At 36.4% G+C, this 134,812-nt stretch overlaps 23 protein-coding genes, 1 long non-coding RNA gene and 1 other non-coding gene across 37 annotated transcripts in view; 12 read left to right on the plus strand and 13 right to left on the minus strand.

Moving 5' to 3' along the window:
* Positions 1-402: 402 nt before the first annotated feature.
* Positions 403-4,118, minus strand: LOC133672734 (inactive glucose-1-phosphate adenylyltransferase small subunit 2, chloroplastic). Of its 2 annotated transcripts, none has more exons than XM_062093246.1 (9): positions 2,984-4,118; positions 2,518-2,808; positions 2,124-2,393; positions 1,860-2,027; positions 1,608-1,711; positions 1,406-1,517; positions 1,159-1,257; positions 886-1,005; positions 403-687 (listed from the first exon to the last, which is right to left on the minus strand). In XM_062093246.1, exons 1-9 carry the CDS (start codon positions 3,167-3,169, stop codon positions 571-573), a joined length of 1,467 nt encoding a protein of 488 aa, XP_061949230.1. In that variant the 5' UTR covers positions 3,170-4,118; the 3' UTR covers positions 403-570. The 2 variants fall into 2 exon arrangements, with proteins under 2 accessions (XP_061949230.1, XP_061949228.1); XM_062093244.1 differs by having other exon boundaries at positions 1,406-1,520.
* A 110-nt stretch (positions 4,119-4,228) lies between these two features.
* On the minus strand, positions 4,229-7,137 carry LOC133672736 (6,7-dimethyl-8-ribityllumazine synthase, chloroplastic). The gene is made up of 8 exons (XM_062093248.1): positions 6,857-7,137; positions 6,550-6,668; positions 6,356-6,448; positions 6,163-6,258; positions 5,918-5,996; positions 5,299-5,345; positions 5,153-5,212; positions 4,229-4,519 (listed from the first exon to the last, which is right to left on the minus strand). Exons 1-8 carry the CDS (start codon positions 6,981-6,983, stop codon positions 4,481-4,483), a joined length of 660 nt encoding a protein of 219 aa, XP_061949232.1. The 5' UTR covers positions 6,984-7,137; the 3' UTR covers positions 4,229-4,480.
* An 83-nt stretch (positions 7,138-7,220) lies between these two features.
* LOC133672735 (4-hydroxy-tetrahydrodipicolinate reductase 2, chloroplastic) lies at positions 7,221-10,323 on the plus strand. The gene is made up of 10 exons (XM_062093247.1): positions 7,221-7,450; positions 7,638-7,700; positions 7,814-8,051; positions 8,410-8,543; positions 8,642-8,716; positions 8,818-8,913; positions 9,252-9,361; positions 9,463-9,550; positions 9,875-9,962; positions 10,064-10,323. The coding sequence occupies exons 1-9, from the start codon at positions 7,349-7,351 to the stop codon at positions 9,938-9,940; spliced, it is 972 nt and encodes a 323-aa protein (XP_061949231.1). The 5' UTR covers positions 7,221-7,348; the 3' UTR covers positions 9,941-9,962; positions 10,064-10,323.
* A 2,607-nt stretch (positions 10,324-12,930) lies between these two features.
* On the plus strand, positions 12,931-18,914 carry LOC133672876 (poly(ADP-ribose) glycohydrolase 1-like). Of its 2 annotated transcripts, none has more exons than XM_062093431.1 (11): positions 12,931-13,224; positions 13,687-13,872; positions 14,050-14,177; positions 14,819-15,023; positions 15,171-15,275; positions 15,473-15,591; positions 16,526-16,669; positions 17,532-17,670; positions 17,763-17,969; positions 18,281-18,343; positions 18,513-18,914. In XM_062093431.1, the coding sequence occupies exons 1-11, from the start codon at positions 12,973-12,975 to the stop codon at positions 18,660-18,662; spliced, it is 1,698 nt and encodes a 565-aa protein (XP_061949415.1). In that variant the 5' UTR covers positions 12,931-12,972; the 3' UTR covers positions 18,663-18,914. The 2 variants fall into 2 exon arrangements, with proteins under 2 accessions (XP_061949415.1, XP_061949416.1); XM_062093432.1 differs by having other exon boundaries at positions 14,050-14,153.
* A 355-nt stretch (positions 18,915-19,269) lies between these two features.
* LOC133673224 (thioredoxin-like fold domain-containing protein MRL7L, chloroplastic) lies at positions 19,270-27,336 on the plus strand. 8 transcript variants are annotated; one of them, XR_009834964.1, is made up of 9 exons: positions 19,271-19,466; positions 19,733-19,899; positions 20,009-20,574; positions 21,295-21,376; positions 21,470-21,581; positions 21,687-21,802; positions 22,187-22,256; positions 22,822-23,032; positions 26,870-27,336. XR_009834964.1 is itself a non-coding variant. In XM_062093946.1 (8 exons), exons 2-8 carry the CDS (start codon positions 19,735-19,737, stop codon positions 22,723-22,725), a joined length of 1,146 nt encoding a protein of 381 aa, XP_061949930.1. In that variant the 5' UTR covers positions 19,271-19,466; positions 19,733-19,734; the 3' UTR covers positions 22,726-23,270. The 8 variants fall into 8 exon arrangements, 6 of the variants coding, with proteins under 6 accessions (XP_061949927.1, XP_061949930.1, XP_061949928.1 ...); XR_009834965.1 differs by having other exon boundaries at positions 26,947-27,336; XM_062093946.1 differs by lacking the exon at positions 26,870-27,336 and having other exon boundaries at positions 22,691-23,270.
* A 1,786-nt stretch (positions 27,337-29,122) lies between these two features.
* LOC133673242 (uncharacterized) lies at positions 29,123-30,388 on the minus strand. The gene has a single exon (XM_062093979.1). The coding sequence runs from the start codon at positions 30,386-30,388 to the stop codon at positions 29,123-29,125; it is 1,266 nt and encodes a 421-aa protein (XP_061949963.1).
* An 8,093-nt stretch (positions 30,389-38,481) lies between these two features.
* Positions 38,482-40,959, minus strand: LOC133672671 (uncharacterized). The gene has a single exon (XM_062093153.1). The coding sequence runs from the start codon at positions 40,777-40,779 to the stop codon at positions 38,689-38,691; it is 2,091 nt and encodes a 696-aa protein (XP_061949137.1). The 5' UTR covers positions 40,780-40,959; the 3' UTR covers positions 38,482-38,688.
* A 2,566-nt stretch (positions 40,960-43,525) lies between these two features.
* LOC133673578 (polygalacturonase-like) lies at positions 43,526-45,652 on the plus strand. Its single transcript, XM_062094452.1, has 4 exons — positions 43,526-44,065; positions 44,407-44,696; positions 44,819-45,047; positions 45,162-45,652. The coding sequence occupies exons 1-4, from the start codon at positions 43,631-43,633 to the stop codon at positions 45,378-45,380; spliced, it is 1,173 nt and encodes a 390-aa protein (XP_061950436.1). The 5' UTR covers positions 43,526-43,630; the 3' UTR covers positions 45,381-45,652.
* Positions 45,653-49,043: 3,391 nt separating this feature from the next.
* LOC133672467 (ankyrin repeat-containing protein At5g02620-like) lies at positions 49,044-54,901 on the plus strand. The gene is made up of 4 exons (XM_062092893.1): positions 49,044-49,293; positions 49,383-50,516; positions 52,311-52,720; positions 53,579-54,901. The coding sequence occupies exons 2-4, from the start codon at positions 49,793-49,795 to the stop codon at positions 54,434-54,436; spliced, it is 1,992 nt and encodes a 663-aa protein (XP_061948877.1). The 5' UTR covers positions 49,044-49,293; positions 49,383-49,792; the 3' UTR covers positions 54,437-54,901.
* Positions 54,902-55,108: 207 nt separating this feature from the next.
* LOC133672466 (type I inositol polyphosphate 5-phosphatase 13-like) lies at positions 55,109-60,880 on the minus strand. Of its 2 annotated transcripts, XM_062092892.1 has the most exons (11): positions 59,783-60,880; positions 59,192-59,444; positions 58,218-59,031; positions 57,876-58,000; positions 57,622-57,706; positions 57,362-57,521; positions 57,219-57,259; positions 56,866-57,133; positions 56,537-56,660; positions 56,085-56,445; positions 55,109-55,769 (listed from the first exon to the last, which is right to left on the minus strand). In XM_062092892.1, the coding sequence occupies exons 1-11, from the start codon at positions 60,858-60,860 to the stop codon at positions 55,422-55,424; spliced, it is 3,657 nt and encodes a 1,218-aa protein (XP_061948876.1). In that variant the 5' UTR covers positions 60,861-60,880; the 3' UTR covers positions 55,109-55,421. The 2 variants fall into 2 exon arrangements, with proteins under 2 accessions (XP_061948876.1, XP_061948874.1); XM_062092890.1 differs by having other exon boundaries at positions 57,219-57,521.
* A 933-nt stretch (positions 60,881-61,813) lies between these two features.
* LOC133673084 (uncharacterized) lies at positions 61,814-63,594 on the minus strand. Its single transcript, XR_009834950.1, has 3 exons — positions 63,300-63,594; positions 62,734-62,812; positions 61,814-62,030 (listed from the first exon to the last, which is right to left on the minus strand). It is a non-coding gene; the product is annotated as an uncharacterized LOC133673084 (long non-coding RNA).
* LOC133673081 (uncharacterized) lies at positions 62,966-70,692 on the plus strand. Its single transcript, XM_062093709.1, is given in 16 exon segments — positions 62,966-63,344; positions 63,722-63,897; positions 64,011-64,224; positions 64,323-64,391; positions 64,500-64,590; positions 64,795-64,861; positions 65,869-66,056; positions 66,185-66,283; positions 67,093-67,164; positions 68,079-68,217; positions 68,916-68,959; positions 68,961-69,115; positions 69,595-69,707; positions 69,789-69,828; positions 69,991-70,192; positions 70,299-70,692. Coding segments are annotated over 14 exon segments (1,590 nt in total). The 5' UTR covers positions 62,966-63,344; positions 63,722-63,762; the 3' UTR covers positions 70,155-70,192; positions 70,299-70,692.
* Positions 70,693-71,184: 492 nt separating this feature from the next.
* Positions 71,185-74,471, minus strand: LOC133673083 (outer envelope pore protein 37, chloroplastic-like). The gene is made up of 6 exons (XM_062093710.1): positions 73,830-74,471; positions 73,644-73,733; positions 73,231-73,401; positions 72,876-72,970; positions 72,265-72,385; positions 71,185-71,577 (listed from the first exon to the last, which is right to left on the minus strand). The coding sequence occupies exons 1-6, from the start codon at positions 74,451-74,453 to the stop codon at positions 71,446-71,448; spliced, it is 1,233 nt and encodes a 410-aa protein (XP_061949694.1). The 5' UTR covers positions 74,454-74,471; the 3' UTR covers positions 71,185-71,445.
* Positions 74,472-76,583: 2,112 nt separating this feature from the next.
* TRNAI-AAU (transfer RNA isoleucine (anticodon AAU)) lies at positions 76,584-76,657 on the minus strand. Its single transcript has one exon. It is a non-coding gene; the product is annotated as a tRNA-Ile (tRNA).
* A 434-nt stretch (positions 76,658-77,091) lies between these two features.
* On the minus strand, positions 77,092-82,600 carry LOC133673236 (la-related protein 6B). 3 transcript variants are annotated; one of them, XM_062093973.1, is made up of 10 exons: positions 81,866-82,600; positions 81,118-81,199; positions 80,510-80,604; positions 80,325-80,396; positions 80,084-80,163; positions 79,862-79,961; positions 79,300-79,347; positions 79,123-79,191; positions 78,268-78,417; positions 77,092-77,735 (listed from the first exon to the last, which is right to left on the minus strand). In XM_062093973.1, the coding sequence occupies exons 1-10, from the start codon at positions 82,445-82,447 to the stop codon at positions 77,472-77,474; spliced, it is 1,542 nt and encodes a 513-aa protein (XP_061949957.1). In that variant the 5' UTR covers positions 82,448-82,600; the 3' UTR covers positions 77,092-77,471. The 3 variants fall into 3 exon arrangements, with proteins under 3 accessions (XP_061949957.1, XP_061949955.1, XP_061949958.1); XM_062093971.1 differs by having other exon boundaries at positions 77,092-77,738; XM_062093974.1 differs by lacking the exon at positions 80,325-80,396 and having other exon boundaries at positions 77,092-77,738.
* Positions 82,601-84,100: 1,500 nt separating this feature from the next.
* LOC133673238 (inositol 1,3,4-trisphosphate 5/6-kinase 4-like) lies at positions 84,101-87,777 on the minus strand. The gene is made up of 7 exons (XM_062093976.1): positions 87,115-87,777; positions 86,885-86,961; positions 86,672-86,740; positions 85,026-85,088; positions 84,700-84,845; positions 84,449-84,603; positions 84,101-84,277 (listed from the first exon to the last, which is right to left on the minus strand). The coding sequence occupies exons 1-7, from the start codon at positions 87,356-87,358 to the stop codon at positions 84,153-84,155; spliced, it is 879 nt and encodes a 292-aa protein (XP_061949960.1). The 5' UTR covers positions 87,359-87,777; the 3' UTR covers positions 84,101-84,152.
* A 1,602-nt stretch (positions 87,778-89,379) lies between these two features.
* LOC133673237 (probable uridine nucleosidase 2) lies at positions 89,380-92,425 on the minus strand. Its single transcript, XM_062093975.1, has 9 exons — positions 92,258-92,425; positions 91,748-91,863; positions 91,563-91,622; positions 90,986-91,171; positions 90,803-90,907; positions 90,354-90,450; positions 89,989-90,096; positions 89,758-89,893; positions 89,380-89,666 (listed from the first exon to the last, which is right to left on the minus strand). Exons 1-9 carry the CDS (start codon positions 92,304-92,306, stop codon positions 89,558-89,560), a joined length of 966 nt encoding a protein of 321 aa, XP_061949959.1. The 5' UTR covers positions 92,307-92,425; the 3' UTR covers positions 89,380-89,557.
* A 3,941-nt stretch (positions 92,426-96,366) lies between these two features.
* Positions 96,367-98,214, minus strand: LOC133672273 (polygalacturonase-like). Its single transcript, XM_062092647.1, has 4 exons — positions 97,638-98,214; positions 97,255-97,544; positions 96,825-97,053; positions 96,367-96,733 (listed from the first exon to the last, which is right to left on the minus strand). Exons 1-4 carry the CDS (start codon positions 98,076-98,078, stop codon positions 96,509-96,511), a joined length of 1,185 nt encoding a protein of 394 aa, XP_061948631.1. The 5' UTR covers positions 98,079-98,214; the 3' UTR covers positions 96,367-96,508.
* A 4,547-nt stretch (positions 98,215-102,761) lies between these two features.
* On the plus strand, positions 102,762-104,609 carry LOC133672358 (polygalacturonase-like). The gene is made up of 4 exons (XM_062092748.1): positions 102,762-103,286; positions 103,403-103,692; positions 103,825-104,053; positions 104,157-104,609. Exons 1-4 carry the CDS (start codon positions 102,849-102,851, stop codon positions 104,373-104,375), a joined length of 1,176 nt encoding a protein of 391 aa, XP_061948732.1. The 5' UTR covers positions 102,762-102,848; the 3' UTR covers positions 104,376-104,609.
* A 2,057-nt stretch (positions 104,610-106,666) lies between these two features.
* On the plus strand, positions 106,667-107,705 carry LOC133673243 (uncharacterized). The gene is made up of 3 exons (XM_062093981.1): positions 106,667-106,794; positions 107,093-107,361; positions 107,413-107,705. Exons 1-3 carry the CDS (start codon positions 106,667-106,669, stop codon positions 107,703-107,705), a joined length of 690 nt encoding a protein of 229 aa, XP_061949965.1.
* A 1,167-nt stretch (positions 107,706-108,872) lies between these two features.
* Positions 108,873-110,736, minus strand: LOC133673563 (polygalacturonase-like). Its single transcript, XM_062094436.1, has 4 exons — positions 110,198-110,736; positions 109,794-110,083; positions 109,448-109,676; positions 108,873-109,347 (listed from the first exon to the last, which is right to left on the minus strand). The coding sequence occupies exons 1-4, from the start codon at positions 110,651-110,653 to the stop codon at positions 109,129-109,131; spliced, it is 1,194 nt and encodes a 397-aa protein (XP_061950420.1). The 5' UTR covers positions 110,654-110,736; the 3' UTR covers positions 108,873-109,128.
* A 5,938-nt stretch (positions 110,737-116,674) lies between these two features.
* LOC133673454 (polygalacturonase-like) lies at positions 116,675-118,752 on the plus strand. Its single transcript, XM_062094273.1, has 3 exons — positions 116,675-117,224; positions 117,627-117,916; positions 118,099-118,752. The coding sequence occupies exons 1-3, from the start codon at positions 116,784-116,786 to the stop codon at positions 118,544-118,546; spliced, it is 1,179 nt and encodes a 392-aa protein (XP_061950257.1). The 5' UTR covers positions 116,675-116,783; the 3' UTR covers positions 118,547-118,752.
* Positions 118,753-127,990: 9,238 nt separating this feature from the next.
* LOC133673125 (2-alkenal reductase (NADP(+)-dependent)-like) lies at positions 127,991-130,808 on the plus strand. Its single transcript, XM_062093781.1, has 5 exons — positions 127,991-128,405; positions 128,804-128,984; positions 129,233-129,399; positions 129,664-129,746; positions 130,277-130,808. The coding sequence occupies exons 1-5, from the start codon at positions 128,157-128,159 to the stop codon at positions 130,653-130,655; spliced, it is 1,059 nt and encodes a 352-aa protein (XP_061949765.1). The 5' UTR covers positions 127,991-128,156; the 3' UTR covers positions 130,656-130,808.
* A 326-nt stretch (positions 130,809-131,134) lies between these two features.
* On the plus strand, positions 131,135-133,293 carry LOC133673126 (2-alkenal reductase (NADP(+)-dependent)-like). The gene is made up of 5 exons (XM_062093782.1): positions 131,135-131,569; positions 131,699-131,879; positions 131,980-132,146; positions 132,313-132,395; positions 132,541-133,293. Exons 1-5 carry the CDS (start codon positions 131,324-131,326, stop codon positions 132,917-132,919), a joined length of 1,056 nt encoding a protein of 351 aa, XP_061949766.1. The 5' UTR covers positions 131,135-131,323; the 3' UTR covers positions 132,920-133,293.
* A 140-nt stretch (positions 133,294-133,433) lies between these two features.
* LOC133673127 (2-alkenal reductase (NADP(+)-dependent)-like) overlaps positions 133,434-134,812 on the plus strand; it is a 3,629-nt gene continuing 2,250 nt past the window's right edge. Inside the window, exons 1-2 of the mRNA XM_062093783.1 lie at positions 133,434-134,099; positions 134,776-134,812. The exon at positions 134,776-134,812 is cut by the window's right edge and continues 141 nt beyond it. Coding sequence (XP_061949767.1) covers positions 133,860-134,099; positions 134,776-134,812 — 277 coding nt within the window. The 5' untranslated portion in view covers positions 133,434-133,859. The remainder of the gene's footprint in view (positions 134,100-134,775) is intronic.

Raw genomic sequence — 134,812 nt, forward strand, 5'->3', positions numbered from 1 at the left:
TGGTATGCTCAAATACCTAAAGAAAAGAGGCACAAGCTAGATGAGACAAGTGAGAAGTGTATATTTGTTGGCTATAGCTCAATGTCTAAAGGCTAAGTTGTATAACTTGAATACAAACAAAGTGATTGTTAACCAATATGTGATTTTTTATTTTTTATGTTGCTTGAATCCTTTGGTTTTTCAGTTTTTCAGCTTTTAAACTTTTTCTTTCTTGCCCAACATTCTAGAGTTAATTATAAGCTAGTCCCTGTACGTAGTTTATCACAATTAATTAAACAGTCCCTTGACTAACTTTGGGAAGAAATTTGTGCCATTCCTAATTCCTAAAATATGGTCATTAATTTGCACATGTAAGATAGTTTAAGGATGTAAAATGTGTGAAAAGTATCAAAAGTTCATAGCTGTAGAAAATCACTGAAAGAATTAAATTTTATTGTCAATTGCATGTTGAATGACATTCCAAGTGGCATAGAGATCACTCACTCCTCCAAAAAATGTCAGTATACATTTTGTTTTAATCAAATTGAGAAATAAAAGAATGATAATCATGTTGTTCAACGTTCAAACATATCATAAAATGCTGCCATCTGGGATCACTGCACTCTCTAGAACCACCACTATTCCTCCACTGATTATGTAGCCATTGGCCTCCCTGTTGCTTTCTTGCACATTGTCTTTGTTAATAATCTGCATAACATAATTGCATGGATGTTACACCAGTAAGGAATGACAGGAACTCAATACTCAGTCCCACAGAGACAATCCTGTTTTAATAATGCCTTGGACTTGCACCTTGACATTCTGAAATCGATTGTATTTTTGTGTACATGACTAGCTTTGGCATTGGATTTGGTTGCTAATTTGATATGCTTAGATTTTACATACCATTACATTTCTGCCAATCCTTGCATTCTTATCTATAATAGCTTTCTTTATGTGAGTCTCATCACCAATTCCTATCGGAACTGCCATGCCCTCCTTGCTACTCCTTTGGATATAGTCTTTCTGTTGAACAACCACATTTCAGTTGGTCATACATAATTGGAGGAATGTGTGCAAATATGCATAGGTTTTTTACCAGAAAATGTGCTTATATTTCTTTAGCAACAGGAAAAAGTGAAAGGTTATTAAAAAAAAAGAAAAAAGAACCACCCTTACTTGATAGATATCAGAGCCCATGATGACTGAATCTTCAATGATGGCCTTTTCTCCAATGGTTGTCCTCATACCAAGAACTGTTCCTTTTATCTTGCACCTCTACTCTTAATTAAGGCCAAAGGCACATTTTCAGGAAACAAAAGCAAGACAGATTCAGAAACAAGATCAAACACAATCTACGACAGCATATTCCTTACTTTGGGCAGAAGGGAGAAACATGGGAGGGAGATGGAAATGTTATTCTTACATTAAGGATGCAACCATCTCCAACCACACTGTCTGTTATGACAGCATCAATTATAGTAGATGGAGGCAGATAGCGAGGCATGGTGTATAGAGGAGCATCTTTATCGTAGAAGCTGCTAGGAAAGAAATGAAGTTTGTGTGCGTTAGTGAGAGGCCATCATAGGTGTTATACTTTCAGCCTTCCTCGAAGAGAAAACACTGACTTGTATCCCATGTTTAATCCCTTTATGCATTCCATGTTTGCTTGATAAAATGCTGAAATGCTACTCATGTCCTCCCAGTATCCATCAAATGCATAAGCTTGAACCTGCTCCATGCACGTAATCAGCACCTTCTCATGAATCAAAGCTCATAAAAGAAACGGAAACATCATTACATATTTGGAATGAATTTTATTACATAGAAACAAAAGTTAATGTCAAAATTAATGCCTAAATAGCTAAATCTAGTCAGACCTTCATTCCAATCGAAATTGCGCCAGGTATCACTTCAGTTCCGAATTCATTTGCCTGGGGGAAGTATTCATTTAGAAGCTTTGTCATAATATCTCTATTAACAAGATAGATCCCCATGCTTGATAACTTCCTATAAGCATTATCATTGAATGCTTGGGAACTTTGAGCCTGCAGTTTAGCAGAGATTATTTAGAGAACATGATCCCCACTGGGTTTTGCAGTATCATAACTATATAGAGGAGAATATTACTGAAATCAACTTACCGAAGGGACAATCATTGGCTCCCTCTCTGACTTCACGTGGAACTCTGCAACTTCATTTACTGAATTCACTTTTAAGGTGCCAAAACCTGGGTCTTGATCTCTTGTTGAATTCAAAGCTGCAATTGTTATATCAGCCTGGCTTCTTCGATGGACTTCTACTAGTTTCTGGTAGTCCATTCTGTAGAGATGGTGGCCAGGAAGGACAAGAAACTCGGACACTTGGTGCTCTTCCAGTACCCACAAGCACCTTCTTATAGCATCAGCAGTTCCCTGATAAAAAAAAAATAAACAGAAATGATCACATTGGCTTTGTGGATCGTAGTCTGGCCCCTCATGGAATAAAGCTATAAGCATCGAGTACAAATGTGTTATGAAAGTAGACAAGCTAGTAGACCTGAAACCAGCCTTGCTCTTCAAGACTCTGATATGCTGCAATAACTTCAACAAACCCATCTTTTCCAAGGCCTAAGCCAGAATATGCTCTTGAGAGGTGAGAATTGAGATAAGTAGAGTTATATTGTGTTAGAGCATATATCTTGTTTATGTTACTGTTAATACAGTTGCTGATAACTGCATCAACGATTCTGTACTTTGCTCCTAACGGAATGGCTCCTTCTGATCTTCTCTTTGTCAATGGATAGAGTCTTGACTCTGATCCGTCTCCAAATACAATAGCTGCAACACTCTGCCATAGATGAATTCTCAAACGTTATACACACATGCTAAGCATTTCCAAACCTTGGCAAAAACTACATTTACAAACTAAATGGTAGCTTTCATTTTAAAGTTATATATATCGATTGGAAGATCAATAGCAGAAAGTTGAAACTAAGGCAGGCTACAAAAGAAGAAAAATTGACCTGATTTACTGGAGAGAATGAGGATATGGGGTGTTGAGGTTGCTGAGAATTGGATATGAACAAACTTGGCAAAGAGAAAGAAGATAAAGTTGTTAAATGCTTTCGACTACTATGAGCCAATTCAAGGATGGAGAACTTTGCTTGGGGATTTACAGGGGTGGGACCAGAAAGCTGCAATATCACCATGTCAAGAGAGAGCAATAGACCATATGATGTATCAGTGTATGAAGATGAACCCTCAGTCAAAATTATGATCTTTCAATGTATATTGCTTAGCATCTTCTCTCTGCATTGCAGATTTAAAAGAGTCGAATGGAAGAGAATATTTTGATTTCTTCTTCCTGCTGGCTATTGCAAAGAGAAATCTTCCTTGCATGGCTTGTATTTGCAGACTGTGCCAGACATAGTCACAAAAAAAGCTAGCCGTAACTCATACTTACAAACTGTGCCAGCACAATGACAAGCTTTCACGGTTCATGTGGGCAGCTTTGTTTGTGATACTATGTTTAACTTTGATTCTAAGCTTCGTGTCGCCTTTTTTTTCGTTTAATCTTTATTCCTTGGCTCGATTGCGCTTTGTTCACTTTATTTGTTCGTCTTAGCCAAGTTAATGGTACATAACAGCCCTATGACAAGAGCATTAGACCACCCGATAGATTTACCACATTGTCCTTGCAGCCTTCTGAGAATGGCTCTCGGTTCATTTCCCTTGTCCTTTGTTTTGGGACAAAAGAGAAAGGGCAACAAGCAAGATTGATTGGGACAGTTTGGTCATTTTGTCTGAGAAGGAAGCTTGAAGGGCAATAGCTAGTGCCTGGCATTTTGGAATAGAGTGGTTATCAAGGAAGGCATTGTCTCAGGTTCATGGGGTTATGGCCAGCCGTCTCTTTTTCTCTCTTTGTTCTTTTCATTCTTCCATCCCCTCATCTGCACATTTACAATACAGCGTAGCTTCATGGGGAATTCTGTTTTCTGCATTCCTTTTCTTCACATGCAGAAAACAGCTACAAGATGGCCGGAGTGAGAAATATTATGGCTGTTCTGTTCATGAAATATTAAGGCAGTATTCTCCACTGGTGAGGAGACAAGGAGAAATAACGTAAGACAACGAACACAGTTCCTAAAGAACTAACAGAATAATAAATAATCCTTTCGTTCATCTTTCTTTCCAGAAATAGCTTTAAGGCATTTCTTGTCAAACTTAGGTAGTTCTATCTATTCATATTCATTTGACATGTCAAGATATGTGAGCAGTTAACATAGTTCTAATGTCTCTTCCATTGCCTATGCAATTTCATGAATTAAGGAAAATAATTGCAATAGACAAATGGCTGACTATCATCTGAGATGTTGAGGCTGCCCATTTATTGTCTCATCAAATTCTCAAAAAATTCTAGCAGTTTCAAAGAAAATGAAAATACGAGTTCAGTCATTCCCAGGACAAGATGATACTGGGTATAAAGGATTTGATAAACTCTCCTCAAAGCGACAGTACCATTACTTTAGATGGTGCTCAAACAAGGATGCCATCTCAATCTGCAATACAAAACAAATTAAAAAAAAATTAATTAAATTATCCAGTCAAAAGATTCAAAAAGGTAATTTATTTTCTTCTCTTGTTATATCTCAGCCAGGAAGAAGTACAACTAGTGATTCCAAATTTTTAGATAGATCAAGTTGTTATATTACTAGCAAAAGGAAATAACCATGGTGTGATAAGAACAAAATGGGCTTCATTGTATCTTTATGTCTTGGCATCAATGAAACAGTTCTCACATTGACAAGAAGTAGAGGGTACATCAGAAACTAAGTAGAAAAGCTTATTGAACCATTGCATGCATTAAGAATGTAAATTTTGAAGCATGAGCCTAAAGGACAATGGTCTCAGCTGAGCAACTAGGCAACACTTCTTTGCACCACCCACAACACCTCACAAAATTCAGTTCTGCTAATAAAAATGTATTGTTTACTGACAACCATGTAGATGAAGACTCACCCTCCACCTCCTATCCCACTAAGTTTTAATGAAGGAAGAAATATGCTGAAGAAAATTGAGAAAGAAATTAAGAATAAGCATGCTGGCAGAAGACACAGAATTAAATACTAGAACATAATTAATCAGTGCACACGCACTTATCCAAAGCATTTAACAGCATTTAATCAACTTACTGCTGTCAGAGCAGCCTCAGCACCCTTATTCCCTGATTTTCCACCAGCTCGATTTATCGCCTGCAATTATCAAAACAAAAGTTCTCAGATGAAACATTCTTGAAAGAAACCTATGGGTCTTGGTTTTATTTAAATGCTTCTTTCACCTGTTCCATGTCCTCGCATGTCAGAACACCAAATATACATGGAACCCCTGCAAATTCTCAAGAAAAAGCATCATCAGTTTTTCACTGGGAAGTGGGAAGCCTTTCAACAAAAATGGAGAGAGCAGCAGTAAACTGACAGGCAGCAGAAGCAAGATCATTTCCTTAAGGGTTGACAAAGCAAGTATGTGTTACATTAAAGGAGAACGCAATTTCTCAGTTCTCCAAGTGATAGGCAGAAACAGAACATATTTGATGCTAAATGACATCTACAGAATAAAGAGTTGGTAGTGTGTGACGATGCACACTCTGACACACGTGTATGATGTGTGAAGAACATTAGATGAGAGTGTTTCATCAGTTTTGCCAAGTATTACACACACCACAGTAATATTTGATGCAATAATGACAACAACAACCACTCTTCATAGGTGATTGCTAGCATCTTTGAGCCCATGTTGCCTTTCCATATTCACTTTACAATATGATATAATATGTCACAGAAACTTGTACAGAATAAGGTAATTACTACAGTCAAGGACAAACTTTTAAAACCCTGGTCAACAGAGAACAACATCGTTTCAAAACCAAGCAATAAAACCAGCAGAGTGTAACTACCAACCTGACTTTAAACCAGCAGAAAGTACTCCAGATGCTGCTGAATTAGCGACAGCATCATAGTGAGTAGTATCACCTCTTACCTATCTTTAACAACAAGAAAATAATTCACATATCAGGGTCAGCCTGTAAACATGTGCTTCAATGAAAGAAAAATGAGGAGGAAGCCACCCCTCCTAACGCATTTCACTACTAACATTTCATCAAGTAATAACTTCTTTCAAGGTTATGAAGAGAAATCATTCATACCACAGCTCCAATGCACACAACCGCATTATATTTTCCCGACTTGCCTAGCCTTTCTGCAACAATGCCTATTTCAAAACTACCGGGAACCCACACAACCTGAAGAGAAATACATGAAAACAACCCTAATCAAAATTTACAAACAAAAAGAAAGCATATTCGAAAAAAAGCTTCTAAAATAAAACAGTTTGCCTACATCAATGTCTTCTTTGACTGAATATTTCTTGAAAGTTGCAACAGCTCCCTCTAAAAGTGGCCTTGTAATAATCTCATTGAACCGGGCCACGACCTTTGAATGTTGTTTCCAATCATCAATGTCAACAAATTACAACAATCAATTCAAACGAAAACCTAAATAAACTGTGAAAAGAAAAAAGAAGAAAAACTCACCACTGCAAAGCGAAGTCCCTCAGTACTGGTAACTGACCCTTCCAAGTGCCTAACAGCTGCTGTTCCCACCAAGGATGGCCGCCCTTTCCTCTCGAAGGCAATGCTAATCGTCCCAAATCCTGAAAAGTTTTGAAATCAATATCACAAAGAAACGATCTTTCTCAATTACCATCCAAGAAGAGAAAAATACTCAACATTAATTATCATAGATTGCAGTAGAGTTGAATCCCAATGAATTAACATCATAAGAAATCATCTTTCACATTAATTAATACTAGTAATTTGGATTGAAAAAGAAATGGCTCACCAGTAGAAGAGGAAGAGAAGGATAATTGCGTTGGTTTCTGATGGGGAGGCAAAAAGCTCCGATTTTGATGGTGAAAAAGAACTGAATTCGATATTAACGCTTTGGTTGAAGCAGACAGAAAAGCCATTTCCTTTTTCTTTTGATTCTCTTAAGACAAGGAAAGAAAAGATTTTGGTGATTGACAAGAGAAAATGAAAGAACCTATACAAAACCCCACTTAATCTCCCTCAGTCTTAAGCTTAAGACACATGCCATAAATGGGTTGTCAACATTGGATCCGAACCCGGGTTTTGTTTGCTGGTTGCAAACGTGAAGTCCATTTCTTTCTTACAAAACGACCGTTTTCATTTTGAAACGTCTGACATCAATCTAGTGTTTTTACTTTTGGATCAACTCGAGTGGTTTGCTGGCTTTACTTCACTATTCGATTAGTGGGGAACCCCCTAAAACCCTAAACCAAATCACTATCTCCTCCTCCTTGTGAAGCGAAAAATGTGGGTTCAAGGGGCAGAGCTTAAGCAGCCATTAAAACCGCCCTTTCTTTGCAATCCACTTAACTCTAATCGAACTCGTTTCTTCACCAACCATTATCAGGTGATGTCAAAAGCCGCAGCTATCTTTTTACTGCTTTCATTGTTTTTAGAACCAAAGCTTTTCCCTTTTTTGTTTTGCTTTCTGCATAAATCAATATAGACAAAGAGGGCAACGCAAAAAATGTAACATTAACAAGCTTTGCTAACACCCTTTAATACATTAACTTGTTTTTGTTTTGTGACATCAGAAACGGAAACCTTTTGTGGTTGTTATGTCCATGTCAACCAAAAGTACTGCTGTTCCTATCATGGTAAGATGTGCTATTTTTTTTACTCATTAATTGGTAAGCTGATATGAATTGTTTCGTCATTTGTGGGAAAATGATTTTGGATGTTATAAATTTGTATTATTTTGTAATTGGAGGTAAATGGCTGTAATGGCAAAATGGGGAGTTCTGTTATAATGGCAGCGAATTCTGCTGGACTTCAAATTCTTCCAAAATCATTTGGCCCCGAATATGGGGCTGGTAATGCTGTGGAAGTTTGTGGGAATGAGATTAAAATTCATGGTCCTTCTGAAAGAGATAGTGTGCTCGCTTCCCTTTATAATGAGTATCCGAACATGATTGTGGTTGATTACACTCTGCCTACTTTGGTGAATGGTAAGATTCTTGGAGCTTATGACACTTGAAATAGAAGAAATCTTAATTATTTCGCAAAAGGGAATTTACTTGGTAGCTCAACTCTGCAAAATTCATAGGTTTGCTATTTTACTCTGAGTTCAATTGGGAATTGTTTTTTAATTGGCAACCTTTACTACTTGAAAAGAAAATACTTTGGTGCTGCAAAATATGGGATATGGATATTCTAATTAAAGTTTTTTCAATTATTTTAGTTTTCTGTTGCATCTAGGATTTTTTACCTTAGAATTGCATGGAAAATAGCCATGATTTTGTTTACTTCATTTATGGATCCTCTTTTAATCTTTTGACTTCCCTTTTCCTCTTTTGTGATGTGTAGATAATGCAGATCTGTATTGTAAAGTTGGGGTTCCATTTGTTATGGGAACTACTGGCGGAGACAGGGATAGATTATACAAGACTGTGGATGACTCCAAAGTTTATGCAGTAATCTCTCCACAAATGGGGAGACAGGTGATGGGATTCAGTGCCTCTAATGTTATATGAAATGGATTCCAATGCTATTTAGCCTAATATGTTCTCTGTACTAACGGGTTTTTTCTTTTAGATAGGTGGTTGCATTTCTTGCAGCTATGGACATGATGGCTAAGCAATTTCCTGGTGCTTTCTCTGGATACTCCCTTCATGTAATGTCTTTCTGCATTGATTCCTTTTCAGCAAAGAAGTTCTTTTCCTCACTTGAGTTGTTACAGTAGTTCTAATATTTGCTGACCTCTTTGATTCTTAGGTGGAGTCCCATCAAGCAGCAAAGTTGGACACATCTGCAACTGCCAAGGCTGTCATTTCTTGCTTCAAGAAATTGGGGGTGTCTTTTGATGATCAGGTGGCTTTAAAGCTTTTCACATTTCATTACAGCATAACTTATTCTTATATTCACTGGAAAATACTGAAATCCACGCTTCATTTGCTTTGTTCATCATAGTACATGTAAAAGTTGAAATTTGACATGATTACAAAAGAAATTGAAATTTGATCATGAAGTTCAGTCATAATATCCTTAATCCCAGCCTTCATTCGACACCGCTTTTCCGGTTTGAACTTCTTGTCAACCTTGCTGTCTTGTAAGTGTTTGCATAGAGGATTTGGTCGTATGTTGTTATGGCAACTGGTCCCAAAAAATGTGCTGTCTTTTTTATATGATTTTCTGCTGAGTTTGTCCAGATAGAAATGATTCGGGATCCCAAGGAACAAAAAGAGTTGGTGGGAGTTCCAGATGAGTATTTGTCTGGTCATGCATTTCAGTTCTATTATCTGTCATCACCTGGTAAAACGTAAGAACAAACATCCTGATTAGTCATTTTCATTTGGATTCTGTGTTTATTTTTCTCTCTTTGTTGAAAACAAATATATTTTCTGATTTCTTTTCTTGCAGTGTTTCTTTGGAGTTTCAACATAATGTGTGCGGTAGATCGATATATGCTGAGGGCGCCATTGACGCTGTACTTTTCCTTGCTGAGAAGGTAAAATTCTTCACCTGCTTCACACTTAATTTAGCTGTTAGTGCTCCCCATAAAGCCACGTACATATTCATAGTGGCATAAAACCTTGACAGAAAACGGCCCTACTGCCAATTTTTTTCCTGCTCGGACCTTATTCAAAGATTCGAAACTCATTGTTGTAGCACTCGTAACTACTACTACTACCTCATCTACTTTATAGTTCTTCTGTAGTATTTTCTCTATTTGAAGATTAATGTGTACTGGGAATAAATTTGTTATTGAGAAATTTTGCTGTGGTTTCTAAGTTGATTGTCAGTAGAAATTTTAAATGTGATTAAAACGCAGATTCAATCGAAGGCTGACAAGCGGATCTACAATATAATCGATATCTTGCGGGAGGGTAACAAGTGATAAACTGTCATGACAGCAACAAGTTAGTTCACCGTTTTAATTTCATCCATTTGCAATGGCGCTTCCATTGCTACATAGTTTGTGGTTCATTGAGCACTGACAGAGAATTGATTGAATGCTTAGATGGATCCTGCTAAACCTCAATGGGACGGCTGTTATGGCGGGGAGAGAGAGGGAGAGCAGGGTAGCTCTCCCAAGCATGCAAGAAAACTTGAGCAACAAGTGTGAGAAAAATGAGGTGGAGTGGCTTTTTTTTTGCAATGAACCCTCAGGACTATGATTGGGTAGTGCAGGCAATGTTGGATTGATGCTTTTTAGGAAATGTTGTTGCTTTTTGTGTCATCGTTACAAATGACAGATATAGTTGAAATACTTACGCGGAACCTGTTTCGAAGATGACAAATACAGAGCAAGATAGAGTTTTTATCCAAAAAAAAAAAAAATTGCCCTGCAGTGATATTCGGACCCTTAGATAATAAAAGCAAATAGTTACAATAAATGAGAGAATTAGATTTGATTTTAAAAACAAAAGTGTTTGTTCATGTAATAAATGTTATAAAATTATAAAGGTTTTTTTTTTTGTTGAGAATGAAGATTATGATCGATTTACCTGGATAATTCAGACACATTTATAACTCATGAACTTTAAGTAAAGAAGTTGGAGAGTCATTTTATCTTGATAGCATTATTAAAAAATAAATATCTCTTATACAATATTAATGTGATGAAAATATCGTAGTTTCTTGGATACACCTATGGGTATAAAGAGATAAATATCTCTAATATTGATATTTTATGTTAAAAGTCATAAGAATAAGTAAGCAAAATTTTATGACCTATAATGATTTTTAGATTTTTAGCCATTTATAGTCAATGAGTATGGCAACAAGTTAGATTGTTGTCCACTTAAGCTAGGCAACACATTAGACACATGCACAATTGCCTAATTAGGATTGGCATACAACCAAGCCCTAGGTTTATGGGTTGAGAAGGTCGTCAAATCTATGCTCAATTGGGCTTGGCGTACAGCCAAGACTAAGGAGAATGAATTTGACAATCTGTTAGATTCATACTTAAGTAGGCTCAACAAGCAGTCAAATCCAAGAGTGTTGGGCCTAATAGCTTGCTAGACTCACTCAATTTGGACTCGAGTCTGGTAACACGTTAAATCCATGTCCAATTGGGCTGGGCAAGCAACCGAGCCTAAGATCGATGAGTTTATATCCAATTAGGCTTGGCGTGTAACCAATCATCAATGTGCTAAGTCTGATAACTTACAAGACTCATACTCATTTGGGCAAGACATAGTGTCAATGCCCAAAGGCATTGGGTGACAACTTACTAGACTTGTGCCCTGTTGAGCTCAACAAGCAGCCAGGTCTAAAGATATTGAGTTTGGTAGCTCATTAGATTTATGCTTACCTGGACTCAACTTATAGCCATGTTTAAAAATGTTGAGTATGAAAGAGAGCTTAAGCCATGTTATCTTAGCATGATTTTTTATCAAGTTGCTGGGTACGGATGCAAACTCCACCGTCCTATCAAAGAATTAACACTACGTATTTTAACCTTTTAAACATGACTTAGGCTCTAAATTCCTTTTTTATAAAGCCAAAAAAATATTTATCATCAATTTTAAAGTTATTTCTTGGTTTGCCAAACCCTTCTTCAAGAATGGGATTCGATGATATGTGTTTTCTTCGAGCGATGCACCAAACCCTTGCCTGCATTTGGTTTCCTATCATAGTAAAAATTACAAAGCAATGTCCACGCGTGAATATGTATGAATTGCAAACTGGTCTGTGTCCTACGTCTAACCACAGAAGCCTGCCTTCTACTGCAGATGGCAGTAAATAATTTTTGTTTTGTTTCGTAAGATACTAAATAAGTGGGAATCTAAACTTATAATTTTAAATGGTTTTACATTGAATTTAACAATGAAAATTATAGTAATTTTTAAGAACTAATAACAATCAAATTATTTTTTCTAATTTTCTAAAAGTAGATAGAGCTTAGAATTTTATCTAGTTTTAGTCACTAACTAGTTAATTAACCCGCGTTTCATTACAAGTCAGATAATATTTTTGGCAAAAAAAAATATATTCAAGTTTTTCAAACATGTTTGTCTTTTTAAAGATTTTAATTATAAATCAAAAAATCAATATATACATTTAATTAAATATATTAAGAACCTTCTGTGCCAATAAATACAAAAACTAAAGTGGTAACATGTTTATTCAACTCATCTCGCTTAGGGTCGAATAATTTATTTTCTAACATAAAAGAATTAATGTGTAAGTGTTTTTAACGTTTTTTTTTACTTCAAGTAAAAATATAACCGTGAATTGTTAGCTGTTACCCTGTAATTATTAATTACAATTTTGATTGTGCCCGATCCTGTAATTTGTATATGTATAATGTTGAATTGAATTGAATTGAATGGAATTGATCGGGTGAAAATTGGATGGATTGAATTGATCAGGTGAAAATTGAATGGACTGAAAATTGTTGAATTGAATGCCACAGTATATATCTTGACTGAATTAATTGGATTGAATTAATTGGGTGAAAATTAGACTGAAAACTGTTGAATTGAACTAAATTGAATGTCATTTTAGTATTATAGAACTGAATTAATTGGACTAAATTGAATTGAAATAATAGGCTGAAAATTGAAATGAAAAATGTTAAATTGGATTGAATTTAATATCATTTTAGTATTATAGGACTAAATTAATTGAATTGATTTTTTTATTAATGTATTTTAAAATTCCTTATGATTTTACAATTTATTTTTACAATCTAAGTTTATATTGTATTTTTTATATCATGTTAAAATTATGATTTTAACAATCTTGGTTACGGTAGTTAAAATTTATAATTATATCATTTTTAAATATATTTTTTATGTATAATAATAATTCAAGAAAAAAAAATCAACGAAAAAGCAAGACACAAAAATATATATGAACACTCACTCGTGTGCGCCTGTCTCCCTGGAATAACCGCAACAAGAGACAGAGGAAGAGAAAATGGAGAATAGAGAAGATTTGAAGTCGATGCTACCGTTTCTGCCTTTATTACTTCGCTCATCAAATCTGTTTTGGCCATCACAAGTTGTTGAATTACTCAAAACACTCTCCAAAGGACCTTTTTACAGCAAAGTTGACACTGGTGAACTGCTTTTCAATGCTATTTCCAATATCAGAGATTCTCTTGCTCTCCCTTCTCTGCATCGTCTCTCTCCTTTTTCCCATGAAGGTTATGCTCTCTTCTTTGATGAGGTAGTCTCTCAAACTCAACTGGGTTTTCTCTTTTGTTTTCTGGGTTCTCTAATTTTTATTGCATCTTTCAAGCTCGGTGGTTAAAGATGTTCAAACTTTTCTACAAGGAGAGTGATTTGAAAAAGACGCATCATGTCTTTTGCTCCTATATATGATTCATTGATTACAAAGTTCTAAACTTTGTCAGAAAAGTTGTCATATTAGTGAACTATGAAGGAAATGTTGCCAGTTTCAGGCTAGGAGTGTAATTTGAGGAAAACCCATTATTTCTCACTTCTTCTTAGTTGGTCTTATATAACGTGATGTTTTTTTAATAAAGTTTTGAGCTTTCAGTACATGTTTTTAGTATCTTCATATGCACGAACTGATGTCTATTGGATTGTTTTAGCTTGGTTGAGATTATGTTCTAGCAGTAAAGAGGATGTTTTATATATTGTACTGATGAGGAGGAGTTTAACGCAGCTGATTTCACGGGAAGAGGCTGCAAAATGGTTTGCTGACGTTGTCCCAACATTGGCTAAATTGCTCTTGAGATTGCCATCTCTTTTGGAGTCTCACTATCAAAATGCTGATAACTTGCGTAATGGTGTCAAAACTGGTTTTCGCCTGTTGGGTCCACAAGAAGCTGGCGTGGTGTTCCTCGGTCAGGTATCTCCGAGTGTTTAGTTGTTCTTTTCTCAAGTACCATTTTTTTTATTGGATTCGAATTCTGCTTCAAATGCGTCATGGGAGAAGTGAATTACAGTTTAATAATGTACTTAGAAAAGCATTTCTTCAACTTTTAATATTATATACTGATAATGTTACTCAAATGTTACTTTTCAGGAATTGATTGGTTCTCTCCTTGTATGCGCTTTCTTTTGTTTGTTTCCAGTCTCTGATAGAGATGATAAACGTCTTCCAACAATCAATTTTGATCATTTGTTCGAGTATGTGACCTTCAGCTTTCTTTGGTGAAGATCTTGAACTTATGCATATGTAGTAACTACGAGCTGTGGGTATTAGACCTGAAATTTTCACTACCTAGGCTAGCTACTATTCCACTGGTATTTTCATATGGCTCTATCCATCCTTTGTTTTCTCATGGGGACAATATTTTGTTCAAAAGGAAACTAATTCTGACATATAATTACTTCATGCTAGAGGTTTAGGTGTATCTTTGTAGGCTACTGTGTCACATATAAAATGCTTATTTGTTCTGGAACTCGAACCATATTCTATAAGAAAAAAAATTAGTTGAACAGTTCAAAAAGATACAGGAATTATTGTTAACATCTTCTCATGTCTTCTTCTCTATATTTTATAACATCAGAGAGTGTTGAACACAGTTGTTTAGGATCTCCGAAACCCATATTCTTAAGAAAAAGACCTGGCAGCTCACTAACAGTATAGTGTGACATAAAGAGTCTCTGCTGGATATTGTTATGCCACATTTCACTGTTGAGTTAAATGAAAGTTTTAGTGATATATGCTATTTACTAATTTGTTTTGCCTCTTCAATTTGGTTTACCTTGTTTCTGTTTTATTGAACTCCTTTTAAACTGTTTTTCTTGACATGGAAAATAGATCCATCTGACACGTCATCACATCTCAGGGATATATATTCGAGTTACAGTGAAAAGCAGGAGAACAAAATAAAGTGTATTATACATTATTTTGAAAGGATATGTTTATCTATGCCTGAGGGCTCTGTCTCCTTTGAGAGGAAGGTTCTTCCTTTAGAACAACTTCCTTTGTGTGTTTTTTATCCCAAGGCAGATTTTTGGATCAAATCTGTTGTTTCTCTCTGCACTTTAGAGGTAAGGTGATAAATGGATTGGTGCATAGCTAGTGAAAGTTCAAATTTAAATAATGTGTAAAATTATCAACCTAATTCAGTAATTTGTTTAATTTCATTTCTTGAGTTGTAGACAATTACTTCTTAGCTGGTCATTACATCTTGCTAGGTCCATAGTTCAGGCTTCATCGAAGACCAATCCAGTGGAGCTCTTGAAGTTGATTTTTCTAACAAGTATCTTGGAGGTGGTGCTCTTCATAGGGGCTGCGTGCAGGTATAGACTTTTTTATGGACTGTTGATGTCATTGTTTATGGTTCATACTCAAATTAGTCCATTTATTCATTCAACCATTCTTTTCTTTTATTGTTTCTTGCATATTTTTCCTTATTGTCATGTTACAATTGCTGTTATCTTCTTTCAATATTACTTAAATGATACCCTCAACATTGTTGCGTTATTATCTTTTCTAGGAAGAAATCCGGTTCATGATCAATCCTGAATTAATTGCTGGAATGCTTTTCTTACCTTGCATGGAAGACAATGAGGCTATTGAAATTGTTGGTGCCGAAAGATTCTCAAATTACACAGGGTGAGCATAACTTGGTGGGTGAAATCCGAAACTTGATTTTGGATATATCATTAAGCAACATATCTATTTTGTGTTCCTTGAATCACATGAATTTCAATGGTATGCATGTGATAATTGATGAATTAGTTTCTCAGGTTATATGAATTGATGTGTTATAAACTGGTGTCTAGGTATAGTGCACAGATCGGAGTATATACAATTGGAAATTAATCATGCCCTTGATGAGTTTCCAGCTGGTGGGCTAACAGCCTTGTTACTCTCAATGTGTAGATCTATCCAATGTCACTATCATAGACCAAACTGTATGTGTTTCTATGGTGTGCTGTTTTTTATGTGTCTTGGCTTGCACCAAAACACTTTTTTGGAACTGAAATTATATTTTCTAAAATGGACAATCCATTCCATTTCTGATGGTTTTTTAATGAGAAATTAGATAGCAAGCACACAGTTTCTTTACTTTGTGGAAATTCTACATGTTGATGCATGCCATAAACCAGAAATGTGAAGAAATGAAAATGACTTGGTTCCATATGCATTATGACGTCCTTGTGCAATATATCATCTTCTGTAGGTGCCAAAGTCATGCATACTCTCCAAAATGTCAATCTACAGTTTTTGTGACGATGTATTATGAGTATTATTAATGAATTAATGACTTTTGCAGAAGATTTATCTTTCAATCTGTTTTTTCTTCCTGTTGGTTCAAATATAACTACTTTACTTAATTGATAAGACTTCTCATCCATGATTGACTAGTGTACATCTAGCCTGCCTTTGTTTGCTATCCTTCCTTTATTAATGTTGAAATATATAAATTTTTATTATATCTGCTAAATTTAAAATAACAAGCATTCCCATATGAGCGGAATACTGATTTAAGTTAACTAATGTTGCAGTCAATTTCTTCTCATAGTCTGCTCTTACACTGGTGCAGGTATGCCTCTTCATTTCGTTTTTCAGGTGACCATGTGGACGAAAAGGATGTTGATAGTTTCAGGAGACGTAGAACCAGGATTGTTGCCATAGATGCATTGTGCAATGCAGGGATGGAACAATATAAACTTGAATACCTCCTTCGGTATGTGAAATTTGGTTTTCCAGTGCCACACCCTTGCATATGAATTGAAAGGGAGATTTTTCTATGAGAGAATATATAGAAGAGTGTAAAAAGTTTCATTTGTGAGTTACCGATATGAAAAATTGTATTCAAGGAAGAATCACCTCTGTGTAAATAAAGAAAGAGAAATGTCCCCAAAAACAATGCCATGTTGTTTCAAAGATGTGACAAGCGGTCTATGCTCAAGAACAATATGACTTTCTCCATCTTTCTCAAAAGGAACAATCTCCCTTTTAGATTCATCAGCTCCTTTTAGGCTCTTCCATGCAGACCAAAAGGTTGTGCATGTTGAGTGGTCCTTCATGAAAAATTGATGCCATTTTCTTTTGAGGGAAAAAAAAACAGAACTTTCAAGTTAGAACATGCTCTGGCAGTGTTTATTTAATATGACTCTTTTAATTGAGAACCCAGGAAGCTCTAAAATCTGAAGGCTAAGTCTGGTTGGGTCGGAAAATAGTATGTTCTTGTGTCTACTTCCTCCTCCTTCCAATGTAGAGTTTTTGACAATGTTTTGTGAAAACACTTACTAGAGTGGCTTGGTTTGGGATAGATGAGTTTGCCCTTTGTGACAGTGGTTGAAATTCGTTATTCATACTCATAACCAATAATTTAGCATGGCATCTAAATAGCGTTTCAGAGTTTGCTATGTGAAGCTGTTAAATTATGTAGAACAATGAAGAGAACCGCACTATTGGTTTGTCTTTCGACATGGCTTTATTGCCTATATATGTAGCCTGTTAAACTGTTGGTTCACTATCTTGTTAACCAGCGTTGAGGGAAATTTTGTTCATTGCTCTGAATCCTACTTGTTTGGTTTTCACAGGGAGACCAACAAGGCATTCTGTGGCTTCTTGGATCAATCTAAATGTGACCATAAAAGACTGTTTCAAGATGGTGGTTTGAAAGGTTCTCATTGTATTCAAGCTGGTAAAGATGATGATGTTATGGTGAAGGACTTCCCGGTGCGAGCTCTCCCGTGTTTTTCTGGGTGTTTTGCTTTTCATTTCCTTTTTATTTGTTATACTCAGAATGATATGAACCTGCTTTGAAATAGATGGATGAAGCCCCCTCGACTTCTGTTGAAATTGCATTGAATGGAGAAGAATCTGTAAACCAAGTGATCAGATATTCTGACAAGAAGGGTAGTTGGTGTGAAGACCCTGAAGCTAAAATTGGTATTGCTACAGGGAATTGGGGATGCGGAGCTTTTGGTGGAGATCCTGAACTAAAGTCCATAATTCAGTGGCTTGCAGCTTCTCAGGTAATCTTTTGCTGAGCTTGACTTGCAATAGCTATCAAAAGATATGTAGGGGAGTTGAAGTGTTAGAGTTTTTAGTAGCAGCTTTTACATCTTGACCTTCTGTGGGAGGTATTGTTTACCAAACAACTGCAGGATTACCATCACAAACATGTAGAGTACATAATTTATGTATCACATAAACCACTGTGAAATAATTTTTGAAATTGGTAGTAGTGTGGTGCCTCATCTAGTAGTGAAACTTTTATTCAACTAGCTTACCTTTTTTCTGCTTGATACCAACATTTCCTTTAACCAATGTGCATTTCTTTCAGGCATTAAGACCTTCCGTTTTGTACTACACATTTGGCTTAAAATCATTGCAGAATCTGAATCAGGTACTTGTAGTAATCTCGGCACTAGTGAACACTTCTTTATGGAAGTGTGGAAATGATCTACTCCAAGAAATTAATTAAGCTGATCAGAATAAACTACAATCTTTGTCGTTTTCATATTCTATGTTCTAAGCCATGCTAATATATGCTTCATGGCTACATTGTTCTGCAGTTAAGTCGATGGATTCTGTTGCATGGATGGACGGTCGGAGACCTTTGGTATATGTTGGTGGAGTACTCTTCTCAGAGATTCAACAAGGAAACTAACTTGGGATTCTTTGCATGGCTGCTCCCTTCACTATTTGCCCACGAGGCTCCTTAACTTTTTTGTTGTTTATTTATTTTTTTAACTATGTAATTAACTTTGTAGCTTCACTTTTTTAATCTATCGTATTCCAATAGTTCTCTCCATGTAAGAAATGCAACTTTGCTCTAGTTGTTGAGTATCTTAAAATGCTTGCTCGACCTTGTAAATCAAACTAAGACATGGATATTCTTCATAACAAATCCATGATAGGCATTCAAAAATGTTATGATCCGCTCTTTATTATAAAATTAATCATCTTTTTTGTTAGTGGGATTCTTGAAGATTATTATTTGATCAGGATGTATTTTTATTTTTATTTTTCTGTAATGTTGGTGCAAAATTAATGTTATTTAGGCATGGAAGAATCTCGGCAACAAGAATGCAAGTTGCCATTTTCGTTATTGGTGTTTCATTTCCAATAACCAAACTATGGATTAAAGATATGCATGGGAGGGATCTGTGTGTTGTAATTGTGTAGACAGCGACATTATTGACATTGAGAAATTCCTCTGAAGTGGACAATTCATCAATGCAAGAAACCATTCCTTCTTCAATATGCCTTATCTTTTAAGTTTGTTTGAAAAATTAACAAAGTGAAAAGGGCCAGAGGCCCACCTGGCCTGATAATAAATCCTTGACAAGATAAAACAGCAGTTAGGCTTATCCTTCCCTTCTCCGTGAGTCTCTCGCTCTCTCTCCAGTGGAAGTAAGAAAGAGCCTCTGCTGCTCCTGCTCTAACTCTCGAGGTTTTACTTTATCTATAAGAACAAGAAGGAGGAGGATAAAAAGGCACAGCAAGAAGAATAACCAGTGAATAAGGTAAGCACCAACCCGCTACCAAGTTTGGCAAGAAATGACAGTATGCTATGCCTTTTGAGCTTCCATATACATCAATCATAGTGATGCCTTAATCTCAATATTAGTCGATTTTTTTTTCTCTTATGAATTATTTTCTTGATATTCTCAAAACCCATCATATAAAAACATAAAAGCATTTAATTTGTGCAATCATTTGAACTGGATATGGTTCTTTGAACTGGAATTTTAGATTTTCCTTTCTTATTTTTTGTTGAAATAATGTGAAGGAATGGCAGTACAGCTCCACCATTTGCTTTCACCCATTAGAGAATTCAAAGACTTTCCTTCATTTCCTTTTATCACTGCTCATTCCGAATCCAAACCAACCACCTACACTGAGGTTTCTTCCACTTATTCTTGTCTCTCATCCAAGTTTTTAAAGTACCCTTCTCAGGTATGTTGCTTCTTATTTGACAATTTATGCTACTCATGTTCAAAGTTCTCAAATTTTCTTGTCAAAACTTTTGTTTCTTATAGAGATACTGAACACTTTTGTTTAATAGCTACATGGTGGTGGTTTTCAAAGTAGTATTAGTAGAGCTTCCCGAAGAGATGAAAGAGTCTTGTCTGATGATGGGAAGAAAAAACGACGAGAAGAATTTAGTGACAGCGATGATGATGATGATGATTACTCGTCGAGAAAAGGTAAGGTGAATGACCCCTATCTTATGGATGCTGAAGAGAGACGGGAGTGGAGAATGAAAATTAGAGAAGTGATGAAAAAGTATCCTGATGTGGATGAGGATGAGGAGCTTGATTCTGAAGAAAAGAGGATGAGAATGGAAAAGCTTTTGGCTGATTACCCCCTTATTGTGGATGAGGATGATCCTGATTGGCCTGAAGATGCTGATGGGCGGGGCTTCGGTTTGGATCAATTCTTCAACAAGATTACTATCAAGAATAAGAAGAAGGATGATGATGATGAGAATTATGATAGTGATAAAGAGATTGTGTGGCAAGATGATGATTACATCCGTCCAATAAAAGACATTACCACTGCAGGATGGGAGGAGGCTGTATTCAAAGACATTAGTCCTTTGATTGTCTTAGTACATAATCGCTATAAAAGGTTGGCTTTGGTTTTATTCAAGTTGTTTGATGCTTTACTCAAGCTATTTTGCCTTATTCAAGTTGAAATTCTTAGATTGTTTTTCAGTTTTCTATGAAGGTACACCATTTTCATGATTGTTTTGTGCATCATGGCTTCATTTATTAAAAACAAAGGGTTTGTTTTTCATTATTCTATGAAGGTGCACCATTCTCATGATTGGTTTCTGCATCGTGGCTTCATTTATTAAAAAAAAGGTCCCTTTTTATTCACTTATTTCCTTGCCTTGTTTAGGAGTGATGCTTTAGATTTCCCAGTGGTCAGGTAGTGTCATTACAATTAAGTATTGTAGTAGTCATTTACTGCTAGTTCTATCAGTATGACTTCATATATCTCTGGTCTCTTTTGGGAAACACTGAGTTTTTCAGGTGCTTTCTTTGAAATTCCACATGATTTCTTGGCCTATAAAATCCACAAAATGGTATATATCAAAGCGCAGTAAAGTTCCAGGTTTGGGGAATGCCTTAGGGTCAAGATTTTATTGTTGGCTTTGCTGGGAAGGAAATGCTAGAAATGATAATGGCTTGAACTATTTGTATACTATAGATATCTTTTCCTAGTCCTGTGAAATCCTTCATAATACTAGAGTTTGCACTTTCAATCTGCACATTAATGGCTGGATCTATGACACATATAAAATAAAATTGCTGTTAATTTCACCTAAATTTATGGTTTCCCTAGACCAAAGGAAAATGAAAAAATTCGAGATGCACTGGAGAAGGCTGTGCACATCATTTGGAATTGCAGACTACCTTCACCAAGAGTAAGCAGAGCCTTTAATTCTGCACCCTTTACCTTTCCTCCCTCCCTAGAGATCCTTATCTCAAAATTTTAATATTATATTTGCATATGACAGTGTGTTGCGATTGATGCTGTTGTTGAGACTGATTTGGTCTCTGCTCTAAAAGTTTCTGTCTTCCCAGAAATTATTTTTACTAAAGCAGGAAAGATCTTGCACCGTGAGAAAGGTAATTCCTTAATCCCAAGAAATTGTCAGTTCAATTTCTTATCTCATTTTCAATATATGACTTGAGAACTTTAATATTCTTCTTCTTCTTTAATTGGTGGTGCAGCCATTCGAACTGCAGATGAATTTTCAAAAATAATGGCATTCTTCTATTATGGAGCTGGCAAGCCACCTTGTTTGAATGACATTGGAGATAGCCAGGAATTGATCCCATCTGTTCATGTAAGCAGCCAATCATTCTAAAATTGTAGCTGTACTGTAAATATTGTAGAGGTGCAAGTTTTCAATAGTTTGTGATGGGAAGATAGGGTCTCTGAGTTTGCTTTTTCACAAGAACTGTAAGGGATGTGTGTAGGCAGAAGGTGGTAAAACTAGTGCTTTGTTTGTAAGAAAAGTGTAGGTGGGTGGAGTGCAAAGTTAATTAAGCCAACTGAAAAACAGTCCTTAAGCACTACCTCAAAGCTCTTGTCCTTTATTCCACATATGCAAATGAAGGTACATCACGATCAGGAAAGCGAGATAAATTTTAAGTGAGAGATTTAACGCATACATGCACAATACTGCATGTAGTCTAGAAGTGCTATTGTGACTGCTATTAGTCTCCAGGACATCACTCGTTGTGAACACCACAAGAGCAGAAGGCTTTGTGATAGTGGAAGCGAAAGGCAAAGAGCTGGTAAGTATTGGAGCCATCTAACTTGCACTCAGATATACCCACAGTTCTCTTATCTTTCTTCTCTTCAAAAACTGTAAGGCATTTTCCTGTACTACGATTCACCCAAAATCTGAATTCTCGGTGGTTTAGTCTCTTTGGTGGATTGATGGATTTCCAATCAGCCTCTCCTAAGCTTTGCAGTGACTTCAATGAACGAAGGCTCACCTTGCCCTTCTTGTCTACAGTTAGATAGCTTTGTCCACCTGAGCATCTGTCCATGTAGTTTCTAAACCTGTGTTCCATTGTCACATTGAAGAGTCTTGTATTAGGCTATAGGCACAATGTTTTCTAGCAAAAGCTATAGGCCTGGGTAGTTTCCAATCTAGCAAGTTTTTAACATTTTGAGGCAGTAATTGAGCAATGGCTTTGTTTTAAGAAAGTTTGAACATTTACAGTTACCTATGAAAGCCAGAACCTGAACCAGAAGTAGATTCCCAGCCAAAATAAGCGTTGTATTTTGAAGAAGTTCCGCCTTTAATGTCTGGTACTGAGTAAACACCTCTGTCATTTGCATCCACATAATCAGACTGCAAGGCTCCTGCAATAAGGGTGTCATCAAATGCTGTCATATGGGGGTAGGCTTCACTTGCGGGACATTTATTTGTGTCTCTCTTTGAACACTGGCGGCAAAGGTTATCACTCTTCAATCCATCTACACGAGAACGAGTCAAAGCCAGGACGAGCAGGAAGACAGATAAGCAGCATCTATCCATGTATACAATCTTCGCAATTGCCTGGTATTTCCCTCGCTTTAATTTTCCCTAGCTTGTTGGCGATTCCATTTATGAATTACATGGTGACTTATATAATCCCTCAGGTTCTTGGTTTAATCAACTTCCCTCTGTTTTACCATTTGGCTTGTCTATCTTGTGTGGCTGACAACCATAATACATGACGTAATACGTAGTTGGCTTTGTTCCTTGTGAATATTTTATTAATGTGCGCTTAGATGATAACAACATTGAGTTCTGTTAATTTTGGTCTTGTTGGAACGTTTGCTGTTATTCATTTCATTATTGGAGATCCATGATGTTTTGTCTTGAAGGTGAGCCAACCCTTTGGCCAATTGGGATTATTCTAGTATTTTTCTAACAGAGAATTTAGGTTAAAGGTTCAACTAGGTGAATCAACTGCATGTAACCAACAAAGATTTCAGAATTTCAGAGTATTATGAGATTCACGACAGATAAATCCTTTGGGTAGATGAGCTGTTAAGTGGTGTCCTTCGAGAATGGAAAGTATTCAGATAAAGCCTGAAAGTAACCTTTCTGTGTCTTCAACAGATAAATCTGTTGACATAGTTGGGTTACGAGAAGCTAAGTTTAGGCTGGATGTATTGTCTACTAAACTGGGTTTGGGCTTTTGACCTAGGTGAGTTTTGATGGAGATGGGACATAACGTCTTAGCTGATGATGACGTTATTAGGCTTGCAAACTAAACAAAGATTTGGATCTCTAATTCCCCGTCGCCGGACCGACCATACAACAAATCAGACAAACACATGAGAATGAATTAAGTCTGTGCGAAAAGAACTAGAAATTCTTGTTTTTTTATTACCGAAAAAAGAAATAAGAGTCGTCATCTAGTATTTTAGGCATTAGGAACCCTAACTAGTCTCAGAGATAGGGTACGAGAACTAATTGCGTAAAGGGAAGATATTAACACCCATAATACGTCTTATCTAGGGTAAGCTGCATTGTTTAATTATCTAATATAAACTAAGGTATTGTCGTGTATTCTAATTGTTGGTATGTCTAAGGTTTACGAAAAGTCATTTTCAGTAATGAGATCCTTATCTTATCAGGTAAAAAAAACCTAACCGTTCTAATGTTAAAATAAAAAGAACTATATTTTTATTTAATATTGGGAATACATCTTACATATATGTTCGTAATCCTAGATACTAAAAGAAAATAATTTTTTTTGTATTTTTGAAATATGGGTCTAGTTCTCGTAGCTTTAATAAATTAGTTATTAAAGCTCAAAATTCATGCTTTTTTATATATATAATGTTTTTTTGTATGAAAATATGATATGAATTTTTTATATTTTTTTAGAGACTTGACCATATGCATGAAAACAAGATATTTTGTTGTTTTTTTTTTAATTTTTGAAATATTTTAGAGAAAACTTGGTATTTTAATACCGGATTTATATTTTTACAGTGTAAAAAATACAAACCAATATTAAGCAAAAAAAGGTAAGAAAAATTGTGAAAAAAAAATCACAAATTTTTTTGAAAAGATTTTTGAAATTTTTTGGATTTTTTTAATTTAATATATAATAAAATACTATATATTATTATAATTAAATATATTGGGATGGGCCCGACCAAGTTATGTGGGCAGAGCCTGTTCTAGTTGGGCCGAGGTCGGCCTAAAAGAGTTGGGCCAAGATCGACAAAAAAAAGGTTATGCCAATGTCGGCCCAACATATCATTTTCTAAAGAGACTACGTCGAACCTGACCCAACCATTTTGGTCTAGGTGAGTGTTGGTCCGACCCAGAAACAGTGGGCTCTTCATTGTTCACTTGTAGAATAGTAAAGGAGGGAACGAAGAGGAAGAGGAATAAGAGAGGGGGAAGCTGACCTGGCCACGGGGGTAGTGTGGTTGCTGACATTGATGGTTGCACATGGTGGCGTTGTTATGATGACGATGAGGAAAACTGACGGAGAGGAAAGGTGTTGCTGCTAGAGGAGAACTCATGGTTGCTAGGGTCTCTAGTACGATAAAACAGGTGCAGAGAAGAGGGGTCTTCTTTTTGCCTATGTCCTTTACTGTTTTTTCTTGTCTCTCTGTCCTTTTTTCTTTTTCTTTATCTCTTAGTTATTTTCTTTTTTCTGTCCCCTGCACCTTTTGGTGAGAGGGTATTTATAAGGGGAAAGCCTATGCCACCCTACCCATGTCCAGTCACGCCGAAGGGGTAGGGTGGTTGGGCAGCCACTATACAGCCACCCTAGGACCGCTCGCAAGGCTTGTCCCCTTTGCACCTTTCATCATAATAGTAGGTCATAAGAGGGGCGTGGGTTGTGTTGGGTTTTTAGGCACATGGAAGAGAGAGAGAGAGAGAGAGGCGTTGTAAAGGAGGGGAAGAAAACCTTCTTCCCTTGCCTACAACCCACGTCTAGGGAAAGAAGATGGTATACAATATCATCAAAACAATATCGTTTAGTTCTGCCTCTTTTATTTTTAATAACAATAAACAAAAAGATATCGTTTTTCATAAAACGCGCCGTTTCATTTAAATGAAATGACACCTAAGAAGTCTATATTTCTAAATCAGTCCTCAATTTTTTATTTATTCAATCAAGTCTTTAATTGAGATTTTGATTTTAAGAATGAATTCAATTGCATCCCTGCCAAACTCAAATGTCAGCCATAAAGTTGGCCGTCTTTTTTATTTTGATCCTTGATTTTGAATTTGTGCATTTTGCTCCTCAATTGATCAACAAACTTCTAATTTTTTTAATTTTGCCCCTGATTCGATCAATTTTAGCCCCTATATTTATGCGTCTTTTCTAGTTTGGTCATTGGTTTTGGATTTCTTCGATCAAGTTCCTAATTGCCCATCAAACTTCAATATTTATGCAATTAAACCCCTGATTTGACCAAATTAACTCTTACAAATTTTAATTCGACCCCTAAACTTTAATTTCTTTTAATTGAAGCCCAAATTGACTTAAAGAATCAATTTTCTTGCAAATAAACTCTTCATAAATTCAACTAAACTTTCAACAAAATCCGATTATGTCCTTAAACATCCAATTTTGAAATTTTTTTTGTACACAAGGCTTTCACCAGTCGAAAATATGTTGTCAAATTCAATCCTTGTATTTTTTGAAACTCGTTAACCAATCTTTGGGAATTGTTTTGGTGCCCCAGTGTCATCTTCTCACTGATATATATATTTTTTTTTCTTCCGATAATTTTTTTTTCTTTTTTCCTTTTTCTTTTATGCGGGGATCCAAAAAATAGGTAACAACAAAGTCCATGACCCTTTCTTTTATGATCCAAATCTAGCACTTTCATCTGTTTGTTTTTGCGGCGACATCATGTTTTTGAATTTTTTTTTTTCAAATTAATTTTTTTGATGTTTTAAATCGTTTTAATATGCTGATGTAAAAAATAATTTTTTTAAAAAAAAACATTTTACAAGCAAAAAAACTTTTTAAAAAATAATCATTACAACAATATCAAATAATTTCTAAGATTGTGTTGACCGTTTCTTCAATCAGCCTTTCCCTATCTCAAGATCCAACCAACCTTCAATATTCCTACCAACCAGTGAGAGGAGTGAAGAGAAGAGATACCATGAGAGGGTTTATTCCATAAGTATATGCTTCCCAAGGGGAATATGCCCGAGGATATATATATATATATATATATATATATATATATATATATATATATATATATATATATATATATTCTTCATCAGAACTTGGAACCAATAGACATAATTCTGAATAAGTTTATATATATTTTTTTTTTTTTTGTGCCAAGAAAGCTTAGCAATGCCTAAAGGCCACTTCTTTTACTTTATTTTTGCAACCATGAATATATTTGTTGATAGTCATCTAGTGAACATTGAAAGTCATATTAGATGACCATCAACGAAAACATTCATGATATTGCAATATGCATATGCAGTTCTCAGAACTATACTTGGAGGGCCGCTGCAGCTGCAATGGATTCAGTGCTGAAAAACTTTAAAGAAGGAGAGCAAGGTGTCAGCTGTACCCTTTTCTTTAATTTCTAGTTTTAGATTCCTTTTGTTTTCTGTGTAATTTTCCAAGCCTTGATGCGTGGATCATTGTCACATCACACCCAATCAAAGGAGATGAGCTTAAACATCACCATAACAAAGGTTTTTTATCTAGATTTTTTTGTTTTTCATTAGTTGGGATAACATTGTACTGGCATTTGAGCTGTGTTGCAAAGGCGTACGCTTCCTTTCGTACCCTGATGGGACCCTGTCTCGGGATTTTGTTTCTCAAGTAATAAGATTTGAAGAAGGATACATTGTTTCATGCAAGAAAATTTGGCTAACTTCTTGGGTCACCCGTGGAAGAAGAGTTCTGCTTCTGCAAGGTGTGGTGCAAAAAATCGTTGACTCGTGTAGTTTTGAGAATCTGAGCAGCTTCGGGGTGAATGCGACCGGCATATATCACAAGGCCCTCCCACACCCCCTCACGCCCGCCCTTGCGCTCCCCCCCCCCCCCCCCCCCAGTTTTGAGAATCTGAGCAGCTTCGGGGTGAATGCGACCGGCATATATCACAAGGCCCTCCCACACCCCCTCACGCCCGCCCTTGCGCTCCCCCCCCCCCCCCCCCCGCCGATCTTACAGTGCAAAATAAATCGTTCTTCAGGATAGGAAAGATAGATTTGGAGGCTGGAAGAGTTATTTAACGATTGAGATGGCAGAATTATGACTATCAAATAGCATAACAGAAGTTAATTAAGTGACTCAGGAATTACTCTATTCGCGTTTGATTATTGTCTTGGACATAGAAAATCTGTTTTAAAAAGATTAAAAAAAAATAAAAAATCATTCTATAACTTTCTCAAGGCCATGTCTTTATTCCTTCACTTCAATAAGTTCAATAAGTATATTTTTGTTCTGAAACACTAGCGCCAGGGACGGAGCCAGGGGGTGGCAAGCAGGGGCCCGGGCCCCTGCAAAATATTTTAAAATTTTCTATTATTTAATATTTTTAATTTAAATAAATAAGCTTTTTAATAATATATATTATTATATTAATTTTGGCCTCCCCTGTAAATTTCATCTAGTTCCGCCCCTGACTAGCGCAACACAACCCTGGCTAAAGAATGCTCAAGAGATGCCGCCATTAAGGTACTGTTGCATATTTGGAAACTAACGTGTATGCATGTTGTTACCAAGATAGATGATCAGTTCCTTTCTCAGATTAATCGAACTTACAGACCTATGATCAGGTATTAAGAAAGTAAATTAACCATTGATGGGCAACAGAAATCAAAATCCAGTAGTAAGTAATGTTTCTAGCAGCTAGCTTATACTTACAGTGCAGGACATACATACTTGTTAGGATTAGCATTGAGTATGTATGGATCTTCTGTTTACAATGTTTCCGAGAATATTAGAATTTGCTACAATTCCTTTGGCTAATCCAGTACGTTTCGTAGTAGTAGTAGTAGTAGTAGTAGTAATTAATTTTATGTTGCTTGAGGTTTTAAGAATGAAGAATGAGCTTGTAAAATTCTATTTGAAAGGGTATCAAGTTATAATTGCTAAGTAAATTAATTGTCCCTTCTTTTTGTTCATTTTCTTTCTTGGCTTCTAAGCAACGTGGGAAAGAAAGAAATCTCCTGTAATCTCGTCTCGACCCAACCAGTTTCATACAACATGTTTAAACATCTTGGTCATGGTTTGATCATGACTTGAACCTAAGACTAACTTAAGATTGTATGTATATAGTCGGTCAATGGTGGAGCTAGAATTTTTTTAATGAAGGGGCAAATTATTAACAAATACTATATTATATAGATATGCATTAGAAATCAATTCAAAGTATATATACTAATTCATATCAAGTAAAATTAATTTTAAAATACTTTTAAAATAAAAAAACTTACATTATAATTGTTCTCTTCGAGTTTTCATATTTTGAAACCGCTTCATAATAGCTTCATTATCAATCTTATCAAAGATATCTTTCTCAATGTATACAACCAAACTATCATTCATCCACTTATCTCCCATCTTATTCCGCAATCTACTCTTGACAATATGCATAGTAGAAAAAATCTCTCCACTGTAGCAGTTGCAACTGGTAGAAGTAATGATCATTTGATAAGCATATATACTAATGGAAAAATCAAATTCTTCTTTGTTTTTACCATTTTCTCTGCAAGACTAGCAATACTTTCAATACCAGAGAACTCATCATCACCACATAGATCAATAATATACGTATCAAGTTGGTCACCAAGTACTATAAGGTCCACTATAGAGAATTCATTGGGATAAAAAAGAGCAAGGCAAAGAAGCTTTTCTTTGTTGAAAGCAAAGAAAGAGTCATTTGAGTTTAAACATGCCACACAAAGAAGTAACTCTGTACTCGTCTCAGTAAAACAATCATCTAACTCAGTAAGTTGCATGTCAATGATATTGTTAAACAATTCATAACGGAAATGGTATAGGTTTGTAATCCCTTGAGATTTTTGCCTTGAACGCCCACGAAGCTTGTACTCATCATCCATGTTTAGAATATCAATATCATGTTTGATGCAAAAAGATGACACTTCTTCCAGTAAAGATTCCCAATCATTCTTTCTCATCATTTTGAATCGTTCCTTTGATGTTTTCAATAAACTCATAACATTTTCTATGTCTTGATCTTTTCTTTGTAATGCTTGTGAGAACTCATTAGTAACTGCTAGTATCCTTCTTAAACAATGAAGCATGAATATAAAATTAAATGATTCCATAATACCTGTTAAAACGACTGCTTCTGTTCTCTGTTCTGAGTTCATCCCATCCTCCCTTATAATCTCAAGCACATCAAGAACTGATGAAAACATTACAAGTAGACAAATAATTGTAACATAGTGGGAGCCCCAACGGGTGTCACCATACCTTCTAAGAGAAGTTTCGTGATTCAAGCCTCGTCCATTAGAAATTTCTCCATTTTCAAGTCCTTCAATAATTCTAGCATATTGTTTTTCTTTAATCACCTCCATCCTTTTACATGATGCTCTAACTATGTTTATAATGCTAGAAATAAAATTAAGGACATCTCCAACTTCATTATGCTTCTTTGTAACAGCCACAAGAGTTAATTGAAGTCTGTGAGGAAAACAATGTACATAATATGCACTTGGATTGCTATTTAGAATAAGTGTTTTCATGCCATTGAATTCACCTCGCATGTTACTAGCTCCATCATATCCCTGACCACGCAATTTTGATATGCTTAGCCCATGTTTAGAAAACAAAGCTTCAATAGCTACCTTGAGTGAACTAGCAGTTGTATCTCGCACATGTTGAATGCCAAGAAAACCTTCAATTATATATTCATTGTTGTATACATATCGTAGAATAATAGCCATTTGTTCCTTGATTGATATGTCACGTGACTCATCAATTAAAATTAAAAATAATGAGTCACATAGATCTTTGATAATCACATTTGTAATCTCATTTGCAGCAGCTTGAGTAATGTATTTTTGAATATCTGGAGAAGTCAATTTGTTATGTTTGGGAGCTTCACTGAAAGTAACTCTTTTAATAGCTTCATTATTTCTGGAAAGAAAATGCAAGAGCTCTAGATAATTTCCTTGGTTGCTTGAACATTCAAATTCATCATGGCCACGAAATGGAAGTCCTTAGTGCAACAAAAAACAAGCACACTCTATTGAAGCATTCAATCGAGTTTGATAATCACTTTGACTCTTTATTGTCTGCTCAGATAATAAAGTCATGATACTTTGTTTTTCATTCATCAAATTCTCACATTTTATCCGAGCTGTATTGTAACTACTATTAGACTTTCCAATATGAAGATCAAATCTTTTTTTTTTCATTTTGAAAACCCATCACCCATAAACGAATCAACACCCTCTTTTGACTTGAAGAGATAACAATACAAGCAAAAGACAACATCTTTGGCTATGTTGTACTCTAACCATGTTGGGTATGCACCAAACCAAGCCAGATTAAAGCGTCGTAGTGTTGATATATTCTCAAATTGTTTTTAAGGAAAATCACAGTGTGAAGGTTGACAAGGACCTTTTTATAGATAAACTCTTCGGATTGCACCCCTATCATTTAGTATTCATAAATTGGTCTTCTTAAGCCAGGGTCAGCAAGGAGAGTGTCGGGGTTGATTTCAATATGACTTTTCTTTGAACCTGATTGAGTTACATGACTTGAAGTTTTGATTGACTCTTCATCCTCAAGGGATTTACGCTTGAAATACTTGTCTAGTGACATGTTAATTTAATATGAACCTGCTGGATTTTTTTTATTATCATTAGTGTCTACATAATAATTAACATAACTATATAATAATTCACTGTTAAATAAAAATCAGTTGAGTTACACAATAATTCTAAATCTTCCATATGAAATTCATAGCAAAATACACATCAATTCATCAAAATCAAAATATATTTCAATTCATATCTATATACATATAATAAGTATGTTGATTAAATTATACTTAATTATTTCTAGATATTTAATTGAGGTGCAATGCCTAGTGTATGTGTAAGAGAAACAATTCTTGAAAAACATGTTTTCTACTTGATATTTTACTTACAAACAAGTCATATGAAAATATTAAATTTAAAAAAACTATTCTGCCAATGCAAGAGATGTCAATAATAGTGGTTTTGCATGAATATTAATTTATTCCTTTATGATAAGAAAAGAAACATTTAATTGATTAAATTAGTAGATTTAAACATTTATTTTGAACATATTTATATCAAAACCCATAAATTATCATAAACCCTAATATTTTTAATAACTAATTATAAAAGAATAAAATTAAAATTAAACAATAAAATAAATAGAAAAAATAAAGAAAATTTACCTAAAATATAAAGCAAAAGTCAAAAAAGATTAATTGCTTACCTATACTTGATGAGAAATTTGCATACAAGAGAGACAGAGAACAACAGCTCATGAAAAGAACAAAGTGGCACAACAACTGGTGAAAAAAACAACGTGGCAAAGGCAAGGAACAAAAAATATTAGAATTGTTACTGCAAGGAAGGATTCCATATTTAAAAGCCGCTACCATCAATTTAATATAGAAACAAAAGAGAAAAAAGAAAAAAGTTGTGGAATGAGCTGTGTTGTGTATATATATTATATTATATTATAACTCAACAATTATAAACAATGACAGCTTTCCTTTTTCCTTCCCTGCAGTAACAATTCCCTAAACTAATATATTAATATTTAAAAAAAAAAAGAAGTTAAGGGGGCAATTGCATTCTTTTGTCCCTACGTGGCTCCACCACTGTAGTTGGTCTGTTCTCATTCAAATCAAAACGCCAAAGACTTGAGCCTTCTAAACTTAACTGGAATCTTAGGGATAGATGTTTGCTTAGCTAGGTTAATTTGGAGTTGGAGCTTCAAAAGTTTGGACAAGTAGAAAACTCAACCACCATTGCCCAAATATGTACTCCTCCATGATAATAGACACTTTAGCCTTTTATTATATATAAAATATTAATAAAAAAAAAAAATTTGTTGGCACATTCTAAGGATACACCAACAAGTGGACAAGGCTTGTGCCCTTTAAGTGATGTATACAACGTCATCTAGCAGTGAAAAGTCGATTGCAAAGATAGTGTTGTGGTAAGTGTGTGTGGTGGAGCTATGGTTAGGTTCCAGTGGATTTTTTCTTCTCTCTCTTCTCCTTACTAAAGTATGAAGTGTCCTGTCATTTATTTTGTATATCAAATTCAATCCTCATTATTTTTATTTCTATATTTTTTTTGTCCTATTTTGATTTTTTTTCTTCAATTTTGTCCCTATCATTTAGCTTAATTTTATTTTGATATCCAATTCAATTCTCATTCTTTTAATCTTTTAACCCTTTTTTACTAATTATTTTTTTTTCAATTTCATTCATAAGCATTTGATTTTAATTTATTGTTATGTTGAATTTGGCCCCTCCATCTTTTTATTGTTGTTTGTTTTGTTTTGAATATTTTTTTATATTTTTTCAAATTTAAGCCCTTAACATTTGTTTAGTTGATAATTTTTCTTTGTTGTTTTTTCCTTACTATAAGGTTAGTTTTGTCCTCGTAATCAAGGTTACGGGGTTTTCATAAGTTAACTTTGTTTTTTTAAGTCCTTTTATAAAATTAATTTATTTTTAATTTCATCATTTAAAATTTGATTTCTTTTCATAGGTCTTCGTGTTTTTTTTTTCACTTTCCTTTATGTTGAGTTGTTTTGATTCCATGTTGACTTGGGTTTTTTTCATTGTTTTTTTTATAATATTTTTTTTTGTTTCATAGCTAAACTTTTTTTATTGAGAATTTTTCTTTGTTGAATTTTGGGTTTGCCTTCTATGCAATTGGTCCCGGTCTCATGACAACATTCACAAGTTTCGAAGGTTAACATGGTTTGACTTTGGTTTTTTTTAAAAAAATAATATATATATTTTTTAATTTCATCATTCAATATAGTTTTTTTTTAATTGATTTTCATGCTTTTTTTTTCACTTTTCTCTTTATGGGTCTATTTTAATCACGTACTCATGATCACGAGGTTAATATGTTAACTCATATCTTTTTTTTCATAGTTTTTATTCAATTTTGTTTTGATGATGAATTTTTTTTTAACCTTTTATTGGTCCAAATAATTATTTAATTAATAAAAAAAATTATCTTAAAAAACAAAGTTATTAGACACAACTAAATGCATGGCCCGTGTTACAAGCTCAAATATCTTAATTTTAATTATCTCTTGATCAAATATCAATTTATTTAATTAAATATATTTATAATTATTTTGATTTGTGATTTATAATTTTTTATAAACATGTAAGGAAATATTGTATGTTAATTTGTTTTAAAAAAAATAATCTAACCCGAAACAAAACACAAGTTACATGGCTAGTCATCACCTATATATATATATAGTTGAGTTAAGGTGAATAGCCAGTTACCGCGGACTTGACCTAGATTTTTTACATGTTTAAAACAAAACTCGTTAAAATTTTTATAACAACTTATGAAATCACATCCTAATAAATTAGTAAAAAAAAGTCTTATATATTTAATAATCTCATATATATATATATATATATATATATATATATATATATATATCACATTTAAGATATTTATACTATACAAGATTTAAGAATATGAAATTATGTAATAAATTATTAGTAATTAATATGGTTTATATATAAAAATCATTCATCATTGATATTTAATTTTCCATACATTATATATTTTTAAAAAATAAAAAACCGACGAAATTACAAGATAGAAAGAGAGTCATGCAAGTTTCTCTGTTTTTTCCTCACCATAAACAGTACTATAAATGAAGTAGATAAGGTTGCCTAACTTGACTTTTTAATCGCAGGCATCCAAAAATCTGTGTGCTATACACTTTGTAATTTGCAATGCTATATATATATATATATATATATATATGTTGTCCACAGTCCCCAACTAAAGCAAATGATCCTCACAACTCATCGTTCACCCCCAAGAATTTTACTCAATGCTTGCTTTCATATGTGCTGATACGTGCTCTCTCTCTATCTCTATCTCTCTCTCCTTCTAACATAATTTGTGCCAAAGCAACTAGTTAGGGTTGGCAGCATGAAATTAACAAAAATCTATTCTTAAAAAGGATAATTGCCTTAAAAACCGCAACGAAAATTGAAGAGAGGAAACGGGAAATATATTGTTTTAGTAGTGAGATGTATATTTATAACCACCTTCTTTCCGATGGAAGAAAGACCAAATCCTTACCAGCAAGCATGCAGCATGCGCTCAAGAACCTTTACAAATCATTGAGCTCGTGCACAACCTTATTTTTATACAGTTGACCTCATCAAATTTGGACGAGAAACATCACAAGAAAAAAAAAATGAAGGGGAGCAATTTTTAGACAACAGGAATTGAGCAAGACAACATCAAAGATTAATTATACGGGGAAAAAAAGGGGGGGATCAAGATCTTGTGACATTTGATACCAGAAGAAGTTTCATTTCTAGGAACCTGTTATATATCCAATAAGGCTACACTCTTTGGCTCCTGAACCTCACAAGTCTCTTTGTTTGAGGAGAAGCAGCAGCTGTTGAGCGATCTGCCAGCGACGAAAATCCACCTGAGAAATCTCCATGTACAGAAAAATATCCCTGATGACCTTTTTTCTGATAAGTTTTCTTCTCCATGGATGGTTCCAAATGCAGCTCACTTTTAGGTGCTTCATGAACGTAGAAATCCGAAATGTTGTAACCTCGTGCAGCACCGGATGAAAGGCACTCATATTGGCTGCGAGTTTTTTTCTTCATGAAAGCTTTGTAAACCAGAGGAATTAGGCCCTCCATCAAACCACACCTTGAACTTCCTGTTCCGTGTTTGGTTCTTCCCTTTCCCTATGAATGCAACTACAAATCAATTGTTTGAATAAGGCTTGGAGTTATAGACTTTAGACCTTGGTGGGTTTAGAGGTGGCCCTGGTGGGGGTGTGAGAGTGATATACCAATGTCCACAAAACTGTTCTCTGATGTGGGGATTAAAAGTCCAACACGTCTAATTGTATCTCAAGACTTTCACAAAGAAACTAAACAAAACTTCCCGTATTCTATAATCTTTCCATGAGATCATCATTATCATTACAACAAAATAGAGCCAAATCATGTATAGAGACTGAATTATATCATATTATAAAAAATAAAAAAAAAATCCAACTTCAAATCAAACAATGGTGATATGGCATGGCATTGAACAAGCAAAATGAAGAAATCTGTCTATTAGAATGCATCAACTATAGATATCCCTTCTACAACTTTTTCTCATTTCTTTATAGTGAGCAAAAGATTAAAGAATCATATCTTCCTTTTGCTGACTTGGTCATGTTGAGTGAGTCCACGCATAAACCATCCAGTGAGGTTTGAATTGGCAAACTCATCTCCCATGACAAAATACAAGTTAAAAACAAACACTCAGGCACAAGAAAGCAGGGGCATTTTACTGTAATAAAGAATTTGACCACATACTTCTATTAAACCTGTAAAGGCCTTTTACAACCACCCAACCAGTAAAAATATCCCACCACTTCATATCTGGCCGCTAAGGCTATGTTTCGTCTGTCACTTCTAGTTATTACAATAATGATTAGTTATTGTGCTATGATAATCCAAGTTGATTTGGTTGATGTCGCATCAAAAAGCTGTCATCTATTGACCATAGGCGGCACAAATGAAGCTTTACTGTCCATTGATTCTGTTAAGCAGAGTGGCCTTAGGTCCTTAATGCATAAATTTCTTCACCACAATCCGTAGATGATCATAGCCGGCATTGATGGGTGGAATAATTAAACAAAATGTTTTATTTGCCTTAGTTCTTGTTTACCTAATCATCATAGGAGATGTGGTGATGGTGACTTAGAATAATAGAAGCATATATAAGAGTACTCTGGGTTTTTCTTTTTCTTTTTCCTTTTTTATCTCCTTAATGCATAAATTTCTTCACCACAATCCGTAGATGATCATAGCCGGCATTGATGGGTGGAATAATTAAACAAAATGTTTTATTTGCCTTAGTTCTTGTTTACCAAATCATCATAGGAGATGTGGTGATGGTGACTTAGAATAATAGAAGCATATATAAGAGTACTCTGGGTTTTTCTTTTTCTTTTTCCTTTTTTATCTTAAAACAACATAAATGATTACTAAATACTCCGTTTGGATTTTGTCAAATTAAGAGGCAAGTATGACCTGCACAAGAGTAATATCTAGAAACCAAATCAGGGACTGTTTCTTGGAAGATTTAACCTGTGATGTCTACCTGACATGGCAACTAACTCTGGATAAGTTTAATCAGATTACTTGCGTTGACAAGCAATGCATATGCACACTTGTATGCATATCTATATGATCTTTCTTGTAGGATCAACGTCTTGAATCTTAGATCAAGATGCGATCTGATTATCCCAGGGGCAAAATAAAAGGGTAGCAATGATAAAGAGCCTCCAAGAGATCATTTTCAGTTTACTCGGATTCAGTCTACTAGAATGTCATAGTCCATGTTCTTTATTTAGTTCAAGAACCAAAATTTAGGTGCTCTTTATACATTATCAAGGGTTACTTCAGGAACAAATTTCCACAGATATCCTTGTTCATAGAAGTGATAAATAATTGGTTGTAAGATGCTTACTTCAAGTATTATTGAAACAAATCCCAGATGCATCGTGACATTGTCATTAACTCAATAAGCCTACCCTGCCTATGACATCTCCAGCAATTTGACTAAACAAAGCTGATTGCAAAGGATAACATTCAGGTTGTCATCTCCTTGTGAAGCCGAAAATCCTTTCCCCCCCCTAATTGTCATGACCCTTTCTTGTCCATACTGTCCCTCTACTTCAGCAAGTCATACTCCTAAACCTGCAAGATTATTTCCGCTACAATACCCATAGATGAATAAATTCCCGCAATCCATGAGATATAACTCTAGAATGTAACACGTCACGAGATATTTTCTTTGCTGAGTCACTTTCTTGTTTTGGAACTAGCTTGTTCAATCAGGCAATGAAATTTCTAGTTAAAAGCTTGCTTCTACTTGTATCCACACTTTGAAATTTAATATGAGAGCCGTGAAATGGTTACCTCAAATACAAGACTGCCAGAGAGGGTTAATCCAATATTAGCAAATACGCATCTGGTATCAACTTTATCGTGGAGTTGTGACTTCGTACCAGGACCACAGCCCGGCAAATCAATGTACTCAGTCACTGCAAGATAAAGCTTATCATTGCCAATCTATTTGTACAAGTGGCCAAGAAAAAAAAAAAAGATGAGAGATGACAATAAAGGGTTATTAATCTCAGACCTGCTCAAATGACAATGGCTTGCAGAAAAAGCTCCTCTATTTGCTATTCCTTGAAAATGCCACCACATGCTCTTTTCTTCTAATACAATTGCTCATATTTACTATCGCACCATTACTCCAAAGCACATCCAGAGATCATAAATTGGTTGTGTTTTAAACATCATTGTCATACACCTTCTAACAATTACTCTTCTTCTTTGATTAGCATCGACCTCCAGGCCCAGGCAACTTGCTCTGTAATTTGAACTTTACTAATAATTTTCTGTCCAATTGCTATATTTAGTAATAGCTATATCCAGCATATGTAAGATTCGTTTTTATAGACCTTTTGCCTATTTTGAGATGGCACATCCTGGTATTTTCAAACTGAAAGGGCTGGGCATCATGGACCGTTCATTCATCTTTCTGGCCAGCCAGTAACACTGCACAATCATCGTCAGTTAAAACAGATCTCTCAACCTATGTTTACCACCCTTTTTTTTTTCCTTTGCTATGCTGCTATGTCCCCTAACACCTTCTTTTACCCGTCTTTTAAACTCAGTACGAAAATAAAAGCTATGAACAAGCAGAAAAACATATATTTCAGTGGTCCCCAAGACATCAAATGAGATGTAAACAATTTAGCAATGGAATAAAGAGTGTTAATGGATTTCATATAACAATGAATATCAATATTTAAACTAAGTAAAATCAAGAGAAATACAACTGAAATACAAATTGTGTAACTAGTACAATCTCGATCCTTAAGAACCACGTTTGAGCTAAAGCTTGCCAGAGTTTATCTGATTGAATTAAAAAACAAAGGAGAGGAATTATACTTGAAACAAATGGTTCTTGTAGCATAGGGTCCAATCTGAATCATCTGAACAAACAAGACCACCACCATCGGTGCTTATGGACTCTGCACATGAACATGGTGGCTGAGAAGGGAGGCTATCCTTGGTTTTGTCACCTGTTCCCTGTTCCTTCATTACATATTCAGTAGATCCAAAACAGTTAATTGAAATGCGATCAGTTGCTGCATCAACATTGAGCTCAGGACTCTTATGAGATTTTGAGCAATCAATTTTGCAGGCACTGCCATCATGCTCTTCATCAGACAAGTATCTACAACAATCAAATTCATCCATCTCAAAAATACGACTTACCAATCCTTCCCTCCAAGATATTCTCATCTGAGATTGTGATACATTCTCGATTGTAGAATTAGAAAACCAAGAAGCCCGATCGTCCAAAATTTTGTGAAACTTAGAAAGATCGACTGAATTGGAAGGCATGGTCAGAGAATCAAATCGAAAACTTGAATTGTTTGGATCCCATATTGATGCATGGCTCTTGGGAGATAAACTAGTCATCTGAAGATGCTCAGCCACTGAATTGAGTTCAGAATGAAAGCTACATTTCTTTCTATTACCATCTACTTGTAACCAAGACGCGCCAACTCGTCTATCTGAGCTAGAATCAGATTGGGGAGTCTGGATTACATTCCCACTACCCAACGAGCCTATGGAGAATGGAGAGTTCTCTCCATCTAGGCCACGGCGATTATTCGTCTCTTCCTCTAAAGGTGAAACAGCAAAGTCGTCACATAAAGGAGTTCCCAGAAATCCTTGAAACTCGGGAAGAGGGAGCTCACTGGGAGAAAGCAAAGAAGCACTCCTCCTACTCCCGGCACTAACAGTAGAGATACTTCTGTTAGCACTTGTATTGCACAAATTCGGTGAAAAGCCACCATAGCCAGATGAAATTGAAGCAGGAGAATTGTGCATGGCACGCACCTCCAATCTCTGAAAACCGCATAACTTGTTTCGAGAATTCTCCTTCTGGTCCTCATCCTCATCGCAGGGCGATAAAAGCCAATGCATTGAAGCTTCAATAGGCAAAGGCAACACAGAAAGAGCAGAATTCTCAACAAGCGCTATATCATTCTCTTGTTCAATATCCTCATCACTATCAAAACTACCAAGTGCTTTAGCTTCTCCACAAGCGAGTATCCCTCTAGGCCTACACTTCCTCTTGTCAGTGACCCCAGACACAACATGACCAGCACCATAACACGTAGCAGGAGTAATAGGTTTCCCTGTCATTAGCTTCATAGATGATCCACATTGTATCTCTGGTGATACTGAGGGCTGAACTGGAGGTGTCTTGGTATTGCTACTTGTTGATTTTGAGTCAGTATTACAATTTGATGATTTCTCATAAAAATCATCATTCATAACCTTACCATCAGCTCCAAGATTCAAACCAGACCCACTGGCCACTTTACACAAAGGAGTAAAATTTGCTTCACTACCCTCATATACTCCATCAATTATCACCTTTTTCAACTCTCCAGACCCAGATTTCAGCTTATTATTTACAAGACTGCCACTTGATTCCGAAAAGGACGAAACTTTAGGATTAGCAATTTCATTTCTAGAACAAGTGCGTTTCTTACCAGATTGCCATTGGTACAGACATGGAGGATGGTTTCTCTTCACCTTCTCCACCTTTTTTGAAATGGGTCTCTCAAAAAGGTTCTGCCTTGATGAGTTCTCCTTTGGGGGTCTCATCATATCAGGAGCTGACGTGGGGGTTTTTGAGGAGAAGGGCTTTACTTTTATCAGTCTCTGATTATTACTGCTATTATTGAAAGGAGTTTTTGCAGTCCTGGAAGAAGAAGACTGAGAGAGGAAGAACCTGAGACAGCCCTTAGGAGCTTCAATGGAGGATAAAGAAGAAGCATTGCTGGTGCTATCAATGCTGGTGCTATCAATGCCACCATTATTGAGATCTTGAAGTGGGTTTCTTCTAAAGCTTGGCTGATGCTGAGGCTGTTTCTTTCTCCTATGGGTCTTGGTGGGTTGTTCTGGTAATCCAGTTTGGCGTTTTTGCTTGTGGGTTTTTGATGATTGGTTCATTTGGCGAGAGAATTGAACAGAGAGAGTTACAGTTTGAGATCTAACCCTACAAAGGGAGTGAATGGATGAGTTTTCTTTTGGCAGGGAGTTGACTGATTTGATTTGAATTTGAGAGGTGGGGGGGAGTTTTGCCTTTTTCTTAGTTTAGCCCCTTCTTTTGTTGTTTTCCACTGAAATACCGTTGGATTAATGGCAGCAGGTTAATTGGACCCTGCTTTGTTTAATTTTTTAATTACAATTAAATAGGCTTAATCTCAGGTCAAGGGGCCGTTTGTTTTGCCCGATAAATTATTTGACTTCGCTGGCTAAGGTTCCGTTTGATTATGTGGTACAGTTTATATTTTGTTATGATCATAAATTTAAAGATTTAATACTCAACTGGAGTTTCCAGCACCAACAGCATGATAAAAACAGGAGATGATAGCATAGCCATAGGTCCTGGCTCTAAGAATTTGTGGATCCATGGCATTGCTTGCGGCCCTGGACATGCATGAATTGGGTGGGTCCGTTCTCACGTCACGACTTCTTAATTTCTCCTACTAGTTTCTTGTAATTAAACACAGTTAATTAAAAATGATCAAAACATAATTATTGCTAAACAAAATGCTTGTTTCTTGATCTGTTGCAGCATCGGTAAAAGGTGTTGTTTTGAAGATGGGGTTGGGGAAGAATGAAGGGGCAGACATTGTTTTCAAAATGCAATATTATGATGAAATGAGCCTTTGATCCTATCATGCACCATCATCGATCACACCCACTGCCCCAGATTGACATAAGTTATTTGTGGCTCAATTCAATACGGGTAAGGGAGTCAGATTGGAATGAAGGCATAAGTTGACATATTACCATAGATCAGCTGCAGCAACAAAGGATTAGTCATTCCGAGAGAGGTAATGAAGTAGAAGAAGAAGAGAAGAGTCGGCTGGGTTTGTCAGGCCGTGTAGATTTGTCTTCAAGGGCTCATTCAAGCATTATTTATTTTCAGCCTGTCTCTATTAACTGGCTTCGGCCCAAGTTCTTGAAGGGGAAGGGCTATTTTGGTTATCAGCCCACAAAATTTAAGAATTTTCAAAATTGTATTTTCTTCTCTGTTCATTTTTAAACCAACGTCCTCCATGTAATTTCAAAGTAGCAAGTATGTTCAATATCTTATAACACGTATTTTCTTCCCTAAAACAGTCAAGCCTGCACATTGCACAACTCGTCGATCGCCGCTATGCATGTCGTGATTTCTGAATTAAATGTTACAACTGTGAATCGCAGCATGTAAATACTATATTATGCTTTTTAAGAGGGGCCGGGGAATAGCTTGCATCAATCCTGAATCTAGTCGATGCATGTCGTGCTCGAACTGTTTCGTGCACATGGTTGAGTGAAAGGGTTGCTTTTCGTGGTCAATAAGTAAATGCCATCAAATCATTGTCAATAGGTCTTGAGTCAATGGACTCTACTGATATATATACATACACTTAATTGTATTTCAAGGCTTTTAATTATTTTAATTATTTGGCACGTCCGTACGTACAAGAGCTAGCTAGCATCATGGATGCCGGGTGCGTGCTTACCACACCCCCTACCATCTTATCTCTCGATCTATAAACCTCCAACTTGGTCCGCACAGAATTAACGCTGGACATCATTAAGCTACGCGAAGCCTTGCTTAAGCAACTCCCATATTAATTATATTGTTAATTACTCAACTATAACTACTATCCTTTCCTTTCAACTACCTTCATCGACGTTCTCCAATATTAAAAAATAAAAACCTCATGATGTGCGGCACGGCTGTACGCCTCTAATTTAAAAATATTGTTATCATATTAATTAATGACCATGCTTTAGTTAGTTGATTACTAAAACAATAAGGAAGAAAAGACACATATTTATCTGCCCGATTCTAAGCAATTGGGTCCTCGAACAAGAAAAAATCAACCGCCCCCCGGCCCCATCTAGTGGATATTGGTGTTATCTAATTAAGCCTTAAATATTCAAGATTCTTTTCCTTTAAAACCACACACGCACACGTATTAATTAATTAGTAGTGGAAAAGAGAGAGAGTACTCGTCAAGAAAAACCAAAAACAAATCCCATCAAAAGGAAGGAAGAGAATAGGAGTAGTACTGGTCCAAAGTTGAAATTAAGCAAATGATGATCGATCGAGGCCTTAATTCCCTCCTCTTTTAGATTGATGATTGGTAGCTATGTAGGATATTGAGCTTCAAGATCGGCAACATTCACGGCAGCAGGTACGGACTCCCTCCGGGTTAGTTTCCTCCACTCCACGCATCACGTAGAAAAAGAGACGGCGGCTATTCCCGTACGACTCTTACACGCAATGCAACATTATTAACTTATTAAATGTCTCGTCATCTCCTGCCACCACCGTATTTACCAATCTTGGATCAGAACTTGGAGAGGAAGAACACATATCTACGCTAATATTAACCAAGCATGACCGCTCATGCCACAACTAGTTGCCTGTAGAACATTATAATTTACAGTGTGCGCTCAACAACTTATCACATGGGCAATGTTCATGCTTCTTCCCAAAGTGAAGAGTCGTCAAAACTTGTGCATGTGCCCGTACATATCATCACTAGAAGTACATCTGGGGACGTGCGTCTAATGAAAGTAATTAACGTTCATGACAATATCTTTAATTAATCTTAATTGTTTGATCAAGAGCTAGCTAGCGGATGTAAAACAACCTCAAACACCTCCCTAGCTATAAATATGTGATCTACCTGCCATTTTGTGTATCAACCAACAGGACTGCCTAGCTAGATCATAATTATTTCTCCCCTTGAATATTCTTAATTATAGCGCGCAATACAGCAGAAATCCCTTCGTGATGGCCAAGTTTGTTGTTTCTTTTGTAGTACTCTCCTTCTTCTACTCCTTTCAACTGTCAAACGCAGCTTCTACAACCCATAATGTGATCAAGTTTGGAGCAAAACCAGATGGCAAGACTGACGCAACCCAACCCTTTCTTAAGGCATGGTCAGCTGCATGCAGATCCGCTACTCCGTCCACAATTTATGTGCCTAAAGGAAGGTACTTGCTAAAGGCAATAGTGTTTAGGGGTCCGTGCAAGAATAAAATTACGGTTCTGATAGGTGGAACCCTTGTAGCTCCTACAGATTATCGTGCCCTAGGCAACTCAGGGTACTGGATTTTGTTCATCAAGATTAATCGAGTGTCTGTCTTTGGTGGCACCCTTGATGCTAAAGGTGCTGGCTTCTGGGCTTGCAGGAAATCTCGACAGAATTGTCCTGTTGGAGCTAGGGTAAGTAAATCTACAATACAATACTATCTATATACATATCCTTCAATTAATGTACGTAGCAATTCAACAAGTTGCAATATTAATCATATTTGCAAATGCTGGCGAGTCATGATCAATTAATTATTTAAAGTTGATCTGATCCACATGGCCAACACTGTGCTTTCATGTGACCAGTCCACCCTTAATATTACGGCCCTTCATCCATCAATTTTTTCCTGTCTTTCAGCTTAACAAACCTTAACTAAATCAACTATATGCATAAACATTTTTGTCAAAAAAAAAATCCCATAATTCATGAGTGGTTTATCTCTTAGCATCAATTTACTCTCTTTGCAATGCAGTCGATAACATTCAACTGGGCAAATGACATCCTGATTAGCGGCTTGACGTCTATCAACAGTCAATCGACTCACCTTGTTATCAACAGTTGCAAGAAAGTTGTGGTCCGAAATGTAAGGACAATTGCACCAGACCAAAGCCCCAACACCGATGGCATTCACGTGCAAGCATCGACCGGAGTTTCAATCACTGGCAGCACACTTCAGACGGGAGATGACTGCATATCAATTGGTCCAGGCACTAGGAACATGCTGATGAACGGCATTAAGTGTGGCCCTGGACATGGTATCAGGTAAATATATATTAACCTCCATCGATCATCATGGATTAATTGTAGTTTAATTAATTGCAAGGAGTAGTCCTAGTACGTAAGTAACTGAAGTGGTTCTGATTGATTTGTTGTACCTCTTACAGCATTGGAAGTCTAGGCAAGGAATTCAACGAAGATGGAGTGGAAAATATAATGGTAACAAATTCAGTCTTCAGTGGCTCAGACAATGGTGTAAGGATAAAATCATGGGCCAGACCCAGCAATGGGTTTGTGAGGAAGGTTGTCTATAAAAACCTGATTATGAAGAATGTTCAGAACCCAATTATCATCGACCAAAATTATTGCCCTGACAACAAAGGTTGTCCTCGTCAGGTAATTAGTTGCTGCAACATTTTGAATAAGCTAATTGTTATCTGATCTTTAGTAAAACCATGCACGATCGATGAGATCTAATTATTACCGTGTTCTATGTATAATCTGTAATAGACTTCTGGGGTGAAGATTAGTCAGGTGATATACAAAAACATACAAGGAACATCAGCAACAGCAGAGGCAGTAACATTTGACTGCAGCCCTAGTAATCCATGCAGAGGAATCAGATTACAAGACATAAGACTTACTTACAAGAATAAAGCAGCAACATCATCATGCAAGAACGTAGGTGGAACAAGCGCTGGAGTGCTTATGCCTGAGAGTTGTGTATAACAATTAATAATCAGAATATATAATTAAGACTGATGATCAGTCGGTCCGTATATACTCAATAAAGCTGATTGTTTCATTTTTAGAAGAAAAAAAAGTAATTAATAAATTAATGGGTGAAACACACCATGTCGAAGCGGCTATTAAAGCTAACATGATTGAGTGTGGCAGTGAATCCCACTGATACAAATATTGTTCTTCAATTATTACGTTAAAGAGCTTAATTTGTATTAAAATACTATTGCACATAATGTGATCTCCTGTTATATCATTTAGTGTCTGTTTGGTATTTTGATATAATACATATTTTATATGAAAATATATTAAAATAATTTATTTTTTTTATTTTTAATATTAAAACATAAAAAACCATTAAAGAAATTAACATCCAAACACATACAGTTCTAAATACATACAAAAACAAAACAATGCTTAATTATAAATGTTATTTTGATTTCTTAAAAAGGAGAATTTAAATTAAAAAACGTCTCGTATTCTTATTAATTAAACTATAAAGATATTTTTAGATTAGTTTATATATTGTTTTTGTTTTTTTAAATCATCTTAAAAAAGCAAACCTAAGCCACCTCGCTCCTTAGGGTTCTAACTCCAATTAATGCATGTATGGTAATCAAGTAGGAGCTTTTCGTGAATGAGGTCACCATATATGTATTCTGTAAAATTAATTTGGAGTGACGTCATCAGGCAAATTAGATAGTCTTGGTCAAATGGGAAGTTCTTTCCCTATCCCCTCCAAGTTAGGCAGCAGAGATCGGGGCGGGGGCGGGGGCCGGCCGATAGAAGATTCCTTGGACCATCTTAATTTCTCTTCTAGAAACAGATAGATTTATGACCAGACTGAAAACGAAAAAAAAGAAAAGAAAAGCAGTCAATGGATTTTGATGTTTCTCTTCCATAATTAATTAGTTGTTTAATTGACAAAGCATGCATATATATATATATATATATATATATATATATATATATATATATATATATATATGGCCATGCAAGGGAGACCGTCGACGGCTACAATTAATCTATATTAATTTATCTCCGAGAGAATACTAGCTTGCTTTCTAGCTGCTGACAATTTCTTGGTCAGACCTTGAATATCTTTGTGATTAATTTGCTCTCAGGACTCCCTTTGATCAAGTTAGTTAGTTGTGGTAAGGCAGTACGTATATATAGATGTGTATATATACTATCCAACAATGGATTATATATGTACGTATGTACGTACGTGGTATTAATATTAATTCCTCCTTAATTAATAATTGATCAAGTATTTAACAGGAGTACGTACTAGAGAACAGCAGCAAAGATCAAAGATCCGAAGGCGATATTAATTGGAATACATTAATATTTGAGAGCTGGTACTTCTGTGCATCTTGTATGTATGTATGTATATATTGTCTGTATATAGCTAGCTAACAGTTGAGATTAATTTCAGAGGCGACATTAATTACGGACTTTAAGCTGTACGGCTTACGTACCCATCGGTCAAATTTAGACCGATGGGTTCATTTTCGAAGAGATTAAGATATATATGCTCTATAACTAAATCCTAATATATATATTAATGAATTGCATATCATACTATATATATATACTTAATTAAATTAGAGGTCACTATCTTATAATTTTTACCAAACAAACATGTATCTAAATTCAACTAAGCATAACTAACTATATTTTTTAAAATCATGTTGAAGCAATTATCACACTATTTAATTCTAAATTCATGCTAAATAAAAGATTAAATCATAAAGTTTTTAATTTGATGTGCCGTATCCAATTTAATAATAATATTAAATAATTCTTAAAAAAAAAGATTTTGATACGACGTGCAGCGCTGCAAATAAATGTAAACTATTTCTTGGAAAAAAAATCAAAGGAAAGGGAAAGAATGGAAGGATGAGAAATGGGTGTTTGTGCTATAAACTAGTTTTCTGTAAACTGTGTTCACGCGTGATATTCCATCTTTCTTTTCTTTTTTTTGACGAGGTCAATAAATAAAGAAACAAGATAAGATCAGCCGATCGTCCGATCTCTCTATAAATAACAGGAGCCAAATCGGCCGGTGAAGGGCCTAGATCGGGCCACCAACGCACAGAAGAATCACGCGTTGTTTTCTAGTCAACACTAGAGTGGCTTGTGGGTGCCGCCCACCCCGCCATTCACAAGTTCTACAAAGCAACTGTTTTTGTATGTTTATGGTGTTGAAAATATGGGCGGTCTAATAATTGCTTGGATGCCCGCCCCTCTTATTTTGGTTCTACACGCCACAAATATTTAACGGTCATGAAAATCTTTTAGAAATATTTCAGGGATCTTCATGAATTAAAAATAATTTTTAAAAAATTAACTCTGACGGTTGACTAAAAAATATTTCATATTGAATAATTTTTTTATAAAATATTTTACAATAAAAAATATTTTTCAAAAAATAAATATAAAAATATTTATCTATAAAATATCTTACCCAAAATGCAAATGGGATGAGTACTTCTTGCTAACATGCTCTTCATACACTCTGGAGATTTAGAGTGTGTTTGACAGTGCGATAGCAGTTGCTTTTCAAATAGCTTTTCGTGCTGAAATACATGCTAATAATATTTTTTTATTTTTTAAAAATTATTTTTAATATCAACACATCAAAACGATTCAAAAAATACAAACCGCACTCAATTTTAGTAAAAAAAAAATTCAAAATTTAACAAAATACAGGTTGAAACGCACAGCCAAATACTCTCTTACTGGATTGATGCAGAGAGCCATAGAATTGCTTTCCCTTCCAAAGGTGGTAAAAAAATGGATCTCAATTTTATTTTATTTTAAACCGTGAGGGTAAATATCACCAAACTATTAAGTTTATAGATGAAAGATGGTATTCCTTATACAATGTTCTTACACCAAATAAATAAATAATTTAAAAGATTTTTAAAAAAAAGTTAATTAGAAGTGGATAGGTACTTAAACTAGTCCTATTATTGATTTAATTTAAGTTTAGATCATCAAGTGCCTATGACTAGGAGAATCTTAGACCTCAAATTGTAACTTTATTTAAAATTGTAAAAATATTACATATCATCTCAAATAATATATCTATATGGTCTTTAATTAATGATATCTTGTAAAAATGATTAAGTGTCTTCGGTATTATTCGATATTATGGGTATAAAATAATTTTTAAAAATAATTTTTATTTAAAAATATATTAAAATAATTTTTTTTTGATTTTTTGATTTTTAAAATTTGCATATTAAAACTATAAAAAACACTAAAAAAATATCAATTTAATGTATTTTTAAAACACATTTAAACCCATATAAAAACACAATACCAATTGGAAATTAATGTAATATTTAGCATTGTGGTAATAATTATTTTTTAAAATATTTTTAAATTAGAAATACATTAAAATAATTTTTTAATTTTTTAAAATTTATTTTTAATATCAACATATTAAAATAATTTAAAAATATAATTAAACTATTAAAAACAAATACAATCTCATCCTCCAATAAAATAAAATTTTAAAAAAAATTAATTGATTTCAAGTTGAGAACAAGAAAAAGACAGCTGGGGCTGTTTTTTTCTTTGTATTGAATACAGTTTGAGCTTTGAGGCTTTCTTTCATTATCGTAAGTATATAAAGCAACTACTAGTAAATCAATTAAAAGTCAAAAAGATTCCATTTTTCAGCAGTTCATTTAAAATAAAAGCATCCTTGGAGAGAGAACATGAAAAAAGCAGCTGGTTGCTGATGATATTTTGTCCCTTCCAGCTTCTAGTTGTCAAAACAAGTTAGATTTTGTCGAGCTTCTTTGAAATCACTTGCTGGGGTTTTGATATTTCATATTGTGGTGGAAGTTGAAAGTTTCAGTTTTTGGGATTTCATTTCTCACGTCAGGTATTGAATTTTCACTTTCTGGGTTCTCTGTATTTGATTGATTGATTATCATCTTGACAGGTAAGAAAGAAAGTGTTGAAAATGTACAGTGGATGGATGCTGTTCAGTTTGGCTTATCAAAGTTCGAGACTTTATCACCCCCAAGAAGTTGGTGACCGTTTCTTGTAAGTTTGGGAACTGGGTTTTCAAGTATATACAGTAACTGTTATTATTCTCAAGGGTAAGATCAGACTGAGATTGTGTGAAATTCATGCTTGACCGTGGTGAAATGGAATTGAGTTCTTGGCTTTAGAATCATAGAATCGAGATTTAGAGTATGCTAAAGGAAGTGTCTTTTATTTGAGACTTGCTTATTACTGGGGATTTTTGTGCATGACCATTTTGAAAGGAAAGTAATTTCTGGGTTTCAAAATTAAAGAATCAAGGTTTCAGTTAGAAGCAAGGGATTAAAAATTTTGAGATTGATTGATAAGTCTGCGAGATACCGTGTGTGATCACCATGAAGAAACAAAGCAGCTTCAATGGAAGAATTATGGAAAGGCAGCGGAGTTTCAGCGGAATAACTGACAAAAAGAAAGTGTTTGAAAAGCAAGTGAGCTTTCACGGAATACCAGATAAACAGAAAGTGATGGAAAAACACCCCAGTTTTCTAGGTGTAGCAGAAAATGGGTCAGCTTCTCATAGAGTGATGGAAAAACTCCCCAGTTTTCAAGGTGTAGCAGAAAATGGGTCAGCTTCTCATAGAGTGATGGAAAAACTCCCCAGTTTTCAAGGTGTAGCAGAAAATGGGTCAGCTTCTCATAGAGTGATTGAAAAACACCCCAGTTTTCGTGGAGTGGAGAAGGGTTTTCGTGGATTTCTGGATAAACAGAAGAGTTTTCGTGTAGTGATGGAGAGACAACTTAGTTTTATTGGTGGTGGTGAGAGGAAAAAGACTAAAGATTCACCTGGAAAGCGAGGTGACTCACAGATTCATTTGGCAGCACGTACTGGGAATTTGAGTAGAGTGAGAGAGATCCTTCAGAATTCTGATGGCATTGATTTGAAGGTTCTGTTGGCAATGCAGAATCATGAAGGAGAAACTCCTCTTTATGCAGCTGCAGAGAATGGGCATGCTGAGGTTGTTGCTGAAATGCTCGAATCCATGGACCTGGAGACTGCATCTATTGCAGCTAGGAATGGGTATGATCCATTCCATGTGGCTGCAAAGCAGGGTCATCTTGGTAAGAAATCATTCTGATTTTGCACTTTGTAACTTTTGTTCTCCATTAACATCTTGATGGTATGTTTTTTAATAACAGTTGTTAAGTCACTTGAACTGACGAAACGGCTCCATTCTTTCCATGTATCATTTTTCCTATGATTTAATCTCATTCCTTGCATGCTATCAAATACTTTCATGTATTGACAAGAGAAAAAGTCCTCAATCAAGTATTATGCAAATCATGTCCAGAAGATACTAGAATCCCCCAATTTCATGAGATATGTCAAGTGTTTTTCATATGACCTACATGGATTTTGGTCAAGGGGTGTTTGAGAGTATAGTAGCACAGTTGCTTTTCAAATTGCTTCTCACTCATAAATACATCAAAATAATTTAAAAGTTTTTTTTTGACATCGGCACATTAAAACGATTGGAAAACATAAAAATTTAAGAAAAAAATTGAATTTTAGCCAACCTCCATTTGGGCCACAATCCCAAATGGGGGAGTGTCATAGGGTTAATTTCTCATTGAAACTTTCCAGCTCCTATGCGGCAGCCCAGCCCTCTACAAGACTCAACCTTTCCTCTTTCGATCCACTCATATTTGTCTAGCAACTACATGTTTCCCCTCTCCTCAAGGTTTCCCCATACTCTCTCCTGTTATGAGACAAGCAGAACACATAAATAGAAAGGATGAAATGTATACAAAGCACACAAATTATTACAGGAAACAATTACAACCTTTATTAATCTCAACAAAAGGGAAATACACAAATCTGTATGTGCGCGATGCTCAGAACTTGCATGCTATACACCCAAGTTAGCATCCCTTACACAACCTATTTATAGACAAGCATATGAAATGTTACAAAGTATACTATTATCTCTACATTCTACATTTTAGGAAGTAGTTGCCCCCCCCCCCCTCTCTTCATGAATTTAGGGGGTGGTTTTGACCTCTTGATACCATGATCTTAGTGTCTTGAGAAACAATCCCAACCATGTTTCCATGTTCAGCAGTCATGCCCCCATGATCTGGACACCCATTTCCCCCATTAAGCCATGATCATAACAATCCACTATACTGCTGCGTAACTGTCATTCCATGCTGTCAAATCTGCTGTGTTTGCTGCCTGCCTTGGACTGCCCATCGTCCAAGTCCAAGTCCAAACTCGCATCAGCCCACTGCTCGCATAGGCCACTGCTGCTGAATTTGACAGTCTCATGAACTGCCACTGTCCACAATGTCTTTTTAGCAATGTTCTGTCAGCGTTTCATGTTGTATTTTGACTCCATTACAAACTAGCCTGTTTGAGATTCAAAGCATTGGGTATGGATGCTCGAACCTGATAATGCATGAATTTCCAGAGTTTGGAGTGACGGGCATGAAATTAGAACTCAATGTAGTTCAAGCCTTCTCATCTCTAGTATTTTTTTTAGTCTCTGAATTCATCTACCTGTGTGCATGTATTTCTCTTGCTCTTTCTGCCTAGGAATCTTTCTAGCATTGTTTCTTTTCCATCAGAAACTTAACTTGAGCATTAGGGTCAAACTCATTGGGGACAGTAACATGAATCCTTTTCCTCCGTGCTGCAGATCTCAGCCGATTTATTTTTTGTATGATGTTGCTAGAGTTTTGCATTGACTATGAACCTACTGCATACCTTTTTTTATCTGATATTGAGACTAGAGGCTCTGTTGAGGTGTAAAACAAGACAAACAATTTTTTTGTAGTGGCTATCTGCAATGCAAGATAAAATGTTCTGCTTAAAAAAATTTTGGTTGTCACTTCTAATTTTCTTAAACTTTGCAGATGTCTTGAGGAAGCTTTTGGGTGTGTTCCCCAACTTGGCCATGACAACTGATTCATCATGTACAACTGCTCTACACACTGCTGCAACTCAAGGGCACATTGATGTGGTCAATCTTCTTTTAGAAACAGATGCAAATCTTGTTAAGATTGCACGGAATAATGGTAAGACTGTCCTCCATTCAGCTGCAAGGATGGGGCACTTGGAAGTTGTGAGGTCCCTCCTAATCAAGGATTCAAGCACTGGTTTTAGGACTGATAAAAAAGGACAAACTGCATTGCACATGGCTGTGAAAGGGCAAAATGAGGAAATTGTGCTGGAATTGCTAAAACCTGACCCCTCTGTTATGCATGTGGAAGACAATAAGGGAAACACAGCATTGCATGTTGCAATAAAGAAAGGGCGTGCTCAGGTACTTTCTCATTTTTCTTTATCTCTCACCCTTTCTTATTGAGTTAGTTACATGTCTCAGAGACTACAGCGATGCAGGATGTGTTCCTTGATGAAGTCTGTTTCATCATAAGCATCCTGTAGTGAGACATATATTGTTGATGCATGAACTCTGGTGATCACTACAACTTAGGGTCTCTATAGATAACATAAAAACTTTAGGTAGATTTGTTATGATTATGGCTCTAGTCGCACAGTAACTGTTGACCATCATATCCTTGATAAGGTTTATCCTCTCACTTTCTGTTAAATCCAAACAACTTTCAGAAACGATGAAATGCATTATATGTGACTTTTATTTTTTTATGTTCAACACTCCATTTCTCAAACAGTGTTGGAAATGATTTGCATAAATGATGACAAAAATTGATCGTTTGGCAATATGTTATGGAGTTGGCCATTAATTGCATTTTCTGTTTTTGAAATATGGATTTTCAATGAAAACCTCAGGTATTTATTGTATAATACACAGAATGGATTTTAAGGAGAAACCTTGTAATATCTTATATCCCTGTCGAAAGAAGTGATTTCTTCTGCTTGAGACATTTTGGAAAGTTGACTGATTGAGGAATGAAAACAATGTCAAAGGAGACTCTTACTGTAAATAACTTCAACAGATAATTGTGGTGGGGAGTATCTTGGGGCTATGATTTGACAAAAATTAAACTATTTATAATGGCATTATTGGATCTTGTGTTGTAACCAGATAACATCATGTTTTCTTCACTTGCCTCTGAGTTCTTGTTTTTTCTTTTTCATCTATTCAAAAGAATTTATATTTGTTTGGCAACATTCATTGAGATTCATCATTTAATTGCAGAACGTACGTTGTCTGTTATCAGTCGAGGGTGTTAACATCAATGCTATTAACAAAGCTGGAGAGACCCCACTAGACATTGCAGAAAAACTTGGGGTTCAAGACCTTGTATACATGTTGAAGGAAGCAGGGGCTAACAATTCCAAAGACTGTGGAAAGCCCCCTAGTTCAGCAAAGCAACTAAAGCAGACTGTCAGTGCCATAAAACATGATGTCCAGTCCCAGCTCCAACAGACCCGTCAAACTGGCTTCAAGGTGCAGAAAATTGCCAAGAAGCTGAAGAAGCTACACATTAGTGGCCTCAACAATGCTATAAATAATGCAACTATTGTTGCGGTTCTCATTGCTACAGTTGCTTTTGCAGCCATTTTCACTGTGCCTGGCCAGTATGTTGAGAAGAAAACTGATGGGGCAGCAATTGGGCAAGCCCATGTAGCAAAAAATCCTGCTTTCTTAGTCTTCATCATATTTGACAGCCTGGCATTATTCATCTCTCTGGCTGTCGTTGTAGTCCAAACGTCTGTTGTTGTGATTGAACAAAAGGGAAAGAAGCAGCTTGTGTTTATTATTAACAAACTCATGTGGCTCGCTTGCCTCTTCATTTCAGCGGCCTTTATTTCTCTTACTTATGTGGTGGTGGGTAAGAAATTCAGGTGGCTTGCTATCTATGCAACAGTCCTTGGTGGCATAATCATGCTCGCTACAATTGGCTCCATGTGCTATTTTGTCATTTTACATAGGATGGAGGAGTCAACTTTAAGGAATATAAGGAGAGAAAGTCGGTCCCGTTCTTATTCTATGTCTGCGGCATCAGATCAAGAGATTTTGAACAGTGAATGTAAGAGGATGTATGCACTCTAAAGACATTAGAATATGGAGAGCTGAAACCAGGACTCTATGACTATTATCTCACTCTATATATGAAATTGCTACGCTCACTCTCTGGTGGTTATAGAATTTGATGTCAGAAGTGGAGCTAAGGTGTTGATTTACTAAATAATGCTTTGAGATGAACATGACACTCAGCAATCGAGAGGAAGCCACTCATCTTCTCATTCTGGCTGTACATGGACCTCTGAGAAAGCTTCCTCAACACGATTTTGGTTTCCTTGTGCAGGTTTCTTTGTGGTTTCCTATTGGATGAGCTCAGATCTGGTGTGAATCTGAGTTTGATGGTTTCTTACAGATTCGATTGAAGCTCAAAGCAGGTATGAAGATGCCAATGACTGATGCTGTACAAGGGTCTGCTTGAATTTTATGCGTAGTATGTAGAAAATGTAGTAATAACAGGATCCATCTAATTAATGGAGAAAAGCTTTACATCCCTGTTTTGATTGTATTCAGTTTAGATGGAAAATTTCTCTTGCGTAAATTTAGTCTACCAAGTAAACTGAAAAGGTTCGACAATGGAAGGATTTACAAACTCCAGCTATTAAATGCTAGAGCATTCATGCTCATTTAGCTCCTAGCTCTTAATCTGCTGCGACAGGTGAAAACAGAACTCCAAATAGTTCCAAGCTTACAAAACGGGCATTTGGAAAATTGCAACATTGTTACTGCAATCTTCAGAAAAACTAATATAGTACAATATGCTTTGATTTGATTACAGTGCTCGACTTTTGTCTTTTCTAGGAAAAGAATGAGATAAAGAATTCTCACCAGAGATCAACATATGCAAGCCATCATAAACAAAAGGAACCTGTTCTCAACATGATGAAATGGAAACCATTTCCAAGAGTATATACATCGAAGACTTAATGACTTGGTATTGGATCAAGCAACCTCAATGCTGCTTCCAGGTGATGTCAACAAGTCCTGCCCGTTTCTATAAGACCTCACTATAGTTTCAAAAGTTTCGGAAATCATCAACCATATCAGAGGAACCACTTAGTTGCCTAAGGTCAGACCGGTGAACTGAGCCTCTTTTTCCTTTCCAAGAATTGTTTGATTTAGAGTCGATGCGCACTGTCTTGGCTGAGTAGCAGTGTCGAACAACGATTTGGTGACTTTGTGTCTCCGTTCTATTACTGCCTTGGATATTCACAGACAATGTAGCTTCCTTGTCTCGTGTGTCGTCGGACCACCAGTTTTGTGGGATTCCATCAACTAACTCTTCTAAGGAACGGAAATCTTCATGATGTACTGCGACCTCCACGAAGTGGTCTTGTTTAATTATGCCTGCTGCTGGTGTTACCTATATCCAGACACAGGAAAGAAGCTACTTCAGAATGAAACGAAAAGTTTCATTTGAATCAGATATGGAAAGAGTGGTTGAAAACAAAAGGTATATAGGCTGAAGAGGGGAATAAAAGATTCAGATAGTATGAAGGTAAACTCTTCAAGATTAATAGTTACAGAAGATCATTCTGGATGAAATGTCCTTGTTACGTTGCCAGCCAACTTGCTGGCCGTGCATGGACTGATACTGCAGTGTGGCTTGGGTTCAGGGCATTTAATTTTACAATCTGATTCTATAAACTTGTATCAAGTTTAAAAAATAGTAAATTACCTCGAGCCATCTTGGAAAGCCTAACAAACCCCGTGAATGATAAGTGTTTTCCTCTCTGTCGTCGCTGACAGTGCACACACCTTCGCAGGTAATTCTGAATATGGCTTTTTCCTCAACATCCTTGTTGGTGATTCGAAAGACGACTGTGTCCTGGCTTTGAAGGCAGATGTTGTTGGTGCTTATAGCAGTTTCTGGCACATGAGCTAATTGTTCGAGGATAGACCTTACTTTCTCATTAGACCTGATCACTTCTCCAAATTCTTGTCTCCTCACTGATCTATCAACATGGGCAACTTGAACATGGAACTTGCAGCGGACAGGTTTGTGATCACTCTCTATGACATCCATGCAAGCTTCATACCTTTTGAACATGAAAATCAAATATCAGAGCTATTCAGAATTGCTTGTAAGGGGGAAGGGAAGCATCAAAATTATCCTACTGTGAAACCTACTGTATAATTGATGAGACTACAGGGCAGTCTAAACTGCAATAAGACACTGGAGCTGATCGATTGTCACGGTATATTATCCTGTCACACCAAGCTGGAATGCGTTTTTTCTCCCCGGAATCGTATCCTGTGGATAATACACATGGTAAAAATTCTACGTTGAATGATATATCAGAATATTTTGCTTAATAAAAAGGAATAAGAATTCAGAGGCAAACTCAATCAAGGTAATCTGTTTAAGATTTTCAAACAAGCTTAAGCTCATTTCCAGTACTGTGAACCGTCTTAACTAAAGGGATGCCAAAACTTCTACCATTTCTGCGAAATTTTACCTGCTAAACCTGGTTGGTGTCTTGCAAACTTATAAGTAGGAGGGAATGCAATGACTGCCTCACGCATTCCTTGAAAAACTTTCCCTGCCTGCATCTCTGCTCTGAGCTGATCCTTTTCTCTAAGCCAATCAAAGCTTCTTTGTGAAACAAAGTCTCTTGCTTCATCATATGATATACCAAAAAGCCGATAATTAAAATCACCAAGAAACACCACCATATCTGCTTCAGCTAAATCAAGCCTGGATTCTTCATGGGTTGTACTTGCAGCCTGTGAAGCCCCAATACCTTGTAACTCATAGGTCATGCCCAATAAAGATTATCCTAGAAACTATAAAAGGGTCATTAGAACGTACATGAGTACCCTTAACCGTGTGACTGGCAGTTGAGACACCAGCTGCAATAGATAGGACCAGTGGGAAGCCAGAAACATAAAGCATCCAAAATAAAAATGTGGAGAAGGCAAGAACGCAACACAAAAACAGGAATCGCACCATACCAGCTGCCGTAACATTTGATGACCGACCAAAGGCCATGTTTCGAAAAATATGATCAAAATCAGCATTGCGCCGATTGACTGCTTCCAAATGTGCAGCCAAGTGACAGTTAACAAAGCACATTATCCTGTCAAGAACTCTAATTCTCAAACCTACACCTCCCTGCAAGGACAGATTAGTCAGCAATGCCAAAAAAATGGCGCACAGCAAATGAAATGGTTTTATATTGGCGATAAAGCACTGTGAAGATAGAAATACGGACCTTATTACCAATTGCACGTCCAAAGCCACATGGAACTGCTGCAGCATCAACATCACCAACATGTTTTCTGAGATTCTTTCTTACCCTAATTGAGAACTCAAAATATCAGATGTAATAAACTATAAAAGTGATGATCCTTAGGGCACGAAGACAGGATTAAGATGATACTTCAAAGGAAGGAAATACTAACTGGGAGCTTTCTCGTGAAAATAACAGGTTAAATATGAAACACACATTAAAGTTCAATTTCTTACCAAAGAGATATGAGCAAGCCTGCAAGCTGCCTGGAACCCATACGTTCAAAAGTCTTTCCTTCATCTAAGGCTTTTCCTATATTGTCCAGCCACCAGTGCCCAATGGCACTCCCTTCAAGTCCTACCTAAAAACAAGCAGCAAACAAAATAATGTGCAGAACAACATAGAAAAAATCCAGAGTGTTGATTTTTCTAAACTCTAGGATGTTTATCTGGAATCAATATTTGTGATTAAACAACTAAGAATTCACTCAAGCATCTCTCTCTCTCTCTCTGCGTGTATTCATTGTACACTATCTTTTCATGATCCATTCCAATGAAAGTAAACCAACTTGATCTTACAGTTTCTTTTGCTGCAGACATGGCAAGAAAACCCGCACCCATCTCTACTTCTTGTAACCCAACAACAATAATGCCGACGTCTGATGCAGCAGAACCTAACCATGCTTTAAGGGCGTGCTGGGATGCTCTTCCTTGACCGACATTCCATGTACCAACTAAAATTCTGAAACTGTTCCGTCTTGTATACTCTAGTTCTCTCGATGCCACTTCTGATCGTATTATGCTGTCAATAGGTCCTGGGGATGCAATACTCCATCCACGTATGCCACCATGATTTGCCAGGCTAAAAACATATCCATTTCCGACAGCCATTTTTAGCACAGGATTACTGTGAGCAACCCATGCAGAAATCATTTTCCCCTCCAGGTCCAATACTTGGATCATACCGCTCACATAGCCAACATATACCAGTGTTCCGAAAGTGCAAAAACATTGAACAGCAGAAGAATGATGACTGAATTCTTGTAAACGATTTCCATTCCCATCCCACTGCACAAGAAGGCCATCGGAACATCCAGTCCAGATCATTCCATCAATAGTCAGCACTAGTGCTTCTGTTCTCTTGGTATCGTCTACAAATGCTCCTGCTCCCCTGGTTGCAACTCGGCGAACAGCGTCTGCTGCTCCCATTATAGCATTACGTGAACGTTGCAGAAAGCCCCCGGATTTCTCCTTTTTTGATTGGTGTACAAATTTTACCTTCATCTCATCTTCTACTGGCTGATCTTGCTGTTGCACTGACGGCAGTTCAGCTCGATTCTCAATTTGGCCCTCGGTATTGAATACCTTCACGAGCTCCTTTGTACGAGCATCCCTGCAGAAATGTAATGCTTATAAAGCTTCACGAGTAAAATTTAAGAAACTTGTGGCCGAGGCATAGCCTAATGGCATCCTCAATCCCCCAAAACTGAACATTTATCGAAAAATTTTAAAGAACGCATGACATTCTAGGAAGTTCAGAGAGAAAACAATACCAAATAGAGAAGGAAAGAGGTTGAGCACACCAAATTTTAGCTCTAACATTGTCAGCTAACAAGCACTTTACATCTGAAGAAGATATGCTACAGGCACCATTTATAGTGACTTGGCTCCTGAGGTCAATGCAAGCCCTCTCCACCAATAAAGCAGCCATGTGCTTTTCCTCTGATGAAAGAGAGAGAGATTTCTCAATGACATCCCATTGCCAAATCCTAATAATACCATTCTCAGAACCTGACCACAGATCACCTACATGTATCAAAGCACAACAAATTTGAAGTTAGAGCCATGAAAAGCAAAAACATGCCAAATTTATCAAAGGTTTTGGCAAGTATAACAGATAAGAAATTAGTACCAAGAGATGGTAAGTACTCAACAACAACATTAATTGACGACAGTGATTAATCAAAGATCATGAAATGATATTAATTGACAATAACTCATGTCTTTCCCTAGAATTTTTGAATCATATTTCAGATGCCATGTCTTAGCCCTACATAACCCCCAAGAACATAATTTAATATTAGACTGACATCTAATTACCATTTTCCAAAAGCAATATAATAAAATGAAGAAAGCTGGCTTACCATAAGAACTCATAACTATAGAAAGAACAGGACCCTTATGAGCCTGCCATGATAATCCTTCCTTAAAATGAGAATTAGCATCGTCCAAATGTTGATCCATTTTCCAAGATCTAATCTTCCCATCTTTATGCCCACTCCAAACCAATCTATTAGCACTGTCAGCCATTAAACACAATGTCGGAGAGGTATTCGCCGACTCATAAAATGGTGCAGCATCTTCATCACCTCGTCTCACTCTCCCACCTAAACCCCTACCAGCCTCGTATGCATTCTCAAAACTCCAAAACCTTACCCCACACTCCTGACCAGCCCATAACTGTGTGTCGGTACAAGCAATGTTTCTCAAAAACTTCCCCACTTGAGTTTCTCTTAAAGGATGTGGCCTAAGTTCTAGACAAGGTGGGCGTCCACCGTGCATGGCTGAACGTGCTGGATACTTAAAGATTCCGGTCCCACTTCCATTTCCAATGAACTCAGGCAACGGTTGGAATTGCTTGAGTTGATCATCGTCAGCACCAACAAAGAAATCTTCACCGCTGGCACCGCGAGAACGAGTGGTGTTAGAAGGAGAAGAGGAATGAAGGAAGAATTCATCGTCTGAGGAAGAGACGTCAAAGAAACTTTCAGAAACCACAGGCATAGGGATGTCATCAAGGCTGTGTTTTCTACCTTTGTCGTGTCTTTTAGCAGTAGGTCCTGAAGAGGTGGCACGGAGCTGCTGGCTATAAGAATGGATATTTCGCGGGGGTGGAGGGACAGGAGATAGGCCTTGTAAAGCTTCTTTATCTTCATCTTCAAAAATGTCATTGTTTCTATCATGATCCATTGATGACCATGAAGATGGTGGTGTACATATGTATATATATATTGATGAGATCAGATATAAGTAAATATTCAAAAGAAAAGTTGGAAATGTTGAAAGGAGGAGGAGGAGGAGGAGGAGAAGAAGAAGAAGAAGAAGAAGAATGAGTCTAAAGGAAAGGATCCGAAGGAGAAGGAAAGAGGAGAGCACGTTGGGGTGTTGTTCAAGAGGAAGAGGCAGATAGACAGAAAATAGAGAGAGCGAAGAGTTAGGCATATTATGCTGATCCGCGAAAGGACAGGAATGCTGGCATTGCTTTCCAGGGCCTCTTTCAGATAGATGATTAGATGTGAAATTAAATTAAGGTTGTTTAATTATTTGTTTATTTCTTACACTGACTTATCCTCTCTCCCAACTTGGTCATGATAATGATCGCACAGGAGGGTGTGATTAAAAAACAAATTATAAAATTAGCATTACATTACATTACATCACATCAAAATATTTGTTTTGCAGGTCAGCACTAGAGAATTTGGAAGATGGTAATGAATTTTATGGCATGGCATTTGCATTAACAAGGAGCAAAACCATTAGCCATTGGGGATGATAAGGATGTAGAATTTGTTCTATCAACAAGAGCATCATATATTTTAAGCTAGATAATTCTTTTGGAACCAAAATGAGCATAACCAGGATAATCCATATCCTATCCAACGATGTGAGAACCCTTAGGATTTCCCAATTTATTCTCAAGAACAGGTGATTGTGACATTTAGTGTGTATTTGGCGATTGTGACATTTAGTGTGTATTTGGCATTGAGATGGCCTGTATGATTGAAACTATGTTTTATCTCAATCACATTTTTTAAAATATTTGGTTAATTAACATATTGTATGGATCATATTAAAGATTCTCTTGAAATCTTGGTTTAAAAAAACTAAAATTTATAGTTTTTCTTAAATTTGTTTTCTCAAGTCACAACTGTAAAAGCTACTGGGTAGAGAATTTGAAGGACATAATCGTGGTAGTCATGCTAAATTTATTTATCTCATCTCCTAGTTATGATTTACTATATCGTTGGGATAGGACAGAAGAGGTAGAGATTGTTATCATTAATAAATGAACTGTAACAGGACAATCATTCACACATAAATACATTCCCAGAGGGTAGGTGGTTTGAACTTGATTAGTTGATACTAATGGGATTGAAGTTGTAAAAGTAACGAGCTGTCAGAGAGAACGTGCATGTTGCATCGAAAGTATTATAACATCTTAACAATTGTTTTTATAAAAAAGGTTCCATGGGAAATTTACAATGGTTGGAGTGGCTCTTATATAGCAAAGAGATTAATTATATTGATCTTCAAAGTCTCCTATGGAGGAAATGACAATCATCATTAGGATTGGGTTGCAGACCTCTTCCATCTTCCAAACTTTTCTCTTCCCTGCAGCAATGCTCAAGGAAAACATCATTTCTTAAGCATCCTCTACTAATCATCAGTGTAATCTAAATTCATTTCAAGAAAAAATAACAAATAATCTTATGCGCTAGAGGGAAAAAAAACATCATATGCCATGTCCAAATATATAAATCAGAACTACTAACAAAAAATCCCTCTTGCAAATGGAATGAACGTGCACAGTGCACTCCTTTCTATGTCATTGTAACAAGAATCAGGTGGAGTGGGAGTGGTTAAATTTTCAATATGCTTTTGGGTCATTAAACATAATAGATTTACTTTTATTGGTAAAAAGAACTTCGAAATTAATGTAGCGTGCTGGAAGTAGTCTGACCCTATACTCTCAGATTGGCCCAACCCTATCTTGCATACCCATAATCAAGAAGTGACTCTCACCAAAACTCCTAAATATATAATTTTGATAAAAACAATAGGTAGCTCACAACAAGGCATGGTAAAAAAAGGTGAGGGCTACACCAGGTGGTGGTTGCTCTACTGGACTGAATCCAGACCCTTCACAAATGATGTGGAAAATGAATGGCAATGGAGAAATCATGGACAACTTTAACATTCAATCAATTTACAATACAGTATTTTGTGAATTAAGCGGTATTCCATGAAAACCATGACTGTTTTTGCAAGCTGGAAATCGTGAATTAGTTTTATCTAGAAAATGTTGTTGATGTACCTTCCAAGCTCCAATTGCAAGTTCATTATCAACAATGGTTGCAGCCTTGAAGCCCATGGGATGCAACACCTCTTCAGAACTGGGAAAAAAAGGGTGATAAACTCACTCTTAGTAAGAATAGAATAAACTGACAAACTAGAATTTATTGGTTATGGTATTAAGATTAGAAAACAGAGGAAAAAAACTGAAGGTAGAGAAGTGCACAGAGACTGATACGTTATAAGGAGGTCCACCAACATGATCACTGAGTAGATTTCAATAGAACTATCAGCCCCTAGTTATAAAAGAAAGATAGAGGATCACAATAATTTGAACCTAAATCCCATGGTGTCAATCCCTACTCCCAACAATTCTCCAACCACCTAAATTACATCATTTACTAACAATATGACGTCTCTATAACCATGATGTACCTTGGACTCAAAAAGCTTCAGTTTCTAGGCTTTTCCTGCAAATTTCCTTACCCCAATTGGGGAGAGCAGACGAAGCGTGTCTTTCGTAATGGAAAGAAAGAGACCTTTTAGTTGAAATAAGGTGATTCTCTATAAGAAAAGAAAGAAAGTTACCGGAAGAGTCAGTGGTTGAGAATTGCTGCTTTTGATGAGCCTCAGGTTTGAATTTAACACTGTGCCCTCTTTCTCCTTTTCACTTGGATCCTTTCCTTCTCCTCTCTTCTTGTCCATCCTCAGGTTTGTGGCACCAATCCACAAATTTCTATATGGAACAGCTGCTCTCGTGGTTGATGATGATGCCACTGAGAGAGAGACCCAAGGAAGGAGGAGAGGAGTAGTAATAGAACGTTGTAGTAAAGAAAATGTAAAAGCTAGACTTATGTTAGGCCTTTCGGCTTTCAACAGAAGACCATAAATTAGGCTCCTTTTTGCATAAAGCCCATAACTTTATATTTGTTTGCTCTTTCTTTCGGGGCTTGAGAGAAAAACTACATTACCATTTTCTTTTTTCCTTTGTTCCTTTTATTTTTCTGAAGAGGAGCTGCAGCAAAGAGCAAGAGCGACAAGAAGAATAAGAATGGGAGAGATAAAAGAAGGGAAAGTGAGTGGATTGATACCAAGGAATGAGGGTTTTGCAGTTCATTATCCAGGTTATCCTTCTTCAACATCTCGAGCTATCCAAACTCTTGGGGGAACTGAATCAATTCTCAAGGTACTTAAACAAACAAGCTCCAAGTCCCAATGGCAACCCTTTATTTTTCAGCTTTTCTTATGTGTTATTAGTGATTAATTTTAGTAGTTAATTTTTTGAATTTGGCATATTAGGCTTGTAGTTCACAATCTAATACATTGGAACTGTATTTTCGCCCTGAGGATCCATACTCACATCCTGTGTCAGGAGAGCTTCGTTCTTGTCACAGTATGTTATTGAAAATTACTAAAAAGAAGAAGTCAAGTCCCATTAATGATGCAAAGCAAGAAACAGATGAGTTTCATGCTGATATTGTTGCTAGAATACCAGAGGCATATTACTTTGAGGGTTAGTATGGAACTGTCTTCTTTTATGTTTTTTTATTGAATAAGGGATAAAGATTGATTCTTGCTTTGGGGTTCTTTCTCTTTTGAAATTTTTTGTAGGAATGGCAGATTACCAGCATGTTGTTCCAGTTCATGCTGATGTTGGCAGGAAGAGAAAGAAGAATTGTAGTGAGATGAAGGAACCATATTTTCAAAGTTTTTTGTATAGTGTTTACATTTGTATATAAAACCGGGAATTTTTTTTTGTTTTGGTAAACTGTTTGTTTGATTTTGTAGAAAAACCTGGTCTAATGGATTTGGGTCCGGATGATGTGATGATGCTACCGCCTCCACTTTTTTCACTCAAAGACGTGCCAGAAAATATTGTGTAAGAAGTTCTGTTTCTGAATGCTTTTGCCCATGTTGTTTATATGATGTTCTGACTTTTTAATCAAATTTTTAATGGAGGGCTTTGATTACGGTGCCAAGAAGGAGGAACTACAAATGCTGTTGGAGGGGATTGATAAGTGTTTCTTTTGGAATCTAGATTGCCAAATAATTTTAGGATTGATTTTAGTTTTCATGTCGTCAGGTTAAGACCACCATCAACATCAAGTTCAAGAAAGAAACAAGATGAACTTCCAGAAACTCATCCCAAGGTATTGAATAAAAATGAATTGGTTTTTCTAGTCATCACTGAACTAAGGTGAGATGTTAATGTGGTTTCATGGCATGTACAGAGATTACAAGATTAGCTTGTATACTCAATTTGTGAGTTAGATCTCATTACATTTACTCTTTGTCAGATCTTACTCACAAAGCATTATGCTAAACTTAACCATTTTCTTACTTTCCATTGTGCAGATGACCTTTGTGTTAGAGAATAATATAAATCATATTCTAGGACCTCACCTAAGAGCTTAAGCTTTTGGGTTGAGATGGTTCTTTGACATGGTATCAGAGCCTTGATGACCAAGTGGTCTCGAGTTCGAATCTCACCATCCCCATTTATTTGATAAAAATTAAGCACAAAGGTAATGTGGGCCTATGCAAGTTTCAAGCCCAAAGGGCTTTCACTTGAGGGGGTGTGTTAGAGAATAATCTAAATCAATAAATCATATCCTAGGACCTCACCTAAGAGCTTAAGCTTTTGGGTTGAGATGGTTCTTTGACACTTTGAGCCAGCGCTTGGTATTGATTTTAAGGATGTTGAAGATATCCTGATGTTACATGGCTTTCATTTCATGAGTAATTATGTTTTCATGTCCTTCTTGTCTACAATGATACTTATATTAGAACATTGTTTAGTATCCATGGCCTTTCCATTGCTTATGAATGTCAAGAGAATAGATGATGTTTTGATGGGGTTAACCACCCTTCTAACGATCTAAGGGGTGGTTTCTAAAATGTTTTGGATTGGATTTATTTCTTTAAATTGTGGTAGGGGAGCTCTTTATGTTTAAGAAGTGTTTCTTGTGTTCAGACCACATGTAGTGCATTTCTATTGTGTAGACCTCTTGATGAGTGCTCGTTTCTATTTGTTGAGTTATTGATTATACCCATCAGGCATCAGCAGTAACTACAAAGCATTACAATGAAACCTAGCAATGAACTCTAAAAAAATTCAAGTTATATCCTACAAAGTCTTGTTTGTTTTACTTGGCAGCCCTTAGCTTTCATACAGATTCCTAAGGAAATAAATTGGAAGGAATTCATAACAGAAGGCACACCAATGTGGGAGTGGCAGATGGTTGTATCTAAGCTGTTTGAGGTGCGGCCTATATGGCCCAAATATTCACTGATTGAACGCTTGCTTGATAAGAATCTTAAATTTACCTACCAGACACTTAAAAGGTATTCTACCTCTTATTCTGATAATTCTTTGTTGGGTTGCTCGGGGTTGCTTCATTTGAATATTTTCTGGCAAGTAGACAGGTTTGATTTCATGTGAGTAATCACCTTTCATTGGTTTAAACTGGCAGGCTTCTGCTCACAGTCGGGTACTACTTTTCAGGTGGACCATTTTAGAAGTTCTGGATCAGAAAGGGATATGATCCTCACAAAGATCCCGATTCTCGCAAGTGAGAGATCTTACCTCAACATTCTTTTTGGGTCTTTTCTTGGCTCAGATCCTAATGTTCTTTCTTTTAGTTGCTTTTAAGGAACTGGTCAGTTAGTTTCTCTTGCATGTGAATGGAAGAAGTCTCCATGCTCCTATTAGGCATTAGAAAGGGCGGTTCATTGAGAATCTCGTGTCTTTTGGTTTAGAGATTATGAAAGATGTCTGCCTCCTCAGGATGTGCCATGAATCATGATTAATCATCCCCACAAAGGAACTGCTTGTTCTGTTCTTTTTCATCACCTGAAACAAACTAAACAAGCTTGTTTCCAACATTATAGCAGAGGAAAGATGTACCTTTCTCCAGGAAAACAGTAATTTGGGAAGCACATGATGTTTGTGGGCAATTTTTGTGTGGATATTACTGGTCCAGGTTCAGACTTTTGGGTGTCCATTTACTAGATTTATAGATCAGGTTTACAGCCTTTGGCATTTTATGTCACTTTCCCTTTCCTTCCATGTTTATTGTTGATGGCTTGCAGTTGGTTTTAAATGTGTGGTTAATCCTTTTTCTTTTGGAAGAATCTTAAGTATTCTACTGTCATGTCAGAGAAATTTCTCTTCTACGAGAATGAGAACTCATTATAGTGAGTCGCTCGGAAGAGAACTAAATTTGAAATTCAGTTGCTCTTATGTTCTAGTTTATTTTAACTTGTTGCATGAGTTTCCATATCAGTATGCTTTCTATGCAGTGCTTTTGAAGTGTTTATCTGGATTGGAGAACCACGAAATCTGTGTTTGACATATGCTCATCTATGGTATTTTCTTTAGCAAATATCAAAGCATTGGTTTTCGAGTACCACCTGGATTAAAAAGTTACTGTGATGCTAACACTGCCAAAGGGTAAGTATTGTTTCACACGTTTACCTTGTATCATAGCCATGCTGAAATTTGGAATAGTTTAATCTATCCCAACTGGAATCATCAAAATTGAAAGGGAAGTCTGTGGCAGTATTTGAAGATAGCTCAAACAATTCAGCTTAATGTAGTGCAATAGTTTGTTGCACCGTTAAACAAGGGACTGGTCTGAGCATGCCAGGGCCAAAATAGTTGTATAAGCAGGGCAGTGGCAGCACCATTTCAGGTGTGCAATTACCTGGCAGACTGAAGCTTCTGATACATTCACAGTGCATCCACTAGCATGTCATTGCATCATTTAGTTCCTGGCCTACCTCAAATCTTTTGATCCCAAAGCTTAATGCCCATTTGGGTGTCTTGTTGTCATTGATGGTATCACAGGGCCCTATAACTTATAGACCAGCTCCTTGGATGCACACCTATGCTGAGCTGTCTACTGGTGTCATACAGACCCTAGGTTCGCTTTTGTAGTTACTTAGAGTCATGAACTAATTTCCCCCTAAGTTATTGAGGCAATGTTTTTACTGCCAGGACCATGGCATTGAGGATGATGGATGATACCACACCTCTTCCTAGAGAATATTATAAGCTTGTGCAAAAGAGTTCTATTGACATCAAATCATTGTCAACAACTAGGCCAACCTCATTCCTATACCAAGGTCTTTGGATTGGCAATGATAGATGCTGCTACTTGAAGCTTATGATATGCCAATTGACATGGTCTCTTTATTGTCCTGTTACCTTTCTAGATCTCTCCACGTGATTTCTGTATGTAACTACATGTTTGAGAAATGATATGCACCGTCCACAAGGGGCTCATATCTCCACGCCAAGACTATTTACTTTTTCCATGCCAAAGCTCATCCACATACTGATTGTGCGTCTTTGTGACTTTGCAGCTTGAAGCATAGATGGGAGGATTTATGCAAATTTCGATTTTTTCCTTACAGAAACCAATATTCTTTCCAGGTGTATGAACTTGATGATGATTACATTCAACAAGAGATACAAAAGCCTTCGAAGCAGACAAGTTGCATTGTGAGTTTTTCATGTTGAGCTGTGCTGATATTGATATTATATGTGTTTGCATGTGTGCTTATTTGAGCTTTGAGCATGATAATACAGCAGAACATATTGCACATATATGCATGGTGCTGCATCAAATATCAAAATACACTGCATGTTTCAGTGTTATTCTCTTCCATGTCTAATACAAATCACATAGTAAATTCATCACATTGTACTTGCCAAGATTTGTTATCATAGTGTCCATCTCAATTCTGAACACTGTACCTAAGTTTGTGGCCTTTTACTCTATTTGATCAGGTTGTTAAACCATTAAATAAACAACATGAGCTACCACATAAAGAAATAGAGCTTTTTACGGTATATTTACTTTTACATCTTTGATGGAAAGCGTGCTGGTAGTCTGCCATTCCTATACAAAAATCCAAAAGAAATAGCAAATCCTTACAAAGAATCAAATTTCATTCCTCCACTTGGTTCAATTGATCAATCTGTAATGATTGACCATTCATGATGATTTGCTTACATCTGCATGTCTTGGGATGAGGGTAGTTGGTTATAAATTCATGACTTGTTAACAGGTCATGACAGGGATAAAATTTATCGTATGGAGGCAACTTATATACTTTCATGTTTTTATCTAAACTGTTTCTGTAGTTTAATGTTTATTCGTGTTTAAATATCAAGGATTAATGTAATTTAGTTGGCAGTATGAAACAGGATGGTTATCACCGCATGTGCATTATAGTTTAAGACTGTGTAAAGGTGAGGTTCCTATCACTATACCCAGAAACTGGTGCAGAAAAATTTCTCAAAGCTGCTTCTGAGAAATTTATGAAGTCAAAGAGATCATGCATTTACAAAGATGCACCAAAACCTGTTCAGGAGGAGCATCAGCAAACTAATGAAGGTTTAAATTAACTCCTGCGCTTGTTGTTTGTCCAATTTCGCTTTAAATAGTAATATTCATCTTTTATGAAGTTTATCTATTTCGATTTGTTGTGCCATCCTACACTTTTTGAACTAGTCTCATGAGTACGAATCTGTAAGAATTTCAAACCATCATGACCAAAAGTGATTTGAGATTTTATATTTATCAAACATATATATAAACAATGGTTTTTCTAGCATGCAATAATTCTCTTTGCTTATTCTTCCTTTCCTCATATTTATTCACTTTTTCTTTTTCTTTCCTTTCATTATTTTGCGCCCTACTCTGAACTCTGGCTGAGCTATCAGTGAAGGTTGTTTTTTGAATGATGCTATAGTTGCAAACTTGCAATACTTGGCATTAGAGTACTGTAGGAATGTGTGTTTGGCTGTTAAATTCTTTCCTGCTTGGTTCTCAATTCTTTTTAGATCATGAAACCTTTAAAAACAATGATGCAGAGGCTGTAGACAATGAAGCTAGTGAAAATCAAGTTGATGTTGATGATGTTGAGGCGGACGAACTCGAATCTGATGATGGTGAAGAGGAATTGGATACATATGGAATGGATTTGGTAATCAAATGTCTGCTTTACACATTTTATGCGCAGTTTCCTTTGATAAAGCATTTTGAAGTTTTTTCTTTTTGTTTGTAGGCTGGTGAGGCTGGCAATATTTCGTTGAATTTTTATTCCTGTATCCCTTTATCATTCCCATCCTTTGTTATGTTTTAAATGTGCACAGAAGAAAAAATAAATTTGCAGTAAGTATCTCTCCATAGCAATGTTTTTTTTTATTGAAACCTGCCCATATATTGTTGCTGCTTTGTGTGTCCTATATATACACACCTGCATCTAGATATGGAGAACACCTCGACAAGCTATTTGCAACAACTCTTAAATAGTTTCCCATCGATGGACGCCAGTGTTGACAAAAAGCAAGATGGTGAAAGCAGTGATGGGGAATATCAGATATACGAGCAGGATAATGATGAAAATGATCTTGATAACGACGACGACTGACTGACCTAATCCACAAAGCTCTGTGTATATATGTAGAGGTCTGCTTCCTTCCATTTACTTTTCTTTTTCTCATGCTGTGTTATTTTTGTTTTACTGCTTTCTCTGAGCATTTGCATATTAAAACCAAGTTGTTAACTTTGGCAGTAATCTTGCTTCAAGAGAGGCTTGACCATGTTAGTCTTCTGAAGCCAAACAGTTCTTGTATTGCAGCTCTGTTATGCAAAGCCTTGAATTGAAGTGGTCGTGACCTACTGAAACTCACCTGTAACTATACTACATCTGGATCTTATGAGAAACAATAGTTAAGTTGCTCACCTACAAACGGCAATTTCTTCTGTATTTGTAAGTTGGCATCAAATTTTTATAGTTCATTGATCCAATTATTGGTCATAGAAAACTTAAATGGAGTTGAAAAGTTGTCTCAAGGATTTGAATTTCTAATGTAAGAGGACATCTTTCATGTCGAAAATTCTAGACAATTGACATTTGCTCACTTGGTATATATGAATCTAGGATGACAGCAGTGGAGAATTTTGCATTTTCACTTATTTTCAGGTGATAAATAATTCCATAACCACGGTACCTGCACCACATTTGAGGGGCTTGGCTGTGGTTGTGGTCAGGGTTTACTTTCAAGTTGCAAACTTTCTAAATTGTAAATTTCGAGCAGTTAGCGTTCAGGTCTGCTAACCAGTTGGATGCTCCCAATTCAGATCCAAAGACACGAGGATCTGTTCAATTGAAATGCTTTCAGTAACACATTCTACGCTCGGATCAATTTGAGACAAAATTGATCAACTCAACTTTGGCCTGTTCACGTCTAGACAAATCAAGTTAATTAGCTTCGGCTGTTTAAATGGAGACCAATTGGAACAGTCGCAACGAGAGTAGCTTGTCTCCACAAGAACCTTCTCTTCTGCACTAGCAATTTTCCTGCCATTTATAGCCGGTTTGATTTAGCAGCAACTACCATAGATCATTTTATTTTTATTCAACAATTTGTTAGATCTACTAAAATTTGGCAAAGGGATGATCGAATAACAGACTTTCCTGCATTATAATAATGCCAACTTCAACAACATGCCATGGGAAAAATCTCAGCAGGAGCTTCCTTTCACTAGATATCCACTTTAAGCTCCCACACTCAGATAAGAGAGATTTCTTGCAAGGAGAAACTATTAACCAACTGGCGTTCTTATGTAGCAATATCACAGATGGGCAAGACCCAAAACTACTCAAGTGGAACCCGCATTTAACAGAAACAAGGGAGTCCCATCAACAGACCGTACTGTTATATGTCCCATCTCTTTTTAACACGGAACATTAGTGCTGAAGTTTTGATGTCATCTTGTGGCACTTGCAGCATAAATTGGACCTTCATCTTCATCGGGGCGGTCTTTGCATTGCCACCTTCATCTCCAACCTACAGCATTGAGATTGTGCATTACAAGGTCATATATTAACGCCTCTTGAATTCCGTTACCAAATAAGAAACGTGACTACTTTACATATACTAAGTTGCGAAAAGGGTTATGATCCTCAGTTATTGAATTTCTATTTCCTTCTTCCAAGTATCATGGCATCCTAATTCCTAAAAAGTTACTGACTTTTGAGATGCAATCTTACCATACTTGGCAATGCGACGGTAACATATTATGCTGGTTGTTCATATTCATACTTCAATGTAATTAGTCTTTTTTGGGTGCTAAAGAGCCAAAACTATATACATTAGAAAAATGGACTAAATCTGTAGATCATAAAGGCAAAACTTCAAAAATGCCATGTCAAAACATTAAAGGCACTACCCTCTCTGCTTTAGCACGTACAACAAGGAGTGGTTATGTAACTACAAATCTTTATAACATAGGGGGAAAATGACAAAATGGTTTTATCACTAATCAGAACAAGCTTGCAATGAGTTTAAATTATCATTAAGAGATGGAAGACCCATCAACAGTGACTCTGTCACTGTACGAGTGCAAAAATTGTGACACTTGCCCAATAGGTTGAGATATAATTACAATTGAAGACAAATAATGATGACACCCATCATTAAATTTCATCATTTGAAAAGCAACGGTTGAAAATCTTAATAAATAGGAATACTTACCCAAAGCGATGCCCAGCCAAGACGCACCTCTGAATCATAACCAGCTTTTAACTTGAAATCCTTCCCATAGGTGTGCTTGTACACAGTACTCCAGTTGTTAGTATCAAAATTGTACCAGTAGCTGCATCACACATTAATACATAACAACCCACTTAAGAATCTACATTAACATAGATGAATGTCCAAATAAAATGATAATATTAAAATCTGATAAGCTTGCACCCTCTCTTCAATTCCCTGAAAAACAGTCAATCGAGCTACATTGCAAGTCTGCGGATTGGGATAAGTTACTAGGGTGTGTTCTCCCCTTCTCCACTAACTGGAAAGACAGACATTTATCCCTCTTAAAAACAAGAAACTATTGAGGATGACTACGGTCATGCATTCATTTATAGGAGCGATACAAATCTTGGACATGCATCATCCAAGTTAACACATTTGTCAAAAGGACATATATGGATACAAATTGATAATTCTAATTTCCATTCCCAGCCATACCTAAGAAATCAAAAGTACACATCACGAGACATGAAACAAGGACTTCAGTGTATGGAGAGAGAAAGAGAGGATACTCCTCCCCTGGATTTGGATAAAGTGTATAGAGATTGTACCTCAACTTATTCGAAGGAGTGAACCGACGCTTGAATGCAAATGATAAAGCATTCGAAGGCAGTGAAATGCTAGGGATAATGGAAAGCGCCTCATCCTGCAATGAATTCAAAACTCTTCAGCATATCCCATATAAAGGCACTATAAAGACACCGAAACACCACATAAAGCATGTAATCAATCCAGAAAGAGCCATGAGACCACCTGGGCAAAAATTACTCATTTGCATAATCCAAAATCCATTCAAAAATTATATTCATTGTACAAGTATAGATATCAGGGACCAGTACGAGAGGATGCCCGGGCAATTAATCGGACAACACATGCAAAAATGATCTTAGTGAAATATAGCCTTACCTTGTAGCAGTATTTCAGTTTCAAATCTTCATCACTAAATTGAGCAGTGCAGAGGCCATTCATTAACTGACTTTTGACAACACCACTAACTGACAATGTTCTCCTTAGTTCCTCCTCTTCTTTCTCCTCCAATGAAACTTCACCAAGCGGGAATTTTAGGGTTGCCCTCGGCTGCAACAACAGGAAGACCATATATGTGAACAAAAGGAGGGGAAAAAGTACAAAAAGAGACCATCTTTTATTTTCTCCTCCAACCCCAATCAATATCCCAAAGCCACAAGCCAAAATTCCCCAGTGAGTCGCCAGAAAACAAGTAAGAACAAATTTTTGAATCCCCTAAAAGTTCCCAACTTTGAAAATGTTACACTGTTTAACAATAACATGAATGAAAAATGGTGGAGCTTAGTACTTACCACTCCAACAGTTGGAACAGGAGATGAAATTTCAAGTGCATAACCAGGATCACCCAAGTCAGCAACCATAGCCACCTCTCCTTGCTGTGCCTACAAACAACAACAACCCATGTCAAAAATAAAAAATAAAAATTAAAAGAAAGGAATCACCATGGAAGAAACAAAGTTGAAGTGAAAAAATTGGACCTTGACATCATGGGCAGCCTTAAAATGCAAATTAGGACCAAGATCAAAAGAGCCCTTAACAAGGGCATTATGTTCTTCAAGGTCATAATGAATGGAGAGTAGTTTGGAAGTGAAAGCAAACTGGGGTTGAGAGAGTTCACCCTTGTTGTTGTTTTGAAAAGAAAGTTTGAACTTGGCAAAGCTATCAAGGAGCTTACAGGAAACTTTGTGGAAGAACAAAGACGTGTCACTGTCAAACTCGGAGGTCACTCTAAGTTTTGGTCTTTTTGAGAGTAAACAAGTTTTACATGATCGTGGAGGAGGAGGTGGAGGTGGAGGTGGGTCTGTATGTGGGATCGGTGGGACCATGTGATTAGGGCTTGGTGGAAGAGGAGGGGGAGGAGAAGATTCAGCCATTGTGGTGGTGGTGGTTAGGATGATTGATATTCGATTCTCTCCCACTTTTTTTTTTAGAGAGAGAGAACAGGAAATCCCTGTGGGAATTTTTGGATTTTTAAGGCGGAAATTTAGATGGGGGAGCTTGTGGATTTTGATTTGATTTTGGGAGATCAATAAAAAATTGAAATTTTCTTTGTATGAACTTAGTTGATCTCCATGATTAAGTAATGTTGTGCTCTGCTTCATATAGTTTAAATCTTTTCCATAACATTGGATTGTTTAAAAGATTCTAATATGCAATCTTTAGTTATTAGATAAGTTAACAATACTTAATATAATATTTAGTTACATAAAGGATATGTTCTTTGCAAAAATAAAATTGAAAATAATTTTTTTTTTAATCGCAATCCTTACCACTAAATATATTTTTATTATTTATATTATTTATATTGAGATAAAATAATTAATTCATAAAAAAATTGATTATATCAAATTCATGAGGCAATAAATATTTTAGTTTATTATGGATAAGGACACTATTGCTAACATAATAATCTTTATGTTTTATTAGAAATTAAAATTAAAATTGAATTATCTACCTGTATAAAATGAAATATCATTCTTTTTTTAAGCAAATTTAAGACGGAATATACAAGCAACTAGATTGGTGACCTACATAAAGAAGTAGGCTAGACTAAAAAAAAATTTCAACGTGAAATAAAATATTTAGGCGACTATAATATTTTTAAAAAAGTAAAAAAAATTTAAAAGAAAGATTATTAATTTTATTGGATTCAATAACATTGATTAAATTTATGATATGATAAAAATAGATAATAACAACAATAAATAAATTTTAAAAAAATAGTTTAGGTCAAGGTCAACATGTTAAATTCATAATCTAACTGAAATTGAGATAACATTATAGAATGATAAAATTATAAAAAATTAATTGTAAAAAAATTTGAAAAAAAACATAAATCAGTCCGGTCTAATTTTTCAAACTTGTGATTTGGGTTTTAAGACCGAAATCATCCCATTGAAGGTAAACTTGAAAAAAACTATGAAGTCAAATTCCATAACAAAATTCCAATTTATAAAATGTTGAGAGATGAAATTGAAAAAGAAAGTTCCAATAAAAAAAAAATTAAAAACTAAAATAATAAGAATTAAAAGAATAAGAATTAAATCTAACATAAATTAAAATGAAATAAAATATTAAGAAATGCAATTGAAAAGATAATTCAATGAAGAAAATGATATAAAATTTAAGGGGTGAAATTGGAAAGATAACTCAATTAAAAGAATGATTAAAAAAATAACAATCAAAAGAATAAGACTAAATTTAAAAGGGAAAAGAAAATCAGAGGATGATTAAAACAAATTGAAAGAGAATTTTATTTTTATGAATTATTTAAAATAAAATAAATAATAATAAAAAGAATAAAGACCGAAATTAAAAGAAAAATAAATCGAAAGTTTGCTTTGAAAATATGCAAGGAGGGCATCAAAAATCGAGGAAGAGGGGAAAAAATTAAGGAAAAAAAATGTTTATCGACGCAAAACCCAATATCTTTTAGCTGTATGTGCCGCCTAAGAATGTAGACAACATCGTGAGGATTAAAAAGTCATTGTGAAAGCTAATATTTGATCATTGGATGATGTTATATACACCATCTGAAAAGCACAAACGTTTCTGCGTGCGTCATGGTCTACATATACAACCCACTTCTTAACATTAAATAATATTTTATTTATGCTAAGAAAACTAAATTACTCATAATTAGACATAGAAATAACATAAAAACCAAAAGAAAAAAAGATATAGAATAATAATAATAAAAAAACTAATCGTAGTTAAAGACAATTGGAAGTCAAAGGCATGTGATCATTTTATTATACTTTTAAAATGAAAGTCGAAATATAATGTCTGCCAGTGCATTATTATTAATATTATTATTGCTTCAAAGGGTATATTAATCATTTTATTATATATAAATTAACAAAAAAAACCACTATACCCCATTGCGATTGCCAATTGTATATTTTTTGATGGGGACAAAATCATAAATTTATTTATTAATTAAATCCACAGTATCAATAAATCCAGAGCTATAATAAATTTGCCACAGTGAAAATCACCACCCCTCTTACTTTCTTTTAATTGATTAATGTTATGAGTCCTTAAACAATGGTGTTGGAAAAATGAAAAAACGTAAGAGCCGAAGTAGAAGATTTCTGAAACTATAAGGGATAAAAATAAAATGTAGTTTATCTGAAAATATACAATTGGCCCATGCAGGTTTATCCCTTATAGGAAAAACTACATTTTAACCCTTGTCAAAATATACGAAAACATGGGATAAAACTACTGATTGGCCCATGCAGGTTTCGAACCTGCGACCTTCGCGTTATTAGCACGACGCTCTAACCAACTGAGCTAATAGGCCGTTACAACACGTTTCGGTGACAAAATGTATTCTATTATAAAACCAAATTCTGCAAGCATTCCGAGCTTATTCCCTTCTTTCGTGCTTTTTCATGAAGCAAATGCAATGGTCATTTTGTTGGGTGTTCATGAAAAAGTGGGTATTCTTGCCGACTTCAACCACCGTGTTCTGCTCTCCATCAGATTCCTGCAATCACGCACGTTATAGCTTTGGATTTTCGAAGCTTACCCTTGACATGCTTTAGTTTTGGTTTCGGAGTTCGGTTCTGACAGCCTTTCCCGTCTCCTCCTTCGCAAGGAAAACGGTAGGGTAAAATACTGCCCCACTAATAAGCCTCCTCCAGGCTAGCTCGTGCAAAACACAGTTCAGTTCCTGGTTCCAATAATTTGCCTAGAATCATAGAAAAGAGATGGAAGGAAGAGGGAGAACAGGTATTGATAGCACAATTTTGTTTGATATTTCGAGTTTCGCATTTATCTATAAGAATTAGTTACTCCCCCCAACAAGGGTTTTGTTCCTTTTCACTTCGACATCATGCAAAGCTAAAACTTGACGAAAGGCAAAAAGAAAAAAGAAAAACTGTTTTTAGAGCATCCATGCCCATATGCAAGATACCAACATGAAAGAAATACCAGACCCTTGTAGCAAAATTAACCCTTGATCCTGAACAAGCTACTACTACAGATGGACAAGCCTTCCTAAAACCCCTGCCATCTACACCATATATAGAAGACCACTCACTTCCCCCCACCCCCAACATAAACTTACAAGCACATCTATTAGAACCAAAACTGAACTCTGTAGAAATACCAAGTCATGCGATATTAACAGCAGCCGGCTTCCCTCGACCCATTGCAAATCCTCTAGTGCCATCTGGCATCCGTGGCCCTGGAGGTTGCTTGGCCATTGCTGGATGCTCACCAATAACCGCATTATTTGAAGGGGAAGTTCCCAGATGATTTCCACGGTTATTGTGATGGCTGTTATGATGGTATTGACCTCGCCCACGTCCCTTGCCCCTCCCCCGGTTACGCCCTTTTCTCTGCGCACCTTCCTTGTCATTGGCATGATCCTCTCCCTGCTAAAGTACAAGGATGTCAGTTCACCAAGTGCTGAAAATGTCATTTTGTGTGACAATAAAATGAGGATGCTTTCAAAGACTTGAAAATGAAAGCAAATGTTTTTCATGTATTTTTTCGTCAGCAGAAAAATTACAAAATCTAGGATGCTGGCAGTTCTGTTGGATAATGCATGTATCATCATAACATAAACATTCCTTTGTTATCCCGAAGACTGGTAGCTTTTTCCTCTCAAATCAGCCTTCTCCCCTCTTTTTGACCTCATGGGATGACACGAGAAAAACCAATTCAACCCCCCTAATTCTTTTCCTAATCATAAATTTTATTGCCACTATTAATCAAGCTTCCTACTCTATTTGGTATATATAGTGAAACAGAAAGCAAAATCAAACAAGTCCAGATTCTAATTGTCCAGTAACACAAAGCCTATACCATGTCAGTCCCAACTGGCCAAGCAAAATGATATTTCTGTAGAAAATGATTTTCAAAATCATGCATGTTCACATTCAATGGAATTTTGCTAACACTCACAGAATGCTCATGTGAATGGGCATCATTCTGCTGGGACAGATCTTCTGTCTCTTTGTCATTCGGCATTTGCTCAGTTGCAGAAATCTCATCTTCCTCTGAATGCCCTTGACCATCATGCCCCTTCTTGCCTCGTGCCTGAGTGGATTTTGACTAATGATGGAAGAAACAAGCACAAATCAAGGGACTAAGCGAACTCCAAAAACATAATTAAAAACTTGCAAATCATTAACTGAAATTGGCAGAACTTTATCGTCGCATCCAAAAGTGCACATCATGACTCATGAAACCATGTCATCCTACAGTGGGTAGGCATTGGTTGACAGGGCTGGAGGAAAAAAGAGTGAATTTAAAACCTTTACCACACCGGATATTTGAACTGCCAATACCATTAAATGGAGACTCAAGGGTTTTAACACCCACCAAGGTTGCGTACAGAGTATTACATATATGACACCCATTCCTATTTTCACCGCACTCTTTTAGAATACTTAGCTATTCCAGTAATTATTCTCCCACTCTCAATCTATCTAATATGAATCATAAACCTTTCATCATACTTTCATTGACTTTAATGGTTCAGAACCAAATTTGAATAGGTTATTTCATCAACTTTAATGTTTTGGAACCAAATTTGCATAGGTTAGAATTCACAAGCATGCAATACTCCATTTAAGAACTATTTTATTAGCACTTGCTTCCTAACTGATTTAGTATTATCATATACGAAGATTTATCAAATCAAGGTGAGATGAAACTTATAAGTTGGTATCTCTAGCATTATTCTTTAGAAATACAGAGCAGGAAGAAAAAAAGACATGAAAGGAAGAAAGATGAAGACAATGTTTTCGTATATACCCCACGCTTGAGCATTAACCGAACCCTAAGACCACTCCTCCAGTTTCCCTCATCGTTTAGCTCAGCAACCTACATAATAGCATGTGCACTTGATTAGTGTGCACTTGATTAGTGCAGTGAGAAATTGATGTTGGGAAAGCACACCTAAGCAAATCATGAAAAAAACAAACTACTTACTGCTTTCTCAGCAATCTCAATGGTCTCATATTCCACAAATGCATGCAACTGCAAACGATACAAGGAGTTTAAATTTTATGATTTTCATGTTTAGATGACAAAAATAATCAAGAAAAGGTTAAAAGAACCAGCTATCTGTTAAAAATAATTGATGAATGGAAAACAAAAAACGAAAGCATTAACAGTTAGAGCAAAGCATATGCATCTTCCTTTGGCAGGTAGGCCATACAGTAATACATCTCTTGAGAAAACTACAAACTTAAAGGTTAATTCTTAATAGTTATACTAACCATAACCTTGTGCTGGCAACAACTGATAAGCGAACATGTAAGACCAGATACCAGGTGGCTATTCCTCTAGGTCTTTTTTTTTCTAAGTTATTTTAATAGCTTTTATTTATAATGTTTTGAAATCATGTTACATTCCGCATCTTTTTTTTAATGTAAATCTTTTTCTAACCTTTTCTGTTTATCTCACCAAGAGACAGAAACGCATGATGATGTTGATAAGGATTACAGATATGCAAAACATAACTGATGCCTAGGCATGCATGCATATGTACCTTGTTACTGAAATGCATCCCATCAGCTTTTGCAGATCTAGATGCTGAAGAAGCACCACCACCAGAAGTTTGAGGTGGACAGGTACGAATTGTCTTCACACTGAAAAAGGAAAGGTTAACAGTATGAAATGTCTAATATTAATATATTATATCTGGCATGATTTAAGTAAAAGGCTAAACCACCCAATTAAATATCATTATGAACAGAAATGATCTCGGCACCTCCCAACAGCAGAAAATATCTTCATGAGGTTTTGGTGGCAATGATCCTCAGGTAAATTTTCAGCAACAACTATACGAGACTAGAGATCAAGGAAAATGTTAGAAACAAAACCACAACTTTTCTCTCTCTAAACTATGAATAAAGAACAAAATACAAACTTTCATGCATTCAGCCAAAGACAAAAGGAATTGCCAACAATGATGCCACCTAACAAAAGATAGTGGGTAAAAGAAAACACACTTGCAACTCCTCAACATCTGAATCAGTTAGGGGATGCTGGCGCCTTACTTTCTTTCCATCGTCACTAACTACCTGGAGGATGTACTTACAGCGAGGTCAACAAAAACAACTGGAAGAAGTTGTGCCAACAAATAGGATTAAGGATGATGAAAGCAATCACGATAATTGTCTATGAAAGAGCTTACAAGCTTTGTTGAGTTCCGCAGAATGTTAGCAAGCTGAGAATTACTGTTTATGGCAGCTTTAACCTTCTTAAAGGAAGCAACAACAGATATTGGCACTGTATTAAAGCAAACAAGGACTTAAAATGGATATGAGATAATTGATATAACAACAATTCAGACAAAAATTCTGAAATAACAGTTGGGTAAACAATGTAGCTACTAATAGTATAAGACTCTTGCTTAATTTTATGTTTTTAAGAGTTACTTAGGAAAAAAGAGGGAAAAAACTACTTCTTGGGAGATGCATGGACAAACTGCATCGATACAATTCACAAAGAACTTCAACAAAACCACAATTTCATTATTTCTTGATTCTAACTTCAATAAATAGCTACATTTACAACTTATCATAGCTGGTTATCAAAGGGTTGTTTATCCAATTGTCATCATAGCTACATTTCCAAAAACAAGTCGTACTCTCCAAATCATTATAAAGAGATCAAAATAAAAAGAAAGTAGTACTAGGCACAACTTTAAAAAATAATTGAGTGAGAAGTCGATAATGATAACATTGCACTGAAACCATACCATATAGAAGCACTAAACAACATAAGTTAAAAAAACCTTACCATATCCTTCAGGATCTTTGGTAATAAACCTCATAAGATGATCAGTAGTGGCCAGGTTCAAATCACTGAAATAGTACTCCACCTGCAAATAGTTATGAGTGAATGCCAAACCAAAAAGAAAGACAGTTATTTACAGTACTCAACATGAAACCATAGGTTTCTTAAATCATGTTTCTAACACTTCAATTCATCCTATTGCCCACTACCTCTCTCATTATTCCTTCCTAGTACTACAATTTACCCCATGTATCTATTAGTGAATATCAAACAAACCCAATTCATCAACAATCTAACTAGATTATTTGGCAGCACTTAGTGTGTGTTTGGTAATGTGGGTCAGGTGCTTTTGCAAGAATGTATCAATCTGATGCTTTTTTGGGTGCTTTTCGCATATCAAAACCATCCAAAAGCATCCATTTTGAAGCTTTTACAACCCAAATGAACCTCGAAAAACACCATCAAAAGCAGCCCAAATGCAATACCGAATAGAGCTTTACTCCAGTACATTGTAAACTAGGTTCGTGATGATTTTGTTTTTCATGTTCACAATAAGCACAATATTCAAGACTTCTACCATATCCAGTAGCATTGTAATTACATCTTAAGTCCCCATTATTTGCAAAAATCAATAAGAATAACTTGAAATTTCTTTTCATATAATCTAAGCTCAACTTAATTAAATCAGTGAACTTAAGTACTAACCCTAAATTTGAAGAAAGAAAAACAAATTGGACAACTTGAAAACTACCTGATTTAAGAGCTTATTCATAGCTTCATCACTTTTACTGTCACTCTTTGAGGCATGATCAGAAGAAGCAGCTGCATCCTTATTCCCAATAACCTCGACCTCTTCGTCAGAGTGCTGCTGCACCTTTTTAGAATTATGCTGTTGATGATGCTGGTTATGATTCCGAACAGGAACATACTGTTGGTGCTGATTATGATGCTGCTGGTGGTTGTGAAGGTGGTTATGGCTGTTGTGATGGTGGTTATGGTGGTGGTGGTGGTTTTGGACGGGGATGACGTGAGGCAAATGTACAGGGCTATGAATCGGAACATGAAACGGGGAAGGTGGTGGATACATATGCATCATAGCGGCGGGAGGAGGCGGAGGAGGAGGGATCACGGTCATTCGAGGTGGAGGTTGAGGTTGAGGCTGAGATTGGGGGCGCGTGGGGACAAAGGCTGGAGCTTGCGCGTTGAGTTTACTGAAGGACACGTTACGAGAAAGCGAAGGACCAGAAGAAGAAGAGGATTGATCTAGGGATTCAGGTACAGATTCTACTATCGCTACCACTTCTTCTTCTTCTTCTTGATTTTGTTGTGCCATTTCTATTTGATTTAGGGTTTTTTTTCAATTTTTTATTTTAGGGATTGGATGGATCTAGTGCTTTTAATTTTAATTTTTTCGGGGAGGTGGGGCCCTGGGGAAGGGGGAGGGGGGCGGAGGAGGTAGCACCGGGAAGGGAAGACAATGGAGAGGTTTTCTCGGCTTCATTGCTTCATCTCCTTCCCTTTTTATACAGCCCGCTCACTCCCTTTTTATGCCGAAACTTTACTTTAGTCCCTATATTATTATATTATTTAATTTAATCCTTAAATCTATTTTATTATTATTCTTATCTATTTTGACGAAAATGTAATATACATTGGACAATGTCATCCCGTTATCCTTCCAGTGTTAATAGTAATAAAAACATTCTCAAGCTGTCTAGATTAAGTTTAGGGTAAAATTGATAAAATCAATAGGCTCAGGACTTAAATGACAATAAAATAATACATTAAGGATTAAATTTTTGAGGTTTTCCTATAAAATATCCATCAAATGTGGACCCTATTTATGTTATTTATTTTTTCTTTCCTATTATTTTTTATTTTATTTGTTAATATTTTCAAGTTATTTAAATTGTATTTATTGAAATACATTTTAAAAATATATTTATTTTTAAAAAATATTAAATTAATATATTTTAGTATTTTTCAGTTATTTTAATGTCTTGATTTTAAAAACAAATAAAGATATAAAATAAATTTTCAAATAAAAAATGCTTTAAAAAAATAATATACAGCACAACATTAAACACGTAATTAGTCATAGTAATACAAGAAATAAACCCATTTTAAATCGTCTTTGCTCTCACGTTAATTAATCTATTCTTAAGCCAAAAAATGTGGGAATCAAACACTTATCCCCTGAGTCAAGCCAAGGTTGCTCCATGTCGATTTCTTCGTTTTTGTGGAGAGGATGGTGAAGTGGCCATTGTCCTTTTGTTTTCATCTTGTGTGGGAAGGTCCCTAAAATGGATTAAGGGCGGGTGTCTGAACTTTGTATTTAGCCTGATCTTTATAAAACGATAATCATGACCATGATCATCATTATTCCTTTCTTGATAATGATAAATAGTGGCGGGCTGGTCCATCCATGTCTTGTGGGGTCTATGCATGCGTGGTAGGGATGGCTGTCAGGGTTCTTAACTTGAGTACTGCCCGATTTTAAAAAGCCAGTGAGCAAGACGACTTTACATGGCTTTAAATGTTTTTCTCCATCAACTACATGTTCATTAGCTCTGCCGGTTTAATTTCCAGTTATTCTCTTGGTATATGATCTTATTCGGCTAAAGAAAAGACCACAGCTCAGCTTCCAGCACACGAGCATGGCTTTCTATTTCCTCTACTTTGACTCGAACTTCTGTCTATATAGCATGCCAAATGGCCAGTACAGCAATATCATCGTGTACTTCCTTGAGCGATGGGGGTAATTCACATCCACAGTCACATGGTCACCAGTGCCTTCCTGAATCTGAATTCTTTTCAGCCCCAGCAAAATAGGCAATGGCAAGAGATGAGAGGATGTAGATTTGCATGCACGTTCAGAAATATACTAAACTTGACTCAGCTACAAAGATGATGGAGCAGTTGAAGTTGCTGCTAAATTACCCGGATGCATCTACAAGTTATATATCGCACTGAAAGGGTCGGGGTCGCGGTCTGTAATAGATTGATTGTAACTTATATTCCAGAATGCAGTTGGCTTCTCATGATGCAGCCCGGAAAAAGATGTAACCGAAGAGAATAGACTCGAGAGACCAAACAACAGGAATATCAAGAACAAGGACACCTAGCAAAATTGGATCCAGTAGGAATGGTGGATGCCAATCTACTACAAGAACAGAGAAGCATTTCTCAGTGATACTTTCTCATTAAGCATCTCCGGTTTCTACCATGAGAAACCACTCATCAAATAAACAAGATAGATCATCAAAAGATTAATCAGGCCTTTGACCGGTAAAAGATGGAGACTGCAAAAGATATGTAGACAAGAAAACATTACTTGCAACTGCATCGAAGCCAAAGATGGTAAGATCAAGTTTTCTTGCAAGCCAATTCACAGCATCAGTGACCAGCTCAAGATCAAAAGAATGAATATTGGTCTTGAAGGAATCTGCATCTATATAGTGCTCAGTACTGATGGGTAGAGATTTTAAGCTGCAGAGGTTAAGCGCAACATTATCAAAATTGAAAAACATATGACATTATCATAATGCAAGTAAGCAGAAAGCAAATAAAGAAACCAACTGCTACCTGTCAAAGAGTAAAGGTCCGAGTTCATTTCTTTCAGATGATTTGGTCAAGACATTAACATTTGGTATAGATTTTTTTACCGCATAGAAAAGTCGCTCACCCAAGACATAAATCTTGAATATATTAGATGAATGGTCCACGTACTCCTGCAATGCCAAAAAAAAAAAAAAACTGTTCACAATCAGGAATACAAACACTAATCATTGTTCAGCTGTTTCCAGTTTAGCATACACAATCAGTGAACGTTCATTGATTCATATATCTGTAGTGCCAGAATACAAGACCAAAAAATCAAACCAAACTTGGCACAGTACTTTTGTGCTCACCTGAACAATTGCTGGAAGAGGAAAATTTAAATCTTTAAAATCTTCAACTCTAAAGATGATTGCCTGTAACGAGAGAATCATCTTTTTTTAAGAATTGCACTAAAAATCACTATAGTCCCCTAGTAAAGAACCACAAACAACGTCCAAAATGTCAGAAATGTAATAATGTGCCCAAGTAAACCCGAATGATGGAGCTCGGTCAGTTCCAAATCTCGGACTGATCAGTAACCTAGGATGCTTATCCAGACAGCTGGTGCAGACCTCGATACTTGCTCTATATTCAAAATTGATAGCAGCTCTAAGCATCTAACTTTACAATGATGAACAAATCTTACCTGATAGGTATAGTACCTAAAATTGGAGAAAATACATGTAAAGTTGAGATATAATAATTAAGGAGCTAGCTTAGCGACCACAGAAACAGCCAAGTTTACATAGTCCCTGTTGCATTAAAGAGATGAAATCCTGATTAACATTTTAGATCATATGCAATCAATTAAATTCTTACCATACTGTAAGCATCAGCTACTCCACAGGAAACTTAAGGTTTCAGTATACTCGGAAGAGATAGTTTAGCTTCAAACTGCCTTTGTGCCAAATCAGGGTCGTTAAAACCATTTATCTACATATTTAAACTCTGGCTGTAACTAAATTTGAGGATAAAACAGTGAAATGTTCAAGAGAATATGCGTGAATGATGTCTTAATGTGCATCATGAAAATGGGTTCCAACATGAAAAACACCCAAGCAACATATGCTTAAACAACAAACAACACCAAAAATCATCTTATTAATTTTGCAGTGACAAGAAAGCTACTCATTTCAGGTTGTGTCCAATAATTCGTGTTTCAGTTTACTATTTAAAATAAATACCATTCTGATCAAAAGACCATTAGGAAATGGGGTCCTCTTACTGCCTGGTGACCTTTGTTGAGATCATCCAGCCCAAGAAGAATTTTTTGGACTTTTAGCCGATCCAATACAGGATTTATTTTATCGAGTGGATCAATTGTAAAGCTTTCAGAATGATGTTCCATATATCTGTAGAAGAAACGGATCCAAATATATTTTGCAACATGTTGATTTATCCTCACCATAACACTGTATAAACAAGAATTTGAAACTATCTTTGCAATTCCTGCATGCCTGGAGAGAAAGTAATTCTGTTTGTGGATTCTGAAGAATCGCTCAAGTCAACTGAGATAACCAGTTGAGTTGTAATTGAGATGGTAGGGGGAGCTCAAATGTGAGGGGTAGAAACATCAAACCATTTGGAGTAGGGTTCATGGGGAATGCACCCCTCTGCAACAAGGACAAAGACTAAGCTTGCAATTATAGACATATGTCGCAACTCCAATTTATACATGGGTAAAGATAGAGACATGCCACATGGAGTATGTACAATAAACAAGACAACCTAACAATTTCCCTGAATTTTTAAAACAAAATCAACGAAGAGCTAAGTCAGATTGAAATCTAGATCTAGAAAATAGAATGAATCAATTCTCAATAGCAATTCAGGAGTTTAATCAGGATACCGCAGCTTCACATTGAATTCTTTGCGTATCTGGAAAACATCTGTGATCCAAGACGCAAGTCTTTCTCTAATATCAGTAATACTTCCAATTTCTCTGTTAAGAGCTCACCTTGGAAAAAACTTCTTCACGAGAAGGCTTCATGATATAACCAACAGTCACAGCTTTGTCGCCAATTGCCTGATTGCAATTTGCAGAAAAGTTAGAGAACATTATAATAAAGAAATAAAATTGTCATTGTAAATAATTGTAGAAATGGATTTGCTACTTGAATAAAAATCATTCATTTCATACTAACCTTTTTCTATTTAAGCCACAGATTACCAAAGGCAACTCTTCCAGTTTACTGATACAAACCACACCTGAATTCTCACATGCACCAGCACCAGCACCTTCAACATCTAAAAGAAAGGAGAAAAAGAACAAGAACCCAGCTTCAAAAAATTAAACTTGAAACCTTAAAGACAAGATACAAAACAGAATCCACAGACATCAGCTACTAAACCAAAGTCAGCAATACCTAGAAATAACAAAACGGTACCAACAAAACTCACCAAAAACAACAATGATCCAACCCAAATTGCCTAATTGACCAATAGCATCCTTCTTGCTGTTAGAAACAAGATACAAAATTTCCCCTCCAATGTCACCCCAAGAGAGTGTAATCTCATTAACACTGTCACTAGATGATTCATCATTCAAGGGAAAACAATCAGAGGAGTATTGCATTGCCATTTTTTTCAAGTACTCCCACCAATAGCAAAAAGCAGATAAGAAATAGTTCTTTGAAACAACCATCTCATCGAAAACAAACTAGAAATATAAAAGGATCACCGGGGAAACCTTATTGTTAGGGAGATAAAGGTGAGTGAGAGATTCCAATGTGGAGGTTGGAATGGCGGAGCTTGCGGAGAAGAGAGTGAGCTGGAGGGTGGAAAGAGGTGGTCGCATGATCTTGAATTAGAAGTGACTCATGGATTATCACTCCTTTCAACAATGAACCCATTTTGGGTTTTCTTTGTCACTCTCCAGGTGAGTGAGTGAAGAAATGTAAAGAGAAAAGGAAGGTAAAGGAAAGAATAAGTGATGCTCTGTTTTAGTAGTAGAGAAGAGCAGAGCAAGAGATGCCTTGAAAAGGAAGGGTCTTTTGCATTGAAGTGCGTGCATATATATAAGATTTTTGATTTAGAGTTCAGAGATGGACTGGATATAACCAGAGAATATTATTCTTGTCTAGTTCAGTCTTTCATGAATATAGCATATTATGCGTTCACATACACAAATAAATAAGTTTAACTGATAAGTTCACTTATTAAATTCACATATTTCTATGTCAGGGTTCAAAAATGATTAAAAATTTGTTTATGGGTAAGAGATGCCTTGAAAAGGGAGGGTTTTTTGTATTGAAGTGCATGCGTATAAAAGGTTTTTGATTCAGAGTTTAGAGACCGTTATGGTTCCCAATGGACTGGATATCACTAGAGAGGACAAGACATTCACTTAAACAAATATTGTCCTGTCCAGTTCAGTCTCTCATGAGTCTAGCGCACCATGCGCTCACACACACAAGTAAATGAGTTCAACTAATGAGTTTACCTATTAGATCCACATGTCTCTTGGCTAATTGAGCTTCAAAATCCAAGTCGGGGTTCAAAAATTGTTAAAAATTTGTTCATGAGATACATAGCTTTGTGCAGGTTTTTGATTCAGAGTTTGGAGGCCGTTATGGTCCCCAATGAACTAGATATCACTAGAGAGGACAAGACATTCACTTAAGCAAATATTGTCCTGTCCAGTTCAGTCTCTCATGAGTCTAGCGCACCATGCACTCACACACACAAGTAAATGAGTTCAATTGATGGGTTCACCTATTAGATCCACACGTCTCCTAGCTAGTTGAGCTTCAAAATCCAAGTCAGGGTTCAAAAATTGTTAAAAATTTGTTCATGAGATACACAGCCTTGTGCCCCCCCATGTGAGATACACACAATTTTTGAACCTCGACTTGGAGACGTGTGGATCTAATAGGTGAACCCATCAGTTAAACTCATTTACTTGTGTGTGTGAGCGCATGGTGTGCTATACTCATGAAGACTGAACTAGACAGGACAATATTTGCTTAAGTGAATGTCTTGTCCTCTGGTGATATCCAGTCTATTTGGGACCGTAACGGCCTCTGAACTCTGAATCAAAAACCTTATATATACGCACGCACTTCAATGCAAAAGACCCTCCCTTTTTAAAGCATCTCTTACTCTGCTCTTCTCTGCTACTAAAGCATAGCATCACTTATTCTTTCCTTTACCTTCCTTTTCTCTTTACATTTCTTCACTCACTCACTTGGAGAGTGACAAAGAAAACCCAAAATGAGTCTAGCGCACCATGCGCTCACACACACAAGTAAATGAGTTCAACTAATGGGTTCACCTATTAGATCCACACGTCTCCTGGCTAGTTGAGCTTCAAAATCCAAGTCGGGGTTCAAAAATTGTTAAAAATTTATTCATGAGATACACAGCTTTGTGCAGGTTTTTGATTCAGAGTTTAAAGGCCGTTACGGTTCCTAATGGATTGGATATCACTAAAGAGGACAAGACATTCACTTAAGCAAATATTGTCCTGTCCAGTTCAGTTTCTCATGAGTCTAACGCACCATGCGCTCACACACACAAGTAAATGAGTTCAACTGATAGGTTCACCTATTAGATCCACATGTCTCCTGGCTAGTTGAGCTTCAAAATCCAAGTCGGGGTTCAAAAATTGTTAAAAATTTGTTCATGAGATCCCCCCCCCCCGGTACTTAAATTGGAATCAATAACTGAGTACAAAATGATACAGTGATGACAACTACAACAGCAATAAACCATTAGTTTAGCTCGTTGCCGTGACTCCAAATGTTATTTTAAAATTTTGGAATTTGAAGAACCACACAATCACATAATCAATATATGTCCACATGATAGCTTCCTTAATCATCAGACCTCTTGCCAGCAAAGTTTATGATTCCATAAGCCTTTCCATCAACAACTTGACAACAGTGGGAGCATCAACCGTCACGGCCACCTTAACTGTGGGTTTATCAGTCCATTCAGTCACTTCTCCAAACCTGGTTTATGGTAAGAAAAAGAAAACAAGAATCATTAGAAAGGCATTTAGTTTGACGAAGTTAATGATTTCAAGTATTCATGCAGTCTTACCTTTTCTGTTTGTCATATAATAATGTTAGTCCCCTTGTGATGCCAGTTGTCTGGACTCTAACAGCACCTTCTGTGTAAGTTAGAAGTGAAGGATTCACGGCTGCAAGGAGTGCTGTTGGATCATGAAGATACACTCCTACATCAATAACAGAACTAAGGATTAGTATTTTTGAGGATTCCAATTCCACTTAATCACTGGATATATCAATGAAGGCATTTTAGTAAACAAACCTCTCATGCTGTATGCTTCTTGATGATAAGAGAAGTACACCTCTAAAATTTTGCACAGGTACTGAGCAAATTTTCCATTTGACTGTATCAATTTGTCTCGCTCAGCATCTGCAAATAAAACAGGGAACAAAATCAATGAAACTAGAAATCATCAATGAGGGTGTTTTTAAAGGACACAAATTGAGTCCCACTGGCAGAGAATTGTGTAAAAGAAACCATTGCCTCTTGCATAACAAGTAACACAAATAAACGTGTTTAAGAAATGGTATTAGTGTTTTTAGTGTCTTGATCGCCAAGATTATTTATGCATAAAAAAGAAAAAAAGAATATCAGCTAAGGTAACACAATAATTGCCGAAGTAACACCTGTGAGAACAACTTGATGGGTAACATTTATCCCCACAGCCAAAATATCTGCTCCACAGGTGAAAACAATATCAGCAGCATCAGGATCGCCAAATATCTGGTCATCCAGTCAGGAGTAAGAAAGTTAGATAAAGAGATGGGGGAGTGGGGGAGCAGACTAGGATATGTGCACACAAAATCATTAGTAGGAGTGATACAGCTAACCGACAAACTATGCTTCCAAACTTTCTAATGACACTCTCTCAAGTCTCAGACCAAGACGTAAGGATCTTTCTAGAAAAGAGCAGATGAAATGTAAGTTCACTACAGATAACAAATCCCATAAAGAAAATTAAAATAAAAGAAGAAACAGCAAAGCTCAGATGTGCATATGGCCACTAAAACAGCAATATCTAGAAAGCAAAGACCACTGCAACAGCGGATTGACTGCATGGATTTGTGCAACTCACATTTGCCTCAGCTGCTGGATTTACATTCCCGTTTACTGAAAATGCTCCACCAAGAAGAACAATCTGCCCGATATTTTTGCAAAACTCAGGATCTAATTCAATAGCCTGCACAATATAGATGATCTGTTAGGTAATATACTAAATGAAATCTGCTAAAAAAATCCAAAGGACCAAGAATCTGACCAGAGCAATATTTGTAAGTGGACCCAATGCCACCACAGTGACTTTTCCAGGGTGAAGTTTTGCTTGCTCAACCAGAAAAGCAGCTGCTGACTGTTCGACTGGCTTTCCTTTAGGTGGGTCAAAATTCTGGTTGCCAAGTCCATCAGCACCATGGACAAAATCTGCAATGCGAAGTTTTGTACCTTTCTTTACAGGAAACAGAGACGCAATGAATAAAAAGAATTCTCGAAACTCAGCCACATATCAGTATGCATCTTGACATCCTCATTTGATCAGAGAAAATTGTGATATTGTGCGTGAAATTCAGAGTTAAAACCCAAAGAGCAGAAGTTGAAAATAAATAGTAAAAGACTTGTCACAATATCAGAAAACTAGCGGCTCCATGAGTAGACACTAAATCCATTAACACAAGGTTGTCCTTAGAAAACAACAACCATAAAGAGTCAAACCACACTTCTTTCCTCACCAAAGCAGACACAATGCTTATATGAAACTAACACAAGATAAGGATTAAAAAATTCTGAAAGGAAGCTAATATTGCACATAATCTATTCAACAATGAAGAATGAGTACATACAGTTATTGTGACATGAGATCCCTCGGCAACTGGAATATCAGTCCTCCCTGCAACCTCCAACTAATCCACAAACAGCACACAGAGAAATACTATAATTTGCAAATGGCTCAATATCATTTATATCATAAACCTTGGAAGTTCAAATCAGTTAATCAAATTTCAAATCTAGAAAGAGAAAGAATTACCAAATGCAAGGCATTCCTGGTGGCTAAAGTGGTATAAACATTCCCATATATAGTAGTAAGCCCAATCACCTCAACTTCAGGTGATCTCAAAGCAAGAAAGATTGCCATGGCGTCATCTGCATCGCATCAAAAGTTCAAATCTTTACAATAAGAAGACAAATTTGAGCCAGAAAAAATTGAAACAACAATTCTTTTTTAGCAAAAGATACAAACTTTCTCAAATCCCGGATCATGAAAAAGTCTAAAGATTCAGAATTTCAATTGATCCACTTTCTCAACAACCAAAAACATAACCCCACAGCAACAAAAAGAGAGACTGATATAAAAAAAACGTGTAATTAAACTTGATAATTTAACTCATTACTGGTGTCTAAACTCAAGGGAAATCCATCAATATTTAAAGGTCTAGATGTTAAGAAATTAAACAATAAAAACAAAAAGATTTGAGAATTAGAGGAGTCAAAAAGAAAGAAGGAAAGAAAGAAAGGGATACATATAATAATTACATACCAATGCCAGGGTCAGTGTCTATGATGATCTTCTTTGGTTCTGCTGCCATGGAGGTACCAGGTACAGGTGAGGTGAGCACTCCGATGATTTACTTGACTTGTTGAGAGGATTTTCACAGTGGCAGCTCAATTCCTTTTCCTTTTCTTTTTTATGCTTCGAAGGTAGTTTTTGGTATTTTCATCTCCAATATTAAAATAATATATTTTTTATATTAATACATTAAAATAATTTAAAAATATAAAAAAATTTAATTTTTCTTAAAAACACCACGACATGGCTATGCAAGCAAAAATGATAAAAGCATAATAATGAAACCGACCCAGGCAGAAGGAGAAGTTTTCAATTAATCCCACAACGAAAGGCCTTTCCTCAATTGTATCATTAAAATGCAAAGAAATCTCAATCAAACCCTTTTGTCTTTCTCGTAAATGCCCATTAATGGAGGTTGAAGGAATTTTGTCAAGCAAGGCCTCTAATTGCATTCACGAGCTGTGAGCAGGATTAGCAATTAGGATTGATCTATACATGCCATACATATATCCCCACTACATGCTTTGAATTTATTGGTTAATGTAAATGAATCTAAAGAAAATAAATTATCATTCTGTTCACAAACAAATGAATATCTATTGTAATATGTAGCTTTATGTCTTCCAATTTGAGTCCCTTGTATGGACTAATTGAGCTGCAAACAAAATTCATTGCTATTTGTATGGCTGACGTTCCCTTTATGTTCTTTTATGTCACTCCTCTAGTACTAATCTTTACTCCTTATCTCAGCTTCACACAATCTCTGGTACTAGGGCAGTGGTTTTGATCATAGATTATAGGTTTATACAGTGTATTTCATGATAATATTTTGACAAACAACGTTTCTAGCTGATGATTCAAGATTTTATCACTCAATTTTTGTATGTTTTTTTCAAAAACACAAGATCAAGAAAAACACTCCAATATAACTTTCCTGAACTCGTAAATGTGTTGAGCTAGCACGTAGTAGCCCTAGGTACACCTCATCATAAACGCAGTTGGGCATAGTAGTGCGTCAGGCCCATGCACATCTTGGGCCTAGCTAGTGCCTGCCAAGCCCTGGCACAACCTAGGTCTGGCACCTACTAGGCCCAAAAACTTGGCATGACGTGCTGTCAGGTCAACGAGATGGGTCTAGCGCACATTTCCCAAGAGTATCGAGCCTAAAAACTTTTGTCATCCCACCCTGAGCATTGTTAGATTCGTTACACCTATGGATTCAAACATGATACCTGGATCTAATGCCATTAATTCCATAAATTTTTTACATAAATCATAGTGGAGTTATTTCTAAACAAATATGCTTAATTAAATGAGTTTACATTCTACCAATACCATTAGGTGTATTAAAATCTCTCATAGTCTACCATGTCTTCATCTCTTAGCTGGATAAAATGAATGAAATATAGCTTACAATATATAATTAATGTACCACAAAGGTGAAATTACACTCCATCCTCTTCTCTCCATAAAAGGACAAGACTCGTTAACTATAAATATACCATGAATCCTTTAAAATAAAAGTTCATAATTTTTATTATTTACTGCATACATATTTTTAGAGTATCTTTCTCTATAATATTATTGTACTTTATCTCATTAAGAAGATGCTTACTTAAATATCTAAGGGTTCTCACATCAATCAGAGGAGGCCTTTTGCAGGTATTAACCACAAGTTATCTTGGCCTATCAAACACCAAGTACAAGCTATCAACCACAATGACAATTTACCCTTTTTTCCTTTCCTATAAAAAATAAAAAATAAATAATAATAACAAGAAGACTGATGATTTGACAAAAGCTGACTGAGAAAGATTTTCAAAGGTGGAGAAGAATCAAGTTGAAATTTTAAACAAATTTTGGAGCATAATTATACCCCATTGTATCCAAGACCAGAGAAAGAATACAAATTTAAGGTTAAATTAAATAATTTTTGGATGGATCTGCATAAAAATCAAGTCTATAAACATAATTTGATTTTCAATAAGCCAATTTGATTTAATCATGGACCAAACTAAAGTTTAATTATGTTGAAGAATTAATTTGGGTCCAATTAAAAGATTTAATTAGATGTAAGGACTTGATTATGCTTTTAATGAGTCAAATTAAATTTATTAGGGATTTAATCGGTAAACAATTAAGTTTGGGGGCCCAATTTGGGCTTAATTGAGAAGATTGAAATTTTAGAGAATCAAACTTAAATTTTACAAAGTCAATTGGTTCAAATAAGGGGTAAAATAACAAAAAAATCAAACTTTTAGGGTCGATTAGGGGCTAAATTAAAAAAATTCACAGCTAAGAATCTTTTTGAAAAATGTGCAGTTAGATTATATCTTATTTGAAGGTTTAGAACTCCACAATGAGCTCTTTAAAGATGCCAACTTGATCATCATGAACTACCAAGAAAGAAGATGAATAGAGGCTAAACAACACGTCACTTAGGTTAAACCTTAGAAATTAAGGTTTTTAATTTGGGATTTGGCAAAGTTTCAACTTAGTCCATGTTATTTCAATTGTGGTATATGCACCCTTAATTGACATTTTTTTTTCATACCATTTTACCTTTGTTAAACTCAATTATCAGCCCCTATGTTGGATGCTTTTTTCATTTTGGTTTTTGGTTCTAAATTTATGCATTTTAACCCTTAATTGACCAACAAACTTTTAATTTTTTCAATTTAACCCCTGATTTGGTAAATTTCAGCTCCTATATTCATGCATCTTTTCAAGTTTGATCTTTACTTTTGAATTTCTTCAATCAAGTCCTTAATTCCCAATCAAACTTTAATATTTATGCAATTAAACCCTTGATTTCACCAAATTAACTCTTAAGAATTGCAATTTGATCCCCAAACTTTAATTTCTTCTAATTAAAACCTAAATTGACTTTAAAAATTAATTTCTCATGCAATTAAGTCCTCAATAAATTCAAATAGACCTTAAAAAATTCTAATTAAGTCTTCAAGCATCCAATTTTAAATTTTTCTTCTCACATTAAATTTTCCTTGCTAATAGTCTTTTTCAATAAAAAATACACTGTTAAATTTTTTAATATTATATATTTGATCTTTCATAATCAGTCTTTGATAATTTTTTAGACATTATGGTATGCTCTTCTCACTAATATATATATTTTTTATTTTTTTCCGATACTTCTTTTATTTTTTTGTATTTTTTCTTTTCCTTTTTTTTTTGTATTTATATACAACCCCCACAAAAAAAGTTTCTTAAAGGTTTGTTGTAAAGAAATGTTTAGCCTATTTCTTTGTTTCTTTCTCTCTTTATATAACCATTTTCTTATTGGCTAGAATCGATCTTGCCGTCTGGCTTAGCTCCACCAGGGGTGGAGCAAGAGAAAAACATTAGGGAGGGCCAAATTATAAATTGGAGGGCCAAGAAAAAATTTCATTACTTTTATTACATATTTATAAGGGAGGCGGCCCCCCCCCGCCCAGGCTCAAAGCCTTAGACTATTATTATAGACCACATTTTGATGCTTGAGAGGATGCTGCAAAGAAGAGGAAAAGAAGACAACACACACACACACACACACACACACACACACACACACACTAGTATTATCTTCACCATCCTCATTCCTCACTGTGTTTTCGAGAACGGATGGAATTGGATACTTGAGATTACATGATCAACACTACATATTTATAGCCATATATGGTCTTGGACGAGCTAGCATACAAATTAAATATTGTTTTAGTGCAAAACAAGTCAATATTGTTTCTTTAACTTGAAAGGCATCAATTCTTCTTTTTAATTTATATATGGAATGTCACAAACAAACCCTTAAGAAATTTGATGCAATATAGCTAGACATCCATGGCAAGTAAAAATTTACATCTTAAACAAAAAAAAAAATCAATGGTTGCTTTCATGCAGTGTCATATCTTATCAATGAATCACATTTGATCAATTGTTAATGTATTGTAAGAGAAGAAATTAATAAAAATTAGAAATATATTTGATCAAAAAAATTTAAATAAAACATAAAATAAATTTGTTTTTCAAATAATTTTAAAAAGAATTTCTGTGTTTTAAAATATAAAGTACAAAAAAACATATATTCATTATCTTCATCTTTTTTATTTCAAAATAGTAATAGAATGATTCCTTATTTTCTCATTTGTATACATTACAATGTCATCAACTATAACCAATAAAAGATTCCATATTTAATTTCTTCTAATTATAACAAATTTTGTACTACAAACAACTTTGAGGCTGGACTGAAGTACGGCCAGAAGCAGTTCCATCAACATTTCTACACGATGCATAAGCTAGTCGATTTCTATAAGTGAGTTTTACATCTTCCAAGCGAATCCCAGTGCATGGATGCTTCCTGCTACAATCAAATTTCACAGCAACTTGCGTTGCCGATGTTCCATGGATGTCCTTGTACGTCACATTGCTAATTTTAATGCCAGAAGCCTGCAGTTCTTCCAAATGATCAAAACTCACGTATTCATTCATTGAGGATTTGTAAATTAAGAGGGATATATTTAGGATTAGTATTACGTACCTGACCAGGGCAGTCTTTATTGTCAGGGCAGTAATTCTGATCGATGACAATTGGGTTTTGGACATTGGTCATCACAACATGTTGGAAAAGAATGTCCTTGGCAAAACCATTACTAGGTCTCCCCCAAGACTTTATCCTTAAACCATTTTGGCTGTCTGTTAGTGTAACGTTTTTAACCGTCACATTTTGCACACCAGGCTCTTCAAGATCCTTGCCTAGACTCCCAATGCTGCACTTTATCACAAAAATCCCTACTTTATTCACTTCAAACAACATAATCAAGCATAGTATTCAAAGAAACGAGTTACACGCCAATGAGTTTGTAGCTCAACAGACGTTAGTGTCCCTCTTTTCTCGTTCTTAGATTACATTTTGTTAGTGTATCGACAGGTATAAACAAGGATATAACATTTTTGAGAGGTTTTATTACCTTATTCCATGTCCAGGTCCACACACAACATTTTCAATCCGTAAATCAGTTGTACCGGCACCGATTGATACACAATCATCACCTGTTTTTATTTTTGTGTTCAATATAGTGACACCATCTGATAATTGCACATGAATACCGTCTGTGTTTGGGCTTCTGTAAGAGGCAGAAATTCTAAGTCCTTGCATTCTTACTTTTTGGCAGCCATTGATGACTATATGAAACATCTGACTGTTCAGGGATGTCAATCCCATTATCACTATATTTTTCGATTTGGTAAATCCAAGTGACTACAAAATACACAAAAAAGTCCAATTATTTTCTTCTTTATACTATACTTTAGGCTAAATTTAGGAAAATATTTTGGTGATTATTGAACATACCGTAGCTCCAGTGGGACAATTCTTGCTACTATTCTTACAAGTCCACAAGCCAATGCCTCGACCATCAAGAATCCCTCCAAAAATCGAAACCCCATTAACATTTTCAAAGAAAATCCATTGTTCACCAAGGATACGATAATCAGATGGAGCAACAAGTGTGCCATCGATGCGTATCGAAGTAGCATTATTCTTGCAAGGGCCACGAAAAGCTACTTTGGGGAGCAAGAATTTACTTGGTGGCACATATATGGTGGTAGGTTTTGTAGAGCGGCATGCTTGTTCCCATGTAGCAAGAAACGCCTTACTTGAGTCCGTTCTTCCATCAGGTTTGGCTCCATAATCCAACACGTTGTGTTTTCCTCCACTTGCTGTTAAAGAAGCTGATGAGGTAAGGAAAAAAAACGCAATTGCAAGAACAAAATAACTTGTAGAACTGTTCATTTCTTTGGTATAACAGCTTGTGGTGAAAAAGACAGATCAATAGAAAAAGATAACTGGAGAGTTGAAGGAGAGGGAGGAGGTGGGGTTCGAAGGAATTAGATTTAGAGATATTTATTTATAGAAGTTCTTGGAATTGGATTTTGAATGAATCAAAAGCAAGAGCTGCATGCACCAAACGTTAAGGTTAAGGGGAGATATTTATGCTTTTTGACAACTTTCATTACCAGATTGCCCTTGCTTAAAACTTGGATGGCTTCCATATTTATCATCTGCTTTTTCCATGTGATTAGTCATTAAGCAGAGTTAGAAAAAAATCAGGGGAGAAAGGCGTTTTTTTTTATAACTAAAGTATTGCATTAAAACGCCAAAAGATGGCGGGAAGGACAAGATACAAATTAATCTGCATAACACTCAAGTTTAGCAGATTTAACAAACGAAATTTGCTAAACTTGAGAAAGGTGTATTGGTAATTAACTTTTAGAAGCTTGAGAAAGCATAAAGGAGCATGCAGGTGCACGGTTTTCTTTGAAATGAAGAATTAATTAATTATTAAGATGGTCAGTTGATAAATTCAGCTTGAGAAGGGAAGGACTTTACTGTCAACGTGACACGGCAGCGCCGAGTCGCAAACCCTTTCTTGTTTTATGCCCCTTTTCTAGGCAAAATCAGTGTTTTTATACATTCTATATAATCATAATGCTTAACAGAGGAATTATCATGATAATCTACTTCAAGTATACTTCCTTGCTTCCATAATTTATGCCCAGAAGAGAGTCCTATCAAGACAACAGGACCACATTCGAGTCCGCCCTTAAAGTCTTCCTCATCAAATTAGTTAGTTTTTGTTGGGATTGATTGATCAAATAAATCTCAATTCTGAATACTATTTCTCATGCTAGAGATCCTGCTGTTCATGCCAAAATCAAGTGCATGCCGCCATAAGGAACTTGAATATTTTTAGGAGCACTGCGCATGCTGAGATGGCCATGGAGTTCTACATCAACAGTACCCTGTCCGTTTGTTTCTCTCTAATTTACTCTAATCTTTTCCTCTTCTAGCTACTTTATATATATATATGGTTAGCTGGAAAGTTATTTTTTTGGGGCCATTACCATGCTCAATGGAAAGCTTTTCTAATTTTAGAGAAGTAGGGTTCTCTTGTTTGCCAATCTAGCTCCTCGATTTTTCTCTACCAATATATATATATATATCCTAACCACTCACCATTTAGTTTTAAAGTTTCACATCGTCTAGATATAGAAGATGAAAGTTCCTGGGTGGAGTCAGGTGCTATACTTGTTGAAGTTTATTATAGAATTGCTGAAAAGAGTAGGATTTAATTTTATGATTACTCAGCAGGATTTTGTTTTAGGGTTTGCGGATAACAGGATAAAGTAACTTGCTGGGGGAAAAATGGTTTGCCTGTCGACATGAACATCATTTGAATCCAAAACTATTGGCCAGAAGATCTCCATTAGCATCAACAAGGACTGCAATATTAGCAGAGAAAAGATAGCATCGATCGACAGTGGCAAGGATGGTAGAAGGAATAGGTTGAAGAATATAGTTAAAGTTAAAGTTCGAGTCAGTCTTTATTTTTCAAGAATTTCAATAAAGTCCTTAATTAAACTTTTCTGTATATTCAATTTAGTCCTTAATTGTTTTAGCATTATATGTAATAATCCATTATTTTTTTAATGAAAAATTTATATAAAAAAATCACAAGCCAGGCCCGTAACAAATAAAAGCGAAGAAAAAGACCAAAACATCTTAGATAATTGTCCGAAAAAACCAAAACAAGCTAATAAGAACCCAAGCCCAATAAAAAAGCCCAATTAAATCAAAACAGGTCTCGTTAATTTTAAGCCTGATAGCCGGTTCAGTTTTAATGCTCACTTCTATATATTGCATCCATAATCTAATCATGGTCAAGAGATGGTGAGAAAATTGTGAAAGGCGATTGGGATAGCTTAATAATTAAGGATTTTTATAAAAAAATTCTTAAGGTTTGGATGTTCGGTGTGGTTTGAGTTTTCCAAACTGCTTGTTTATGGTGTCTGCGCCTCCACGATCTCTGATCATGCATATCTATCACTAGCCTTATGTTGCCTTCCTGTGGGAGACGGAACTGAACAAGCCTGCGTGTACTAGCCTTATCTCTCAAAGTTTTGGGACCATAAGTCAAGTAAAGACTCTGTGTACTTTGATTTCTCATGATCAACTGTCAATGCATATAGTAATCCTAGACAGTACAAGAAGAAAACGTACCCATGTGAAAAACTATGACCTAGGTTGGCCCCTCTCCATTAATTAAAGGAAAGTTACTTGTCACTATAAGTTGTTTGAAATCACGTCAATTGAATGTTCATTGATCTGCGCATGCCCAAGTTAATCAGCTATGTATTCTCTTTTGATCAGACCTAAGTTTTGCCATCTTCTTCGATTAATATATTGATTTTAATGGAAATGAATAGGGGCCAATAGTATCCAGAACCAAAGTGTTAGTCTTGATGTATAGTAGGTCTATGGCACATGGATTACCCTACATTCAGCTAGCATAAGATCAATTTCAAGATGAAGTTCTGCCAGTCAATGCCAACGAATCACTTTTGTGTTTTAATTCTTTCATCATAACAGTGTTACTTTTTAAATTGATGCATCTGATAAGATGCCAAAAGAGTACATCGTTATGTATATGAGGAGGGTCAAGGAGCTAGCAAGATAAGCTAGCTAGCCTAGATCGATGCCAAACTAACTAAATATATTTAGATAACTAAGTTTCGTGGCTTATCTGCTGGTCCAAAAAGAAGTTATTGCGTTTTATGACAGACACACGCACACACACCCGCGAATTAATGGGGTTGGATGCTTGAATTTTGGATGAGCTCTTAATTAGCTAGCTAAATAATGTCAAGAACATCACATGCTTCCTCTGGCAAAGATTGCTTGAAACAAGGAATCCCTAAAAGAAGACAATTGCAATTAAGCTATAGCTTTCATTCACGCACGAAACATTGCTATACACATGATGCGTTCGTGTTGAAGAAATGGGCTCAAGACATGTTAAGTCTTGGTCCTCAGACACATCACAAGGCCATTCCTTGTCTGTCTAATAGTCAAGCTCAGCCAGGAAATTTGGTATTTGAACACCACATGATCACATATACATGTGAGAATAACAACATTAACTAATCAAAAGTTGAAAAATATTATCCGAGGATCTGTTAATTTGTTGAGAAGTGAAGGATTGAGGAACTCTACTTGTTATTAAATATATAATTATTAGTCCATTCAGATCGATCGTAGAACACTGAGCGATCCCCACCTTCACATGTGATTGGATACAGTACTTGAAATTAGTTCTACATGATGTCATTTGCTAGTCACGATGGGATTTAGATAGACAAATTAAAAGGGGCGGGGGGCTTGAAATCCCTGGTAATGGGGATCTTTGCGGCTGTCTGCTGCAGCTTGTGATTTGATCATTTCACATGGCTTACTCTTAATTATTTGAAATTAGGTCCCAACAATCTTGCCAGAAACTCATGGAAATTGCCATGAAGCAATCAAACCCTTGGAGTGCTCAAACATTTGGATTGGGTGAGGGAGAAATGGTTAGTGACCTGAAAGCCATATCGTCAACTGTCTTGTTCGTTATTTTATTTTTAATTCCTTCCAACTTCCAAACAATATATATAGGCTTACCATAAATTTATTTTTATATTTTTATTTTTCTAACTAAATACATTTTTATTCTTAATGTCTTGTTTTTTCCCTCCCTATTATAGAGAATAGTAATCAAATGCTAACTAAAAGGTAAGATATTAATTTATAGGCTCTCATACAAGTAGATAAATTAGTCAAAAACTTGGCGTGATTAATGTTGGAAATAAAAATTGTAGAGTTGAATTGTATGGGCGGGCAGTTTTCAGAAGAAAGTCCAATAAAAAACAGGTGAAGTGACAAGAAAACAAGAATTACGTGCGACAACATTATTTATGGCCAAATAGTCAATAAAATAAAATAAAATACGCAAATTGAAGGAAGACACCATGATTTAAGGCAGTAAGAACTTAAAGGAAGGCAGCCGATTTTATCTCCGTGATCTTTGCTCCACTTGTCACGTTCAACTCTGCCTTCAATACATATAATATATAACGTATCTGTGTGATTATATTAGTGGTAATTAATTACATAATTGAGACCACTAATTGCTGATGCTAATTTAATTTGAAATATATAAACCATTTACCCATACGTACACAAGGGTACTTACTGGTTTAATAACTCGCAATATCGAGGCTATACCTTTAATTCCATTTATAATTGGTTTGGGAAAATATATAATTAAAGCATATATTATGGAAATATTAAAAGGGTACGTAGCTAGCTAGCTAGCTATAGGATTAAAGTGTGAAGAGACTTGGAGTTTGTGGACGTTGAAGCAAAGAGACATATCCTTTAACTGTATATATATATATATATATATATATATATATATATATATATATATATATATACACACACACAAAGCGGCGATAAAGGGTAATTTGGTGAAGAAACACACAAGTATGGAGGCCGGAATTCTTCTAAAAATACGGCGTTGATTGTTTGTAATCTATGAATATTCAATCTCCAAATTCTTCCTATAAATACCACCTCCACCTGCTTCAATGTCCCATCACTCTCCAAGCAAAATTAACTCCCTTTCCTTCCACTACTGATCACTTGCATTAATTGTTATCAGTCAAAAAAGAAAAAAAGAAAAGTATGGCAGTCCTTCCACTTCTTATTGCTCTTCTCTCCATCATTTTCTTTGCCGCCTCACCTATAGCCAAAGCAGCACAATACAGTGTGCTAAGTTACGGAGCCATGCCTGACGGAAAAACTGACTCAACCAAGGCCTTTGCGGCTGCTTGGTCACAAGCATGCGCCTCCACACAGCCAGCCACTATCTCTGTTCCTAAAGGGAGTTTCGCTTTAGGTCAAGTGAGGTTTCAGGGTCCTTGCAAGAATAATGCTATCTTGGTACGTATAGATGGTACCCTAGTCGCTCCATCAGACTATGGGGTCCTTGGTAGGGCTCAAAATTGGCTAATCTTTGAGCATGTTAATGGGGTTACTATATCCGGAGGGACTCTTGATGGACAAGGAGCAGGACTGTGGTCATGCAAGAATTCCGGCAAGGATTGCCCCAGCGGCGCCACGGTATGCTAGTCATATGCATGACATAATGAAATATCTTACAGTTTTGGCCTGTAGACGAAAATCACGCCATCTATTTTCAATTTCTTAATTTTCTTGTTAATCTATTTATGGTGCAGTCACTTGAATTCTCCAATTCAAACAACATCGCAATTACCGGATTGGCATCATTGAATAGCCAAATGTTCCACATTGTCATCAATGCCTGCCAAGACGTCAAAGTGCAAGGAGTGAGAGTCTCTGCTGCCGGAGATAGCCCTAACACCGATGGAATTCACGTGCAATCATCGACCGGAGTCACCATCTTGAATTCTAGGATTGGAACTGGTGACGATTGTGTATCAATTGGCCCTGGTACCTCTAATCTTTGGATTGAAAATGTGGCATGTGGACCTGGCCATGGAATCAGGTAATGAAGAAAATAATAGTGAAATGATAATCAACTACACAATAATATCAATTATCATGTGCACCTAATTATATTTAATACGTTGCTAATTATGGGAACTGAAAGATAATAATGTGTACATGACTGATGTAGCATTGGAAGTTTGGGCAAGGATTCTCAAGAGGCTGGTGTGCAAAACGTAACAGTGAAGACCACTACATTCACAGGCACAGAAAATGGAGTGAGAATTAAGACATGGGGAAGGCCTAGCAGTGGTTTCGCCAGAAATATTCTTTTCCAACATGCAGTCATGACTAATGTCCAAAATCCCATAGTAATCGACCAGAACTATTGCCCCGGCGAGAAGGGCTGCCCAGGCCAGGTACGTTAAATTTACCGTCTATACTATTTTTTATTAGATTCTGATCAATGGTAACACATAAAATACACTAAAATCTTTCTCCATTTTCTTGTACATTAAACAGGTTTCCGGTGTGAAAATTAGTGATGTGACCTACCAAGATATCCATGGATCATCAGCAACAGAACTTGCGGTGAAATTTGATTGTAGCAAAACAAATCCATGCTCGGGGATCAAATTAGAAGATGTAAAACTCACTTACAACAATCAACCAGCAGAAGCGTCATGTAGCAATGCTGGGGGAGTTGCTTCAGGCGTGGTTCAGCCTACTAGCTGTTTATAAGAGCCTGAAGATGGCTAGTTTACTAAGCATGCAATGAAGAAGAAATAGTACGTACTACCATACACACATATATAAGAGAAAAAAAAAAAAATTGTCATGAGCGAATTATAGCTCATTGAGTCAAAGTTCATTGCTTGAGCCCGAGGCACATTTCTGCCCGACCTTTGCAATTATAGTTATAGTTGATGTAAGAATTATATTCTCTACTTAATAAACTTCGATTTCTTTTTTAAAGCTTGACTCAGAATTATGCTGTTGGTTGAGAAGTATGATAGTGGTGCTGTGTTTGTTGCTAAACCATAGCTTAATTCCCTAAATAAATTATCATAAAATATACAAATATTTATTTACTTTCTATCATTCACTGTTTCGAACTTTCTGACGACGATTAATTCTTAATTTAAGTGAACAAGGCAAGTCTCTTCTGCACTAGCATCTACGTCTATAGCTATAATAAGTTTTTCTGCTAGAGACAAGGGTTGCCTCGTTCTCGTTACAATTTAAGCAGAAAACTTCCTTCCATATTGACAGGAAGTGATCGACCATCATCTCAAGCTAAATGTTATGAAACACTTGTACTTCTGCAGTAACAATGGCACACTTCATCTCACATTCAAAATTGTTGAAAAAATTGAAGTAAAAGATGGTTGGAGACTTCTTGAAAGGGGTAGCTATTTTTTCAATAAAAACAGAGAACCCACCCTATCCACTGCAAGAAGTTAGCCTATCATTTAAAAAAGACTGATTCGAAAGACAAGGTCCAATGAAGTTGCCCTGATAATAGATTGTTTTGCAATGCAAAAAACCTTACCCATGCATGGAAGTGGTCCTTGAGCCCCACATCTGTTTCTAGACAAAAGAGAGATATCCTTGAAATTCATTCCAAAATTATCTTAGAGATAAATTTATTTTATATTTTTATTTTTGACCTTCCAACTAAATATATTTATGTCATTTCTATATTTGTCTCTTCTGTAACCAAATGCAATCTGTGAGTCTATTATCATTAGAATTTCAACATTCAACTCCAATATATTCAAAGATGAAACCATCAATTTTGTTGCTGAAATCCCAGATGGAGTCCGGAGAAAGAATAATATTTTATCATGCTGCCCTTCAATTTAAGTATGAAATTCCATATTGCAGAGGGAACTACCTTCAAATGAAATTAAAAACTAAGCAATTTCTGTCACTATCTGTTATAATAGTAGAGTAACACACCAGTGCTAACAGTGGCATGTGGCAGAAATCATTTTAAATACAAAATGCGATATCTGAAACAAGATGAACATGGAAAGACAAAGGATTGAACCTCTTTAAATTTAGTCAGAGAGTAACAAACACCAAACACAGCTATTGTAACCACGTACTGAGATTTGTTAATGTATCATGAAGACTTGTTAATGTTTGTCCTGTTTTCATTGGGTCTCTGCTATTCAATCTCAACAGATTTGCCTTTTGAACTAGCTGGGGAAACTTCATGCTGCATCTCTAAATCATTAATCTAGCCACATCTCTCCCTTATTGCTTTTTGTGTTTTTGTACCCTTGAAGTATTGTTGGTCTTCGATCTGGAATGGTATCATCACAGTTGCTTGCAACTTTTAGCAACTAAGATATGTCAGCATTAAATCCTTGCCCAATCAAGATTTGTCGATGGCGTCTTAAAAATTATATCTACTCAGAAAATGACTAATCCTTGGAGAGTTTTTTAATCAAGATTTAAGCAATAAATATCACTCTCAGTCGAACTATACTTGCACTAAATATACACAGCAAGAGAGCCAGCACTGTAGGTGTTAGAAATATTTGAAACAGAGAAAAGTAAAAATGGAAGCACGGTGAAGATATATTATTTTTTTAATAGGTTAATTCAAGAGAATTAAAAGATAAATATATTTTTAATAGTTATATGAATATATCTAGGAGACACATAGAAGAATTCCAAAAAATATTTTGAATGAAAACTTCAAAATTAATTTCAACAGTATGAACTCCTACGTTAAAAGTCCATTCTTGGAGAGTTCGTAGCTAGCTAGCGCCGCTCTTAGATAAGCATAGTTGAAAAGAAATCCAAGAGAAAGATCTTCTGCAAAATCTATCATGCCTTGGTTTTCTAAGGAGCATGCGGAGGAGCGAAAGAGGGAGAACTAGAATAAGAGAAAGCATAGGTCGTTGTGTGTTAGTAGTTCGGGATACAGCTCATCTCTTAGAAGGAAGAAGAGGAAGCAGGAGAAGAGGGAAAGTCATAGGAGCTATAGCTCGTCCTCTGATGAGTCTTCAGACTCGGGAATGGAATCTGATTCTAATGACAAGAGCAGAAGGAGGAGGTTTAGGAAGAATAGCTTGTCCTCTAATGAGTCACACTCTAGTTCGGAATCTGATTATGATTACAGGGGCAGCAAGAGGAGACTTAAGAAGTGAGTGTCTTCAGACTCGGGATCGGAATCTGATTCTGATGACAAGAGCAGAAGGAGGAGGTTTAGGAAGAATAGCTTGTCCTTTAATGAGTCTTCTGATTCAGACTCGAGTTCGGAATCTGATTATGATTACAAGGGAAGCAGGAGGCGACTTAGGAAGTATAGCTCGTCTCGTCTCGGAATCTGAATCTGATTCTAATGACAAGAGAAGCAGGAGGAGGCTTAGGAAGAACAGCTCATCATCTGACAAGTCTTCTGATTAAGACTCTACTTTCGCTGATTCTGATTACAAGAGCAGGAGGAGGAGACATAGGAAGTATATCTTGTCCTCTGACAAGTCTTCTGATTCAGACTCAAGTTCGGAATATGATTCTGAAGACAAGAGAAGCAGGAGTAGGCTTAGGAAGTATAGCTCGTCCTTTGACGAGTCTTCGGACAAGGGGTCTGAATCTGATTCTAATGACAAGAGCAGCTGGGGGAGGCTCAGGAAGAACAGCTCATCCTCCGACAAGTGTTCTGATTCAGCCTCTAGTTCCGAATCTGATTCTGATGACAAGAGAAGCAGGAGTAGACTTAGGAAGTATAGCTCGTCCTCTGATCATGAGTCTTCAGACTAAGGATTGGAATCTGATTCTGATGACAAGAGCAGTAGGAGGAGGCGTAGGATGTATAGCTCGTTCTCTGACGAGTCTTCTGATTCAGACTCGGGTTCTGAATCTGATTCTGATGAAAAGATATGCAGTTTGTCCTCTGATGAGTCTTCTAATTCAGACTCAGGTCCAGAATCGGATTCTGATGACAAGAGCAACAGGAGGAGGAGCAAAAGGTATAGCTCGTCCTCTGACGTCTATTCTGATTTAGACTCAGATCAGAAATTTATCCTGTTGACAAGAGCAGAAGGAGGAAGATGAGGCATAGCACGAGGAGATGATGTGAGGCAATCAAAGAACCTAAAACAAAATGGTGTTTCATTTTTTTTTGATAACTAGTGAAATGCATTAAAACGCCAAAAGCTGGCGGGAAGGAGGAGTTACAAATCTGCAAAAACACACAGATTTAGCAAAAGAACCAAACGAAGAAGAAGAGGCCAAAAAAAAACCACAAGAACAGAGCAACAGCCCTAGTATGCAGCTTTGCCTCCACACAAAACAATGGAGGTCTTTAGACCAAGCACCTGCTATAACCAGCCATCACCTCTTTAGAATGCAAAACAATCAAAACCTGACAAAAAACAAACCATCTTCACCAAGAGCCGCAAACAGAACTTTTTGTTTTTTCGTGTTTTGAACAGATGTATAATGAATATGAAATATGGAAATAGTATTTTTTCTGCAAAAAATGTACCGTGAAAACAAGAACAGAAAGTTTTCTAATCTTGAAAAGAACAAAAAATTTAATCATGCACACAGCTGAGAGAGAGGGACAGAGATAGTATCTCCACAGAAAGAAAACTGCATGATTTGATGGTCTTGTGTTCTCTTGTACTTCCTCCTTACCATCAGCAAAATCATTTCTGATATCTTGATTTTCTTATTCCTCTTCCCCGAGTATGTCCAGGGTAGGGTACAAAGTAGGATGTAAAAAACAACCACAGCTGAAGCTGCACACACGACATAACCAAACACAAAACTAATTTTGATTGAATAATCAAACTTCCTTCGATGATCACTTGAACATCTATACAAAGGCTTTCCACTTATTCTTTTGTTATTTGCAAAGCTGTCTTCTGAAACAATGGCACTTACAAAGCTTGGCACTGGTCCTGATAATAGATTGTTAGCTACATTAAAGGTCTTGATACGATCGATCGATCGAGCTGGGAACTTTGTGGTGAGATATGACCTATTAGCTTGTTGTGGTCCAGTTTTAGATCATTTAGATAATAACAATCAGCAATACTTGCTGGGATTTCACCAAAGAAGTTGTTGAACGATCGTTGAAATCTATTAAACTGTGATAGAGACCCTTATAATTACTTAAGCGCTGCGTGGGACTTCAACAACAATACATAAGGTTTCATCTGTAGATTTATGGGAATCGAATGTTGGCATCTTGATGGGAACAGAATAAATGAGAGATATGAAACAATACTATTTTAAAGGAAAAAGGAATTGAAATCTCATACAGCATTTTTAAGGGTCATTTGTACACAACAAATCTCATTTGTTTTGCAATGATCGGGCAGAAATGTGCCACAGACTCAAGAAATAAACTCACTGAAAGAGCTATTTCACTCATTGCATTCTTTTTTTATTTTTATAGCTATATATAGTATATGGTAATAAATAAATCTTTTTCTGAGTTTGATCAACCATTCCCTCTTTAATTAGGCTCTCATAGACAGCTAGTGGGCTGAACAAGGCCTGAAGCAACTCCACCAGCATTGCTGCATGAAGCTTCAGCTTGCTGATTCTTGTATGTGAGCTTTACATCTTCCAATTTGATACCCGCGCATGGATATTTTTTGCTACAATCAAATTTCACTGCAATCTCCGTAGCCGATGATCCATGGATGTCTTGGTAGGTCACATCACTAATTTTCACACCGGAAAACTGTTTAATGTACAAGAAAATGGAGAAAGATTTTAGTGTATTTTACGTGTTACCATTCAAAATCTAATGAAAACTAGTATAGATGGTAAATTTAACGTACCTGGCCTGGGCAATTCTCCTCGCCGGGGCAGTAGTTCTGGTCGATTACAATGGGATTTTGGACATTAGTCATGACTGCATGTTGAAAAAGAATATTTCTAGCAAAACCAGTGCTGGGCCTTCCCCATGTCTTAATTCTCACCCCATTTTCGGTACCAGTAAATGTAGTGGTTTTGACTGTTACGTTTTGCACACCAGCCTCTTGAGAGTCCTTGCCCAAACTTCCAATGCTACATCAACAATGTAGGCGTTATTTTAATTCCCTTGATGAGCAACACAATGAATATTAGGAGCACATGATATAAATGCATGATTGATTATCATTAGACTACAATTTCCTTGACTACCTGATTCCATGGCCAGGTCCACATGCCACATTTTCAATCCAAAGATTAGAGGTACCAGGGCCAATTGATACACAATCGTCACCAGTTCCAATCCTAGAATTCAAGATGGTGACTCCGGTCGATGATTGAACGTGAATTCCATCTGTGTTAGGGCTATCTCCGGCAGCAGAGACTCTCACTCCTTGCACTTTGACGTTTTGGCAGGCATTGATGACAATGTGGAACATTTGGCTATTCAATGATGCCAATCCGGTAATTGCAATGTTGTTTGAATTGGTGAATTCAAGTGACTGCACCATAAATAGATTAACAAGAAAATTAAGAAATTGAAAATAGATGGCGTGATTTTCGTCTACAGACCAAAACTGTAAGATATTTCATTATGTCATGCATGTTTAGCATACCGTCGCGCCGCTGGGGCAATCCTTGCCGGAATTCTTGCATGACCACAGTCCTGCCCCTTGTCCATCAAGAGTCCCTCCGGATATAGTAACCCCATTAACATGCTCAAAGATTAGCCAATTTTTAGTCCTACCAAGGACCCCATAGTCTGATGGAGCGACTAGGGTACCATCTATACGTACCAAGATAGCATTATTCTTGCAAGGACCCTGAAACCTCACTTGACCTAAAGCGAAACTCCCTTTAGGAACAGAGATAGTGGCTGGCTGTGTGGAGGCGCATGCCTGTGACCAAGCAGCCGCAAAGGCCTTGGTTGAGTCAGTTTTTCCATCAGGGTTGGCCCCATAACTTAGCACACTGTATTGTACTGCTGCCTTCGCTAAAGGTGAGAAGGCAAAGGAAATGGAGAGAAGGGTGATAAGAAAAGGGTAATTCACTGGTAGTGGAAGGACTGCCATAGCTTGCTCGTTTTGGTTTTGATATATGAATCGATGTAAGTGATCAGTGGTTGAAAGGGAGAGAAAGAGAGACTTTGTTGTGCTTGGAGAGTGATGGGATATTGTCGATGCAGTCAGAAGTGGTATTTATAGGAAAGTTGCCAATGGAATATGGAATTTTTTGGGTATTTGAAATAAATATTAGGCGAAATTCATACGCAAAATTTATGAAATGGAAAAGTATAACCGCTGTATCCTTTCAGCATTAATTAAGGATTTAATTACTGCTAATTAACTGTGGCTAATGTTGTAATATATAATTAAATAATTTTTAATTTCAAAATTTTAATCTAATGATCACCATCTATTAGCTATTTATACCAAATATTGGATCTGTGATGTAATTAGATAAAAAAGATTGAAATAACATTACCACATCATGAATTAATTTCTCTAATACTTGTAAAGATTACTGTTTTGGTTTGAGTGTCACATGAATTATACCTATTTTTTTTCTTATATATATATATATATGAGTGGCTTAACTCAAAATTAACTATGAAACAATAATATTAATTGATTTTTAGTTTATTACAATTGTATAATTAAGAAAATAATGGGAGAATATATCAGAATTCTCCATATAATATATATTCCTTGATTGTCATGTTAAAAAGTCATTTATCCAGAACCAACATGCATATGAAAGGATGGAGAGAAGGACAATTGCATGGGATATGGTTGGCTTGAGATGACAAATTCCTAAATAAGGTAGGTTTTCTTATTAAATATATTATCCATAATATCAATAAATGTTAAGCAATATCTATTCGATCACACGACACAATGCACCGCCGCCTTGCCTACCACCTTACCGCCTCTTTTTTCCCGCTGTATTGTTACTTCCATGTCTCTCTTTGCTTCCACCACAAGCTCAAAGCCTTGAAATCCTACTCTCTCTCTCTCTCTCTCTCTCTCTCTCTCTCTCTCTCTAGTTGACTAGCTACGTACATGGAGTGTACCTCCTCCTTTTGGTACACATAATTAAAACAAGATATCAGGCATGGTTATATATTAGAATAGTTTTTGGGTTTCCTCCTGTACAAGGGTGGTTTGTTGAGTGAATTCCAAAATAATTTTATTTATTTTTTACATAAAATAATATTGTTTTAAATTATTTTCTTTAAATCATTAAATTAATAATTAGATCTTGAATCAAGTTAATTGAATTTAACCAAATTAACCTTCAAAACAATCTTAAATGAAACTCTAATTAAAATAGGTTCTGAGTCAGCAAAATATCTTTCAACTTGTGGGCTCGAAAGAAGATTAATAACTATATGATATCGGAATTATATGGTAAGTAGTTCTTGTTTTCTTTCAGTTTTTGTGGTTTTGATTGGACACTGTTCTAATTAAACCTGCCTAAGCATACAAATTAAGCAACTGTATACTGTAATTCTGCGGGTTGAAGGTTGGAACCAATCGATAGCAATTAATTAAAGTATGTGTGGCCTTCACTAGCCATTTTTGCATGTTTCTTTCCAAAAGTCTGGTTGCTTTAATAGCTTTCATGAGTTTAATTGTGCCAAGATTTTGAGGACATGTACCAGCTTAATCAAATCACAGGCACCAAGCTCCACCTCATATATACCAGAGAGGAAATGGGGCGAAAAGATATGCTATCAATTTAAAAAGTAGGAAATGTTAATTACTCTGTCTTTCATATTATCTTTTTAAATGATATGCTAAAATAAATTAAATGATGTCAATGAAGGATCATGATGAAATCAAAATCATACTTTTGCTTGCTATCAATTTACTCGAAGGGATTACTGGGAAGACCAATAAGAATTAATTAGTTTCTCATTGTTCATGTAATGTAGTCTGCGTTTCATCTCAATTACAGATTTAAAAATATTTGATTAATTAATACATCCTATAATTTTGTATGAATCCCATGTGATTCTTCTTAAACTTGCTTTTTTTTTTCAAAAACTATGTTCATACCAGCTACATATATAGATTTGAATTCCAATTCACAAGTTAAATCCCATGTGGAGAAGGGAATTGATTATTCCCCCGATTGACCTTGAGTTGTCAGAATTTACTGTCTATTATATAACAAGTACGGTACCTTAATTCTATCATCTCTCGGGATCTTGGATTGTTAAAATAATCAACAGGCCTTTACTACCATTATTGTAATTCATCTCAATGATTGCTCGAAACGCTATATATGGAGATCGATATTGAGATCTTGAGTGCAGAAGGGATAATAATATTTTTCAACTTTTGAACAGTACAGGTTGTAGGGCTCACATGTATTGTTCAAAAACCAAAATTCCTGGCTGAGCTTGATCGACAGACAACGAGGAATGGGCTTTTGGTGTGTTTGAAAACCAAAACTTGTATGTCTTCTATAGCTTCGTTGCAACTGCCTTGTTTCAGGCAAATAATATTGTTTCTAGAGCGAGGTAGCATGTGATGTGTTTGACCATCACTTTCATACACGTAGTAATTTGAGGTTAATATGCACATGCATGGCATCCCAAATTCAACATCTAACTCCATCCACATGCATGGTATTTATTCTAGTCTATATAATAATAATAATAATAATACCATAAATATACAGTTAACAACCACAACAAGACACGTTAACTTCTCACTTAAATCGTAGATTAAGCCACAAAACTGACATAAATATACATCTAGCTAGTTAATTGGGCAATCTAGCTAGCTAGCTAGCTACCTAGCTCGATCCCATGATCATTTCATCCTTTAATTATGTACTGGTTAATTATTGGCCTTCATGAGCCCTACACCTCCCTCCTCGTATATAAACAGACTCTTCTGCTAGATAGCTGCTATGAAATAAATTAAATTAAAAAGTAAAATCAGTTTGCAAGTGCAATATTGATGAGATTAAAAAAGAAATAATTGAAGAGAACATTCAGGAATCATATTTTACGATTCCTTTTTTCTTGTAAGCGTGTTTAGTAATGGGGTGGATGGTGTTTTTTAAACTGTTTCGTCATTAATCACCACAGATAAAGTCATAATTCCATATATAGCAGATGGCTCCAAACTCCCAAGGTTGGTTGTTGATCAAATAAATTGCTCATGTTGTTCATGAATAAATGCATATATAGCTCATATATACGCACATTTGTGTGTATAAAAGATTATAGGCACATGCATGAGTATGATTTTCAACGAGACAGTTGAAGAAGAAAGGCCCATGCATGTGGTAAACTTGAGAAATAACTATACAAGTCAAGTAGTGCCCTCTCCATGCTCAGATAAAAGGAATAAAAGCCTTAGCGTTCAATTTCTTTGGCTTAACCCATAAGTTACAGTCTCTTTATTTTGGTACATAATCTCAGCCTGAACTTGGACCTATACATATAGAATTGTCATCATATGCGCTCTACGGAAACCATACTGCTGTGGGGTACTATATGTATGCTTGACCTTATGATTTATAATAATATATAATATATTGATCGTGAAATTGCAAGACAAACACGAACAAATAAAATATGCATGGAATTTCAGGATCAGGAGAGAAGAAAGTTGAATTTGGAGCAGAATATCATGTGCCTAACAGTTAATATAAGCCAACATCATGTGATAAGTTAGTTTGATACTCCAAAAGCACAAGCTGCCTAAAACAAGGAATCCCATAAACAAGGGAGTTGCATTTACGCACGACCACATAAATGTGTATCTTTTCTGTTTTCATCCCCCAAGAAACATCCAATTGCAACTTGTGTGTTTGTGTTAGAGATTTTTTTTTTTACATGGACTTGCTTATTATCGATCTGATCTCATGGACATTAATTGATAAAGGGCACCTTTTTTTTTTTTTTTTAAGTTCATCTTAATTAGGTAAAGCTAGCTATAGGTCAATGGCGGTTAAATTAAGGAATCCACATCTTGGATAAACTCATTAATAATTATAAGTTAATTTGTCCAAGATTATATATATATATATATATCCTAAAATTAAGAAGGTCCACAACTTGTGGGGGACATGTTGGGTGGCATGGCAATCATTCTTCTAAATTAGAATTATCGAGAAATGATGTGGATAAAAAGGATAAGGATTCTTGTTTTTTATTAGTAAAAGAAGAGTAATGAGAGTTACCATCTAATATTTTGGTCATTATGAATCCTAACTAGTTTTAGAGTTTGGGTAAGGGGACAGATTGTATAAAGAGAATGTATTAACACTTCTAGTATGCCTTACTTGAGATAAGCTGTATTATTTATTTATTTGATGTAAATTAAGGTAATATTATTTTCTAATCGTTGGCTTATCTAATGTTTAAGAAAAGTTTTTCTCGATAAGAAGATTCTTATCGCATCAAGTTAAAACCTATTTATTCTAATGTCAACATAAAAATAAAATAAATTATTTTTTTATTTAATATCAAGAATATATTTTAATTACATATAAGTTTATAATCTCGGATATTAAAAAAACAGAATAATTTTTTTTTGCTTTCACAATTCACTGTTTTAGAGTTTGAGTAGAATTAATTTAGTTAGGTTTGGAACGTACATACATGAATGTAATGTGTGGGACTGTTGATGAGATTTGAAAGATCCCAAGACGAAACAAAGGCAAGTAGTTAAAGAAAGATGTGTGGAAGAATGAATTGCCTAACAATATCTGCGCGCAGCTGTCTGTCTGTCATCACATTCTATTCGATGCCGTTTTCGTGGATACTGCACTTGCACATAAATATATAGCCCTTGTTCCAAGGCACGTAATAATACCTGCATGCTAGCTATATATATTTCAAGTAAATTCCAAAAAACCTTTTCTTCTTCTTTTTTATTGAAGATAAAGGTTACTAATTAATTTCCTGAATAAATTCTAACTTTACACCCATTATCATCATATATATATATATATATGGGATCGAAGAGACATAAATCTAAAAGGAATAATAATATTAAGAAAAAGAAAAACATAGAAAAAAACAAAAAGCAGCCTTAGCTTGTTCATGTGCCTAAAGCAAAGAGGCTGCCGTGACCTCGCACAAGAAAAGATGAGGGAAGGGATGATGCATATGTTGGCCTTAGCTAGCTAGTCTCTATTTTGTTTCTCACGTTTACGGTGAACCCATTTTTTATTTATTTATTTATTTTTATTATAATTTCTTTGCTTTATGTTATATTTAAAACTAATTAATTAAAACTCCCATTTCAAGCAACCTTTTGTACGTACATTAATCCTTCCTAAAGAAACATATATTATAACTTTCTTTTTATTATTATTATATAAAAGGGGTTAGAATTAAAGAAAAAGGAAACACTAATTAATGTCGACTTATTAGCACACATATTATTGTAATTATTTTTCATGCCCGTAATTTGTATACAGTGAATGTACATTCAAACGTAATTTAGAGTCTTGTAGATTAGCTTTGGACACACTAAGTAACGACCTTTTCCTTCATTCTGACGTTTTTTTTTTTTTAAAAAAAAAAATTATACTGAGTACAGACTTTGTCAATTCTTAGAGTCTCATACAACGATTTAAGCTTCCCAATTCTTTGTCATCTCACAAGAAGAAATAATTACTGCTAAGGTCCCCATGATTCAACAGCAAGACTTGCATATATATATGCTTTCACCATTTATTTGTTGAAGACAACAAGAATAACATTCATGTGTATACTTAAGGAATTAACATGGGATCATGGCCTGAATTTAATGTCTATTGATCTATATATATGCATGAAATCATTATCCATCCTCACATGGACGAAGTTTCTGCTAGCTTGTACGCAGTAGATGAATCGCATATATAGTGTAAATGCAAGCCATCTACCTAATTGCTGTAGGTGCGTACGTAAAGGAATTTCAGTAAAGAAAAATTAAAATTAATTAAAACTGAAGAATCCATTAATATAAAGCTTACCTCCCTTCTCTTGAATTACGGCGCAGCTTTATTTTGCTTTTAATTATTTCTGCAATTAAAACTCCATTAATTAATTCCTCTCTTGACCCTATAAATACCTCCTTAAACGTTAAGCCTCTCACCTTCACCCCTCACAACTCTTCAACTTTCTCTCTATTTCCTCTGATCTCTCAACTTGAACAGGGACTCCTTTAGTATCCTTCAAGCGAAAAAATGGCAAACGCAATAAGAAATTGTTTCCTCCTTGCATCGCTAGTCATTGTCTTTACCCCATGTTTAGCAGGTGCAGCACAATACAATGTCCTAAATTATGGGGCAAAACCAGATGGGAGAACTGACTCAACCAAAGCCTTTCTTGCTGCTTGGACACAAGCTTGTGGCTCTATTAGCCGTTCTACCATCTATGTCCCACCAGGCAGGTACTTTCTACGAAACGTACAATTCAGTGGTCCTTGCAAGAATAATGCAATCGTCGTAAGAATAGATGGCTCACTTCTGGCTCCCACCGATTATCGGGTTATCGGTGATGCTGCAAACTGGATTTCCTTTCAGCATGTTGATGGAGTTACAGTTTCTGGTGGGATACTTGATGGACATGGTTCTGGTTTGTGGGATTGCAAGCAATCTGGCAAGAATTGCCCAAGTGGTGCCACGGTACGTACGTTCAATATTTTGTGACCACCATTTTTTTCTTCCCCTTCTTTTCTATTCTCTATAAGATGCAAAGAGTAATCAAGACTCGAACCTTGAAATGCAATCATCTCCTGCCTATCCTCAACAAAAGCATAGTTGATGGAGTCTAAGAGTACTTAATGTCATCAGTCATAAACATTACCATTCAACTTATTGCCTTCTTGGCACTAGTATGGTCCCTGTTCACTTAAGCCCTAATTATTGCATGAATTAATAAAGAATATCAAAGGTCTACAACTAATTAAGTCCTAATTATAGCTTTTCGTTTAGGTGGTCCAGCTAAAGCCTCAATTACGTTTCGAGTACAATATTTAAATGCGTTAATCAATGATCATTTTAATTGTAGTTTGTGTGCATGTGCAGACACTAAGCGTTTCCAATTCACAAAACATAGTGATCAGTGGACTGCATTCACTGAATAGCCAAATGTTCCACATCGTTGTCAATGGCTGCCACAATGTGAGAATTCAAGGGGTTAAGATCACAGCACCCGGGAACAGTCCAAACACGGATGGCATTCATGTACAGCTATCGAGCGGCGTCACAATCTTGAACTCGAAGATCGGAACCGGTGATGATTGTGTCTCGGTCGGTGCTGGAACCACTAACTTGTGGATCGAAAATGTTGTATGTGGCCCTGGCCATGGAATCAGGTACCACTGAATTAATCAAATAATTAAGCACACCTCCATATATATATATATATATATAATACATGATTTTAAGTAAATTATCTTCGCATAAGATAAGATGATGATGCTATATACTATATCTATACATGCGGCTATAAATACGGGACTCAAACGTGGGTTTGTTTGTGTGCGGTTTCTTGCAGCATTGGTAGTCTGGGGAAGGACCTTAAAGAGCCAGGGGTGCAAAATGTGACAGTTAAAACCGTTACATTTATCGGTACTCAAAATGGGTTGAGAATCAAAACTTGGGGAAGAGCAAGCAATGGTTTTGTAAGGAATGTTCTTTTCCAGCATGCCGTCATGACCAATGTTCAAAATCCCATTGTCATCGACCAAAACTACTGTCCTGACAACAAAAATTGTCCTGGTCAAGCTTCTGGGGTAAAAATTAGTGGAGTGACGTACCAAGATATCCATGGAACATCAGCAACAAAAGTGGCAGTGGAATTTGATTGTAGTAAAAGGTCTCCATGCACTGGTATCAAAATGGAGAATGTGAGGCTAACTTACATGAATCAACCAGCTGGTGCATCTTGCAACAATGCTGATGGAACAGCTTCCGGTTTCATTCAGCCTAGTAGCTGTCTCTAATTTGTAAAATGCCAATCCTAGAAGAAAATTATGTCATGCATGCTAGCTATTAGATTAGCTAGGAAGTTTGTAGCTTGAGCCTGTGGCGTTTCCGGGTCTTTGAGGTTGCTTTGGAGCCCGGCCTTGCAATTGTTTTTATGTTGAAAATAATCGTCTAAATTTCTCATTATATGAATGAATATTTGAAGAAATTATGTTTCAATTAACAGTACACACCAATACTTTTCTCTCTTGTAGCCAAAATTATATTCCTTCAAGTATCACATATGCATATGAATGATTTTGTGTCTATACCATGCATGCTCAATCCCCTAAAGATGATGGTGGTGGTCGATGAGCATCTTCATGATTCGACATGCAACTCCAGGAAAACCATCAAATATGCGCATAAACTTGTGATTTTAGATGGGGGGGAAAATTCATAAGGGTCAGTGCTAGCTGTTTTTGGAACCATGAAAAGTAATAAGAGAAGCCGATACTGATTCTGATGAACATTCATTCCGAAAGAGATCAGAGCATGGTAATTTCTGGTTCCAGTGTAATGCAATTGCTGAACATGGAGAGGGCTATGAGAATCGAAATAGACAAAAAGCTTACATCTCTGTCTCTCTCTGTATTCTTTCCCCGGGCCTATGGCAGTACTCGAGAAATTACAAGAGACTTTCTTAGGAGATAAAGTGAGATGTCAACAATTAACCATCAGAAAAACACCAAGAAAAAAAGGAAGCAGAAAGACGCCCAAATTAGAGATCAAAATCAGAACAGTCTTGAATCTTGGAAGATTGGTATTTGGTAGACCAAGCAAATGACAATCTTATAATCATATGCAGCAGCTTCACATTAGGATTGTTTCTACATTAATTTCACTTGAAATAGTGAATGCCAAATGGATCTTAAAATATAAAACTCTTTCTCAACTAAGTTCACTTCAAATGGTAGAGATGCTGTTCTAGAGTTATTCAATCCAATCTCCGGCAGCGCCTTGCAGTTCTCTTCCGAGTAATCGATGGTCATCTCCTTCATGCCTTTTGCAACTTCGCCCACATTTTCCAAAAACTCAATCTTATGACCTTTTTCTTTCAGCTCTATTTCTATTGCATCCAGTTGCTGACCGATTAGGTTATTAAATCCTTCATGATATCTACAGACAACTTCAACTCCTAAAATTAACAAGAAAACATGGGGTAAAGCAATATGTAGGCTTGCTGTACATGAGCCGATGACAGGTCCTTGCAGTGTCAAATGGATATAATGGTTAGAGGCAAATTCCAGCGGGTTGCTGAATATCAGACTCCCTTATATGGGGCTCAAGGGCCAGTTTCCTGGTGGATTTGAAAGCTATACATCTTTAACAGGCTTGGACCTTTCAAGTTTCAGGTAATGAGCTTCACGGACAGATTTCATCTGACATCGCGGAAAGGCTGCCGTATATTACACATCTTGATCTATCCTTTAACAACTTCTCCGGTGAAATACCATCAAGCATTAGCAATTGCACTTATCTATCTCTCCTAAAGCTCGATCATAACCAACTAGTAGGTCATATCCCGCCACAACTTGCCCTGCTTGGTCGGCTCAAGATCTTTGATGTTCCAACAATCTACTGTCAGGTCCAGTGCCAAACTTTGTGAATGGCACTGTTTCAAGAAACAGCTTTGCGAGTAGCGAAGGACTTTGTGGAGGGCCATTAACAAGTTTCTCAATTAATGACGAAAAGAGTGTCAACAGGAAGTTTAAAGATTCATTCAAAAGCGGGTTTATGATTGGTTATGTCTTTTGGATGACTTCAACTATTGTTGTTTTCACTTCCTATTGCGTGTTAAATACTAAACTCAATTTAGAAGGTCAAGGAAGGCAACCACCGGCCAGCCAGCCACCAGCTATGACCGACCAGCCGCCAGCCACCAGCCGCAGCCGCCAACCGCCTTCACACCACCGTCCACAGCCGCCTTCACACTTGAAGGTTGAATTATCTTGTTTTGAATTCGTGTATAAATAGCAAGCTGAGCTTATGCTATTATGTGTGGGAGAGTAGAGAGAATAGAGAGAAACACTAGAGAGAAAGAGAGGGTGTGTATTTGTAAGCTTTTTGTGTTTGTAAGCTTGTGTTCTTGAAATAAAACTTTGTGTTTTATCCCCTCTGAGTGTTTCAAAGCCACCACCAGTGGTTCCTCCCACCAACAATTGGTATCAGAGCCCCGTTCGTCAGAAAACAGAAGTATTTTCTGGGATAGCCGAATTTTCAAAGTTGTCAAAAACAAGTTTTGATCATTCCACCGTGTAGAGCTCATCCATACGAACTCACTGCCGCAAAAATCAGCTCAATCGGACACCGGGGTGAGCCACACGCGCCGCCTGAAGATTCTGAACTGTTTGCCCACGCGCATCCCACGCGCCCCGAGGTAGACGACGACTGAGCCACACGCGCGCCATATTTGAGCCGTTTAGGCCGCGCCGAGCCGAGCCGCAAGCCAAGCCTCCAGCCGAGCCGAAGAATATTCCCGAGAATATTCCCCTGTGGAGCCGCGCCGTTCTCCGCGCCGCATCCAAGCCGCGCCGAGCCGATAGAATATTCCACAGAATATTCCCGGTTCAACCCAGCGAACCGCCCGCCGTACAAAATTGGTTTTTGGACCGGTTCACCCATTTTCTGACCCGATTTCTACAAAGTCAGACCGGTTCCCGACTATTTCGACCATTCCGGATCGATCTACAGTGTCCGTTTCACCAAATTCAACTCGCAGAAGGAGATATAGTCATTAAAAGAGCAAAATGACTACAGAAAGTACACAAACACTCATCCCGAAGCTGACCAAAGACAACTATGATAGTTGGTGCATCAGATTAAAGGCATTCCTTGGTTCACAAGAGTGTTTGGAGATTGTACACTATGGTTATGATGAACCAGAGTCCAAAGAAGAAGAAGAAGCTTTACAAGAGGCACAGAAACAAGCCCTGAAAGTCAACAGAAAGAAGGACAACAAAGCAAAGACCATCATCTACCAAGGTCTTGATGAAGATACGTTCGAGATCATTGCTTCCGCTGAAACATCACATGATATATGGGAGGCTCTCCAACAAAAATACAAAGGTGCTGACAGAATCAAGAAGATTCGTTTTCAATCTTTGCGAGGTGAATTTGAGTTATTGCAAATGAAGTCCTCGGAATCTATTTCTGATTATCACACAAGGATTATGGTGATAGTCAATCAGATGAGGAGAAATGGAGAAGCCATCATCGATTCTCGAATTACTGAGAAAATTTTGAGATCCCTAGATCCAAAATTTGATTTTGTTGTTGTCGCTATTGAAGAGTCCAAGGAAGTGGACAAGTTGACAGTGGATGAACTTATGAGTTCTTTGCAAACTCATGAGCAGAAGATTGTAAAGCGAAATGGAGATAAGGCCATCGAGCATGCCTTACAAGCAAAGCTGTCTCTCAAGGACAGATATGTGCAAGGGGAGACTTCAACAAGTGGATATACCACTCAAGCAGGAAGTCAACAATCCAGAGGAGGATTCCAGAGATTCCAAGGAAGAGGTTCTTGGAATACAAGCTTCAGAGGAAGAGGTGGCAGAAATACCACCAGAGGAGGCCAAAGACAACAAGCATTCACTCCTAGAGGAAGAGGAGGCGGTTACAATAACCGTGACAAGAGGAATATCCAATGTTATAGTTGCAATCAATTTGGGCACTATAGCACTGAATGTCAAAGGAAAGCTCCGTTGGAGATACGTGAGCAAGCCAACTATGCAGAGAAGGATGACAGAGAAGAAGCTGCATTTCTTGTCCAACAAGAACTTGGCGAGAAACAGGAAAATATATGGTATCTAGATACTGGAGCCAGCAATCACATGTGCGGCTACCGAGAGTTATTTAGTGATCTAGATGTGACCAAGCAAGGTCTAGTTACTTTTGGAGATACCACAAAGGTTCCATTCAAAGGTAAAGGCAGCATCCCAATTAAGTTGAAGAACGGCGATTCCAGCCACATCGCCAATGTCTATTATGTCCCAGCCATAAAGCAGAACCTGATCAGCTTAGGTCAACTTTTGGAGAGAGGATATACTTTTTACTCGAAGAATTGTCATCTAACAATTAGAGACAACAATTGGAGATTAATGGCCTATGTGAAAATGTCCAAGAATAGGATGTTTTCTTTGAACATCCAGTATGATGCAGCAATGTGTTTGAGTGCCATCACCAACAGTGAAGAATGGCTCTGGCACCTGAGGCTTGGACATCTGAATTTCACAAGTCTGAAGATGCTAGCAAGCAAGAAGATGGTCAAAGGTTTGCCTCACATTGATCATCCAGATGAAGTCTGTGAGAGTTGTGTCCTCAGCAAACATCACAGATCCAGTTTTGCCAAAGAAGTCAACTGGAGAGCAAAAAGGCCACTGGAGTTAGTGCACACAGATGTGTGTGGCCCAATAACGCCTATGTCGACTGGACAGAATAGGTACTTCCTCACTTTTATTGATGATTTTAGCAGAAAGACGTGGATATACTTTCTGAAGAGGAAGTCAGAAGTATTCAATTGTTTTAAAGATTTTAAAGCAATTGTGGAGAAGCAAAGTGGCTACATGATCAGAACCGTGAGATCTGATCAAGGTGGAGAATATACAGCAAATGACTTTGAAGCCTTTTGTACACAACAAGGCATCAGACATCAGACAACACCAGCTTATACACCACAACTGAATGGTGTAGCTGAAAGGAAGAATCGCACGATTCTTAACATGGCAAGAAGTCTGCTCAAAGCAAAGAAGTTGCCCAAGCAATACTGGGCTGAAGCTGTATCATGTGCAGTGTATCTACTGAATCGCTGCCCAACCAGAAGTTTGCAAGGAGTCACTCCAGAAGAAGCATGGAGTGGTCACAAACCAAGTGTTACTCATCTACGAGTCTTTGGTTGTGTGGCATATGCAAAGATCCCAGATGCAAGAAGGAGAAAGCTTGATGATAAAAGCGAGAAATGCATCTTTGTCGGATATGGTGAAAGAAGGATGGGATACAAGCTGTATAATCCCATCACGAAGAAGGTGATTATGAGTAGAGATGTTATCTTTGAAGAAGATAAATCTTGGGAATGGAATGATGATAAAGAAGCAGTCAGATGGATCAACTTTGATTTGATCCTTGAAGATGAAGTGGAAGTACCACCAGTACTTGCAGAAGGTCCAATAGTACCAGAAGAGCCACAAAGTCCGGAACACAGATTCCCTGTATTCAACAGGAGGAACACACCAGGAGCATCATCATCAACACCAGCAGCAACATCCTCATCGTCAGAAGGACCAAAAAGGATGAGAAATCTTGACGAGTTGTACGATGCCACGCAAGTCATCGAAGATACAACTCTATTTTGTTTCTTTGCAGAGAATGACCCACTAAGCTTTAACAAAGCTATCACAGAAGAGAAATGGATAAAAGCAATGGATGAAGAAATACATGCCATTGAGAAGAATGATACCTGGAAGCCAACTAATCCACCAGAAAACAAGAAAGCAATAGGTGTCAAAAGGGTCTACAAGACGAAAGTCAAATTAGTGGATAAAGGCTACAAGCAAAGAGAAGGCATTGAAAGGAGAAGAGTTCATGCTTGGCATGATATCTCTCGATTGAGTTTAAAGGGGAGATTTGTTAAATACTAAACTCAATCTAGAAGGTCAAGGAAGGCAACCACCGGCCAGCCAGCCACCAGCTATGACCGACCAGCCGCCAGCCACCAGCCGCAGCCGCCAACCGCCTTCACACCACCGTCCACAGCCGCCTTCACACTTGAAGGTTGAATTATCTTGTTTTGAATTCGTGTATAAATAGCAAGCTGAGCTTATGCTATTATGTGTGGGAGAGTAGAGAGAATAGAGAGAAACACTAGAGAGAAAGAGAGGGTGTGTATTTGTAAGCTTTTTGTGTTTGTAAGCTTGTGTTCTTGAAATAAAACTTTGTGTTTTATCCCCTCTGAGTGTTTCAAAGCCACCACCAGTGGTTCCTCCCACCAACATTGCGTACCCTGGATGTATGTAGGGAAGAGAAATAACAAAATCACAGTAGCAGAAATGATATCTTCGATGATTCCAAAGAAGCAGAGGAGAGCTGAACGTCAAGAATGCAGGAACCCAACTGCTGAACTTCTGCTGGGAAAAACAGAACAGGTGCTTTCTCCGTCACAGTCTGTGCATGTATATAGTGTTTTTGTTTGTGTATGAACAGAACAAGCCTCCATGTTGATGCTACGCATGTCTAAATCAGCCTGATCTTGTTTTATATATCAGATTCCGTCAATTTTCGATCAGGCTTATGATGGAGAAGGACGGAGGATATTGTTTCGTTTGGTACAGTTGTTAGGATTTTGTATGCTGTAATTGTTTATTTCTTTATCATCCTTTGCCACAACTATTATATAAGAAGCTGAATCCATGAATTAGAGTAAAATCTAGGCATAGTCCTGATGTCCTATCTGGTTCGGATTTTATTTAGATGCATACTATAGCACTAATCAAACTTAGATGAATATATGCACAGATATCTGTGCTGGAGAAAGTTGTCACAAGAATGAATTTCAGAGATCTCAGCAAAGCAACCGGAAATTTTAGCCAAAGCACCATCATTGGGTTGGGACTAATGGGAACCATGTACAAGGCTACCCTTCCTAATGGTTGGTTCGTTGCGGAGAAGAGAATGCATGATTCTCGACACTTTGAGGAACATATGGTATCAGAATTGAAAACATTGGGCTGATTGAGACATAATAACTTGCTGCCACTGCTAGGATTCTGCATAGAATCGAAGGAAAGGCTTCTGGTGTACAAGTATATATCAAATGGAAATCTTTTCGATTGGCTGCATTCTGTGGAAGCCCAGAAGAAGATTCTGGAATGGCCTTTGAGGGTGAAAATAGCAGTTGGTGTAGCAAGAGGCCTGGCATGGCTCCACCATGGCTACAATGCCCGCGTGGTGCATCTCAACATAAATTCAAGGAGTATTTTACTTGATAGGAATTTTGAACCCAAGTTATCAAATTTCGGAGAAGCGATGCTCAGGATTTCGACTAAGAGTTCACGTGTGAATAGTGATTTGGGAGATGGCATTTGTTAAGGAAGATGTGCATGGATATGGAGTTAGGGAAAGCGAGTAGTGAAAGTTGTCTGTGACTGACCAGCCTGCTGTTGAATACCTTCGAGCAACATTTTCAGGTTATGTTTTCAGGCCCCTGTGGATCTACATGTTCTGAAATCTGAACTCAAAATGTATTATGTGCCATGGGCCCATGGCTGTAAAAAGCATGCTGTTTTCAAGTCCATGGGCTGATATTACTATGATCAGGCCATTTGTTTTCGGCCCCACTGGCCATGTATGTACCCAAAGAGAAAAGGGCCTATGCCTGTTTAACTTACAGCCCACTGGACATTTGCTGATCTTTCCTCGTTCATTTGTGTTTATGCATTAAGAATCTTAATTATGCTTATGTAATAAATGGATGCTTTGGTGATGTAATTAATTAGCCTTTGGAAATTTAGCCTCACATGTAAGTGGATATGCTCCCTATGTCGACGCGATTTCAATTCCCATGTAAGCATTAATGTGGATTTAGTTGACCCAGAAGGATTTTAATAAAAATTAGTTCGAAAATATTAATTATTACGTTATTAAATTTTATTTTTCATAATCAGAGTTACTACCCGGCCCCACCGTCCAGCAAGAGTTGAAATATACAGTAGTCGAGTGCTGTAAATAATTGGCTTGGCCTTGTTGGAAACTTGCAAGAGAGCAACAGGGAAAGCATATTAATCAGCCAACAGAGTACGGCAAGTGATATGGGTGGTGAAGAAGCAGCGGATACTCGAGGACTGTGTCACTGGTTTTCCAAAAGAATCAGACGTACGTGACAGCCAGCACCATTAAACTCACAGTACCAGAAATTAAGAAAGGAGCTAGCAACAACGCAGTTTTGGTTAAGAATCTCTGCTTATCTTGTTATCCCTACATGCGCAGTGGCATGAGAAATTTGCCAATTACTCATGATCCTGATTTGAAGTACCCCTTTCTTACTACAGCACTGGAATTCCTGGCAAGCCCTCGTAAACTTAGAAGTCCATTTCTGCTTCTTGTTACGACATTAGTCAGTTAATTGGTGCATTTGCTTCTACAGGGATGACTTCTTATATTTTGGTTTCTATGAAATTTGTTCTCCGAAGAAAGGCGAATGCTTCTACATTTAAGCGGCACCTGGGGCAGTTGGTCAGCTTGATGGGGGGTTGCTCGGCTATGTTGCTGGAGGTGCTGGAAGTGAAGAAAAGGTGGGAATGACATGCTGACTTGGTTACAAATTTCTCATTATTTTATGATGATAAACTAGGTTGAACTATTGAAGATCGAATTTGAGTTTGACGACACTTTCAATTATCGAAGACCAAATTTGAGTCTACGTAAACCCTTTTGGCTATAAAATTTATCTTTTAACAAAAGAAATTCATAAAATTGAGTCATAACCTTCGATCAATGTTGTGTATGGTCTTTACCCTAACATAAAAGAAGAGCACCAGGCGCTGGATCCCAACGCTAGCTTGATTATTGGGGAGCCCCACCTCGCAAGCTCGACAAGATTTTAGGATGACAGTGTTGAAATTCATGGTGAGTATTTTGATTTTGTATTTTAAAAGTATTTTTAAAAAAATTTAAAGTAATTTTTTTTAATTTAAAATTAATATTTTTTGATATTTTTAAAAAATAAAAAATATTATTTTAATATATTTTTAAATAAAAATATTTAAAAAAAAACTGTCACAATATTTTAAAAACCCCGTACTCTTTGTTTGCTTGCTGAAAAGATGAAGAAAAAGGGAGGAACACTGTTTAGTTAAAGAATTGAATATAAAGATAAAATCTAAATTTATTTTTAAAGTAGTTCTGAACTGCGGCTTAAATTTGTGTGGTCATTGATTCTTCACAGGTACCGCAATATCAAACATACCGGCGTGAATCATGCCAAGAAAGAAGAAGCAAAATGTGGTTTATGCATCCAGCAATATACACGTGGCTTAAGTTTGGAGTCAATTTCTGGCCCTCACATTATTGCTTTTATGTACCCTTTCATACGCAACATGCATGGATTCTTCTCGCCCCTCATTTTAAGTCTTTATTTCTACTATTTTCTATCTAAATTCTAAACCATAGACTGACAAGAAGAAGAAGATACGCACTCAAATCTTATCTCTTCATTCTTCCCATTTTAATTTAAGCTCAGTAATTATATATTTTTTATGTGGAATTTATGGTAATGGATGCTTTATTGGGTAATTCATTGTCACGATACAAAAACAAAATAAAATATAAAATTATCATGTCATGTGTAAATTCACGTATCATTGAACCATAGATTTTTATTAAAACGACAGATATATATATATATATATATATATATATATATATCTTTGATGATGGTGGTCCATTCCTCTACTGTTTTTTTTTTGTTCCTTGAACAAGTTCCCTCCCTTCAATCCCTTATAAATAATGGGTTTTGCCTTTTGAAATCTCAAACATCAACAATCTACCATTTTGTTTTGGTTTTAGTAGCAGAAGAGGAAAAGATAAGGGAGAATTATGGCAAGTAGTGGCGAAGAAGTGAGCAACAAGCAGGTCATATTGAAGGGCTATGTCACTGGATTTCCAAAAGAATCAGACATGTACGTGAAAACAAGTCCCATAAAACTCAAACTACCAGAAGATGAAAGTAGCAATAATGCTGTGTTGGTTAAGAATCTCTACTTGTCTTGTGACCCTTACATGCGTGGTCGCATGGCAAATCGTCCAGTTGATGACCCCGACTTCTCTCCCTTCACTCTTGACTCTGTATGTTCCCTCTCTCTCTCTATATTTGAACTGCAAGAACCACCAATATATATGATGTTTGGTTTTGTTTATTATTACACAGCAATCCATTTGATTTTTTTTTATATGTGGGACAAGGAAAGTGGAAGATTTTAGTCGGATGTTGATTGTAATTATGGGATTTGTTTAACAAAGAAATGATTAAGAAAGCAATTAAAAAAGCAATCACGCTTTTTAAATATGTTTTGTACTTCAAGACCAATGGGATGTCTATTAGTTAATTAATAAAAGGGTTTCTTTTGCTATTAATTTAAATATGTTTTGGAATTCAAGACCAAATGGCTGTTTATGTTTGTGTATGAAGATGTGGGATAGTTCCAAAATTGCGTTGTGATTTCTCTATTTTTTTAATTGAACAGCCAATAGATGGACATGGGGTGTCTGAAATTGTTGATTCTAGGCACCCTGGCTTCAAGAAAGGTGACTTGGTTTGGGGGAGGAAAATGGGGTGGGAAGAGTACAGTTTAATAAAAGAACCTGAGAAACTCTTCAGAATTCACAATACTGATGTACCCCTTTCCTACTATACTGGAATTCTTGGTAAGTTGTTTGCCTTCTTGATGTAAGTTCTGTTCATTATGAGAGGAACAATTGTTTGGTCAATTGGGTTGCACAATTGACAGCAAGCAAGTTGCAATGCCTTAGAGTTCTGCAGCAACAAGGCCAATCTTGTTAGTCTTAAAAGAATGCATTCGGGTGTTTCGATTTCTGTCTGCTTTTCTTGTGTTCATGTTGTTTTGCTTTTTTTAATTAATGAACAAATCCTGTATGTGAATTTGCCTTTACAGGCATGCCTGGTATGACTGCTTATTTTGGTTTCTATCAAGTTTGTTCTCCAAAGAAAGGGGAGCGCGTCTACATTTCTGCAGCATCTGGTGCTGTTGGTCAGCTTGTTGGCCAGTTTGCAAAGTTGATGGGTTGCTATGTTGTTGGAAGTGCTGGAAGTAAAGAAAAGGTGGGGCAGCTTAGAACCTTAAATTCTACTTGGTGGCTTCTTTCTATCATCTATTTTACTTTGTACTCGTCCTAGAATCTTGTTCATTAAAATTCATAAAAATCATGGAGCACGATCATCCTTTCTGGGTAGTAACTTATCAGCTTTACAATTTTTATGTCACCCTTTTCCTGTCTTTCTTCTTCAATTGTTGGGAGTTTATTGAATGATTTCATCTTGAACATGTTAGCTGATTAGATTTGATCTACTTTTATGGTATACAAGGTTGAACTACTGAAAAGCAAGTTTGGGTTTGATGATGCTTTCAATTATAAAGAGGAGAATGACTTGGTTGCGGCTTTGAAAAGGTCAGTCTTTGTAATTGCATTGGAGAATTTTACAGCAAGCTTCAATTAATGTTAAGGTCAGTCTTTGGACATTTAGCTGTGCATGGGAGTCAAAGTTGGCGGCCAGTAGTGGTTTCAAGTGTTTCTGTTCACATAGCACTGGTAATTAAATTTAGAATGTCTTATCTCATGAGTCAAGGTCTGCAGCCATTGATTTTGCTTGATATGCAGTCTCATAATATATTTTTCTTGTGACACTTCATTCCTTGGAAAACCCTATTGATAAATTTTGCATGCCCTATTGGTTTAGATACCACTTGATCTGTGGTTACTCTTTATAGATTAGCAAGCGTTGAAACTTTAGGTGTACTTCACAGAAGGCATTTTTCAACCAATGATTTCACTACGCTTTAATATTCACAGAGTAATTTGCGTCACTTGCCAGATATAAAATTTAGCCGAAACTGAAAATTGTCACCCAGTAAGCAATCCTATAGCTAGTGGGAGATTCAAAATGCCCCTTATGGTTTGAGTTTTGTTTGTGTCATCAGGTACTTCCCTGAAGGCATTGACATTTACTTTGAGAATGTTGGGGGTAAAATGCTTGACGCAGTCCTTCTTAACATGAGATTCCATGGTCGCATTGCTGCTTGTGGAATGATCTCTCAATACAATCTTCAGCAACCTGAAGGCGTTCAAAACCTAACGACTGTTGTTTTTAAGCGAATCCGTTTGGAAGGGTTTATAATATTCGATTACTTTGATCAGTATCCCAAGTTCCTGGATTTTGTGCTGCCTTATATCAGGGAAGGGAAGATTGTTTATGTGGAAGACATAACTGAAGGTCTCGAGCATGGTCCTTCTGCTTTGGTTGGCCTTTTCAGTGGCCGAAACGTTGGAAAGCAAGTAGTGAAGGTTACAAATGAGTGATCAGCCTGCTTTAGTATGTTCTGTCAATCTGAATAGAATATCAGAGATGTCTGAATAAGGCTATGGATTTTTGTCATCCATGAGGCTGCAGTTATATGGTTGTAAACTTATTTTGTCATCTGTAATAAAATTCAAGCAGTTGCATGCTGTCTATTCCAGTCTGTACAGTTCTCTTACATTCATATAGTCTCCATGCCTTAAATTTCTTGGGAGCTCAGCTCTCAACCGAGCAAAAACCATAAAACGTGTGCTGTTTGTGACTAGTTCACAATCCTATTTTAATTTGACACGTTACATGGCTTGCATATTCCATTTTAAGTGCTAGCAAAAAATCTATACCAAGAGAAGTACTGATACAAAGGCTGACATCTGTCTTTCTTGGACAAGTCATGCACTAGCTACTAGATCCATAGTCAAGCAAAACAAAAGCACATGTGCTGATTCTTAACTTCAAATCTCACCAAGAAGCTATATGTGGCTTAAATTCACTAGGAATCAAGAAAAAATGGAAACCATAGTGCCATAACAATGTGACCAGAAGTAAATTGCTAGATACTACTATAAATAGGACTTACAATCGACACTTACATCATCAGCAGCGTAAACTCTGATAATACATAACTAGGTCTTGGGGCATCTTGCAAGTTGGAAGCTAAAACATCAGCAATATGGCAAGTGATATCAGAGGTGAAGTGAGCAATAAGCAAGTGGTACTCAAGAACTATGCCTGTGGTTTTCCAAAAGAATCAGATTTCGAAGTGACAACCACAACAATAAAACTCAAAGTACCAGAAGATAGTAAAAATGCTGTTTTGCTAAAGACCCTATACCTTTCTTGTGATCCTTACCTCCGTGGTCGCATGAGATACACGCCGGTTACCGATCATGACTTCTGTTCCTACACCCTTGGCTCAGTATGCGAACTCACTCTTTTTTTTTCTTTCTCCAATAAAAGCATCACAATGAATCAAATTGTGGACTGGCTTGATTATATTGATTGTGCGTGCTTTTCTAATTTTTTCTGTTTTGTTGAAATTGAACAGCCAATATCTGGATTTGCAGTAGCTACAGTGGTTGATTCGGGGCACCCTGACTTCAAGAAAGGTGATCTTGTTTGGGGGAGGAGAGTAGGCTGGGAAGAGTATAATTTAGTTACCACACCTGAATGCCTCACCAAAATCCTCCATATTGATGCACCCCTTTCCTACTATACTGGAATTCTTGGTAAGTTCTCTTATTTTTTGTTGTAAATCTTAATTATGCCGCAGCTGTCTTGTTATGAATTTCAATGAGCTACAACTCGTGTGTGCATGTACTTTAACAGGCATGCCTGGAATCACTGCTTATTTTGGTTTCTTTGAAATTTGTTCTCCCAAGAAAGGGGAAAGCGTCTACGTTTCAGCGGCATCTGGTGCAGTTGGTCAGCTTGTGGGGCAGATTGCTAAGTTGATGGGTTGCTATGTTGTTGGAAGTGCTGCTAGTAAAGAAAAGGTGGGAAAACCTCGGTTACTCTTTCCATTATTTCACTTGACATGCTTTAATCCTCTGGCTTCTTACTTCACTAGCTACAATTTGCGTGAGGACGTTGTTAATCAGATTAGTCCATCCTAGACATGTGAATTTGATCGCATTTTGTTTTGCTTTCATGGCATTATAGGTTGAACTGTTGAAGAGCAAATTTGGGTTTGATGGTGCTTTCAACTATAAAGAGGAACATGACTTGGATGCTGCCTTAAAAAGGTCAGTCCATATAAAGAGAGATTCACAAATCACTTTCATGAATCCAGAATCCATGGAAGTCATCCAGATTTACGGTTTTGTATATGAAACTTGATATTGAGAAAACATCCCTTATATATGATTTGAGGTTTGTTTCCATTACTAGGTACTTCCCCGAAGGCATCGACATTAACTTTGAGAATGTTGGGGGGGAAATGCTTGATGCTGTGCTTCTAAACATGAGATTGCGCGGCCGCATTGCTGCTTGTGGAATGATCTCGCAGTACAATCTTCATCAACCTGAAACCATTCAAAACTTGACGAATATTGTTTATAAGCGGATTCGAATACAAGGGTTTGTGGTTATGGATTACTTTGACCAGTACTCCAAGTTCTTGGATTTTATTCTGCCTTGTATCAGAGAAGGGAAGATTGTTTATGTGGAAGACATAGCTGAAGGACTCGAGAGTGGCCCTGCTGCTTTGATCGGCCTTTTTAGCGGCCGCAACATCGGAAAGCAAGCAGTGAAGGTTACTGATGAGTGATCAATATTCTTCAGCATACCTTAGCATTATTTTTGAGTGATATTAAAGCAGTTTAATATTATAGCCCTATTTTTAGCAGCCTACCTTGATCTTCATCAGAATGTTTAGACATATTATAGAGATGTAAAATGTAGATGGGAACTAAATTTATAGGAAAATAAATGATTTTAAGAAAATATAGATAAACTGATAAGGGGTAAACAAAAATGATATTATGGTTGATGTTTAGTTCTTTGAATTTATGTAAACCCGCATTTTAGGTATGACAATAAGAGAGATGGCTTACATATCTTGTTAACCTCTCGTTCATGCATGATCATAGACAATATCAGTTGAAGATTTTCGATTATAATGCCATGAACAACTTTTTCTTTTATGCTTGAAAACGATGACGACTAACATAGCATTGTTTGCAATTTACCAAAATATTGTTGAAGATTACACTATGAGTAGTTTGTGGTTAATGACTATTATCATGATTCCTTGGATCCTGCATTGTCTTACATAAGAGAGAGGGGAAGATAAAGTAGGAGCGAGGACATTGATGAAGGACGGTAGAGTGGCCCTGCAGCTCTGGTAGGGATGTCTTTTCTGTGGTCTTTGACAATGTAAGGACATGTGATGGGACCCATTAACATGTATAATCTTAAGTTCTCAAAAGAAAATATAAAGGTGATGGGACTCTAAAATGGAAAATGAACCACACAATTTTTTTAAAAAAAAACTTTTCTAAGCAAAATTATTCCAAAAATGCAAAAATTAACTTCATAATTTCGTAGTTGATTTTTACGAATATTCTGTATAATTGGTTTAATTTGCGTATCACTGCTCCTACATGGCCCACCAACCCATCCGCCTTTACTACTTTACCGAGAAAGATAAGCAGACAGTTGTGACTTGAAGCTTCCAGAGAGTTTGGAGAGCGTGCCTGAGCTCAACAATGGCAGGTAGTGGTGAAACAGTGAGCAACAAGCATGTGTTATTCAAGAACTATGTGTCTGGTTTCCCAAAAGAATCAGACATGTATGTTGCCACGACTACCACCGAACTCAAAGTACCAGATGGTTGTAATAATGGGGTTCTTGTTAAGAATCTCTATCTTTCTTGTGACCCGTATATGATAGTTTTGATGAAGAAGTCCATAGACACAAGGACTTTCACTTCGTATACCCCAGGCTCTGTAAGCCCTTTACTTATCTCTCGTTTTTGTTTCGTTTTTTGCTTTTGTTTTCTGTTTGGGTGCTGAGAATTGGAAAGAAAATGTGTTTAGGAAAGTAAAGTTTTTGGCTTTATGGGTTAGGACAAGTGGGAATTGTGGAGGGTTTTGTTTAATGTTCCTTTCGAGTGATAAGAGGATGAAATTGATACCATTGTTGTGATTTTTGTTGAAAGCTTATAGCCTTTATTGAAAGACTATTGATTCCTGTTGACAATTTAGGACTTAAACAGTTGATCAATGGAATTAAACTTAACAATCTATCAAGCCCGTGGACTCTAGTTTTTTCCTAGTTCTTTAGTCATTATGTTGTGGATTTCTAAGGAAGAATGTCTATTGACAAATTGTGTCCCTTAATTTACCAATCTTGCTGTCATTGCCTACTTATTAGAACTGGAAAGGAAAGACGGGGACTAGTTGCATGGGAATATTTCTGTTGCAAAGCATTGGAGAGACGTATACCTAAATGGAAATGAACTCATTGATATTTTATCTCTAAGAATTTTGAAAATTAGACAGATGATTGGAAATAAACCTCCTGTAAATTTATCTTAACTTGCATTTTTGAAATTGCTGGTTTGTATATGGTTAGTGTGTACTAAATTTGCATTTTGTAATTTGTGTGGTGGAAACTTGCCAGCCATTACGTGGGTATGGAGTGGCGAAAGTGTTGGATT

Source organism: Populus nigra, chromosome 14 (assembly GCF_951802175.1).
Source record: "Populus nigra chromosome 14, ddPopNigr1.1, whole genome shotgun sequence".
NCBI classification, from domain to species: Eukaryota; Viridiplantae; Streptophyta; class Magnoliopsida; order Malpighiales; family Salicaceae; genus Populus; species Populus nigra.

What these genes read in the sequence shown, in the direction of transcription:
- LOC133672734 (XM_062093244.1), bottom strand. Translation starts at nt 3,169, where the DNA reads ATGGTGATATTGCAGCTTTCTGGTCCCACCCCTGTAAATCCCCAAGCA. An exon ending in CATTCTCTCCAGTAAATCAG is followed by an intron (nt 2,809 to 2,983) that starts GTCAATTTTTCT and finishes CATCTATGGCAG; the next exon opens with AGTGTTGCAGCTATTGTATT. An exon ending in AAGAGCAAGGCTGGTTTCAG is followed by an intron (nt 2,394 to 2,517) that starts GTCTACTAGCTT and finishes TTTTTTTATCAG; the next exon opens with GGAACTGCTGATGCTATAAG.
- LOC133672736 (XM_062093248.1), bottom strand. Translation starts at nt 6,983, where the DNA reads ATGGCTTTTCTGTCTGCTTCAACCAAAGCGTTAATATCGAATTCAGTT. An exon ending in AGGGACTTCGCTTTGCAGTG is followed by an intron (nt 6,449 to 6,549) that starts GTGAGTTTTTCT and finishes CAACATTCAAAG; the next exon opens with GTCGTGGCCCGGTTCAATGA. An exon ending in CAGTCAAAGAAGACATTGAT is followed by an intron (nt 6,259 to 6,355) that starts GTAGGCAAACTG and finishes ATTTCTCTTCAG; the next exon opens with GTTGTGTGGGTTCCCGGTAG.
- LOC133672735 (XM_062093247.1), top strand. Translation starts at nt 7,349, where the DNA reads ATGTGGGTTCAAGGGGCAGAGCTTAAGCAGCCATTAAAACCGCCCTTT. An exon ending in TCTTCACCAACCATTATCAG is followed by an intron (nt 7,451 to 7,637) that starts GTGATGTCAAAA and finishes TTGTGACATCAG; the next exon opens with AAACGGAAACCTTTTGTGGT. An exon ending in TCTCTGGATACTCCCTTCAT is followed by an intron (nt 8,717 to 8,817) that starts GTAATGTCTTTC and finishes TTTGATTCTTAG; the next exon opens with GTGGAGTCCCATCAAGCAGC.
- LOC133672876 (XM_062093431.1), top strand. Translation starts at nt 12,973, where the DNA reads ATGGAGAATAGAGAAGATTTGAAGTCGATGCTACCGTTTCTGCCTTTA. An exon ending in ATGCTCTCTTCTTTGATGAG is followed by an intron (nt 13,225 to 13,686) that starts GTAGTCTCTCAA and finishes AGTTTAACGCAG; the next exon opens with CTGATTTCACGGGAAGAGGC. An exon ending in CATTGCAGAATCTGAATCAG is followed by an intron (nt 18,344 to 18,512) that starts GTACTTGTAGTA and finishes ATTGTTCTGCAG; the next exon opens with TTAAGTCGATGGATTCTGTT.
- LOC133673224 (XM_062093943.1), top strand. Translation starts at nt 19,735, where the DNA reads ATGGCAGTACAGCTCCACCATTTGCTTTCACCCATTAGAGAATTCAAA. An exon ending in TTTTAAAGTACCCTTCTCAG is followed by an intron (nt 19,900 to 20,008) that starts GTATGTTGCTTC and finishes TTTGTTTAATAG; the next exon opens with CTACATGGTGGTGGTTTTCA. An exon ending in GATCTTGCACCGTGAGAAAG is followed by an intron (nt 21,582 to 21,686) that starts GTAATTCCTTAA and finishes TTGGTGGTGCAG; the next exon opens with CCATTCGAACTGCAGATGAA.
- LOC133673242 (XM_062093979.1), bottom strand. Translation starts at nt 30,388, where the DNA reads ATGGCTATTATTCTACGATATGTATACAACAATGAATATATAATTGAA.
- LOC133672671 (XM_062093153.1), bottom strand. Translation starts at nt 40,779, where the DNA reads ATGAACCAATCATCAAAAACCCACAAGCAAAAACGCCAAACTGGATTA.
- LOC133673578 (XM_062094452.1), top strand. Translation starts at nt 43,631, where the DNA reads ATGGCCAAGTTTGTTGTTTCTTTTGTAGTACTCTCCTTCTTCTACTCC. An exon ending in ATTGTCCTGTTGGAGCTAGG is followed by an intron (nt 44,066 to 44,406) that starts GTAAGTAAATCT and finishes TTTGCAATGCAG; the next exon opens with TCGATAACATTCAACTGGGC. An exon ending in ACAAAGGTTGTCCTCGTCAG is followed by an intron (nt 45,048 to 45,161) that starts GTAATTAGTTGC and finishes AATCTGTAATAG; the next exon opens with ACTTCTGGGGTGAAGATTAG.
- LOC133672467 (XM_062092893.1), top strand. Translation starts at nt 49,793, where the DNA reads ATGAAGAAACAAAGCAGCTTCAATGGAAGAATTATGGAAAGGCAGCGG. An exon ending in TGCAAAGCAGGGTCATCTTG is followed by an intron (nt 50,517 to 52,310) that starts GTAAGAAATCAT and finishes TAAACTTTGCAG; the next exon opens with ATGTCTTGAGGAAGCTTTTG. An exon ending in TAAAGAAAGGGCGTGCTCAG is followed by an intron (nt 52,721 to 53,578) that starts GTACTTTCTCAT and finishes ATTTAATTGCAG; the next exon opens with AACGTACGTTGTCTGTTATC.
- LOC133672466 (XM_062092890.1), bottom strand. Translation starts at nt 60,860, where the DNA reads ATGCCTAACTCTTCGCTCTCTCTATTTTCTGTCTATCTGCCTCTTCCT. An exon ending in TATAGTTATGAGTTCTTATG is followed by an intron (nt 59,445 to 59,782) that starts GTAAGCCAGCTT and finishes TGATACATGTAG; the next exon opens with GTGATCTGTGGTCAGGTTCT. An exon ending in GACGTGCAATTGGTAATAAG is followed by an intron (nt 57,522 to 57,621) that starts GTCCGTATTTCT and finishes CTGTCCTTGCAG; the next exon opens with GGAGGTGTAGGTTTGAGAAT.
- LOC133673083 (XM_062093710.1), bottom strand. Translation starts at nt 74,453, where the DNA reads ATGAAGCAGAGCACAACATTACTTAATCATGGAGATCAACTAAGTTCA. An exon ending in AACTGAAATACTGCTACAAG is followed by an intron (nt 72,971 to 73,230) that starts GTAAGGCTATAT and finishes AATTCATTGCAG; the next exon opens with GATGAGGCGCTTTCCATTAT. An exon ending in ACTCCTTCGAATAAGTTGAG is followed by an intron (nt 72,386 to 72,875) that starts GTACAATCTCTA and finishes TGTGTGATGCAG; the next exon opens with CTACTGGTACAATTTTGATA.
- LOC133673236 (XM_062093971.1), bottom strand. Translation starts at nt 82,447, where the DNA reads ATGGCACAACAAAATCAAGAAGAAGAAGAAGAAGTGGTAGCGATAGTA. An exon ending in TGCGGAACTCAACAAAGCTT is followed by an intron (nt 80,397 to 80,509) that starts GTAAGCTCTTTC and finishes TACATCCTCCAG; the next exon opens with GTAGTTAGTGACGATGGAAA. An exon ending in GGATGCATTTCAGTAACAAG is followed by an intron (nt 79,348 to 79,861) that starts GTACATATGCAT and finishes TATCGTTTGCAG; the next exon opens with TTGCATGCATTTGTGGAATA.
- LOC133673238 (XM_062093976.1), bottom strand. Translation starts at nt 87,358, where the DNA reads ATGGTTGTTTCAAAGAACTATTTCTTATCTGCTTTTTGCTATTGGTGG. An exon ending in AACTGGAAGAGTTGCCTTTG is followed by an intron (nt 86,741 to 86,884) that starts GTAATCTGTGGC and finishes AATTGCAATCAG; the next exon opens with GCAATTGGCGACAAAGCTGT. An exon ending in CTCTTCCAGCAATTGTTCAG is followed by an intron (nt 84,846 to 85,025) that starts GTGAGCACAAAA and finishes TTGGCATTGCAG; the next exon opens with GAGTACGTGGACCATTCATC.
- LOC133673237 (XM_062093975.1), bottom strand. Translation starts at nt 92,306, where the DNA reads ATGGCAGCAGAACCAAAGAAGATCATCATAGACACTGACCCTGGCATT. An exon ending in GATCTCATGTCACAATAACT is followed by an intron (nt 91,172 to 91,562) that starts GTATGTACTCAT and finishes TTTCCTGTAAAG; the next exon opens with AAAGGTACAAAACTTCGCAT. An exon ending in CACTTACAAATATTGCTCTG is followed by an intron (nt 90,908 to 90,985) that starts GTCAGATTCTTG and finishes TATATTGTGCAG; the next exon opens with GCTATTGAATTAGATCCTGA.
- LOC133672273 (XM_062092647.1), bottom strand. Translation starts at nt 98,078, where the DNA reads ATGAACAGTTCTACAAGTTATTTTGTTCTTGCAATTGCGTTTTTTTTC. An exon ending in GGACCTGGACATGGAATAAG is followed by an intron (nt 97,054 to 97,254) that starts GTAATAAAACCT and finishes GATAAAGTGCAG; the next exon opens with CATTGGGAGTCTAGGCAAGG. An exon ending in ATAAAGACTGCCCTGGTCAG is followed by an intron (nt 96,734 to 96,824) that starts GTACGTAATACT and finishes GAAGAACTGCAG; the next exon opens with GCTTCTGGCATTAAAATTAG.
- LOC133672358 (XM_062092748.1), top strand. Translation starts at nt 102,849, where the DNA reads ATGGCAGTCCTTCCACTTCTTATTGCTCTTCTCTCCATCATTTTCTTT. An exon ending in GGACCTGGCCATGGAATCAG is followed by an intron (nt 103,693 to 103,824) that starts GTAATGAAGAAA and finishes TGACTGATGTAG; the next exon opens with CATTGGAAGTTTGGGCAAGG. An exon ending in AGAAGGGCTGCCCAGGCCAG is followed by an intron (nt 104,054 to 104,156) that starts GTACGTTAAATT and finishes TACATTAAACAG; the next exon opens with GTTTCCGGTGTGAAAATTAG.
- LOC133673243 (XM_062093981.1), top strand. Translation starts at nt 106,667, where the DNA reads ATGGAATCTGATTCTAATGACAAGAGCAGAAGGAGGAGGTTTAGGAAG. An exon ending in AGCAAGAGGAGACTTAAGAA is followed by an intron (nt 106,795 to 107,092) that starts GTGAGTGTCTTC and finishes TTACAAGAGCAG; the next exon opens with GAGGAGGAGACATAGGAAGT. An exon ending in TGATGACAAGAGAAGCAGGA is followed by an intron (nt 107,362 to 107,412) that starts GTAGACTTAGGA and finishes CTTCAGACTAAG; the next exon opens with GATTGGAATCTGATTCTGAT.
- LOC133673563 (XM_062094436.1), bottom strand. Translation starts at nt 110,653, where the DNA reads ATGGCAGTCCTTCCACTACCAGTGAATTACCCTTTTCTTATCACCCTT. An exon ending in ATTGCCCCAGCGGCGCGACG is followed by an intron (nt 110,084 to 110,197) that starts GTATGCTAAACA and finishes TTTATGGTGCAG; the next exon opens with TCACTTGAATTCACCAATTC. An exon ending in AGGAGAATTGCCCAGGCCAG is followed by an intron (nt 109,348 to 109,447) that starts GTACGTTAAATT and finishes TACATTAAACAG; the next exon opens with TTTTCCGGTGTGAAAATTAG.
- LOC133673454 (XM_062094273.1), top strand. Translation starts at nt 116,784, where the DNA reads ATGGCAAACGCAATAAGAAATTGTTTCCTCCTTGCATCGCTAGTCATT. An exon ending in ATTGCCCAAGTGGTGCCACG is followed by an intron (nt 117,225 to 117,626) that starts GTACGTACGTTC and finishes GTGCATGTGCAG; the next exon opens with ACACTAAGCGTTTCCAATTC. An exon ending in GGCCCTGGCCATGGAATCAG is followed by an intron (nt 117,917 to 118,098) that starts GTACCACTGAAT and finishes GGTTTCTTGCAG; the next exon opens with CATTGGTAGTCTGGGGAAGG.
- LOC133673125 (XM_062093781.1), top strand. Translation starts at nt 128,157, where the DNA reads ATGGCAAGTAGTGGCGAAGAAGTGAGCAACAAGCAGGTCATATTGAAG. An exon ending in CTACTATACTGGAATTCTTG is followed by an intron (nt 128,985 to 129,232) that starts GTAAGTTGTTTG and finishes TTGCCTTTACAG; the next exon opens with GCATGCCTGGTATGACTGCT. An exon ending in TTGGTTGCGGCTTTGAAAAG is followed by an intron (nt 129,747 to 130,276) that starts GTCAGTCTTTGT and finishes TTGTGTCATCAG; the next exon opens with GTACTTCCCTGAAGGCATTG.
- LOC133673126 (XM_062093782.1), top strand. Translation starts at nt 131,324, where the DNA reads ATGGCAAGTGATATCAGAGGTGAAGTGAGCAATAAGCAAGTGGTACTC. An exon ending in CTACTATACTGGAATTCTTG is followed by an intron (nt 131,880 to 131,979) that starts GTAAGTTCTCTT and finishes GTACTTTAACAG; the next exon opens with GCATGCCTGGAATCACTGCT. An exon ending in GTGCTGCTAGTAAAGAAAAG is followed by an intron (nt 132,147 to 132,312) that starts GTGGGAAAACCT and finishes ATGGCATTATAG; the next exon opens with GTTGAACTGTTGAAGAGCAA.